The sequence below is a fragment of the Cebus imitator genome, unplaced genomic scaffold (genome assembly GCF_001604975.1).
Source record: "Cebus imitator isolate Cc_AM_T3 unplaced genomic scaffold, Cebus_imitator-1.0 Scaffold381, whole genome shotgun sequence".
Taxonomy (NCBI): Eukaryota; Metazoa; Chordata; class Mammalia; order Primates; family Cebidae; genus Cebus; species Cebus imitator.
The window spans coordinates 913,897-1,048,565 of record NW_016107696.1 but is presented as its reverse complement, the minus strand read 5'-3'; the positions used below and the strand labels follow the sequence as shown (position 1 = coordinate 1,048,565).

General features: G+C 36.4%; 2 protein-coding genes and 1 non-coding gene across 5 annotated transcripts in view; all 3 read left to right on the top strand.

The window, feature by feature from the left end:
* NDUFA5 (NADH:ubiquinone oxidoreductase subunit A5) overlaps positions 1–10,190 on the top strand; it is a 15,900-nt gene extending 5,710 nt beyond the window's left edge. Inside the window, exons 3-5 of the mRNA XM_017507641.2 lie at positions 340–456; positions 5,267–5,332; positions 8,791–10,190. Of these exons, the coding sequence (XP_017363130.1) occupies positions 340–456; positions 5,267–5,332; positions 8,791–8,892 (285 nt within the window). The 3' untranslated portion in view covers positions 8,893–10,190. The remainder of the gene's footprint in view (positions 1–339; positions 457–5,266; positions 5,333–8,790) is intronic.
* Positions 10,191–15,977: 5,787 nt separating this feature from the next.
* IQUB (IQ motif and ubiquitin domain containing) lies at positions 15,978–80,965 on the top strand. 3 transcript variants are annotated; one of them, XM_017507639.2, is made up of 13 exons: positions 15,978–16,552; positions 30,009–30,409; positions 32,340–32,474; positions 38,973–39,134; positions 39,219–39,391; positions 39,574–39,729; positions 45,685–45,895; positions 54,481–54,656; positions 63,138–63,308; positions 67,363–67,539; positions 70,895–71,143; positions 74,951–75,136; positions 79,569–80,965. In XM_017507639.2, the coding sequence occupies exons 2-13, from the start codon at positions 30,013–30,015 to the stop codon at positions 79,749–79,751; spliced, it is 2,376 nt and encodes a 791-aa protein (XP_017363128.1). In that variant the 5' UTR covers positions 15,978–16,552; positions 30,009–30,012; the 3' UTR covers positions 79,752–80,965. The 3 variants fall into 3 exon arrangements, with proteins under 3 accessions (XP_017363128.1, XP_037587021.1, XP_017363129.1); XM_037731093.1 differs by lacking the exon at positions 38,973–39,134; XM_017507640.2 differs by lacking the exon at positions 63,138–63,308.
* Positions 74,398–74,504, top strand: LOC119468119. Its single transcript, XR_005196743.1, has one exon. It is a non-coding gene; the product is annotated as a U6 spliceosomal RNA (small nuclear RNA).
* Positions 80,966–134,669: the final 53,704 nt, after the last annotated feature.

Genomic DNA, 134,669 nt, shown 5'->3' with positions numbered 1-134,669 from the left:
AAAAAAAAAAAAAAAAGAAAGAAAGAAAGAGAGAAAGAAAAATACTGATTTAGTAAATTATTTGATTTCCAAAAAGGTCATTAGCAATAAGTTAGTTTTGTTTCTACTTGTTATCATACACTTGACTTATCTAGAACTTGGTATACGTAGAAAATACAGAAACTTCCCACATTTATATATAGGTTTTTCCTAAGTTGTAAAGGATTTAGATAGGGCACAGACATAAAGAAGTCACAGCAAAGAAGAGTTAATTAAAAAAAAAAACAGAAGTGAGTTTTATTCCATTAAGTCTTTGGTAGTATTTTAACCTATGGATATTTGTATGGTTTGTCTTTTCAGAGGCTAAGAATACTGTACACAAAGATTCTTGATGTTCTTGAGGATATCCCTAAAAATGCAGCATATAGAAAATATACAGAACAGATTATAAATGAGAAGCTGGCTATGGTTAAAGCGGTAAGTAGCTAAATCAGTTTTCTTGGATATGTGGTATACAGTGTAACATTTAACCAAAAAATTTGGTTCCTAATTTTTTGTATATTCTATACACTTTTCTTCTATTCTTCTTCCTTCAGTGCTCTTTTCCCATCTTTGCTCCCTTTTATTCAGCAAACTCTTGTTTAGTGAGTGTTTTTTATATGCAGGGCTCTAGAATATATTGGAGTTTGACACTAGGATCAGGCCCTTCCTTGAAGTAACATTGTAGTTGTTCCTTTTACCTTTCTTCCCTATTTAATCCTTTTGCTACTTATCTGTGGATATATCAATCTTGATCTCCTTTTTCTAAGAGAATAATAAAAGCAAAAAAAGGGCTTTTTTTTTTCAAAGAAAACCGTCAAAAGACTAGACTGTTACTAAGTAGCAATTAATAAAAGACTAGACTGCGATTCATACCAAACCATATTGCACTATTGTTAAAATTTCACACAAGCAATCATTGCATGGACTTATTAGTAATTATCTAAAATAATGTTTAGAAATCCTGAAGGTATAAGTGACTCTAGTCACATATATTTCTTCTTATTAGATTACCAGACTATATAGTTCAAAGAGAATTCCTATCTCCTCTTAGGTATACAACAAAACAATGCAGTTTGTATTATATTGTATTTGGTATTGTGTTATATGATGGATCTCTGTGTGTTACCCAGCCTAGAGTGCAGTGGCATCATCACAGCCAGTCTCAAGCAGTCCTCCTACCTCAGCCTCCCAAGTAGCTGGGACCACAGGCACTCATCACCATGCCCAGCTAATTTTTTAAATTTTTTGTATAGGCAGAGTTTCACTGTGTAGCCCTAGCTGATCTCGAACTCCTGGCTTCAAGTGATCTTCTTACTGTAGCCTTCCAAAGTGCTGGGATCACAGGCATGAGCCACCTGCACCGGGTGCCTCTCCCATTTTATCATCATCTTTCAAATAGCCTCAAATGTTTTTAGCTTGTTCCTATCTTAAAAGGAAAAACTATATGCTTATATTTTCCTTTACTTATTCCCCTATTTTGCTGTTTTCTCCCATAGCCAGTTTCAACCAAAGAAGAGTTTACCCTTTTACTTCTTTACTTACTTGTTTTAAAATGCTTTTCTCTGCTGTTTATACCACCTTATAACTAATTGTTCTGTTTGTAATTTAATTATACTTCATTACATGCTCCACCACACAGACAATAATAGAGCGATTTTTTTTTCAATATGTAAATCTTATGATGGTACAGTTGTCCCTTAGTATCCATGAGGGATTAGTTCCAGGACTCCCATGGATATCAAAATACAGGGATGCTCAAGTTCTTTATATAAAATGGTATGGTATTTGCATATAACCTGTGCACATCCTCTTGTATACTTTAAATCATCTCTAGGTTACTTATAATACGTACTACAATGTAATGCTATGTAAGTAGTTATACTGTGTTTTAAAAATTGCTGTATTGTTATTTTTATTGTGTTTTTTAAATATATTTTCCATCTGTGGTTAGTTGAATCCATTCTTGGTTGAATCCACAGATGCAGATCCTGAGGGCCAACTGTACTGTCTTGCATAAAATCTTACTGTGATTTTCTGTTCAGTGTTTCTCAAAGCTTGCGTCTAAGGATTTATGTTGAGCTGCTTGTATGAAACTTACTTAGCTACCTTTATCTGCATGATTTTGATGTAGGTATGGCCATGTTTGGGAACCATTGTCTTAAAGGGATAAAGTCCTTAGCATGGTATAGAAAGCCCTCCACATTCTGGCTCTTAGTTATTTTCTCAATCCTATCCTTTTGCTTCCTGTATACTAACTGTATACTCTATACTTAAGCAGTACTAAACTGCTGGCGGTTCTGTGGTTTCCATGCATATTTTTTCTGTTCATTTGTATTTTCTCCTTTCCTGGAATGCCTTTATCTTATCTGGTAGTTCTTTCTTTTTCTTCATAAGCCATCACTTCCTCTGTGAAATCTTTTCTTAGTTTCTTAAGTAGAGTTTGACAACTTCCTTACTCCTTTCCATTGTAACTATCACACTGTATTATGCCTCCACCAGCCATAAGCTACTTGTGAATGATACTGGATTCAACTTTTACCCTAAGAATCTAGCATAGTATCTGGCACATAAGGTTCCTTAGAAGTGTTTCTTTATCCAAAAGGCTAGATACAACCCCAAACACTTCATAATAGTTGTATCGCTGATTCCTGTTTTTGGTAAAATTGTCACAGACTTTTAACCCTGCATAGAGTCACACACAAAATCTTCAGTGAATATTGCCATGATTATAAAATATCTATTTACTAAGCCTAAAGTGGAAATAAAAAAGTACCCTTTTTTTTTTTTTTTTTTTTTTTCAGATTATGACTAGGGAGATAGTAATATCATTTTTGGTGAAAAGTGTTGGTTTGCGTCCCTGTCCAAGATTTTCATCTTAGTTCTAATACTTAATTTGTAGAGTGACTTGGCATATTGCTCATTTTCTCTGTCTCAATTTCATCCTCTAATACTTGGATATAATATTACCCACCTTCAACACTTTTTCTTAGAACTGAATGAGGTAATGTATGTAAAAAGCTTAGTATAGTCCCAAATAGATAGTGAGCATTCAGTACATGGTACCGTATCAAGCTTAATGGCATTATGCCATTGGTGACTTAAAATCGCATTATTCACTATCAGTAAGACAAATTTTGAATTGTTCGCCTAACACAGGCTTTTTCTAAATTGAAAATGTTGTTGAACATCCCTGGCCTTCTTTACTTTCACTCTCCTGAGTCTCTTATAATAGTGACCAGCTTCCCTGTTTTGTTTTTGATTTTTGGTCTCATATCTGAGTTAATCCCCTGTTAAATAATCTGTCTTAAACATGCTCATTTACTTTTCCCCCTCTTTTCCGTTTGAATTGAACTATGTTTTAGTTATTCACTTATTTAACTAAGAAATGTTTATTGAATGACTGCTAAATGCCATGTGTGGTTCTAGGCATGGAGGCTTGTGCCTAGTTGGCAGTGAACAAAACAGATAAAAATCCTTGCCTTCTTGGAGATTACATGTCAATGATGGAAGACCAAAAGAAAAAAAAAAGTAAAAATTGAGTAAAGAAGTACCTGATATGTTACAAAATAGCAAGTGCAGTGAAGGAAAATAAAACAAGGAAAATATGTGCCATGGTGGGGATGGGGGATGTTACAATATGTATTAATTTTCTATGGCTGCTGTAATATTCCCACAAACTTGGTGGCTTAAAAACATATAAGTTTATTTTATTAGATTTCTGGAGGCTAGAAGTTGGAAATCAAAATCAGGGACTCAAATCAGGGTGGTGGTGTTAGGGCTGTACTTCCTTTGGAGGATATGGGGTAGAATCTGTTCTTGCCTCTTTCAGCTTCTGGTGGCTTTTGGCATTCATTGGCTTGTGGTCTCATCACTGCAATTTCTGCCTTTGTGGTTACATTACCTTTTCCTTTTCTGTATGTAGTATCCTTCTGCCTCTCTCTTATAAGGATACTTATAATTGCAGTTAGGGACTATATGGATAATTCAGGAAAATTGCCCCATATCAGCATCCTTAACTTGATCGTATTTGTGAAGTCTTTGCTGTATAAAGTTAACAACCAGTTTCTAGAAATGAATACATCTATATATTTTGTGGTATTATTTAGCCTATAACAATATAAATTAGTAGTAGTTATTAATAGGAAGGTGTTATTTGAGCAAAGATTTGAAAGGCAGTGAAGGAACCAGCCATGCAAATATCCTGGGCCATCCAGCAGATGCTCTGAGGCAGTAACATATCAATCTTGTGTTGAAAAACAAAATGTATTTATTTTTCTCCCTCTTTGTTCCATTTATGGCCCAGAAAAATGGCCTGAAATGACAAAGACTTATTTATGTATGTGGGTATATTTAAAGAGCATAATTTCTGGCTCAAAAAGCTCAATTTACTAGAAAATAATTCAATGTCATGGAATGTTCTAGGTGCTATATTTACTAAAATTTTGTTTTTAAAAACTTATTAAAGAATGATGTACATTAAAAATGTGTAGAAAAAATGACTTTTCCAGAACAACAAAACCCTTGCTTCTTCCTCTTCAATTTACTACCTGTAAAGTTAATCACTATTTGGACTTCTTTTTGCCTGTTTTTGAATTTTATAGAAATGGAATCATTAGTATGTACTGTCTTGTATGTACTGTACTCTGGCTTTTGCTTAATACTGTGGTTAAGAGAATCATCTGTTATTGCATGCAGTTTATTCATTTTTATTACTATATAGTATTATATCCAAGTATTATAATTAATTGATCCATTATATTACAGATGGTCATTTCGGTTGTTTCTAGTTTGGGGCAACAATTTGTGCTGCTGTGAATATTCTCAAACATGTTTTTTTAAAAATATATTATGCATTTCTGTTCAGTGTTGTGCCTAGGAGTCTAATTTCTGGGTCATAGGGTAGCATTTATTTTTAATTCTAATGTTCTCAGAGGAAATACAGGAAACAATAAGAAAGCAAAGTGGTATTTTAAAATTTGTTTCAGAAAGACTGAATTTGACATCTTATTTCTGTCCCTTGATCAGCAAGTCAATAAACATTTAGCACTTTTCAATATTGACAAAAAAAAGCAATAAAATAGCAGAGGTGAAATGAATTTTCACCAAATATTTAGTAAAAAGTAAGAATATGATGAAAGAAAAATTGTATTTTTTAAGCATTTTTATATATGGAATTTTAAAATATAGGATATCAAAACATTCAGATAGTATGCTTGTTTAATTTTTTTTCCCCTTGAAATTATAGGAACCAGATGTTCAAAAATTAGAAGACCAACTTCAAGGTGGTCAATTAGAAGAGGTGATTATTCAGGTAAAGAAGTAGTTGACTATTTTGGTGTTTGGTTTCAGATTTTCATTTTTAGAAAGAGGCATACAACTGACATTCTCAGAATGAAAGGAAAACTAAATTTCCTTATTTATATCAACTCATCAAATCACTAATCACATATAGAAAGACTAATCACATATAGAAAATGTGTTGTTTTTAATGTGTATGTTGATTAAGTATTGTTGATGATAGCATGAATTTATGAGCCTTCTGTTAGAAGCCTGGAGTTTGACACTCTTTTTTTGTTTTTGTTTTTTTGAGATGGAGTCTTGCTGTGTAGCCCAGGCTGGAGTGCAGAGGTGCTATCTTGGCTCACTGTAATCTCTGCCTCCCGGGTCCCGGTTGAAGCAATTCTCCTGTCTTAGCCTCCCAAGTAGCTGGGATTACAGGCATGAGCCACCATGCCCAGCTAATTTTTGTATTTTTTAGTAGAGATGGGGTTTCCCCATGTCGGCCAGTCTGATTTTGAACTCCTGACCTCATGATCTGCCTGCCTTGGCCTCCCAGAGTGCTGGGATTACAGGCGTGAGCCACCATGCCTGGCCTGACACTCTTAATTTAATCAGCATGTTCTCCTTGGCCTGCCCTTAGTTTAAATTGGTAACACAAGATTATTGTTGTTTTAATGAAAGAAAAACTGTATTTTTGTATCTTAGTTTAAAATTATATAGTTGTATCTTATTTTAAGAGTGTGGCATATTTTTAGTAGGGTGAAATACAGACATTTTGAATTGTAAAATTAAAATGTACTTTTATTTTTAGTTTTGGTTTTTGGAGCATTTGACCAAGTTAAAAAACAATTGCATAGTATATTTGAGAGCTTAATTCTATATTATTTGCCAAATACTAACCCTGACAAAAAATATTGAGTAGTAAAATGTAAGCATGATTATGAAGAGACTGAGATTAGAAAAATTATTAACATTATTAATTACATTTAGAATATTTAAATCTTAAATTATTCTGTTGGGAAATTTTCTTCACCTCTCACTGTACCTGCTACTTATACAAGAGAACAAACCCTGCAGCTTAGTTTTGTTTAACCTGAATTTCAGTTCTTTTCCTTTGATCATAGGTAGCTTATAGAAACAGGTAGGTTACTGATGTAAACAGGCTGGAAATATACTATTTTGAGTATTCCATAGTTGATTTTTAAAGCATCTATGGGAAAATAATCATGCCTTTTTTTAATTAAGTTTTGTGTCTTTTTCCAGTTGCTAGTAAGGTTAAACTTTAAAAATATATTCTTATATTTTATAAATTATATCATAAATATTTTTACTCTGTCATTTAGTCTTTGTGTTATTTATATATATGTGTCTTTATATAAGATATTAGCCTTAAACTTTTATGACACTGTCTGCACATACTTTTTCTAGCCTGTTTTTGCCTCTCAAGTGGGTTTCTTTTTTCTCCCATGTGTAGAAGTTTTCAAATTTTTTTTATTTGGTGAAATTTTGTTGTTCCACAACCCCACCACCGCCATATTTTAAGTTTAGAATGTCTTTGTCTTATAAGCAACTGATAAATATTCAATTGTTTTATTTAGTTTTTATTTTGTGTATCTTTTTTCAAATATAACCCCTCTAATGTTTTCTTACTGTTGATTGAAGGGCAGATAAAAGGAAATACTGGGTAATATTGAAGATTAGGGAGGTATATCAACAACAGACATGATACACCAAATCAAAAGAATTGTTAGATGGCTCTGGAAAAAGAGGAATATAGCATTCAGACAGCTTTTTATGAATGTAGAGTGTTTCAGTTATTCAAAGGCCTGTTTTCTCAGCCTTTATATTCATTTATCAGGTTGGCTATGGTACTAGATACAGTATTATGGGAACTTGCTGCAAGCCTTATACTGTTGTCCTATACCCATTTCTCTTTTCTGTACCCCTGATTTCACTTCGATCATGACTTTATTTAGTTGACATATTAATTTATTATGGAATTAAGTTTTAAGGCATATAAAGTATTTTTAAGTCAGCTGTGCAGCTCCCCACATTCTCATGGCCACTATTAAGGGTAAATTAATTTTAGTAATTTTTTTAACCCACTGTATCTATGTTATTTAAAAATATAATCATAAAAATATTGAGATATTGTACATTTTTTATGTGAAGTCATCAAAATCTGGTATGTATTTTACACTTTGCAGCGCATCTGAATTTGGACTAGCTGCATTTCAAGTCCTCAGGAGTCATTTATGGGTAGCGGCTAACATACTAGACAGTCCCATTTCTAGATGGATGGTATGACAGTGTGTCAGAAGCCAGAGAATAAGGAGGAAATAGGCATCAGGGGCCAGGTGCAGCTGGGTCCAGCTTCCTGAAATATAGCTGATTCTCAATGATAAATGAGGGCTAGATCCCTTCCTCAAGCCCCACAATCACTGAAGGAGATTGAGAAAGCACTGGATGTTCAAGAGACCTAGGTCAGAAGGTGGTCAGGGAAGCAGCCATCCTTAGGAAATATTTTATCAGTATTTAAATTATTTTCTCCTTTTGACATTAGTAATACTTCTACCCTGATTTCCATTCATCTCCTCTTTAACTCATTGTTTTTCTTATAGTTGCTTGTAAACATAGATTAACTCTTGGGACCGCTGGCATAAATGGGGCATTATCTTTTAACTATAGAATAATAATAACCTCTAATATAATCTGAGCACCTATTCTGTGTTTGAATTTCTTCTCTAACATCCTAACAGGTGTTTAATAATTCATCTTATAGGTTGGCTAGAGTTGGCATAGGTCGTTTTTATTGTAGAAAAAATATGAAATAAAAAGCTATTTAAAATGTGTTTGTTTATAAGTTTTGTTTGAAAGGAAAAATTAAATGACATATAATTTGATTAAGGATTTTATTCAGTTAGTAAATATTTATTATACATTTATTGTGTTCTGCATTCCACAGATCACTGTTTTATAAACTCTGGGTCTCAAGTGACTGTGAGTCATGGAATCAATTAGATGGATAGTGATTAGCATTAAAAAAATACAATAGAAAAAAAGAATATATCATTGCTTGTAAAGATAATGATTTAAAAAATTTTAGTTATATATTTGTATTGTGGAACCCATAATAAAACGTATTTTCTTACAGTGTGTAAAGTTTGAAAGCAACTAACATAGATGAAAAAACTGATTCTCAAAAAACTTGTGAAACATTAAGATAAAAAAACTCACTAACTAAACTTTTAAACACTGTAGCTGATTTCAGTCAAATAGAAGACATCAAGAGATATCCTTTCTTACTCCTGATTGTGTAGCTGTGAGAATTAAGGTAATTTAATTACTTAACATTCAGCTTATGATGGTGGAATAGATTATGAGGTATTAATATGAAATAGTAACTCTAATAGTTAAAATGCGATTGTTCTGATAAATACCTGTTGAAGAGTAAAATCCAATGATCTTTTAAAAAATTTGTATTAACAGGCTGAAAATGAACTAAGTCTGGCAAGAAAAATGGTGCAGTGGAAAACATGGGAGCCATTAGTGGAAGAGCCTCCTGCCGATCAGTGGAAATGGCCAATATAATGATTAAGTGATTTTGGTGGGTTGATGGGAAACTGATGTAATTAAATATTCTGTTCTATTAAGAGCGTGTTCATATTATTGACATAATCAAGAAAACTGATATAGAAAATATCTAGGAAACTGTTAAAATTAGTGATTATGAGAATTCGGTTATGTGAATCCATTTTTGATTTGTAAAGTAGTCACACAAATTATTTCAAAGATGATATTTCTATGAACAGAGACGTCATGGGAAGATTTGAGAATTAATTAGAAAAATTCCTACAAATCTTCAATGTAGAGGCCATAATCAAAAAGTAAAGTTTCTTTAGTAGTATCTTCAATATATCATTCATTTTTTAAAATTATCCTGAAGAAGAAAAGGTCCTTAATTATTATGATCCAAACAAATTTATAGATCGCTGTTTGAGGTAAAAAATAAGAGTGATATTTTCAAATGTGATAAAATAGCACAAATGACTGGTAATAAAATTTGAAATTGGTTAACCTCCTTACCTGTGATCTTATGGATGTAAAGTAAAATTTAAATATATAGTTATATATTGATTACAAAATCCATAATGCCATTTTGTTTTAGTTATTATTTGAATTATACCATTTACTCTGTTTTCTTATAGTCTTAATTTTATTACATTTTGTTGTTACTATATTTGAAAACCATCAAAGTATAATAGATTGTACAGTTGAAGAAATTAACTTGGTACTTGAAAGAAATATTTCCCATTGCATAGAGGTACTTGGAAAAACTTTTCCTTTTGTTGTATTTGTGTAAGTTAGTTTTCTGGCCCATAGCCTTTTAATTTTCTTAACCTAATTACATCAGGATAGAGGTAGAATTTCTGTAAAAGAAGAGACATTAAGAGTTCCTGAAATTTATATCTGGCATATGGGTAGGCTTATATTCAAAACATCTTAGTCATACAACTATAAATTCAAAGTGTAATCACTAAGTAGTTTGCAGTACGTTTCTAATGTAAGTGTAGGTGGGTGTAAAAACAAGACAAATGCTGTTCAGGGAAAGAAGTTGGCAAGCTTAAAATTAAACAAAAATAAAATTACATGTGTTTTTGCCTTTTCTTCCTAGCTCTTTGTCATTTCTAAATACTTGGTTAAATTTAACTTGATATCTCTTTCCTTCATAGATAATATTATACTTTTGTAGGGGTGTGTGTGTGTGTAAGCACATTTGCTTAGAATGAGGAAAAAATGGTATTTTTCCTTCTTTCCAGTATACTTCTCCCCTCATAGAGCTGTAACATGAACACTAAATAAATATTAAATAAGGTAGATTCTTAAGAGGTTAGAGTGCAAGAAGGCTCCTTCTGGTGGGGAAGTGTTAGAGGCGGAGTTAGAAGCCCGGGGGTTCTCAATCTCATGGTTCTAGTATCGTTGACTCAGTGACTAAATTGAGACAAGTTTGGCCTGTTTCTCAGAATGGCCTATTTCTAATGCTGTAAAAGAAGTAGAATATGATTTATAACAACATTTTCATTTCTAAACATTTCTTGAATATATATTTATTAAAACATGATCCTAACGTGTGTTTGCATGGATACTTTCAAGGTAATTTTCTAGCCAACCATTTATTTTCAGATCCTTTGGGAAACAAAAACAAAGAGGGCTTGCTGTGTTTTTGTCATACTGTCAGTCTCGTTTCTGCCATGATTCTTGGGCATCTTTTATGTTTCACCAACAGTGTTACTGAACTTTGTTGCAAAAGGGGACCTTACTGGTGTTTGCATTAGAAATGCTAGTTGTAGAATAATAGTCATTGTAAAAATAATACTATAAAAATAATAGCTAATGTTTGTTGAGACTATAATATGAATGCCAGGCACCATTATATGAATGCCAGACTAATTTCGCTCATTAAACCTGCACTGCAACCCTAAGAGTGACACTGCAAATTATCTTCATTTTCCAGATAAGAAACCAGAACCCCATATGAGTAGTTTTCCCCTGCAGTTATGCAAGTTGGGGCTCTAGGGATGCTGAAACCAAGAGATGATTTAATAACAAATCCAAGGTCACATAGCTAGTAAGATGTGAAGCTGCCTGGGTTTGAACCCAGGCAGCCTGGTTCTAGAACTGATATTCCTGTTATGTTATTTATGACTGTGCTTGGGATGTTGCCACTCCTGCCTGTGCTGTATGGGCGGAACCAAATAAACCTAGATCCTGCTGTCTTGACTTTTTCCATCAAATATCTGTAAAGAACAAATATGAGCAGAGGTAGTGAACTGGATTTCATTTTGTGCAAAGAGCTGCATATTGGTAATAGGCAGATTATATTAATGGGATAGGTATCTAAAAAGTATTGCAGTTTGGTCCTCGATTCTTTCTCCTGTCTCAGTTGCTCACGTGACTTTACACCTGATCGTTTTTCCTCCTTCAGTGTTTTCCCAGTTGCTTCCTATAAACGTCCAGGTTAAGTCCCTAGCAAATGAATCTTTTATTCAGGGATCTTAAGTGTTTTGAGTGGCTACTAAACTAATTGGAATAATTTTCAGAATGGTCTACTTCAGTTCTCATGGGTTTCATTCCAGTTAATCACCATACTGCAGATATTTCAGAAGAAAGAGAAGCTAATCAGTCTGAGCTTTGCTAAGAAAGAAGAAATGGCAACAAAGTTGATGTTCCCTTTCTGCCACACTGGGATTTAGTGCCGACAATTCCAATTTCTTGGCATTCTTTCCTTTGGGATGAAAATGGCTTATATTTAGGATAACTAAATATAGCATAATTTATCATTCCACTTGGAATGATTTTGAGTGAAAATAGTTACATAAGGATAACAGATATACACCATGACTGACCTGGTCTAATAGGATATATGGCACCCTACTGGAGTAAGCTCAGGTCTCAAGGTTGCCATCTTTCCTACACCAGTAGGATCAAGTAGTCTGTAATCGGAATAGAATGAAATCGATGCCAGCAGTAGCAGTTATGTGCAGTCAGACCTCAGGTTTCATTGTGTCCTTTGACTCTCCCTCATTCTTCCCTCTCCTTCCCTTTCCCTTAGAATTGGGGGATGGAAAAAAGGGAACTTATATTTTACTGTCGATTTTCTAATCCCAGTCAGAGAAGGGAAGCTAATTAAGCCAGTAACAATATTTACTAATATATCTTTTTAAAAAAGGAGATAACAACATATAGGAAAATTCCTACATGTAGGCTGTCAGCTTTTTCTTTTTCTTCCCATCCTCTGTGATTATGTAAACAGAAGTTGACACCCTATGCAAGTATGTTGTGGGGTATAAGATTAAGTACCAAATTGCTGAACATAACGCGAGTATTTTGGATTTGCTGAGTGCTGTCTTCCCATTAAAACTAAGTGTTCAAGGGCAGGCACAGTGGCTCATGCCTGTAATCCCAGCACTTTGGGAGGCCAAGGTATGCAGATCACTTGAGGTCAGAAGTTCGAGACCAGCTTGGCCAATATGGTGAAAGCCCGTCTGTACTAAAAGCAAAAACAAAAAACCAAAAACTAAGTGTACAATGAGATTGTAGCCTATGCTACAACAATAGTTTGGTAATGCCAATTATTTTAGAGAAAAGTAAATGAGAGGTTACCAGTTGGGTTTAGAGGAGATTGATGTTTTGTTTTAGACAAAATTCATAGGAAATCACAGTGGGAATATGTTAAGGGGTTTGAATGATTGATGGGGACAGGAAGAATTTATTTGAGAGATCCTAGAGATGAGCCAGTATTCTAGAGAGCGGAGTAAAGTAGTGAGTAATGTAGTGATTTAGCATGGGTTATCATTAAATCCCAGTGTCTTAACATAAGTATATTTTTTATTCATACTGCATGTCTAAGGAGGTTTGGCAAGGAGTGCTCATGGATATACAAGGAATCCAGGCTGAGCATGGGACCATCAACACATATTTCTATGAACATCGTGGTGTTGGGAAAATGCAACATGACAAATTACACATAGAAACGAAAGAAAACCAAGGTTAAAAAATTTTTTTGACTGCCACAAAATTTATGAATTGAACTTGCCATGCATAGCTAATAATTTTCATTCACTATGAATCTTTAGGTTTACATTAGCAGCTAATTTTTTGTGGTATAATTAAATGTAATTTATGATAGATTGGCTTCTGAATGTGATTAAATGAAAAGCATTGCAAAGATTTCTATTTTGGTATTTCTCATGATCCTCAAGTGCTTTATTTTAGGTGAATCTTTTAGTTTTTCTAAAGAGTATTACTTTTTTTATTACAAAATATTGGCATTTTAATCTCTCTGTAACTAGAGGGTGAATTCTTTTTCACCAGAGTAAAACAGGTCCACAATCTCTCATCTAAATTCCTAACTTCATAAATCTCTGAAAATAAAGCTTTTTCGTAACTAATTTGGCAACCAACCTCATCTGAATTACGTGAGGTTATTTGTGGTATTTATCCCACTTTAATGTGAATATGAATATATTTTGCCACAGATATATCAATGTATTTGATTCTAAATTGCTTCCTCAGACCCTCTGAATGTGTTACATAATGTAAAATATATGCCCATATTTCCTTTCAGAAATCTGAAAAATTCTGAATATCAAACACATCTGTCCCAAAAGGTTTCAGAAAAGGGATTATGGACCTATATTTCCAGACTCTTAACAAGTTCACAAGGCAGTATTATGATCCAAATTTAATCTACATAGACAATTTTCAAAACAAAAATTTTCAGGTCCTTAGTTTTCTAAATTTTAATATTTAACATTTCATTATTCATCTTAGCCTGGAGTAACAACGGGAAATATTTTGACATGCTTGATTTTATCAAGCCACTAGGTGGCATCTTTGTAAAAATAAAAGCACATCAAAAGAAATGTTTAGTACATAAATAAATGCTGCGATGAATGAAAATTGATGTTTCATGAGAAATACAAAGTCATTTGGTGCAATAAGTCCTGAGAAAAATGCATAATTTTATCGTGAAAAGGAAAATGGTATGGTAAAATTACTCTTCCACTTTTGGAGCTGAGAATCTTTTTCTTATTGGTTGTTTTCATTCAGTTTGAATATACATTTATTATGTAACCAAACTACATTTGTGTGTATGTGTGTGTATGTGCTTGTGGGCAGGATTTTGATATGCTAATAACCTTTCCATGTTCCACAGACTACCCAAGGAAGCATAACTATTAAGTTAGGTCCCTATTTAAGATTGAATTGTATAAAGTCATCCTCACAGCAAACTACAAACAAAAACAAAAACAAAAAGGAATAGTGGATATGAAGTCACATTTAACACTGCGAGACACTAGACGTTCTCTCCTACCAGTTTTTCTTTCCCTATCTCCTGACTGGAATAAACTTACTGTTTGCATACGGTCTCTAACATTGAGAACAGTGAATGATAAATTTTAAAGAGGAGACCCAGAAAAGTGAATGTTTAAAATCAGTGGAATTTTAATTAGTAGCAGAATGTAAGATAAATTATGATTTTGGAGATGGGAGTGGATGACTGTTCATAAAATCTTACCTGCACACCTCCACACCTGGTCTACCCAACCAAGAAAGGCTAATCCTAGTGGTTACCTCAATGCCCAACTTTCCCCTTTTCTTTTCATGAATGTGTGGAAATGATTAAAATGCATTTACTTTTACTTAACATCATTATTAAAGCCAATTTTATCGGAAAAAAATGTATTTCACTATTCTAGTAAAAATATATTTTAAAACGAGATGACTAAAAAAATGGACACGACAAAGCTATTGGAGAGATGAGAGTGCAATTTCAGCAGAACAGTGTAAATAAATAGATGAAGACAATGAACATTTATGAATAAGGGAATGGACCTGTACTAATTTGATTAATCCTTTAAAAATATCAAAGCATATTAAACAGTACCGTACTAGTGGTTAAAAATCTGGGACCTGGAGTTAAATTGCTTGGGTTTAATCCTGGTTCCTTCATTAAACTTTGTATGCCTTAGTTTTCTCATTTACAAAATGGATCTAATAGCAGCTTCTCCCTAATAAAATCGTTGTAAGGATTAAATTAGAAATCTATGTAAGGTGCTTCGTGACAATTAATACCTAACAGATGTTAGGTGCTATTATGAGATAGCAACGTGTAGTTTGTTACTAAATTTCCAAGAGAAACATAGTTGACCTGATCTTCAGTACTATCCTGTGCTTAAACATTTTCTTAAAGAATGTATTGATAGGCTGTGCGCGGTGGCTCACTCCTGTAATCTCCAACCCTTTTCAAGGCGGATTGCTTGAGACTAGGAGTTTCAGATCACCCTGGCCAACAGTGAAACCCAGTCTCTGCAAAAAATACAAAAAATTAGCCTGGGGCGGTGGCGGGCGCCTGTAATCTCAGCTACTCAGGAGGCTGAGGCAGGAGAATTGCTGGAGTCCGGGAGGTGGAGGTTGTAGTGAGCCAAGATCACACCACTGCGCTCCAGCCTGGGCGACAGCGAAACTTTGTCCAAAAACAAAAACAAAACAACGACAACAACAAAAACGACTTATTGATGTATTGATGTACAAAATTTAGTTTATTAACTAATTTAGTGATTAACAAAAGTTCTGCTTATAAGGAGGATTATTTGATAGCTACTGTCTCCCATGTTTCTTTGGCTGACGGGAAGCTGAGACCCAAGTTGTTAATTTAACAAAGGCAAGTAGGCACCTGCTGTTACACACTTGCGTTCTCCTTTTGACAGTTTTTCGCCTCTGACTTCATACTGTTTTCTCTCTGATTTTTTACATCTGTAAGATTAAATTGCTGTCTGTTTGGTTTAGAGAGCTGTGCGCTTTCGCAAGTGTTAAAGATCTTGGAGAGCGGTTACTGTCCTGATTCACTTTGGCATCTAGGTAACCGGTTGGTAACCGCCTCCGCCTCTGGCTCCTCCCCTTCTCCCTTCCGCCTCCCTCCTTCCCGCCGGCTCAGCCTTTGGCTCCTCGCCGTCTTCCTGCCGCTTCCCTTCTCCCCGACCCCTCGTCGCTGGCCCCGCCCCTTCTCCTTGCCGGGTCCCTCCTCTCTCCACTCGCCTCTGGTCCCTCCCCTTCTCCCTGCCGAGTCCATTCTCCCGCCCCCTCGCCTCTATCCCCGCCCCTTCCCCTGCCGCGTCCATCTTCCCTGTCCCTTTACCTCCGGCTCCTCCCCGAATCCTGGCTTCTGCGTCCTCCTCTTTGTCCTGCCGCGTTCCTCCTCCCCATACCGTCACCCCTAGTTCTTCCCCTTTTCCCTTCTGCGTCTCCATCAATCTCCTTCACTTCTGACTCCTTATCCTCGCCTCTAGCTCCTCCTCGCCCTGCCCCCTCACCTCTGGCCCCACCCCCTTTCCTCTGCCGCGCTCCTCCGTTGCAGGCCCCCACCTGCCTCCTCTGGCGCCTCCTCTGGCCCCTCCTCTTCGTCTCTACCGCAGATTCCGCCCCCTCCTCTGGCTCCTCCCCTTATTTCCTGCCACACTCCTCCTCCCGACCCGCCCCCCTCCTCTGGCTCCTCCCCTTCTCCCATGCTGCGCTCCTCCTTCCCGACTCCGCCATCCGACCGCCCCTGTCGTTCACTGGCCGGAAGAGGTGGTGCCAGGGCCGTTGCTATGATACGACCAGCAACGGAGAAAGCGGCGAGTTTGGAAGCTGCTTTTTAGGAGGCCGGGCAAGCACTTCGGCGAGAATAGTTGCGTTTCGTACACAGGTAGGAGGGCAGGTTCTGATTGCGGCCTCCTGGCCTGACGCTTAGACTCAGCCTAGAGCCGGTGATAGCCGCGCTGGACTCTGGGTTCTGTGGGCCGGGCAGCGATTCCTGCCTGGGCTCCTGGAGCTGCCTGGTCGGTGAGGAATGTTCCGCCTTTACTTTAAAAACTGCGAAGCAATCGAGCGCAGTGTCTCACGCCTGTAGTCCCAGCACTTTGGGAGGCCGACGCGGGCGGATCACGAGGTCAGGAGCTCGAGACCAGCCTGGCCAACATAGTGAAACCCCGTCTCTACTAAAAAATAAAAATACAAAAAATTAGCCTGGCGTAGTGGCGGGCGCCTGTAATCCCAGCTACTCGGGAGGCAGAAGCAAGAGAAATGTTTGAACCCGGGTGGCAGAGATTGCAGTGAGCCGAGATTCGTGCCATTGCACTCCAGCCTGGGCGACAGTGGGACACTATGTCTCACACACACACACACACACACACCCCGTGCAAAGCATCTCGTCTTTCTTTGCTCCTTTTCTGGCTCCGCCCATCTGATTTGGGACTTGAAGCAGCAGCATCAAACTAGAAGGTACACCTCACCCTACACCCCGAGTGCTTATCACGGTAATTGCATAGAAGATGTGTGTATAGCCCAAATCTGGCACTAGAAGACTTTTGGCCTTCCTTGGCGACCATTCTCATAATAAGTCGAGAGATTTTAGACTTTCCTCACCTGGCACTCTCACTCCTTCCTCTCCACCCATGGTCTTTGCCTCTTAACAAACTTGAAAATTCAGCAGACCTATTTGGTAGAAGGCAAGACTGGATACCTGCCTTACTAATTATACTAACATTCTAAATAAATTAAGCCGTAAATGGTAGGGCATGAAATATATTGTAGGTGAAAGGGGGACTTTTTTGGTGGGGAGACGGAGTCTTGCTCTGTCGCCCAGGCTGGATGCAGTGGCACGATCTCAGCTCACTGCAACCTCTGCCCCCCGGGTTCGAGCAGTTCTCCTGCCTCAGCCTCCTGAGTAGCTGGGATTATAGGTGCGTGCCTCCACGCCCGGCTAATTTTTGTATTTTTAATAGAGACGGGGGTTTCACCATGTTGGTCAGTCTTGTCTCAAACTCCTGACCTTGTGATTCGCCCGCCTCAGCCTCCCAAAGTGCTGCGATTACAGGCGTGAGCCACCGTGCCCTGGCCAAAGGGGACTTTTTTTTGTATGCAAACATGATAGAGGTTGCTCTTTTATTTTTAAACAGTAAGACTAAAACATTTACATTTGAATAGATAATACATTTTAAAAAGTTCAAATAGTAAAAAGAATGAAGAATAATCCGCCATTTACTCACCCCATCTCCAGGCCACCTTCCAGGGGTGTTCTAGACATACACAAATATGTAGATGTACCTGTAGCATTGTGCATACTCATCTGTGATTGGCGTTTACACTTAGGACTGTGTGTCCAGTTGTTTCCTATCAACAGTTACAGATCTGTCTCATTTATGCATTTATGGATGAATTTATGTATTTATGTTTCACGTGAGAGGTGTTTCGAAGCATATCAGGAAAGCTGGAAACTCCCATAAACAAAAAGATCGATAAATGTCACTACCTAACAATCTAAAACCTCTATATAGTAAAAGAAAACATAAACAATATCAAACATATAATGAGAAATATAAGTACAACACACAACAAAGGGATATTTAATGATTAAGACTCATAAAACAATATGAGGATGTAAGGAAACAGTCAAGGGACAGTTCTTGGGGCTGTAATAGAAAGCAGTTTGATGGAATTTAACAAAATTAAGATCTGTATGCCCTTTGACTTATCCATTCTAATTCTGGGAACTCATTTTCAGTATACTTACACATATATACAGAGATAGATGTATAAGATATTTGTTGTAGCACTATTTTTAACAGTAAAAAACTAGAGACAGCTTAAATGTCCATCAATAGAGCAACAGTTGACCACAATGTGGCTTAGCCTTGCAAAGCAATTGCTGTGAAGTTGTTGAAACCAATGTGGCAGAATCATATTTTACATCAAAATAAATGTTAAGCACATATATAGAAACAAGTTGTAATATAGTATTAAAGTTTAAAAATTAACAGAAATATAGTTTATGAAAGACATCAATATAATCATAAACAAATTTAAATGTATATATATTATATAATTGTAGCTTTATAGACAATTCCTGGAAAGGTAAACTGCCTAACAATGAGAAATAAATTAGAGTGTCTGGAATACTTTTACTTCTTATTTTATTCCCTTCTGTTCTGTTAGATTTTTTTTCTAGTAAGCACATATTACTCTCTTAAAAACAACAACAAAATGAACAATAACAATAATGAAAAAACACTTTTGAAAAGTCTTTTCAAACTGTAGCTTTCCAAACTATTTGGGCTGGAATTTTACATTTTACACTTCACACTTTAATATGTGTGCTTTGTTGTTTACATTTAATATTTGTTGCAATGAGAGTTTACATATATTTATGTATGCAAGTAGAGCATATTAATATATACATATGAGAGGATATTAGGAAATAGCAAAATTAGCTCCTTATTCTAGATAGGTGAAGAAAAAAATTGCTGAATATTTTCTACTGTATTTTAAATCATAGTCATGTTTCTCACTTAAGAGCAATAGACATTCTCTGTTAATGTATCTGATGATGAAGTTGTTAAATTCTGGATCTGACTACCACTAACTTACCATGAGGCATTCCTGGGTCTTAGCCTTCTCATCTGCAGGGAGATCAGTTTCTAGACTTTGTCTTAACCACCAGGACCCCTTTTCTTTTCTCTCCCAAAACCCCCATGGACTCCTACACTAAGATATAGCACAAGTTAGTGGTTAAGGGCATGGGTTCTGGATACAGACTGCCTGGATTTGGATCCTAGATCTACTGCTTACTAGCTCTGTGTTCTTGAAAATATTACTTAACCTCTCTGTGCTAATTTCTTTATCTGTAAAATGGGCATAATAATACTATCTGTGAAGATTAAATAATTTAGTATAAGTATTTGCTAATATTATGCTTTATTTTAAAAGTATTTTTTCTCCTACTATGTAAAATGAGTAATTATGTAATACCTAGGAGACATTATTAATGTGTAATTATCATTAGCTATTTGGAAATTTTATAAATAGTTCATTACTAATTAGCTAACATTTATTTTGTGCTTAGTATATGCCAGGCACTGTTTGCTAAGTACTTTATATACACTATTTTATTTAATTCTTGCAAGAACCTTTGATGTTAAAACTACTAATATCCCATTTCCCAAGTGAGGAAAGTGAAACTTAGGTTAAGAAACCTCTGTGTCTCAAAGTCATGCAGCAGCTAAGTATCAGGAACTGTGAGGAGTCTGATAATTTACTCTACGTACAAACTAATGAGTTAGTCACTGTTTCTTGGATGCTGGGTCAAAGGACACATGGCAAAAGAAGTAGCCAGCGCTTCAAGTTTGTGCCAATTTCCCAAGCCTCCCATTTCATGCAGGGGAAACAGAAGTGAGTCTACAGGGATGCCGGGACATGGGGAATTTACTGCTTCTATAGTAAACCAAAGAAAGCCTGCTCTTTGTTTCAGTGAGAAGACGTTATCTCAACCTTTGCAGTTTCTTGGTGCAAACATAACCCTGAGAAATGGCCTGGGTAAACAGTGATGCTGACCTTGAATTTTTGTCACACTCCACACGAACATGTAGGGACAGTCAGGACCCATGGCTGATTGCTTCTCTCAACATGAAATTGTTAAGTCTGGATTCAAACTCAGGTGGGCTGGTTCCACAGTCAACCCTCCTGAAATGCCACTTTAGGAAACCAAAGCTGAGAATCACTGTACTGTATGGCATTGAAGTCATGACTTAGAAACCTTGAAATTTCTTATTTTTAGGTTGAATAAATGCTTATCACTGCTAACCATTATAAACACAGTTGCTAATCACCCTTTATAAACAACTAACAGCTTGAAAACATCTAATTATTTGGGTCATATATTCATATCATTAATGACCTTCTATGAACCTTAGGCACTACTGTACATACAATCGACAGGTTATAGAGAGCTATGATCTGTGTGTGTGTGTGTGTGTGTGTGCGTATGCGTGTGCGTGTGTGTGTATGTGTGTGTGTGTGTGTCTACTTTAGACAGGGTCTCAGTCTGTCGCTCAGGCAGGAGTGCAGTGGTGAGATCTTGGCTCACTACAACCTCCCCCTCCCTGGCTGAAGCGATCCTCCCACCTCAGCCTTCCGAGTAATTGGGACTACAGGTGCGTGCCACAATATAATGCCTAGCTAAGTTTTGTATTTTTTTTGTTGAGATTGGGATTCACTATGTTGCCCTGCCTGGTATTGATCTCCTGGGCTCAAGAGATCTGACCACCTCAGCCTCCCAAAGTGCTGGGATTACAGGTGTGAGTTACCCACACGTGGCCCTCATCTTGTTTATAAGGAGGTAGATTGTTTGGAGGAGAACAATCTAGGACACCTCACATACCAAAACTAGAGTGAGATGAATATAAGCATTAGAAATCATAGCAACAAGGAAATGGAGGCAGGTGCATTGAGGAGGAAGGTGGAAGGGTATGAATTTATCCAGTACCTATCAAAGGAACTTTCAAATATGTGGCTTCTGTTTCTGGCTGCATTGATTTCACATGTCTCATGGTTTTATATACCATAGACTTCTGACTCTCCCAATTTCCAGGCCAACATCTTCGGAAACCTTCAAACTACTAACCCAGTGTCCCATGGGCACCTCAAACTCAGCATACCCCAAACCAGACTGATCTAACTTCCATGCATACCTCCATGCATACCTCAGGCCTCCTTTAGTTGAAGTTTTCCTTATTTCTGCAGATGTAGCTCTGTCCTTCTGGTTACTCTGGCTAAAAATACTAGCAGCATCCTTGATTCCTCTCTTTATCTCATAGCCCACATCTAGTTCATCACTAAATCCTTTCAGCTCTATTTAAAAAATATATCCAGAATCCAGTCAGCACTTCTCACCATCTCCTCTACTATCAGCCAGGTCCATTTCACCTCATGTCAAGGTTACTACAATGGATTCCGTAGACCCCTGATGTCCTACCAGCTTCCCACTCCTCTGCCTTCCACAATCTAATGCTGTCTCCCCACAACTTCCTCTCTGGCTTCATCTTCTACTGTTCTTAACTCACTGCTCTCTAGCCGCGTAAGGTGACTAGCTAGTTGTTCTTCAGATATGTGATGCTTCTCATTTCTGCTTTTGTCCTCATGCCTTGCTTATTTTCTCAGTTCAGCCTCCTGCTCAAATGTCATCTTAACCAGAGAGGCCCTCCTTCCCCACTGTATATACTTAGCAAAACTTGCCGCTCTACTCTGTCATACTCTCTCCTGATAATCTCATATTTCCTAGCCACCTTCTTTGCTTTATTATTTTGCTAGCTCTTATCTTTATCTGATCCAATGTATATTTTACTAACTTAGTTATTACATGTCCATTTTCCTCACTAGAATGTGAGCCTTTTTTTAACTGCAAATCAAAATCCCTGCAGTAAAAACTTCAAACTACCAACCAGATCAAAATCCCTGCAGTAGGCTGGGCGTGGTGGCTCACGCCTGTAATCCCAGTATTTTGGGAGGCTGACGTGGGCGGATCATGAAGTCAGGAGTTCAAGAACAGTCTGGCCAAATAGTGAAACCCTGTCTCTACTAAAAATACAAAAAATTAGCCGGGTGTGGTGGCGTGTTCCTGTTAACCCAGGTACTCAGGAGGCTGAGGCAGGAGAATTGCGTGAACCTGGGAGGCGGAGGTTTCAGTGAACCCAGGAGGCAGAGGTTCCAGTGAGCCGAGGTCACGCTATTGTACTCCAGTCCGGGCCACAGTGCGAAACTCTGTCTAAAAAAAAAAAAAAAAAAAAATCCCTGTAGTAAAAAAAGCTTATATTCTAGTGAATTCTAGTGAGGAAACTGGCAAGTAACAACTAAATTAGTAAAATATATACCGGGTCAGGTAAAGATACGTATCAAATATAACAACTGTTCAATAAATATGTATAATGATTATGTATCAACAAAAATTTAAAAATTTTTGAAAAGCCTTGTCCATGGCTGTGTGTAGAAACATAGAAGCGTCTCTACACACAGCTAGAAGGGGGACTGGTAATGAGTAAGTACCCAATAAAAATTTGCTGACAGCATGAATGAATTCAGCTATGGCCAAGGCTTTTTAAAATTTTTAACATTTTTGTTGATACATAATTATTATATATATTTATTATGATATTTGATACATGTATACAATTTATAATAATCAAATCAAGGTAATCAGGATCCCCATTACCTTATCAATTTCTTTGCTCTGAGAATATTCTAAAACTTTTCTTCTAGCTATTTTGAAATGTAAAACAACATATTATTAACTGTAGTCACCTTACAGTGCTATCAAACATTAGAACTCACTCCTTTTGTGTAAATGTATTTTTAAACTCCTTAACCAACCTTGCTTCATCCCCCCTGTCACTCTCCTGCCCTTCTCAGCTTCTGGTAACCATTCTCTACCTTCCTGAGATGAACTTTTTAAGCTCCTACTTATGAGTGAGAACTTGTGATATTTGTCTTTCTGTGCCTGGCTTATTTTACTTAACATAATGTCCCCCAGTTTTACCCATGTTGTTGCAAACAAAGAATTAAAGAAATAAAGAAAGAATTTCATTCTTTTTTATGGCTGAATAATATTTCATTGTGTGTATATATGCCATATTTAGTCGGTGGCAGACACGTTGATTGGCTATTGTGGATAGTGCTGTAGTAAACATGGGAGTGCATCTATCTCTTCAATATGCTGATTTGCTTTCTTTTGAGTATATACCCAGCAGTGGAATTGCTAGATTATATGGTAGAACTATTTTTGGTATTTTGAGGAACCTTCATACTGTTTTCTACAATGGCTCTAGTAATTTTCATTTTCCACTAACAGTATACCACCAGTCCCCTTTCTTTGTATCCTTGCCAGCATCTGTTATTTTCTTTTTGACAATAGTGATTTTAACTGGGGTGAGATGATGTCTTATTGTGGTTTTGATTTGCATTTCTCTGATTATTAATGATATGGAGTGTTTTTTCATATACCTGTTGGCTATTTTTATGTCTTCTTTTGAGAAATATACAGTGATTATATCGATGGAAAAAATAAATTAGGGGATAGTTGAGGTATGATTAGGAAGGCTTCCCTGGAGAAATTTTATTTGAACCGAGACATGGAAGATGAGGGATTAGTCATAAAGATTTGTAGTAACAAGCCAGGCCCGGTGGCTCACACCTGTAATCCCAGCGCTTTGAGAGGCTGAGTCAAGCAGACCACCTGAGGTAAGGAGTTCGAGACCAGCCTGGCCAACTTGGTGAAACCCCGTCTCTACTAAAAATACAATAATTAACTGGGCGTGGGGGTGGGCACCTGTAATCTCAGCTATTTGGGAGGCTGAGGCTGGAGAATTGTTTGAACCAGGAGGCAGAGCTTGCAGTGAGCTGAGACCACAACAGTGCACTCTAGCCTGGGTGACAGAGCCAGAATCTATCTCAAAAAAAAAGAAAAAAAGAAAAAAAAAGATTTATAGACAGAGGAAAGATAAAATACAAAAGCCTCAAGGGGGAGATCAACCCTAGATATGGTAAAAGATATGGGAAAAGGTGGCGTTGGTTAGAAGATGAGGTCAGCGAGGCAAGGGCTAGGTAAATTTAGGACCTTGAAGGCCATGGTGAGTAGTTTGGGTTTTATTCTAGAAAGCATTTTATTTTAGAGGTGTTTAAGTAAGAATGAGAGGGGCTTGATATGAGTTTCCTTAAAAAATATTTCTCTGACTATTGCAGTAGTACTGTCAAAATATGACAGGATGACAGACAAAAGTAGACTGAGACTAAATTATCAGGTCAGTATTGACAGTGCTTTTTGAGTGGCTGGATAATAGGTGAGCAAAAGAAAAAAAAAGGATGACTAAAAGTAGACCTTTCTTGGTTGTGTTATATTATTGTTTTATTATACTGTTAGATATAATTTACTCATGTTACAGTTATGAAATTTATTATCTTAGGCCTATTGGATCAGCTTTCATGCCTTGGTGGGCATTCAAGCTGGTTTAATCGTTTTCCACCTTATTAGTTAGATATAGGCCTGGCTTCCCCTTTAGGTGTCTCTACCTTGGAAGTGCTTTTAAATGTTGTGTCTATTAAATGAGGCCTTACTCATACTGGGTAGTGTCAGACAGAACCTAACAAAGTTTCAGAGCATAGGTGAGCAAGCATTGTTCTGGTGGGCTGTGGGAAAGACAATGCTATTTCTTTTGTGAAATGGTCATTCTTACTAGATTGGTATGAGAATAATCACTAGATGCTGACTCTCAGAGCCTTTTTTAGTGTTGGTCTATGGATGATTCTTATTCCTCTTGGAGGACAGTTCCCCATGGTTCTCTAGCATTTCTACTTAGACACTGACAGCTTTGTTTTGAATTTTCTTTTCAAGGATATTTGTATAGTGAACAGTCTTAAAAGATACAAGGTCTCTTTCTAAAGCAGAGGTCAGATTTATCTGTCTAGTATAATAACAATAATGTCTTCCTCCCAGGCAAAGGTTGGGCACATTTGCTTGCAGTCCATTATAAAGGACGGGAGTTTCTAAGCTTGGGGCTCCTTAGCTGTGATGCAAACCCACTGTGTGTATAGCATCTAATTGGGCCATTCCACATTTTCCTTCTGGGATTTGGGAGCACAGGAATCCTATGTGAATATAAAGCTCATGCTATCTGCTGTGCCATGAGTAATAAAGTCCTTTGTCTCTGACCCAGAAGTCTTACGTATTCTGACAGCATTCATGAAACTATGGCAGGCTAAATTGTTAGCTTGTCGGTAGGATAAAATCTCAGACCTGTCATAATTCTTAGTTCCTATTCCTATAGAGGCTTTAGCACTCTTGATCACATACTCTCCCAGCCATCTTGTGTTTTTCCTACTCTACTAGCCTATGATGTCTTAGTGTATAATTTCTAAAACAGATAATACATTTACATTGTTTAAAAATGAAAATATTAAAAATAATACATTGAGAATTCTGGAGCCCACCCTTCTTCTGGCTACTTTCTATGCACTTTGCCCCTCATCAGGTAACTCGTTTTCTTAGTTTCTTTCATGCTTTTCTGAATGTTTCTTTCTCTAGATAGAAGCAAATACAAATATATATTCTTATTTCTCACTTTCTTTTTCTCACTTAATGTATCTTGGGGTGTGACTTTTGTCAACATATAGAGTACTTCATCCTCCTCTTCTTTTTTATTTAGCTTCTTTATTGTTAAGTATAGCACAAGGTCAGAAAGCCACATAAAACACATATCCAGATTAATGAATTATGATAAGGCAAATGTCCTTTTTATCATTTTCATCCCTCATAACGGATATGCCATATGATTATTTTGTATTTCTCTGTGTGTATGACTTTGTGACATTATTTTTATACAGCCAAAGTACATTTACATTTACCCATATATTTTCACTTTCTTTGCTATTTATCATTTCCTATACCGCTGACCTTACAGCTGGGATCAGTTCTTTTTCCCTGCCTCATCAATTTTCCATAATTGTTATCATTATTGAAATTCCTTTAGTCTTAGTCTTAATAGTACAGTTTTTTTTTTTCCTACTGAAAGGAGCATTAGTTGCTTTTACTTTTTGTTATAACTTTCTAGTAAGTGATAACCTAGAAACAATGAAATTTACCCTCTTTAGTCTGGAGTGTTATGCGTTTTAATAAACACATATAGTTTGCGTAACCACTACCACAATTGAGATTTTGAATATTTCCATTACATAAAAAATCCCCACATCCTTCTGTAGTCAACTCATCTTTGCCCTTAGGCTTTGGTGTATCTTCTAACCCTAGGATTCGTCATATAGAGTCAATAGTACGCAGCCTTAGTAGAGTTGGCTTCTTCATAATTTGAGCATGATTTGAGTTTCATCCATGTTGTTGTGTGTACTACTTGCCTTTATACTTACTCACTAGCATTTGCTATTAGAGAGCTTTAATCATATTATTTTAATTATTCTAATAGGTAGATAGTACTATCTCATTGTGATTTGAAGTTCTATTTTTATAATGACTAATGATATTGCGCTTCTTTTTATGTGTTTGTTCTCAGGACTGAGACCAGGGTGAAGCAAATGATGCACCTAGGCCCAAAATTCTAGGAGTCATTCATTTTCAGACACGAGTACGAGCGTAGAGCAGCGCAGGCCCTTCACTTGCCTCAACCTCAGCCTGGCCCTGCTTAATTGCCTTCTCTGTGTATTATTTGCTGAAGTGTCTGTGTAAATCTTTTACCCTTTTTAAATATTATTTTTTTCTTATTATTCTCTGTGTAGTCTGGATATAAGTCCTTTAACAGATATGCATTTTGTGAAAAGTATCTTCCAGTCTATGATTTATCTTTTTATTCTCCCAGTTGTGTTTTCTGAAGAGCAGAAGTTCTTGATTTTGTTGCTATTGCTGTTTTTAGAAGATACCATTTTGGCCAGTTTGGGGTGAGGATGACTCCTCAGTTAGAAACAAAAGCATTACCTCAGACTCTCCAAAGAGGGCAGATGAGTATGTTGCCAGGAGTTAGGCCTTCATTATGGTATTCTCTTTCTAATCAGACCACTAAACTCTGTTATAGGATAAAATCATCAAAATGAAGTTTTGTTTGTTTGTTTGTGTGTGTGTGTGCGCGAGTGAGAGCCCGAAGAAGTTTCTTGACCTTTTTAAAAATTGAGCTGTTGTTCAGGTTTTTCTCATTTCACTTTTTTCCCCTCTTATTTGCTTTGGGATTTAAAAACTGTGTTTTTGTTTTTTGATTGCTTGTAGTTGAGATTTAACTATGCATATTTAAGTAATAAAGTCTAGGGTTAAGAATGTATCCCTCTTGGGATGGGAGGCCATTATTTTATGTGAAATAACTCAGAAACAGAAAATCAAATACTGTATGTTCTCACTTATAAGTGGGAGTAAAATAACATCTACATACGAACATAGAGAGTGGAATAATAGACATTGGAGACATGAAAGAATGGGAGCATGGGAAGGGCATGAGGGATGAGAAGTTACTCACTGGGTACCATTTATACCATTTGGGTGATGGTTACAATAAAAGCCCAGACTTCACCACTATACAATAGATTAATGTAACAAAACTGCACTGTACTTGTACTCCCAAAATCTATATATATATAAAAAAACAAAAAAACAGAATAAGGATCTGAGATAGGTTGGTTTTTCCCTTCCCAATTACATATTACTGTCTAATATTTCAATTTACTATCATTTTGTATTGACAGTATTTGTTTGGATTTACCCATGTGTTTATGGTTTTATACATTTACCTTTTTGAGTTGCACTTCAGACATCCTTTGAAATCATTTTCCTCCTTTGAGTATTTTCTTTAGAAGTTCCTTTAGAGCAAATATTTTGGTGGTAACTTAGTAACTAACTTGTAAATGCTTCTGTTTTCGTTCTTGAGAGCTAATTTTGCTGGGTGCACAATTCTAGGTTGATAGTTACCTTCTTTGGTTAGCCTATTGTTACATTGGCTCCTACTTTTCTGATAAGTCTGCAGTGATTTTACTTTTCTTTGTATTAATGTCAGTAAATTAATATGATTCAAAACAGTAGATGTTATGTTCTTTATCACTGTACTTTCAGGACCTTTTCTTTGTCTTTGATATTCTGTAATTTTATAACAATGTGTATGGCTACTAATTATTTTTATTTAACCTGTTTGGTATATATTTATATTATGCTTCCTGGATCTGGGGAATCCATATTCTTTTATCAGTTTTGAAAATCTCTCAGCTATTACTTTTAAAATATTTTTCCTGGCTGGGCATCATGACTTACACCTGTAATCCCAGCACTTTGGGAGGATGAGGCAGACAAATCACTTGAGGCTAGGACTTTGAGACAAGCCTGGCCAACATGGCAAAACCCTGCCTCTACTAAAAATACAAAAATAAGCTGGGTGTGGTGGCACATGCCTGTAGTCCCAGTTACTCAGGAGGCTAAGGCAGGAGTATCACTTGAAACTGGGAAGCGGAGGTTGCAGTGAACTGAGATTGGACCACTGCACTCCAGCCTGGGTGACAGAGCAAGACTCTGTCTCAAAAAGAATAAATAATATATAACAAATATTTTTTCTCCTCTATCTTTCTATTATTTGCTTTTGGGACTCCATTTTGACATATGTTAGTTTAGGAGCTGGCAAACACTTTATGAAAATGACTTTTCACAGGTCATTTTTAGACTACAAAGACCACATGTAGTCTCTGATGCATCTTCTTTGTTGTTTTTTGATTATACAGTACAAAATCACAGCAAAATATATGCTTAGCAAAAACATGCTAGGCTTTCTTTTCCCTGGCTTTTGGTCTCATGTTTTTTATATACTATCTCTTTGCATCATTGTACATAAAATCATTTTATTTATCTTCCAGTTTACTAATTCTTTCTTCAACTCTCTCTAATCTTATATAGCTTATTCACTGAGATCAAAAATTATATATTTTTATTGCAGATGTTTCCATTTAAAAAAAATTATAATCTGGTAGCCAGACAGTTCCACTACCTATGGGTGAATTTATTTTCTCCATAAAGATTTGTGCTCAAAGTAGAGGCCCAGAGAGAGTTTTTCCACCTCACTACTGTTCCAAGGTTTCATATTGCTCTTGCCTTTGCCATAAAAATCTTGTCTTGGGGCTGTCTTCCCTATCTTCTCTTCCTGGCTTCTATAGATGGGCTCCGTGCTGTATTGGCCATTTGCTTCTGTGATTTATCTCCTGCATCAGCAGCCTGGCTCTGGGATGCCCTGGACTATCCTGGCCCAAGCTTTTAGATGCTGTCATCTTGTCCTCCAAACCCAAGTTCTTGGTTGCTATAGCTGTAGGTCTAGTCAGCTCCAAGCTTAACCTATATTAGTTGTAATAGGTATATTTGGGGGAGCAGAGGTCATTGCACACCTCTGCTACAATTTATAAGAGCAGAGCTACTACAAAAAGTGTATGCTGTTCAGGGTTCACTTGGTATAGAGCTGGCTGGTTCCTTGGAGCTTCTAATCATTTGTAATCCTAGAAGCATCCATTTATCAGTTTTGTATTCAGAAAAAAAGATAATTCAAAAAGTCTTTTCATAAGGCATTCTTCCTTAAATAAGGAAGAAATGACAAGAGATTTTAAAATATTTTTCCATATATTTGCAGAGTATTGCTGTCGAATTTATTCTTTTAAGCTTCTTTTTTAAAATCTAATGCCATTACTGAGATAATAAACATTTTTTAAATGAGCAATATTTTACTTGAATATTATGAATATTACTCTATGGTAGCAAAAAATTTGATTTTTGGTATAGAGACTTTATGTAGTAAACTTGTTTATTTGTCTTAATTCAGGAAAATGTCTAGTCAGGAGGATAAATATGAAGCTCAGAATATAGATGATTCAACAGAAGAAACTGATGATGCTTTTGACACCATCACTATTCCGGTTCCCTCAGAAGAGCCTCAAGAGTCAGATCAAACTGAAGAGCATGAATCTGGACTAGAACAATTCAATGAGAGCCGTGCAATGCACGTTAAGGAGCAGAGTGCCCAAAGCTTTTCAAGCGTGGAACCAGACAATGAACAACTCATGGAAGAGGTTATATCACCAAGACAAGTTTCATATACTCCACTACATCACGAAAGGCAATTTGCAATGCAGAGTCCAAATGATGATAGTTTGGCATTTCTGGATAAAATAAAGGCTATAAAGGAGGCTTTACATGAATCAAAGGAAGATTCTCTAGCAACAGGTACTACCTAAGGAAGATAGGCTATTTCATTTTCTTGTTTTGAAGAATGATTGCTTTTCCTTGTTGGCTTATTTTTGCTTGAAGATTTGTTTTATATTTTATATTCCTTTCCCTTATCCACCAAACTTCCAGAGTTACATCGCTTGAATATCTTAACTATTTGTAAAAGCCTCTCTATTCTGCAGTATCTATTTTTCATCAATGAATGACCAACATTAAAGTTAAAAATTGATATTTATTTACTTTTTTCAAAGAAAGTAGGTTTTAAAAATGTTTAGGGACCTTGGAAAATGATGGATAAATTGTTGACTAAAATGGGAATTATTTTGCATGCCAATTTGGAATTAATTGTTGTACCTAAATAGCAAGAGGTGGATGGGAACTCGACAACAGATTTTCTAGTTTCGTATCCAGTGGTCGCTCATTCTATATATGATGTTGCTTTTATGTATTTCTATAGTCTGTTTAGTGTTAACTTATATTTTCCTGTAGAAAAATAATGATTTTTCATTGTAGGTTAATTTTAAAGACATAAAATAATGTCGATGACATATAGTAGTTTTTGTTACATTCTTAATAACAGCAGAGTGGCAGCAGCAATAATGTGGTTACACAGAGAACCATTCTACTTGTTTTAACTGACTGTTCCTTTTCCTCCTTGTACATGAGTTTTGAGAATGTTTCTGCCTACAGAGTGGAGAACACGAACTGCGATTTAACAACAACAATAACAGCAGCTTAGTTTGGCTGGTGAAATGTAGCTTTTGAATCTAGTGGGGTAGTTTACCCTTGTGTAATGTGTCCATATAAGTAAAGAATGAAAAGAAGGGAGAGAAAACTACCTAAGCCTAATTATACCTGACTGAAGCAGCTATCTCTCAATTTTAGTATTTAATGTAAATTTAGGTTTCATTTTTGGGTATTTGTCATTCCCTGATATTGTAACTTATAACAAACACATAGTGATTTAAAAAAAATTGTTGTCTTGGTTCTGTACCTCCTGAGCTTCACAAATCCTTTAACACATTTCTACTTGTCAAAGCTTAAGAAGTAACTACTATTAAAATTTTGAAATTTATTATAGTTTTTTGCACCAATAACACAATTACAATAGCCTTCTTATAGTTTACCATCTGTGAAAATATTCTCTTTGTTGAAAGAGAACTGTGAAAACAAATTTTAACAAGCTCAGAGAACCTTAGAATTACCAGTGTCTACTTAAATTTTGCCATGCTGTTGATAAAAATGTCTTATTTAGCTTTATGAAAACTGTAATTTCAGGCATCTAGAAATACACAGAACTTTTATGGTATGTAGTCTGCATTCTATACTTCATCTTCTTACATCTTCTCCATTAAAATTTGAAGTATATAGATGTAAAATAAAATAATTTACTCATATTAATTACTTTTTACATACTGTATTTCCCTCCTATACTTGTGAACAGATAATCATTTTATAATGACTTTTTAAATTTTTTAATGTGTAAGTATCTTGATTCTCTCTTTTCTAGAGGGGATTGAGCCATATAATGTCCTTCCCTGTGAAAAGTAGTTATATTGCATTTCTAACTTCTGGGACACCCTCTGTGTCTCAGTTTTCTCTTTCCTAAATTCACTATGCAAAATGCCTGATTTTATGAGATGTTTCCTATGCTTACATCTGAACAATACATGCCAGGTATTGAATATTAGAGCTAATTTCTGAGATTATGGATTGATTTTTCAAAGCAACTAAATGTTGGTCACTTTTCCTTGTAGAAAATTAAAAGCATATTGTTATCATTGGGGCGCAGCAGGGAAACACTAGCAAGAACAACTCGCATTTTATGTAATTTTTAACACATAATTCTGTATCTGTTTGTGGACTGTAGTTTGCTGACCTTTGCTCTATTTGACTATAATTCTTTCTTTTCTCTTTTAATTTACAGTAAAAGTTGTACTTATTCCAGTGGGCCAGGAAATTGTAATGCCTTTTAAGGTTGATACCATTCTTAAACATCTCAAGGACCATTTTTCACACTTATTAGGTATCCCACATTCTATACTACAGATAAGATACTCAGGTAAGTTTGGAGGCTAATAAAACATATCAAGACTTTTCTAGTTTTAGCATGTAAACAATCAAGATCTTTGATTTTAAAAACTAAATATCTTGATACTCACTGAACATTATATTGTGGTTATGCATTCACTCATTCAACACACATTTAGTAAGGACTTACTTTATTCTAGATACTTTGCTAAGAAATGAAGATATAGAGAAACACGAAATAAGATTCCTGTTTTGAAATCATGTAGACTAGTAAGGAAGAGGATACCTGCAGTAGCTGCCCCGTAACGTGTAAACGCCTCCATGGAAATATGCACAAAAAGCTGTGGGAACAAGGGAAGGAACTTAGTAGATTCTAGAAAGTTTCATTTAATTAAAGTGATAATACTTGTGCCAAGTCACAAAGAGGTGAGAAAATGTGGAGGTTTTGAGAAGTGGTAAGAAGTGTTGAGAGGCTGGAAGTAGATTATATATGCGTAGCGGGTGGAGATGCGATTGAAAAAATGGATGATGAAAGAGATTGTGTAGAACAGGAAGAGGACTGGAAAGGATTTGTGAGTATTCTGTGCATTAAAGTCAATTCATATTTCCATGATGACAGGCATATTTTTATTTTGTAGATGACATTGAATAGCCCACTGAAGTTATATTAATCTCATGTCATGAGAGGACATAGCCTGTATTAACTGTTAAAGTTTACCAGACTAACGGACCTAAATATGTGCTTCTATAGAATATGCCTGAACAGATCCTAATATTTTAAACAGTTTTGATATTGACTTATAAAGATGCCACAAAATGTTTCCAGAGAAAAACAATTTAATTTCCAAATTATTTAAAAAAGTCTATTATACTAAATGTACTCCAAAAATAAGATGTACATGTGTTCAGATAAGTGATTGTTAAAACTTGATTCAAAACACAAAAGCTAAAATTTAAATAATTGTTAGTAATAATGATTATGACCATACTGTTGGTGATTAATTTATTGAGCACATACTGTGTGCTAGTACTTCCAAAAATCTTTTGCCTACATTATAATTTAATTCACACAACAGCCTTTTGATGTAGGAATTACTAGTAACTTTTATTTTGGGAGAAGGAAACTGAAACTCAAGAAACTTGTGCAAAGTCCCAAAACTGGTAAGTGGCAGAGTCTGAACTTAAACGTAGGTATGACTCCAGAGGGAATTTGAACTGCTGGGCATTAACTATAAGGTGAAGTTCAAAATTGGATGAGAGAGCACTTTGAGGTTGTAGTAACTAGCTAATGGTACTTAAGGATTTCTCTGTTCTTTGTACTTCATGACCCTTCTTCTTTAAGTACCAGGCATCACCACTGGGTAACAGGCTTATGCCAGCACCAATTACAAAAGAGCTTGATTCTATGCCAACCATCCTCTAAAGTGCTTTTTGCTAGTACTGTAACTTGAGCTCCAGTTTGTTGGGATTAAGCCCATTACAGAAATAAGTATAGAAATGAAGATGGCTCTGGAAACCTGTATTGCTTTCCTATGGCTGTTCTAACAGTCACAAACTTAGTGGCTTAAAGCAACACATGTATTTTGCTTATGGTTCTGGAGGCAAAAAATCTAAAATTAATTTCATTGAGATAAAATCAAGGGGTCTACAGGGCTGCTGTCCCTCTGGAGGCTCTGAAAGAGAATCTACTTCCTTGCCCTTCCAGCTTCCAGAGTTGCATTCCTTGTTTTTCTTGTCTTATTAGCTCCTTCATTTTAAAAGCCAGAGCTGTAGCATCTTCAAATCTCTTTCTGCTTCTGTCATATAGCCTTCTCCTCTGTCATTAAATTTTCCTATTCCTTCCTCTTATAAGGGGACTTGTGATTACATTTAAGGCCTGACCAGATAATCCAGGAAAATCTTTCCAGCTCAGAATTCTCAATCAAATCTGCAAAGCCACTTTTTCCATATTCATAGGCCCTAGAGATTAGGATGTAGACATACTTGGGACCATTATTCAACCTATCATAAGGCCCATATGACATTCATTTTAATGCTTTTTGAGATGGAGTCTTGCTCTGTCACCTAGCCTGGAGTCAGTGGCATAATGTTGGCTCACAGCAGCCTCCGCCTCCCAGGTTCAAGTGATTCTCCTGCCTCAGCCTCCTGAGTAGCTGGGACTACAGGCATGCGCCACCATGCCCGGCTAATTTTTGTATTTTTGATAGAGACAAGGTTTCATTTTATTGGCCAGGCTGGTCTCAAACTCCTGACATTGTGATCTGCCCACCTTGGCCTCCCAAAGTGCTGGGATTACAGGCGTGAGCCTCACGGCTGGCCCAAATGTTAATTTTTTAACTGAAGAATTTAGGGTGTGAAATAGAAACTCAGAGATCTTAGAATGTGCTTTCTTGAACATAGCCAAAATAGACTACAGATGCTCCTTATCTTATTATTGGGTTATGTCTCAGTAAACTCATCATAAATTGAAAGGATCATATGTAAAAAATGCATTTAGTAAGCCTAAACTACCTCAAATGTACTCAGAACAGTTATATTAGCCTATGGTTGGGCAAAATTATTTAATACAAGGACTATTTTATAAATGTTGAATATCTCACATAATTTATTGCATACTGCACTGAAAATGAAAAACAGAATGATTGTATAGGTACTCAAAGCATAGTTTCTACTAAATGTGTGTGGCTTTTGCATCATTGTAAAGCCATAAAATTGGAAGTTGAACCATTATCATTGTAAGTTGGAGACTGTAGTGGTGTCTGATATATTTGAATGAGTAAAGCTTTTGATGTGTTCACATTCCTAACTGCAATTTAGAAGGGTCACAAATTTGAAGATTAATATAGATTCCATCAATAAAGTTTCTATGACACAAAACAGCGGTCAGTCACATAATTACTTTTTTGTATGCCTTAAAATAGTGAAAGAAAATTAGTCACTTTACTGAATACACTAGTGACTGAGCAGATGGCGGAGGAGTGAGTAGAAGTTAAAACAATAGCATCATAGAAATTAAGCAATGTACACTTTTTCTAGCATAAAACTGAGGCTTACCTTCATCATGGCATGAATTAATTTACGTGAGTTTCTGGGTATGAAAAGAGAGAAAGTAAGGGATTCTGCATATATGCTTCTCTGTGCTGGAGGTGATATGGTTTGGATTTGTGTCCCCACGCAAATCTCATGTTGAATTGCCTTCCTCAGTGTTGAATGGTATTCCCCAATTGTATTCCATCTTGTGTGAGGTGATTGGATCATGGGGGCAGATTTCCCTCTTGCTGTTCTTGTAATTGTGAGTTATCATGAGATCTGGTTGTTGAAAGGTGTTTAGCACCTCCTCCTTTGCTGTCTTCCCCCTTTTCCAGCCATGTAAGATGTGCCTCCTCCTTCTTCACCTTTTGCTATGATTGTGTTTCCTGAGGCCTCCACAACCACACTTTCTGTACAACCCATAGAACTTTGAGCCAGTTAAACCTCTTTTCTTCATAAAGTACCTAGTCTTAAGTAGTTCTTTATAGCAATGTGAGAACAGACTAATATAGAAAGTTGATACTGAGAAGTTGGGCATTGCTCTAAAGATATCTGAATATGTGGAAGCAGCTTTGGAACTGGGTAATGGGCAGAAGTTGGAACAGTTTGGAGGCGTTGGAAGAAGACAGGAAGATGAGGGAAAATTTGGAACTTAGTAGAGACTCGTTAATTGTTGTGACCAAAATGCTGATAGTGATATGGACAATGGAGTCCAGGCTGCAGTAGTCTCAGATGGAAATGAAGAACTCATTGAGAACTGGAGTAAAGGACACATGTGCTATGCTTTAGCAAAGAGACTGGCAGCATTGTATCCTTGCTCTAGGGATCTGTGGAACTTTGAATTTCAAAGTGATGATTTAGGGTATCTGGTGGAAGAAATTTCTAAGCAACAGTGTGTTCAAAATGTGGCCTAGCTGGTTCTAACAGTATATGATCATATGTGTGAGCAAAGAGATGATCTGACACTGGAACTTACATATAAAAGGGAAACTGAGCATAAAAGTTTAGTAAATGTGTAGCCTGACCATGTGGCAGAAAAGAAAAACCCTATTTCAAGGGAGGAGTTAAAGCAGGCTGTAAAATTTGCATAAGTAAAGAGGAGCCAAGTGTTAGTGGCCAAGACAATGGGGAAAATGCCTCAAGGCCATTTCAGAGACCTTCATGGCAGCCCTTCTTGTCATAGGCCTAGAGGGCTAGGAGGGAAAAGTGGTTTTGTGGGCCAGGCCCAGGGCCATTCAGGACACTTCTGCCTATGTCCCAGCCACTCCAGCTCCTGCTGTGGCTAAAAGACATATCCCAGATATGTCTTAGGCTGTTGCTCCAGAGGGTGGAAACCATAAACCTTGGTGGCTTCCATGTTGTATTAAGCCTGTGGGTACACGGAGGACAAGAGTTGAGGCTTGGGAGCCCCAGCCTAGTTTTCAGAGGATGTACGGAAATGTCTGGATGTCCAGGCAGAAGTTGGCTTCAGGAGCAAAGCCCTCATAGAGAACCTCTACTAGGGCAGTGCAGAGGGGAAATATATGATTGGATCCCCCACACAGAGTCCTTACTGTGGCATTGCCCAGTGAGGTTATGAGAAGAGGGCCACCATCTTCCAGACTCCAGAATGGTAGATCCATTAGCAGCTTGTACTGTGCACGTGGCAAAGCCGCAGGGACTCGGTGCCAGCTCTTGAGAGCAGCCATGTGAGCTAAGTCTTGTAGAGCCACAGGTGCAGAGCTTCCCGAAGCCTTGTGAGCCCACCCCTTGCATCAGTGTGGCCTGGATGTGACACATGGAATCAAAGGAGATTATTTGGAGCCTTAAGATAAAATAATTGCCCTTCTGGGTTTTGAACTTGCATGGGACCTGTAGCCCCTTTGTTTTGGCTGATTTCTCCATTTTGGAATGGGTATATTTACCCAACACGTATGCCCCCATTGTATCTTGGAAGTAACTAACTTCTTTTTCATTTTATAGGCTCATAGGTGCAAGGGACTTGCCTTGACTCTGATGAGACTTTGGTCTGTGAACTTTTGAGTTAATGCTGAAATGAGTTAAGACTTGGGAGACTGTTGAGAAGAGATGATAGTATTTTGCAATGTGAGAAGGACATAACATTTGGGAGGGGCTGGGGCAGAATGATGTGGTTTGGATTTGTGTCCCTGCCCAAATCTCATGTTGAATTGTAATCCTGAGTGTTGGAGGAGGGGTCTATGGGAGGTGATTGGACCGTAGGGATGGATTTCCCCCTTGCTCTCTTCTCGATAGTGAGTTCTCATGAGATCTGATTGTTTAAAAGTATGTAGCACCACCTCCTTCATACTCTTTCTCCTCCTCCAGCTATGTAAGATGTTCCTCCTTCCTCCTCACCTTCTGCCACATTTTCCTGAGGCCTCCCCAGCCATGTTTCCTGTACAATTTATGGAATGGTGAGCCAATTGAACCTCTTTTTATTCATTTTTTTGAGACAGAGTCTTGCTCTGTTGCTCAAGCTTGAGTTCAGTGGTGTGATTTTGGCTCACTGCAACCTCTTCCTCCCTGGTTTAAGTAATTCTCTCTTGCCTCAGCCTCCTGAGTAGCTAGGATTACAGGCATGTACCACCTTGGCCTGGCTCAGTTTTGTATTTTTAGCAGAGATGGGGTTTCACCATGTTGGCCAGGCTGGTTATGAACTCCTGGCCACAGTGATTGCTCATCTCTGCCTCCCAAAGTGCTGGTATTATAGGTATGAGCCATGATACATGGCCTAAATCCCTTTTCTTTATAAATTATAAAGTCTAAGGTAGTTTTTTATAGCAATGTAAGAACAAACTAATATGGGGGATAGGGTGAATATTAAAATAATTATCCTTTCTCTTGATATGGGTATGTCCTGTACTTACATTTAACAGTTTGCATGTTTTTTTTTTTTAATAGAGTGAATGTTTAGCATATTATTCTGCTCATACCATAGAATGTTTTTATTTTTTAAATGTTTATAGAGATTCATGGTTATTATATATTTATATTCCTGATGAATTCAGTTATTTATAATGTAGCATTATTTATAATGCTGAATCCTTGCTCAAGAATGCCATGAAAACTCTTTCTATTATGGAGTTTTCTGTACTAACATCAGAGCAAGAAGTAGAAACTATTAATAGAAACTATTAATACTATATTTAATAATTAAATGATATGTGTTCCTATGAGCACCTTTGATATTTTCCATCTCCTTAAAATGAGACTGTATAATTAGCCATTTCTAGAAATGGTGACTATAATTAATAATAATTATTACATATTTGAAAATTGCTAAGAAAATAGATATTAAGTGTCCTGACCCCAAAATGATAAGTATATGAGGTAATGGACAATTTAATGGCTTTCATTAGCCACTTCCAATGTATATATAGTCAAAACATGTTGTACACAATATACAACTTTTATTTTTCAATTACAAAACAAAAAATAAAATCAATGAATAGCCATTTCTTTGTCATAAAACTTTTAAAATTTTTATTTCATTTTTTAGGAAAAATTCTTAAAAATAATGAGACTCTAGTACAACATGGAGTTAAGCCACAGGAAATTGCACAAGTGGAAATCTTTTCTGCAAATCCAGATCAGTATCCAGTCAAAAGAATAGTTGGATTAACTGATGTCTGTCAAATCATAGCTGTCACTGTCCAAACTGGTTAGTTATTTGATGTCTTTTATAGAAAGTATTTTTGAGTCCCTTCTTAGTTGAATTTTCATTCCTCTTGGTTTTATCTCTCAGGCATTGATCAATACCAGCAAGTAACTGTTGAGATTGTCAAATCTGACTTTCACAAACCATTTCTTGGTGGATTCAGACATAAAATAACAGGAGTAGAGTATCACAATGCTGGAACACAAACCATACCTAGAAAGATTTCTGAAAGATCCAATGTATTTTGTAGGGATACACAGGTAATGTTTTAATTTTTTCCTTTAGGTTTTTGAAGCTATAGACTCAATAACTATTGTACTATATGACTCTCTCAAATTTCTCTTAATTATATGGCAATTAATAAAGAAAATTAAATATGTAGAAAAACCCCCTTATATGTGTAATATAAGGGATACTTAAATTTTTAATGTTTTTCTTTTAGACAGTTTTTGAGAAAAAAAAGCTCCAACAAACTACAAATACAGCATCTACACAGATGACTAACATTGGTGTATATGTATCAAATATGACTGATAAACTGGTAACACCAGGGAAGTATTTTTCAGCAGCAGAATACCATGCTCAAAGACTAAAGGCGGTAAGATAACCTTTATTGTGGATGAATACTAAAAATTTGATATATAAGCCAGTTGTTCTGAGTGTGTCTGTTTCTCCAAGCTGCACTTGCTTGAGAAAGAATGCTCATGAGTATGGGTCATGTTTCACTGCTAACAAAAGCAGGCTTTATCTCCAGTGTTCCCCCATGTAAAGAAGAATCCTAAATGCTCCTAATCCTTTCATTTCTCTTAGGGAAACCCAGCTGCTTTGTGTCTTTGTGTATTGCATTTGGCTATTATTAGCCTTCTCAACACTGCTGTCACTTGGCCTTAACTCTTGTCACAGTAGAATCACCAAGGGAATGTTCCAGACTAATTGAAACCAAATGGGACAGTAGTCAATTTTCTAATATTAGCATAGCCATTCCAACTTTATTTTTTTGCATGGTCTATCCTTTTTCATTCTTTTACTTTCAACCTATTTGATCTACCTCCTACCATCATTTTACTGTGAGTAAAAATGACCTGAAATCAGTGACTTTAAGAGATTTTGCTTTTCAAATGACAAGAAATCTGGAGCTAAGCTATTCAGCCTAAGACCTTTAGAGACAAACTTGCGGTGAAAAAAAGTGAAGTCTGTTGACTTAATTGCCCTGAAGGAGAGAGTATACCAGGGGAACCATGGGGCTAACTTTGTAGCAGGCTTTATCAGTGCCAGTTACTCCAGCCTGATATTTCAGTCCAAACTAATTGTCACCAAATAAAGGAATATATGGAGTCATTATAGAATTTGGGGAAGAGTGAAGTTTGGGGGGGATTTAAGTGAAACAGTATCCTAATAGTCTCAAGCAAAACAAGGGTATGTATAAATGGGTCAATATCAGGTCTGGATTGTGAAGTGGATCAAGGTCATGTTCCCTTGAAAACGAAGTTAAAAGAGAAGGGAAATGTTTCTTTGAAGTTCTCTGAAGTTCAGTGCCTAGGTTGTAAATTGAGGCCGCTTTTCTCTGTCAAAGTGATGTAGAATCTCTAGGCATGAGTGGAATATTTCTTTCTTACTGATCTAATTTCAAACAGCAAAGTTTCTTTTTTTTTAAGGCAGAGTCCCACTCTGTCGCCCAGGCTAGAGTGCAGTGGCACGATCTTAGCTCTCTGCAGCCTCTGCCTCCTGGGTTCAGGTGATTTGCATGCCTCGGCCTCCTGAGTAGCTGGGACCACAGGCATGTCCCATTACGCCTGGCTAATTCTTGCATTTTTACTAGAGACAGGGTTTTACCCTGTTGCCGAGCTTGGTCTCCAACTCCTGGCCTCAAGTGATCTGTCCACCTCAGCCTCCCAAAGTACTGGGATTACAAGTATCAGCCACCGTGTCTGGTATCATTCCAAAATATTTCTGAAATAAGTACCAGACAAAATGAGGAAAGTTGATTACAGAAATTCATCAAAACATAATAGAGGAATATTTCCCACAGCAAGACATGAACTCTCAGAAAGGGTCGATCACCAAGTCTCAAGCATATTAAAATAAGATTATCAAAGACCAAGGATAAAGTGAAAATCCTGACAGCTTCTAGAAAGAGGAAACAAAGAAAGAAGGGGGCAGGAAATGAAGAAAAGCTTAGTAGGGTTCTTAACTTATTCATGGAGAAGATATATAGCCTGATTAGATATGCACTTGGTATAAAAATTTAGTTATGTTAAAAAATGTGTATGACTAACTATCAGAGGCATGTGTACCAGAGCAACTCCATCTTGAATAGGAGCTAGTTAAAATGAGGCTGAAACTTACTGGGCTGCATTCCCAGACAGTTAAGGCATTATAAGCCTTAGGGTAGGAGGTCAGCACAAGATACAGGTCATAAAGACCTCGCTGATAAAACAGGTTGCAGTAAAGAAGCCAGCTAAATCCCATCAAAACCAAGATGGTGATGAGAATGATCACTGGTCGTCCTCAGTGCTACACTCCTACCAGCGCCAAGACAGTTTCCAAATGCCATGGGAACATCAGGAAGTTACCCTATATGGTGTAAAAAGGAGAGGCATGAATAATCCTCACCTTGTTTAGGATATAACCAAGAAATAACCATAAAAATGGGCAACCAGCAGCCCTCGGGTCTGCTCTGTCTATGGAATAGCCATTCTTTTGTTCCTTTACTTTCTTAATAAACTTACTTTTACTCTGTGGACTTGCCCTGAATTAGTTCTTGTGTCAGATCCAAGAACCCTCTCTTGGGTTCTGGATTGGGACCCTTTTCTGTAATATAACCACTAGAAAATAAAATACTTGTTTCTGAATTGTGAAAGAACAAAAAAAGAAACATTTAATCAACAAAAAGAAAAGGCTAAAGAAAATAAATAAGAATAATTAGTAAATAAAACAAGATAAAATGGTAAGAATGGGTCCAGAAATATCAGTAGTCAAACATATTATCTTTCTTGAAACAAGATTTAAAATAGTAAGCAGTGAATTCAAAACCTATTAAAAAATAAAATAAACATGACCCAAGTAAAAAGGAATCAAAATTAAAAGAATTTATTAAATGAAAATGTACTCCCTGTAAGGCTTTTAACAAATTCCTCTGTTTACAGGTCACACCTCACTTCTACCTCCCACAAAATCACCAATTCACCTCGTAAGACTATGGGGCAAATCTATTTGGTTCTTGATGCCATCCTCCTTGGCAGGCATTTAGATTTTCACTTCCTCTGCTCTAGTAAGTCAAGTTAACACTTCTCCATCTCCTTCAAAAAAAAAAAAAAAAAAAACTGACATTTACTCTTCTCATGTATTCTTTGTCCTTGTATATTTATACTTTTAATATCATTTTTAAGAGTTTGGAAAATGACAGAAATTTCCATTTCCTTACCTAATACCCATTCTCCCTTACTTCCTCTTACTAAGAAGATCTGAATCTTGCTGAGGAGCAATATTATGCTGCTTTAAAAATTCATTTATCACACACTTTCGTAGTAGGGATAGTCATAGGACATAGTTCAAGCCAATGAGATGCAAGGAGAAGTCACTGGGTTGGGCTTTCTGGGGAAATCCTTGAAGGTGGCATTCATGGAACATGCTGCCTTGATTTTTCCCTTCTTCTCACATGGAATGCAGACATGATGAAAATTAGTCAACCACTTTATCTTCATACAGTAACAAGCTCATGGTGAGCTTAACGGATCAGAAAGATGAAAGGAGTTTATGATCCTGATAACATCATAGAGTCTCCACCCATTCCCAGTATAGTAAGAAAGTAAAAATTAATTTAGACTGAGAAAGTAAAAAATCATCAGGCTGGAATAACAGGCACTAATAAGGTCAGCCACAAAATTAACAAAAAACAGTATTTCTCTCAAGGACACTCTGCAACTATGAAATGTCTTAACCATCCTATTCTTTGAGTGACTACTATTTTCTTACTCACTGAGAACCTTTGTTCTCTAAATTCATAAATGGCTTGGATTAATCTTTCATGTCTCTTATTTTTCATACATTCATTTAAATTTTATGACTCTTTGTCCTAAAAAATTTTCTCACTTAATTTTCTTGCCTACTTATTACTTTTTAGGTTCTGCACATTCTGCAGATCAGCTTACGAGAAACTCTGTGAATACCCATCTTTCCCTTCTATTGTGGTAAAGCTTTATCTGAGCACATGGCTGCCTCACTGATGACCACATTTCATCACCTCCCTTGTGTATCAGTGAGGCCATGTAACTAAGATCTGGACAATGAGATGTGAGGGACAATCGTTCTAAAACTGCTCTTTGTTCCTTTTCCCTCTGTTTACTGGTTGGAAGATGGTAAGTGGACCGGCCGTCTGGGACACAGAGGTAGAAAGCCATTTGTTGAATATGACAGAGTTTTCCCACCAGCCCGAAACTGCTTTGCTAATCCCTGGATTGCCATGTGAAAGGGAAAAAACTTCTGTGTTGTTGAAACAACTGTGTTTTGGTGTTTTAAATAAGTTTAACAAGTTTAATAGCATACAGGCTAATCACATATTCTATTAATTTTTTAAATTTCAAAAATAAAAATTTTGCCGGTCTTTTTTCTTGGTTCATTATATTATTTTATACTGATAGCCTTTCCTTTCTCTGTGAAAATATTAACTATATCTAGTCTGCTTTTGTATTTTGTTTTGATTTACTCTAGTAGTAGTTCTAGTAAAGTTAACTAGTGAAGCAGTTACACTTTAGTATAAGCATCATCTAGAGGGCTTCTGAATATTTAGAATGCTCTGCTTCCCCAGGAGTTCCTGATTAATAGCTCTGGGGTGGGGCCTAAAAATTTGCATTGCTGATAATTTTCTAGATGCTGCTGATGTGTTTGAGATTCTTAATGTTCAATGTGCCAACAGCATATTTGTTGACCCAGTCTGACCCCAGTGATTTTAGGGGATGTGTAAAGCTTGATTATGGAAGAAAGCTAGTTTTCTGGATGGGGGCTTTTTTTTTCATCCTGGGTGTCACCTTTTGGGACATTCACCACTCTTGCCTAGGGACAGATATCTCTGTTGATCCTTGCCTAATTATTTTAGAGGAGCCTATCCCTTTTGCATTTTTAAAGCAGTCACCTGATTAGTTGCCATTCTGCTCAGACCATCCAGCAGTTTTGGGCTTTGAGCAGTCCTGGAGTCCCTTCTGTATTTTCTGACTTGCTTCTCCAGTGTATGATTAGATTATAGACTGCTTCTTCAATTAATTCTACCAGCCTCTTTTGCTGAAGGGATTGTTCAAAGTTTCTGATTCCTTTAGGGGATCCCTTCAGTTTAATCCAGTATCTTTGTCGATACCTACTTTACATAGTTTTTCTATAATTATTAGGCATTAGGATGAGAGTAAGGGATGCATCAGCATATGCTCTATCATCAGTCTTGATCTGGCTTCTTCACATTTTATTTATGAGTTTAATAAATAAAATTATAAACTCTCAAAAAATGATAAACTCTGAGGTATATCGCAGACTTTTTGAGGGTTTAGTACTATGCTGTACTTTCAAACGTATTCATATTTCATACAACTTAATAAATACTTGTTGGCTTTAGTCTCCATTTTATCTAACCTGCCTTTGGTGGTTTCTACACTTAACTTACCTGATGTATATTTAGGAAATACAGTTTTGTTATAAACATGACCTAGTGGCATTTAAGATAAGATGGTAATAATTAATATTTATAACAATAATAGTATTTATTGAGGACTCATGATGTAGCAGGCTTGGGCTAAGTACTTTATATGTATACTCTTATTATCACTGTTTTATACATGAGGGTACTAAAGCATAGAGAAGGCAGCTAACTTATCCCAAATCAAACAACTAGTGAGCAGCAGCAGGAAGATTCAAACTAAGTTTTACTCCAGAGTCCATTCTATTAAGGATTGTACAAACATCCTTCTATGAAGGTGTATTTGTGAGATTTCAAAACCAAATAGCAGTGACATGCATTATCCATGTTTTTTATGTTACTGTATGTGAAAAGATCTATTTAGAGCTAAAACTAGACTCAGTATTTTGTTGTTGTGGAATTGGAATTGAAATAGTCATCGTTGCCTTTATTATCTGATCAAAAAGTTGAAGATCAAACACTGCATGTTCTCACTCATAGGCGGGTGTTGAACGATGAGAGCACATGGACACAGGGAGGGGAGCACTACACACTGGGGTCAGTTGGGGGGAAATAGGGGAGGGACGGTGGGGGGTGGGGAGCTGGGGAGGGATAGCAGGGGGAGAAATGCCAGATGTAGGTGATGGGGAGGAAGGCAGCAAATCACACTGCCACTTGTGTTCCTATGCAACAATTTTGCATGTTCTTCACATGTACCCCAAAACCTAAAATGCAATAAAATAAATGGGAAAAAAAAAAAAAAAAAAAAAAAAAAAAAAAAAAAAAAAAAAAAAAAAAAAAAAAAAAAAAAAAAAAAAAAAAAAAAAAAAAAAAAAATTAAAAAAAAAAAAAGTTGATGATAGACACTTTCTGTTTCCTTTTAATTTATAGGTGATAGTGATACAGACTTACTTCAGGCAATGGCATGCTAAAACCTTCGTAGAGAATGTAAGAAGACAGAAATGCTTAAGGTTGGAATGGGAAAGACAGGAAGAACTAAGGAAGAGAAGCGAAAAAGAAGAATGGATAAAATTGGACTATGATCGGAGGCATAATCCTAAAACAAATGAAGATTTTGAATTACTTCATAATGCATTAGAATGTAAGTCTGACATAGGCTTTGCAAAAAATATTTTTAAATTTTTCATTAGTAGGAAAAGCAGATTTACTGCAGACAAAAGAAGGTGTTATTTTAGGGAGATGTCTTGGAAATCTGGACTAGAGAATTTTCAAAGATGAATACCACTTTATATTTGGAATAAGAATTAAGACTGAAATGAAATTAGAAATGCTTCTATATTAACAGTTAACAAAATCTTCACACTGCTTTGTGAATTATGCAGTTTTAATATATTATTTCATTTGATCCTCTTCCATGCGAGATAAAGAGAGAAAGTACTGTCTAATCTGGTTTTCTAGTGCTTTGGGGAATTTGTGAACTCAGAGTTGAGCTGTTCTTTAATCTCTTAATCCAGTATCCTGTCTGATTTTGCTCTTTAGAGAAGGGGCTTGGCCATATTTTAAAAATTTCCCCTTACTAATAACAATATATAAATGTATATTCATACATCTTGACTTTCATACCTTATTTCTTCCACAGTATGTGTGCTAGTCATGGATAAATTAAAAGTTTCAGGTATTTGAACAAGCCAGGCCCTCTTTACTCAGGCAGTAGATTCACCATTCCCCTTCTTGGAATAATATTTCAAATTCATATGTGAGCAAAGGATACCATTGTTATTTTTGTTTGGTTAACAGACAGCTGTGTAAAATAATAGAAAATATGTTGAATGAGCTTCCGCCTTTTCTACTTATTAGTGGTGTTAATTAGGACAAGTTACTCATGTCTTCTTAAGATCACTTTCTTCATCCATAAAAAGAAATTAATAATTTCTGGCATGACTACTTCAGAGGGTTTAATATAATAAAAAGCATAAAATATTACATTCATGAAAATATTTTAAAAAGTATACGGAACTACACATATGTGAGCTATTGTTCTATGGCAAATGATTTTATACAGAATTTTCATAGTGAAGTAGAATGGTTATAGTTTATGTAAGTCTACATATGATTTATACATAGAGGACAATGAAATACATGAAGTTTCTTACATAAAAGGGACATCTTTTGGGGTTTTCTAGTCCTAAAATTCTAAATAAAAGCCTTGGAATAATCATTTTTAAGTTCTGTTAAAAAATCTGTGGTTCACAAGCTCAGTAATTTTTATTGCTCTTCTGTAATTTTCTTCATTTCATATTCATAATTCCATTCCTTGGAACTGCTGCCCTCTTGTGGCTGATAATAATACTTGTATCCATAATATGAAACTTTTTCCTCAAGGTAACCTGTTCTTCAATAATAAAAGTAAAATGATATCAATTTAAGAAAACAAATTTAACTGTGTAAGGTAATATGTCAAAGATGAGGCTATCTCCAGGCAAAAATATTTGATTGTTATGTCTTTTTATAGCCATATGTCGAGGGTGATCTCTTTCGTTGTTCTGAATTGTCTCTAGGGCCATTAGCTGGAAAAAAAAGTGCAAAGTATCCCATATTCTAAATAGAGCCTGCAATAATTGGAGTTGTTTTATCTATTTAAACATTTTATATGGGTAGAATTATGCAGAATAGAAATTTTTGTGTCTGTTTTTCAAAATTCAGTATATGTCATGAGACCGATCTGTGCTATTGTGTGTAGTGCCCTTTGTTCTCATTTCTGTATAGTATGCTATTGCATGGGTGTGCCACAACTTATGTATCCATTTTACCATGGATTTGGTTCTTCCTGCACCACCCCTCGCCTCCCAACCAGTTTTTGGCAAATATAAGTAGTACACTTTGGTGAATTTTATATATATATATATGTGTATGTGTGTGTGTGTGTGTGTGCGTGTGTGTGCGTGTGTGTGTATGTATTAAATATATATAATACAAAATATAAAATAAAAAATAAATATATAAAATATAATCTAAATATTTTAATAAATTATAAATATAAACAAATGTTATATTTAAATATAAATAAAATATAAGTATAATATATGTATTTATAAATATAAATTCATATATATCTACATATATGTTTATATATTATATATAAATAATATATATATTTCACCAAAAGATGTTTGTAGCAATACTACTTGTAGACACACACACACTCACACACACACACACTCACACACACACACACACTTCTCTCAGAGTGTAAACCTAGCAGTGGAATTGGTGGTTCATAGGATATACATAATTCAGCTTTAGTGAATCCTGCCGGATAGTTTTTTAGAGGTTGCACCATTTTAAACTTCTGCAGAATGGTATGATAATTTTAATTGCTCTGTCATCCACTCCAACACTAGACACTTCTGTCTTTTTCATTGTTGCCATACTGGAGGGTGCTGTCACCCTGCCTTATTTTCGACTGAGGCTGCAGTAGGTGAGATATCAAGATACCAGAGTCAATGAGAGACAGTCTGTCTCTCCCTGATAAAGAATTTACAAAGGAAGTAAAATAGGACCTATTTCTTGGCTCATGCATCACTTAGCAAGATAAAAGATATAAGAAGGGCTAGGAGAGATTTGAAGAGGTTGGGAAAGTGGGTTTTTTTCTGGAGAGAGCCATTGTTATGCTTTGGGGTCGGGGTGGGTAGGTTGTGCTATTTCCTGACCAAATGCCTAGTGAGAGGAGCTTCAAGGGAGTAAGCACTCCTGGGGAGCTTTGAAATGTTCCCTGTGTTTGGGGGACAAGGAAGATTGGTGCCTGAACCTTGACCAAGATGGTAAATTGGGGTCTGACTCCAACCTAGGAAACCTAGAGAACTAGAGGAGGACTTTTAGACTTCTTTGATATTGGAGAGGGCTGCTGCATTCTTTACTCCTAGGATTTTAAAAACAGATATATCTTTGTTTTCTATCAAAAGGGGACTATACAGTAGAGAAAACAAGAGAGAGTAAGCATGCAACAGGGTAATCTGAGGTGTTCTTGGTCATGTTTAATAGGGCCAGCTATAGAAATGAAAGGATCTTGTCAGAAAGAAGCTTGAAGTGAACAGCTGGATTACTCCCAAGTGGCTACCTGGAGTGCAAATACATCTGTTGGGTCAGGGGAGTTGCAGGAGGAGGGGTTCAGCTCAAGGGCCTCAGGATGGTGAGTTTGAATCATCTGACAGGCCTGGAGAGTGGGGGTTTATCCAGCCAAGTAAGAACTGCTCTTCCCATTTACTCATCTCCCAAAGAAGTACAGTGAAGAAACAGCCCCTAGTGGTGAGGAGAAGAACTGAGAGGTGAGAGTGTGTTCACAGGATCTACCCTTTCCTACAGCCTTCAGGCAGTTTTCCATTCTTTCAGTCTTTGGTGTGTCTTTTTATTCTTTTAACAGTGTCTTTGTTAGAACAAAAGTTTTTAATTTCAGTAAGTCCTGTTTGTTTCTTCTTGTGTGAATTGTGCTTTTGGTGTTATATCTGAAAACTCATCTCCAAACTTAAGGTCACACAGCTTTTCTCCTATGTGTTCTGCAAGTTTTATAGTATTATATTTTGAACTTAGATATACCATCCAGTTTGAAATAAATTTTGTATGAGATGTGAGATATGTGTTAAGGTGAATTTTTAAACTTTTTCTTTTGAACATCCAGTTGTTCCTATAGCATTTGTTGAAAACACTGTCATTTCTCCATTGTATTGCCTTTGCACCTTTTGTTAAGATTGCAATCTATTCGGGATATTGTAACAAAATGGCATAGACATAAATAACAGAAATTTATTTTTTAGAGTTTTGGAGTCCAGGAAGTCCAGGGTCAGGGCAGCAGACTCAGTATCTGGAGATGGTTCATAGATGGTGCCTTCTCACTGTGATCTCAAATAGCGGAAGGGATGAAGAGCTTTCTTGGGCCTATTTAATAAGGGCAATAATCCCAGTTCCACCCTCATTACCTAATTACATCCCTAGTGGTCCCACATCCTGTTATTGCCTTATCTTTATATATTGTCAAACTTGATTTGCCAAAATTTGTTTTAGAATTTTAACATCTATATTCATAAGGGATATTTGTGATTTTTTTTTTTTTTTGTTATGTTAGTGTCTGGTTTTGGTATTAGGATAATGCTAGTCTCTTCTGTACTCTTCAATTTTCTAAAACAGTTTGTGTAGAATTAGTAGGATGTCTTTATAAAATGTTTGAAATTCAACAGTGACACCAACTAGGTCTGGAATTTTCTTTGTGGGAAGGTTTAAAGTGTAAGTTCAATTTCTTTAATAATAATGTGACTTATTTATCATTGGGGGATAGGCTTTGATAGCTAATGTCTTTAAAGGAATTTATTAATTTTACCTGAGTTGTTGAATTTATTGGCATAAAGATGTTAATAATGTTCCATGTTATCCTTTTAATACCTGTAGGATCTATAGTGTTATTACCTCAATTACTGATATTGGTAATTTTGTTTCTTCCTTTTTTCCTGATCAGTCTGCCTAGGGATTTGTCAGTGTTATTCCTCTTCCCCTGATTTTTTCCAATTCTGTTTTTCTGTTCCATTTTGTTGATTTCTATTGTTATGTATTTCCTTCATTATACTTACCTTCCGTTCAGCTTACTCCTCTTCTAGTCCTGTGGTGGAAGCTGAGGTCATTTGACCTATAAAACTAGATGTTATGAAAGGCAGTGACCAGATACAATACTTAACAGCCTCAGATATTTATCATCTAATGCACAGAGACTGAATTTAAAGTAAACCTGAAATTTTATTAGAAGAAGTCAAATATAGCTTCTAATTATATTAATTATCCCTAAAACTTAGTGACAAAAATGATCATGTCTGGAATATAGCAATGCCAGAGTATATTTTACTTGATTGAGTTGTATATAATGGAGGACAAGGGTAAGTAATCTTCTGTCAAGAAGGGATTTACCCAAAGGAAGTCTTTAAACCTAATGGTGAAAATGTTGGGCTTTTAGGTGAAGATAAATGAAAAGAGAAGTAGAAATTCTTTGCCTGTGGAAGGATTTTATAGCCTGTCCAGCCAGGGAGAGGCAGGGAAACATATTAGTTCCTCCAAGAAAAAACTAGGTCATTCTTGCTTTTGAATGCACCGCAGAACCAGTGTCCTTTCACATAATAATTGCCCAAAAATTATTGAGTGTTTTGAATTGGCGATGAAGTGATAGAGTTTGGGCAATTATAATAATCATATCTGAGAAACAGGCTTCTTAAAATTCGGAGAAAAATTAGATTTGATTCTATGGCCAGGATGTAGCTCATGAGACTGTAAACCTTCATTACTCTGAAAAAAAAAATAATAATATCGATCTGAAAGGAAAGATTTAGATGACTTATTAATTAAATGTAGCCTTCCAGTAGTAAACCAGCTGTTAAGTCCACACTGAAAAGGACTGTATATAAGTGAAAGGATGACATGGTTTGTGAGAAGTGGGAGAGTATGTTGAATGAAGCTAAAGTGATGTAAACCTCTGTGAATGAAAGACAAGCTTGCTGTCTACAGGTAGGAATCCATGAGCATCCTGCTTGTGGAAGTGCAAAGACAGAATTTATTCTGCAAATTCAAAACCAGGGTTGCTGCATGTGAGAGGCACAATAAACAAGAAGAACCGTACAATGTGGCACATAAGTATTTTTAGGAATAGATCTGAAAATCCAAAAAACCTGGAATGAACTGAAATTTATGATACATGACAGAGACCAAAGTGACTTTGGGAATATTTATTCAGAATAATGAACAGTTATTCGCAGTTTCAACCTGTTTTACTTTCGTGTCTATGCAGGGCATAGCACAAACATGGCTTAAGTGAGTTTGGGTTCCCAGTCCAGTTGTATATTCCAAGGTACCAGAGTAATGATCAAAATTGTTCTCAGTAATCTTTAGTCATGAAGAATGAATGAAGTGCCGAGAAGACATGATTTTCCGGAGAAGAATTGTGGTTGATTATTACAAACATTACAGCTTTTTATAAATCCCTCCTACTTTTGACAGGTACATGATTGACATTTGAGGATTATTTATGCCAAATTTCCCTAAGTTTACCTTGCTGAAATTTTTGTTGGATCCTATGCATTTTGACATGTAGTGTTTTTCCCTTAATAGTGTTATACTTTTTCTTTTCTTTGATTAAATTGTTATTTTTGATGAGATTTTTTTCAATTAACAAGCAGTTTGAATATTTCTATTTAAGCTTTTGTTATTCTAGTTTAATTGTTCTGCGGTAAAAATGTAGTTTGTAACATTTCTACTTTCTACTTCTACAAATATCTATGTAAATGGTTTACCGAACTTGGAAAATAAGTTTACAATTTTCAGCTTTTGGTGTTCAGAGCTTGATGTATGACAATTTAATTTTTAAAAGCACTGTTCAAATATTTTATGCTTTTAATTTTTTACTTGTCTCTGTCATAGATTAATACATTTGTATTTTATCTGTTTTTAATAATATAAAATATACTCCCCAATATTGTTTATAACTGATAGAAGTTTTTAAAAACATATTTGATGACATATGATTTCCTATATAAACATTCATGACAGACATTTCATCATAAAATTACCTTCTACATAAAAGACCTGAATTTTGAGGTTCTCCCCGCAGTTTCATGTTTTAATATTGCTACCTCTGCTTTCTTTTTTGTTCGTATCTACTAACCTTTTATATTTCAACTTTGGTGTCACATTGTTTCAAGTTTGCCCCCTGAAAACATCATGTCACTAGAATTTTATAAAATTGTCTTATTTTCAACAAAAATATGTGTATAATTATTTCATATTTTAAGCATAACTATTATGCTTTGTTTTGCTTTTCTCATCTTGCTTTCTGCACTATTCAATTTTTTTTTGCATAAACTCATAGTTGTTATTAACTTCTGCAGTGATTTGAAATGTCAGGCATTCTTCTGAAAGTTCTTTGAAGACTTTCTTAAAGCGTGGTACACTATCAAATAGCTTGATAAGCTACCCTTTTCTCTAGTTCTGAGTTGCGTAGTTGGGGTTTCCCATCTTCTGCTATGATGTTGACTTTCTGAGATGAGAAAGCAGAAGTTTGGGTAATAACATTTGTGTGCCTTTTTGACAGTCTTTCATTTATTTGGTACTATCTGCACTGTATCTTTTAGAAATTCCCCAGGGGTTCTACCATAGGGATAAATTCCATTCAGATTTTTAGTACTGATTCAGGTCTCTCTCTTTTCTCCCACCTTTCATATTTCTTTTATCCTTTTAGCAGTGACACAGGAGAGGGGAGGTAGCAGTTTGTATGGAAGCTCCTATCTTGACAAATTTGGTATGCCATATTTTAAGAGGTACTGTGGTAAATCAGAGGAGCTTGACTTAGATGGATAGAAAATGAATAAAATGATAGACAATTGAAGAAATAGAAATATTTATGCCTAGAGAAGATAAAACATCAGTGGGATGTGATTGCTCCCTTCACATACCCAAAGGAATACTATGTGACCAAGAAACAGACCGACGCCATGTTGCCTCACAGGCTAATATTAGAACCAGGATGGGCAAATGAAACCTGTTCGAGCTTCTGAGAGAAGGATACTTTCTTAAACATGAGGTTGAACGATTTAATTTAAGTTCTTTCCAACCCTATTCTTTCGTTAATGTAAATAAGGTTGACATTTTTGAAATGTGGGATACAAAAGATTTTTCTTCTCCAAATTTAGTACATGTAAAAATTAAATGGAACAATTGGTAAAATGCATGTATCTGAGCTCAGAAATTTTGGCTTATTCAAGTTTGGGCAGCATATTTTTTATTGATAGTAACCAGTGCTTTAAAATGTCATAAATATTATTATAACATAATGCATTAGTTTGAATAAACAGTAAATGCAATTACTTTATAACATTTATGACTATAATTTAGAGTTTTGTAAATAAATGGAAAATGGCACCTAAAGTGAATGAAGGACATGACCGAAATCAACAATTGTACATAAAACTATGTCAATTTGCGTCATTGAGGAAGGAGACACCAGGATGTAATTTGAAGTGAAGATAAAGGGGAAAGGGAGCAGAGGAAGGCAAAGGAAATCTTCAGATTGACGTGAGATTTGACACCTCATCAGTTGAGAGAGGGAAGGAAAGAAGATGGGGTATGGAGAGTCTTAGCTCTAAGGAAGTCTAAACCAACCCGGCAGTTGGCTCTGATATGACTGACCACAGAAAAGTCCATTGTTGGGCAGATGCAGTCAGGCTCTGACTCCTGCGTGGTGCCTGGTCATTGTCGAGAGCTTTGTAGGCAGTGTGACCTTGGCTTCAGCAAGGCAGCATCTCTGAAATGCTGTAGTTGAAATTGTGAATTACCTTTACCCCTTGTGACAGGTACTCTCTTGAAGGGAGATGTGAACAGTGCATGCTCATGGCTGCCACAAAGTCCAAGTTATATTTTTGTCAGTGATAGGCAGTACGAATGCTCATTTGGAGACATAATTTGACATCATCTGCACTGTTTTCCTTTGGCTTCTGTTTGTTTGACTTCACTTTTGTTGTTTTAAGTCTCTCAGCTTCTATTTTGTCATTTTTTTTCATACATCAGGTGTACAATATAAATGATTCTATCTGTGTATACTTTCATTTAAATCAGCGTAAAAATAAGATACTCCTTGTCAGAATGTGATCATAAAAAAATGGGATTTTAAAAACTCAAGAGTCTATTGTATTTTTCCTCTAGTCTGGTGGCAAGAAGAACTTAAACGTATTAACCAATCTTTCACTGGAGCTGAAAGGAAAGCTGCTCTATGTGAACTTCTGGAAAAAGAGACTCAGATAATTGCTTCCATTGGGAGACACAAATACATTGCTTATATGGCGAATCAGGAAGCAGCAGTACAAGCTTTTTTGGATAAGGTTAGTGACGCAACTACTATTTAAATATGAATATATTCAAAGTTTAAAAATGTAGAATAATGCACCAGACAAGAGACTTACATTGCAAGAATTTACATGAATTTTGTTTAGGATTTTGGTGACATATTTCTTAAAATGTGATATATATTTTTTTCTTGTATAACTTTAGATTTTAATGGCAGCCTAGAGAAAAAAATTGATAAGTAACATGAAATCCATACATTCTTCATTAAGGGGATTGGCCATGAAGGAAAAGATAAGAGATATTTCTTGTGACTCTTTTCATTTAGGTTTAGACTGGCTATATAAATTAGGTAAGTTGTATACGGCGATAAAATGCAGAGTATTAAAGTCACAAAATGTCTAGGTCTGGGGTACTCCGATAGTAAGCAACCTGGGAGGAATAGTTATAGACTACTGTTATTGCTGTGGCTCACCACATCATTAACTGACTTCAGATTTCTGCCTGAAAGAATATATGCTTATTGAAAACCATGAAAACATATAATTAAAGAAAAAACTTAAGTAATTACCACTTTTGTGGTCAAACTGCCTGTTTGATATTGAATAGCCTGTTTCCATAGTGACCAATTTTCTTTTATAAACCTAGTCTTTCCAAACAATTTAAAGCCAATTCAGCTACAGAAGAAAAGGGGTACATTTCTCTAAGATGTTAGCCTGTGGTGCTTCTATTGCTATGATTCTTATTATTTGGGGGTATTTGTTCTTAAAAACCATATTTTTTATATTGGAAATGTTCTCCTCTCATGTTATTCACTCCCCTATTTGATGTCAGTTTATCTGTGGCTTTGACTATTACCTGCATCCCAGAACTCCCTGTAGTTCCATGCCAGATCTCTAAGGAGTGTCCAAATCATATAACCAATTGCCTACTATCACTGCTCTTTGGATATCCCAAGATTACACTTCAAGGACTGATCTTGTTCTGCAGTGTATAACCTATCTGTATGAATATTTCATCATTTACCCAGTTGCTGCAGACAGAAACTTGGGTGTTAGTTTTGACATCTCCATCTAGCCACCAACCTGTTTATTCTACTGTTTAATACCTCCTACCTCCTTAATTCTTTACTGCTTCCTTTCCAAACCCACTACCATTGCCTGCAGGGAAAAGGCTCTGCCATGGTGCCCTGATGACCTTGCATGTATCAAATAGGTCTTATTTCTCCTGGGAGGATGTTATGAGAAAAGTCTTACCTTATCTTGTGTGCATGAGTTCAACTCTGACTTAATTGAATCTGGATTTTCTTCTCATCGGGATTACTTTATGTTTCGAAATTGGGCTGCTGCCTCCAGTTTCACTTCTCAATTCTCTCCTCCATTATCTATATCACTGCCAACGCTATCACTAAACACAATGCTGATATCACTCCTCACTGCCCTCAGGAAACAAGGATTTTCATGTTTGCAAACCTCACTTATCTCACTGTTGTATCACTGCCATCTCTCCCTGCATACTATACCCATACTGCTTCAGCCATGCTCAATTACTTGCATATCCCCAGAAAGACCATGTGCTTTTAATGCTTTTGCATTGGGTGCCTTTACATGAAACACCCTTTTCTTCCTTAGTAGCTAGCTACTGACCCTGTAAAACAGGCTCAGATGCCTCTTCTTTCAGAAAGCAAATGCTGGTCTGCCTACTATAGCTGTAGTATATGCTCTCATGAGACTCTGTCTCATCTCTTTGTACAAAGTGTGCGATCTTAATGTGTCTACATGCCTGAATCCTTTTTAGATTTAAAGGAAAGAGTTATCATTTATCTCTTTATCCTCATATCGTAGCACAAGTCTTATTACAGTGTCAATAAATGTTTGTGGAAGAAGGTAGAGAGGAAGAATAGGGACAGAAATAGTGGTTGTATAATTTTGTATTCCAAGTATCATCAATAAATTATGTAATGTAGATACTGTCATTTTAAATTCTTAAATATCTTAATTCTAGGAAAGGTGAATTTACTGTAGGCAAGCTATAATATTCATTCTTTTCCAGAGTCATCTTTTGAAATAAACTTATTCATTTAGCAAGTTGCTTTATCTTGCACCCAGCTTGATCACTGGGACACCTAATTGTTAACCTCACCAGAGGTGACAGTATGGGCACAGGGCAACACGAATGCTCCAAGGAGCTGGAAGCCTCTGAGTGTCCATGGACAGGAAAAATGGGTGTCACCTTTCTTTATGTTTCGCTGAGCCTTCTGCAGAATTTCCCTACTCATGCCATCATATTGTTTTCTGTTTCCTGCAAACTCTTTAGAATTCTATTGTAAATACTTACACAATATCTATTCTTCTTTATGCCCAGAACATTCCCTACCCCAGGCCCCATGTCTAGCATTGTCTGTAAACATTTAACTAAACTTTTTGAAATTATAGAGTGTCCATAAAAGGATCAAGGCCCAACATATGAAGAAAGTGATTCCAGAGTCAGTTGATGACTACTACCCTTTCTCATGAGGTATGGCACTCTAAGAAGGTCCTCATGGAACTCTCCCCCTCACACACACAAAAAAAGTGAAATGGAGAAATTTTAAAATTTTGTTTACCGGAATTCCTAGGAGGAAGGAATATCTATTTTTTTTGTAAATACTTGGATAAGCCTTTGGGGTGGAATCTGAGACCCTGAAGGATCCTGAGTACAGGAAGAATTGTTCTATTCCAGGAAAATAGAGGTTTTCAAGAGTTGTCCTAGAGGGAAATAGATAAGGTAAAGTGAGGAGACAGTTGGAAGGCAGTGGGTGTACAATGTGACTTTTTGTGACTTCTTTAGTTATACGACAAAATAAAGGAAATATTAAATGCAACATAATTTTATTTTTGGAAAGGGAGAGGAGACTGATACAGGGTAACACACAAAGATGAAAGGCAGAGAATTAAGGGAAAATGAACTTAGCCACAAGAATTTGCAGAAATCAAGGGGAAGGCATTTTGTGGGTCATATGTTTTAGAATTGGAGTTCTAATCCCAGTTACCCCAGCTGATAAACCAGTTAGTCTCATCAGTCTCCAGGCTAAGTTTAAAGGAAGTGGACATTTTAGTTGATACAAGGTGATTTTCCTTCAGTTTTGACCAAGGTTTATATTAGGACAGGAAGAACACACCACAATATGGATCAGCTACACTTGAGGACAACTCCCCATCTGTTCACATGGCCTAGTTATAATTAGACCAGTGTTTAAAAATATTGACTAACATTGACTTCTGGCCTGCTGCTAGCCTGTTATAGTAAATTGAAAACTCACTGCTACTCTAATTCAGAATCATTTAAATCACCTTTTAATATATGTTGCCATACTAAGAAGACGATTAAGATAAATTTTAGTCTTTTGATGTGAATACTTATAAAATGTCTGTTTTTCTCTATGCTTGTCAACCTCCCCGACTCCCAAGCCTAGTATTATTTCCAATATTCAGGAGGAGTCAATGTTGATTTCATAAAACTTGAATGAGGTAACTTATTATTCTAAAGTTTTTGATTTTTAAGAAAAAATAGCTTATAATTAATCCCTGAAACTAGACAAGGTCAGAGTTTTTTCAGATGTCAAAATTAACAACCAACCAGTGCCATATGTGAATTTTTTTTTTCTGAGACTCCATCTCAAAAAAAAAAAGTGTGCAGAGTACAGTGGCGCATTCTTGGCTCACTACAACCTCCGCTTCCCCAGTTCAAGCTATTCTCCTGCCTCAGACCCCCAAGTAACTGGGATCACGGGCGCACGCCAGCATGGCCCAGCTAATTTTTGTCTTTTTAGTAGAGATGGGGTTTCACCCTGTTGGCCAGGCTGGTCTTGAACTCCTGACCTCGTGATTCACATGCCTCGGACTCCCAAAGTGCTGGGATTACAGGTGTGAGCCACCACACCTGGCCGTGAATTTTACGATCTACATTTAACACCACAATGTGCAGATTCATTCTAAGAAACACTTACTTTCCTTTAATTTGGAAGTAATATTGGAGAATACATTTTTATATTTTGGTTTCAGTTTTATTTTTTGAGTCCAAATACTGCGTGATTTATTGAACTAATATTTTGTTTTCAGTCTTTCTGTTCTGAACATAGAATGTCTCTGAATAATGAATGATACAGTCTTAAATTTGTCCAGTCAAAGCATTGAACTAATGGATTATAATAGACTCTGCAGGAAGTCCTCATTCTTAATAAAAGGCTAACTCTAAGATTTTTTGAAGTACTAGATAGTTTGTAATTTTAACCCACCAAACATTGACTTCCACAGGTTATCTAATATTAAAAACTCACACAGCTTGACAGAGGTGAAGAAATTCAGGTCAAGAAGTTTGAATGAAAAATCATCAGCTGGTTTCTAATATAGCTTAGGGTATTATTTACCCAAGCTGTATAAAGAGACCGTTTGAATTTCTGTAAGATATTTTTCCTTGAGCCAAGGCCATTTATTTATTTGATGCCCATTGATTTGTACACTACTCACAATCACAGGCTTAGAAAACTGCAATCTATATTAGCTGTGTCTTTTAAATGCTTTTTCTTCATACCCAGGTAGCTAACAGCTAGTGGGGCAGGAAAATGCCACTGCCTCTTTCTGAGCACTGTGTGAGATAAGGGTGCTGCTATGGCTGAGCAAAACCCCTGTGCTGTGTAAAAGAAAAGGTGATCGCTATACAGTGGCTTCCGTGGGGAGTTAGGGCTGTTCTTAATTTGTGTCCTTAGGGACTTGAGAATTAATTTAGGAGGAAGAAAATATCTACTCTCCTAGTACAGTCATTTCTTCTCTTTTGTGGAAGCCTGCTGCACTCAAGGTTCTTGTTACTTCTCCACCTTCCTTTCTCTGAAATGTGTCTTCCTGCTGTTCTTCTGTCTCTCCCTTTCAGGGCCTGTGCTGTCTCATTTGTTGGCAGCTAAATGGAATTTATTATGCTCCTATTTTCTGAAGCAATTTAAGTACATGATTGTTGTATATCTCTTATCACAGCCAAAGCTTTCAAAGAAAAGAGGAAATAGGGAAGAGAAATAAGCAAAGTTGACATTTTTCCTGTGTCAGAGTAAAAAACACCTTAAGCCCTGGAAAAAAAAAAAAAAAAAAAAAAGCCTAGGCTTGAAGATCAAGTTATCTGTGTTGGCAGAAATACATCTAAGTATAAAAACAGCTTTGCTGAACAGATTTTTAAATATCTTTTCAGTGCCAGCTCTAGGGAACTTGAACTTCAAATCTGGGATTCTTTGATTGTATCACTCACTTCCCTTCAATCTGCTAACTCCTAGTTATTCTTCAGGTTTCGTCTTAGATAATTTCTTTTTACCAGTTAAGTGCTTCATAGCAACCCATAGTTTCCTATTTATCTACAGTTGTGAAGCACACTCACCTTTTTTTCTAATTACTTATTTTCTTACCCTTCCATCCCATGAGATTTGAGAGTTCTTGAAACCAGAATAATATTTTATCTACTCAGTGCCTAATACATTGATTAATGTATAGTGAACACAGCACTTGTTGAATGAATGAAAGAGTATGGTAGACACTGAGATCTATAGAACTACATGAGAAATTCCTTCCTTCCCTCCCTCCCTCCCTTCCTCCCTCCCTCCCTCCCTCCCTTCCTCCTTCCTTCCTTCCTTTCTGTCTCTCTCTGTCTCTGTCTCTCTCTCTGTCTCTCTCTCTCTGTTTTTCTTTTGAGGTGAAGGCTCACTCTGTTGCCCAGGATGGAGTGCAGTGGCATAATTTCAGCTCACTGCAACCTCTGCCTCCCTGGTTGAAGCAGTTCTCCTGCCTCAGCCTCACAAGTAGCTGGGATTACAGGTGCACAGCACTGCACCCAGCTAATTTTTGTATTTTTAGTAGAGATGGTGTATCACCATGTTGGCCAGGCTGGTCTCGAACTCCTAACCTCAAGTGATCAGCTCACCTTGGTCTCCCAAAGTGCTGAAATTACAGGTGTGAGCCACCACCCCCAGCCGAGAAATTTATTTCTTATACTCTTTTGGGAGAAATGGAATTAGCAAACATAAAACAATTATAAAGCAACTTGGATCCAAATTTCATTGCCTCTAGTCACTGAAATAGAGACACTGTATACTTGTGTGTGTTTGGGTGTTTTTACAAGTACAATAGGATTTCAGATACAAGTAATATAATTATTTCAAATTATAGAGGAATCTTCATGGAAGAGGTAGAGTTTGAGTTCAAAATTGAAAGGTGGAAAGGACTTAGATATAGAATATATTTGGAAACTGAGATCTAACTACATTATGCTATATTTGTTAGGGCTAAAATCTTGGTGGGGAAGATAGAGTTAAATCAGTCTATCATCTGAAAAATACAATGAGGTAGGTAAAGTAGGTGTTTCATAAAAAGGTCATTATATTTGAATTATTACAAATAAAATAGTTTACCACCCTGCAGAGCAAAAGATGTTGTCCAAATTACTGGAAGAAAAGAAATCGCATTTAATAGAGCAACCCTGAGGAAAATTGCATGCAAAGATTAAGACATTGGTTAGAGTTGAGAATATTACAATATGAAACTTAGCCTTAGCCTTTAAAAACTTTTAAAAGGGAGCTTTGAAACAAGCATTAAACTTCAATAACACTCTAAGGCCTACCCAAAAAAGGCTATATGCATTTAAAAATTATTATTAATATTATTATTTTTTGAGATGGAGTTTCGCTCTTATTACCCAGGCTGGAGTGTAATGGTGCGATCTTGGCTCCCTGCAACCTCCGCCTCCTGGGTTCAGGCAATTCTCCTGCCTCAGCCTCCTGAGTAGCTGGGATTACAGGCAGAAGCCACCATGCCCAGCTAATTTTTTTATATTTTTAGTAGAGACGGGGTTTCACCATGTTGATCAGGATGGTCTCCATCTCTTGACCTTGTGATCCACCTGCCTCGGCCTCCCAAAGTGCTGGGATTACAGGCGTGAGCCACCGAGCCTGGCCCAAAAATTATTTTATTTCTAAGTGATAATAATTAAATGATAAAATATTTTCTTTTTGAGCTATTTTCCTTATAAGCTTTTAATCAATCTTAATTGATAATAATACATTATTTAATATTAAATTTATGCTGTAACAATATAAATTAATCATAGGGCTACAGCTTTGCGTGTACTGGATTAAAATGAGCTGAGAATCTAAAGTTTCTGATGATGATTCCTACCCCTGAGTAACATTCATTTGGCTTTGATCAGAATATGATGCCATTGATTTGAGAATATATGAAATATAGTTGTTTTTAAGAGGTAGGTTTGCAGTTCTCAATGTAATTTAGCTAATGTGAAATATAAAAAAGTAGATATAAATTGGTGTTACAATTAAAATTTCTTCGTGATACTGTCATTCTGAATACAGTTTTATATAATGTCTCTATTTGGTTAGTCCACATTCCTGATGATCTGTTCCAATACATAGAGCTTCTATTTAAACCTGACATTAGATCACTTCTAAGATTTAAGTGCTTGCAAGAATGGCATCAATTGGGCTACAGGGACACCAGAGCAATTACAATTCATCCAACATTTGAAGAGTTGTCATGATCAACATAGTCTTGTTTATGAACAATTATCATTAGGGAAAGAAACCGAGCCTTTGTACCCTGAAGTAGAGGAGCAAATAGTAAGTGTTCACTGTGAAATTTTTGGGCGATGCATCTCCTCTAAAAGTCTGTGTCAGAGGGAACAGAAGCAGTGGCAGACACAGAGGTACTACCATTAAAGATTATCTGGTGTTTCCCGAGTCAATAGAGGACTAATATCACCCCCCTGGCTTGAATCTCTAAATTCTTAGCCTGGGAGTCCTCTGATGAGCTTCAGCACAAGTGAGCTTCATTTTTGGTCCTTCGTTTAAGAGGTGGGCTGGGTTGAGAGGCACCAAGCCAGATTTGGATATAGGAAGTTAGAATCTTAGCCAGCATCAGGCAGGCAGGAACCACAGCCCAGCACTGCTAAGATAGCAATATAGCTCTTTCACTATGGACATCTGCTTTGTGAAGAATTTTGAACTTGTTATAGACGTATTTTTATAGGACATTAAACCATAACTCACAGCATCCCTTTTTGGTATATCTTTAGGTCTAAATATATTGAGGATTGTCATAATTGCTCTACAAAAGTTATCTTCAATTGGCAAGGCAGGATCAAGACATACTTATATACACTCAATGTAACTGAACCAAACAGATAATTGTCCTCATGTGGTTAATGAGTAATTCCATACATCTCTCAAATAATTTAATGTAAAAACTAGTGGCAAATCCTGAATATTGTAAAAGTGTATGAACTTCTACAGACTGAACAACTATCTCTCATGTTTGTTTTTTTCTAAAATATTTTACTTTTGCCTGATCTGCAAATTCTTAAATTAATTTTCTTAAGCTTTATTGATATTTTAGTCATAAAGCACATGATATTAGAGTTTTAGTAGAAGGAACAAAGTTGTTATTTGTAGCCTCTAATTAACTAATAATTATGAACATAATATTGTTTTTAAGTGTTCAGCTCCAAAAATATGGAGAACACCTAGTGGCAAAACAATTGAGATGGATACACAGTTCACCATCAGAGCCAGAGAGCTGCAAAACATCTATAAGTGCATTATGCTGAAAAATATCTCTCAGGATGAGAGGCTCGATGTGCTCCTAACTCTTAAACACACTGTAAAGGTATGTTAACTTTCTCTTAGTTTGGGGGTAGAGTTCACTATCAATAAAAAATAATTAATGAAATACTAAAAAAAATAAAGTGTTTTATATTAAGAATTGTTTTGGTATAATTTGGGAAGGATATGGTTTATGCATTAATATTTACCTAAAAGTTCTCAAAATATGTTGTAATACATAATAAATATGTAAATATAGCATAATGAATGTAAACATATCTTTGTGCAGTGAATGCAAATATATGCAGTATAGTATGAGATTAATAATTACATAAAATAGCAATTATAATCTACATATTTTGACATTTTTCAATGAAAACAATTATTTTTAGCAGCTTTAAAGCAGCACCATTGTATTTTTATCTTTTTTTCTCATCACATTGATTTTCTGTGTTTTTAATCCTACTTTTAATGAAAACAAAGTTAAGGGATGTCACAGATAAAATTTTCTCAAGAAACAAACTCAGAGATGGGGTTTATGTTCAGAATTCCTGTGAAGCAGTAAAGAAAGCAGAGTTGACAGATAGATAAATGAAATTGTGGTAGAGTCTCAACAGTGACTTCACCCAATGTCATGGGGAATTCTGAAACTGGAAAGGCCATCCAGAGTTGTCCTGAATTGAGCCAAGGGGCCAGGACATTTTACTCCCACATTGATCATTTATTGGATGGGCTACCTCCAGCAGGGCATGACTTTGAATGAGATAACTCTCTTTATTAGAGAGCAATCTCAGAAAGAGCATAATTTGAGAGTTGTCAGCCAACAATCTACCAGGATGGGGAGAATACACATACTGCTGCCTGGATCCACTTTCATGTTGTAGGTTTTAGGAGTAGCTCCTCCGGATTTAGATAGGCCCCAAAGCAAGGGTGATAGGAAACATTGCAGCCCCCACAGTAGTCATTGGCTTTAAGGCTACAAGAGATACTCATGGTTTCCTTCTTCTGTCTATTTTAGATTTCCTTCTCCCTCAACTAGCACCTTGACTGGTCTAAGAGGCCCACTTTTTGGACTGACTTGCACCTTGAGAGGTCTGAACCACTGGTCACTCTGCTTTTCTCAGACTGAGGCTACCAGACTTCCATTTACTATCAAAATCAGGCAAAGATATGCCAAGAAATGCCTATTATCTGGGTCCCAAACATTTTCTTCCCTGTCCCTATTGGGTAATATCTGTACCATTGCCTTTTGAAGATCAGAGTCAGTTACCTCTATAAGCAAGGAAACACTTGCCTTGCCTGCAGGTTTTTTGGCCTACAGAGCCTAGGCATTAGTTGCAGCTCAGAGTTAATAGGCCTTGCACTGTGTCGTGCATTAGAGACATTTTTCCTCTGGGAATTAAGATCTCTAAACTTGAAGAGTCCAGAGTTACAGGGGCGGGAAGCAAAAATTTCCCAAGTAGTAAGTGGGACCATTTTTACTTTCACATCCTCTGTTCCCAGGCTAGGGCAGTTTCAGGGGCTTCCACTTGGTCTTCCTCATCATGATAGCTCTTACCGCACAGGTCAAGAAATCAGAGGTAGGGAGGCTGTTCTAACTATCAAGTATTCTATTCCAACTGTATATTCAAGGACCAGGGAAATGAATGCTGGGTGGCTCTGTGAACCCAGTAGATCCATTATGAGCTGGACCTGGGCCAGGACTCGATTTATTTTTTGTTCTCACATACCCCAGACTCACAGGATCCTGGATCTTTATACTGCCACAGCGATTAGTCATTTGATTCAGGATGCCCCTGAGAAGAAACACCGTGGATGAGGCAGTTTTTTTCAGCTGATGGTAGCTGTCTCTCTTTAGGCAAGATGGCTGTCTTCAGCACAGGGAATTCTCAGAGAGAGGCTCAGTGGAGAGCTGTCATTTGCCACAACCTGTAGCTGAGAGACTGCTTTAGTGCTGAAGTAAGGCTAATCTGGGCAGCATACTCGAACATTCATTACAATGACTATGTTTTCTATATTCCTCATTAAAGGGGAAAACCCTACCATTATTAGGACCATTGGTATAGCTCTTGCATTTTGTAGCTCAAATTAAAGGAAATATTAAGCTTATATTATGTGAATAATGTATGTATACTGATCATAATGTAAGCTCAATATTTAATGTAATCTTATATAATAAGTAGCCAATATAGATAAAATTTTTTTGGGTTCTGAATTGTGCTTTTGCATTCTTAATAAGACACTTGGCAGATCCTCCTTCAGTATGGCATAGAAATACAGGTTGTTTCTGAGCGACAATATGTATTAACTAATTAAAGGTTATACATAAGCAGTGGATTAGATAACTACATGGGCAGTCTGTTTTGGTCATCAATATGACCAAATTGCCAGAATGCGTAGATAGGGAGGGAGGGAGAAGCAGTAGGTCCAGAGGTAGGAAATAAACATGATATTTATAGAGGGCAGTAAAAAGACCAGCTTGGCAAAAAGAGAATGCACACAGGGAATACAATAGAAATCCTGACATAACTAGGACCAGTAATAAAAAGGCCAAAGGATGGGCTCATAAAAGGCAAATCATGCATGTCTTAATATGTTTAATATGAAATATTTATATTAAATTTACTTGAAAATATAAAAATATTTTCAAGTAAATTTACTTGAAAATTTTTTGATGGAGGATTAAAGTCTTTAAGCACAACTCAAATTCTGACTCTATGGCTGCACAACCTTAAAATAAGTTAAAATATTTATGTAAATCAGTTTTGTCATTTGTAAAATTAGTTGCTTTGAGAATATATATGTGTGTGTGTATATATATCTATATACATGTATAAACATATACATATGTAAACCTATAAACTTAAAAAAAATATATGACATATATATATATATATATGTATAAATTCAGTGCCTTACAAAGAGGGGGCTCTCAATAAATAATAGGTGTTAGTTTGATGACAGTTACTAATACAGACCAGTGAATTTTAAACCTCAGTACACGTTAGAATCACCTGGAAAGCCTGAGAGAGGGAGAGAATGAATAAATATGAGAATAAATGAGTATAATACCTAGGTCCCACTTCAGAGCAGTTAAATTAGCTCCTCAGGTGTGAGGACAATATTAAAATTTTTAAAAATCTCCCTCAGGTCCTTCTAAAGTGCCTCCAGGGTAAAGGACCACTGATGCAGACCCTCATATTAACCTCACCAACTGTGTAGTACAAAGTACAAAAGAGCATTATTTTAAAATTAATGACTTTATCTTCTGACGCCTTAATTCACACTGTGTATCTCATAGTTTTCCCTTGGGCAGTTGGAGGACCTTATAAATACTTCTATATTGATGACTGAATTCTTACTTGTGGCTTTTTCAAAACCACACTCACTTCTATTGCTTTATAAAAAATATTGTGACCTTTAATAAATATACAGAAAAAATGAATAAATTATGTATGTACAGTGTAACATATATGAAACAGGATGTTGCCAATATTTCTGGTGTCCCCTTTTCCCTTCGAATTATAACTCCTCTTGTCATCTCCTAGAAGTAACTACCATATTGACTTTCATGGTAGCCATTTTCTTGATTTTTCCTCATAGTTTTACCACCTCTGTATAAATTTTTAAATAATACGGTTAGTGTTACTTATTCTTGAATTTCATTTAACAAAATTGTACTATATCTATTGTTTTGTGCCTTGAGTAATTTGCTTAAAATTAATTTGTAAGATTTAAGCTTTTGTTGTATATAGCTATAGCTCATTTATTTCCATATATTTTATCGTATGAATAAGCCTTAATTTATTAATGCAATCAATTTATTTATAGACAATTAGCTGTTTCTAATTTTCAGCTAATGTGAACAATAGAGATCTATGTGCAGATTTCTTTAAAGCACCTAAGAGTAGAATTCCTGGGCCATAGATTGTACATGTCTGTAACTCCAGTATGTTGAATAATGCCAATTTTTTTCCAAATTAATTGTACCACTTTATACTGTTAGCAATGTTTCATTTCTTTTGGAATGTAGATTTTGGTTTCTTTGGCTGGTAATTTTGCAAATGAACTTAGTGATTTGTAAAATTTTATACTATATATTTTTGTGTTTTGTATAGGAACATGAATGTAAACTAACTCAGGAAATTCTAGAATTGATTGACAGAGAGGTTGACCTTATGATGAGAGGAGTCAAACATCATAACCTTGAAGGACTCAGGAAAAGAATTGCGACACTGTTTTTTCATTATATCAAAACACCTCTGTTTAATCCTCAAGTTGCAAAATACCTTAAGGTAGTCTACCTTTTTCTCTGTATTTCTTTTTCAAAATCCTAAGATGTGCTATAGCAAATTGAAGTATATTCAAATTTTGCTTTAACACTTTACTTGGAGTTCATGTGAAATACCATTTTACTGGTGCTATCTCCTTGGAGTGGTTATTTTGTCTGTTAGTAAACTAAACTTACTCATTTGACGTCTGTATATTTCCAACCTTGAATTCTTTTCTAATCTCTTAGCCAACTTTCCAACTGAATATTGCATCATGATATCTCACGCCTCTGTGGCTTTGTACATACTGTTGGTTTCCCTGGAATGCTATTCCCTATTTACCCAACCAATTCCTGTTCATTTTCTGAGACTCAACTCTCGTCTCTTCTCTTCATGAGGCCTCACACAGAGTTAAATTCTTTGTTTCTGAGCGTCTACGTTATAGCTTGTTTGTGTTCCTTATAACTCTTATCACACAGTTATAATTATTACTCAACAGATCCGTATGGATATCCTGAGAGAACTTCAAATGTAACGTATTTGAATTAAACTATCTATCTTCTCCAACTCCACCGTCGTTAGGCTTCTGTGGAAATTTTGCTCTTGAAAGCCAAGATAAATGCTTAATTGCCTTCTTACTGTGCAGAGCTTTCTAAAACACTGTTAGTAAAACTCTTGGGATAGAGAATGTTGTCGTAGAATTATAATGTTTTATTTCGATGGTTATTTTCAGTTAAAATTTACTTAAAAAGCTGACTAAACATCTTTAGCTTTTTTGAAAAAAACAAAACAAAATCTCAATACTTAGTCAAAACTAGAAGAATAAAAATTGTTTAATTTTTATATGTTTTTAAACTGATTTTTTAAAACCTGATTGTATTGCAAAAAGAATATTAAAGTGTAACAAAAGTCCAGGAGAAAAGGTTCCCATTATGTTATTTCTTATTCAAACCAGTGTTTCATTTGTCCAAGCCACCTTCTTTCTCTGTAGACTTATTCAGTTTATATTTGGAGTAACACAATTGATAGAGTTTTATGTTCTACACTTTTACATAATGTTATCATTTTATTTATTTTAAAATTTACCTTTGGTAAAATTTACTCTTTCTGGTGAGTTCCGAAAAATGTGTGGAGTCATGTAACCAGTAGCACAGTCAAAATAGCAAATAGTCCTATCACCCCCCAGAATTCCCTTATGCTGCCTCTTGGTAGTTAGTCCTTCCCCTAACTTCTTAATCCTTGGCAAACACTGATATGTATTTTATTTTTATAGTTTTGTCGATTTCAGAATGTCATATAAATGGCATCATACTATATGTAGTCTTTTGGGACTCACTTCTCTCACTTAGCATATTGCATTTGAGATTCACTCATGTTTTTGAGTGTGTCAGTGGTTTGTTTTCATAACTGAAAAATATTCTAATGATCTGGATACACAAGAGAGTTTTAAAACTCCATTCACAGTTGTATGGCATTGGATTGTTTAGAGTTTTGATCTTCTATGAATAAGTCATTATAAGCATTAAATATGAGTTTTTGGGTAAATTGATTCTTTTGGGGTAAATTCCTATAAAATGGCATGTTGAATCACATAGTAAATGCATATTTACTTTGAAAAGAGACTACTAAACATTTTTTTCCAAACTGACTGCACCATGTTGCATTTCTACCTGCAACATATGAGAAATACATTAATTAAGATAAAGGATTTAAAGTTTTTTCTTAAATCTAGGACAAATCTGTGGATTATCCTGTACTTGCTTTTTTGGGGGGATATACTCTTTAATATCTCAAACTACAGGATTTAAAAGAAAAGTTACTGGCTTTAGAAAGGAATGGTTCATTTGCACATTTTTAATAGGCATAGTGGGAGAAGAATTTGAAGGAACACCACTACCCCCACAACCACTTTTTGGGAGTAGGCCAGGATGAAGCACCCAGTGTACTCTGGAGAATTCTTAGAGTTAAGTTCTGTAGCTTAAATGGAGCCCTCTGTCATCATACTCAGAATGAGTTATCTCACTTGCACAATTTCAGATCGGTAGAGAATATTTTCCATGGCATTATAATGAATGGTCTGTCCATCTATAATAGAGAGGTGTGCTAACTCGTTTTCATGAGGTTGACTGATATATTTGCTAAATTAATGCCTAGGAGGCAAGAAAATAAAATAATCATTCAAGGTAAACAAAATGTGTAAATCTCAGAATAAGAAAACCCAGATAAGTTGTCTTTTGGATCTTTGATCATATCCTTAGATCACTCTTCTTTTCTCTGAAATAATTGCTACCTTTTAAATTTATATATTGTCTTATTTCCCAAAATTATAAGACATGGGACAAAGAAGCTTTCAAAGAATATTACCCTTTGGGAAGATGGAACATTTAGTAAAAGTAAGGCACAGTAGAAGGGAAGGTTCAGAAACGTAACAGATGTTCAGAACAAAGTAAAATATTAGAAGGGATTATAACGGTAAATATTTGTGTGTGTGTGTATTTAAGAGAGAAGGTTTAATAGGCAAAAGAAAGAGAAAAAGAAAATAGCTCTCTCTCCTGCAGAGAGAGAGGGGTGCCTGAATGGGTCTTCCCTATAATGGTAAATGTTTTAAATTCACATTGAGTAAGAGAAAAAATGTTATAGAATATTGATGCCCATTTCCTTCTTTATAAAAATGTTTTTGAAAGTATTATATATCACATGCAAACGCTGTTGCTGCTTGATCTTTACTTTCATGGAAGCCAGAGGTACTCATGTATCATAAATTAGGAAAGACTGTCTTATATATGTCTTGATTCAGTTTGTGTTGAAATGATCACCATTCACTCATTCATTCATGATACTTTAGCCCATAATGAAGGACTGGATTGATTATTTTATGGAAGAATTACTTTCTGTCTACTGCTTTAGACATAGAATTTCAAACTTTGAATATTAATAATTTGAGCTAACCTAAATTTATTTTGAAGATAAATGGAATGAGAAGAACAATTGGTTTAGCGGGTTTTTACTTCTATGTGAATCTAGCTATTGCCTTATAGGAATAATGAATGCAATGTAGCACTGAAAAAAATCTAAACTCTTCTTAAAAATAAAAACCTCTTCCTATTTTCAGTCAATTAATTTTCTAAGTGATTTTACCACAAATATCTAAGAATTGATGAATAACAGATTTTTAGTATTTTGGCAGGATGAATAAATACTGCTTGAAATTTAGATTTTGTATAGAATAGGAAGTTAATGGAAAAATATAATTTTGTGGATTAGCTAACTGTTCTTTTATCTCATTCTAAGATAAATTAGCCCTTGGTGCTTCTATTGGTTGGGATCGTATTTGACCCGGCCTGGCTTTTAGACACTTTTTTTTTTTTTCACTCTGTAGGTCCCTCAAGACCCATTGAAATTTTATAAGAAGATTTACTTTTGCCACAGTTGCCAGCTTTATTTGCCTTCTACAGAGTTTTCTGTGTCATCCACCTCACGCCGCATATACCGGTGTCGTAACTGCGTTAGCCTTGAGAATGAGGCTCAAAAACGAGAATCATTTTTGAAGTACAAATGTTTACTTCAACAGCTCTACTATACAGAAGCTGATTATGAAGATGATTCTAAAATTGCTTTCTTGATGCAGGTATGGTCAACCAGGGGTGTCAATTATAGCTGAAGCTTGTCAAGGAGGCTATCTTGCAATCTCATGATATTTGTGTATGTGTGTGTGTGTGTGTGTGTGTGTGTGTGATTGTGTGATTGTTTAATGACTATTCCACTAGATTGTAAGCTCTGTGAGGGCAGGAGTATGCTTTTTCCCCCCTCTTGCTCACCATTATATCTCTATAACCTAATACAGTACGAGTTTTATTTAAGGCCTTTAATATTTGTTGAATGAATGATTGACTTTTACAGAAACTGGTGTTGCATATACACATACTAGTGTTTATGAATAACAGTAATAATTAGTGTAAACCAAATGTGACCATAATGGTAAATAACACCAAAAGTGAAAGCTAAGTCTTATAAAATGTAAAAGGAAAAAAAAAAAATGTAAGGAAGGGCTTTCAGTGGATACTTGTCTATGTAAATGGTTGGTATGATACCACACAACTGGAAAGTTTCTGGCCAGAGTTCTTTTGGATGAATCATTGCATTGGATCATTGACTTTATCAGTAATTTGCTTCTCATAAGAACTCCTAGCTCTGTGACAGGGTGGAGCCTGTGAGAACAGGAACTCTGACCTGAATTCCTAACTTAACCACTACTTTGGTATTCCCTGTATATCTTTTTGGTTATTCCATGACTTCTATTGGGTTGTTTAGGCCAGAGGATAGTCTGTGTCTCTACAAAATAAAAACAAATTCCTGACACTGGTTGGACTTATGTAAGGGGGTGAGAAAAGAGAAGGACTTACTTATTGTTGATATGCTGCCAACATTAGCAACTTATTAATAAAAGTGTGTTATAGAGCACTGTTTATCTCATTAATAATATTTGTGTTCACAGACTGTCAAATAAGGTCAAATTTTCTGTAAATTAGTTATTAATTAACTAAATTGTATTTAATACCAAATAGGAAAATAGGCACTATTATGAATAGAAAACTTTATAGAGATTAAAAAAATAGATTCCAAATGTGATGTGCTTTGTTAAAAAATTCTAAATTCTTCTAAATCAGTAGTAAAAATATATTTTTATGACAAACTGATATAGGCATGCATGATAATTCTCAATACTCAATTAGTACCTATATGGCTTTACACACTTTATTAAGTTAATCAGAACAAAAATCCTATCAAAATAGGCATTATTTATATTCTGCAGATGAGGAAAGTGAAGCACTGAGAGGTTAACTAACTTGTCCAAATTTATGTTACTAAGTACCAGCACCAGCATTGAAAACTAGGCAGTCTGGTTCCCAGTGTCCATACATATAAATGCATGCTGTTCTGCCTCAGAAATAAGAGTTTCCAAAATAATGTTTATCTTTACCTGTTTGGATGCACTCTGATATTTTCTATTCAATCCCAATCTACTTATTCTAATTTCCATTTGGAAAACTTTGTATCACCTAAGAGGTAGCAACCCACAGTTCGAAAAACACAAATTAAAATGATTACATATTTTGTCCAATAGAATGAATGTTATTAATAAATATGTTTATTTCAGCTTAAATTCTTATTTGGTATTTTCTCCAGGAATTGTTGACATGACAGATATATATTTCCTTGTAAACAATCTTAGATTTACTATGGCTTTATTATAAGTCATCTACAAGTGCTACCTCAATATTCCATATTGTATTAGTCAGAGTTCTCCTGAGAAACACAACCAATAGGAAATTTTATACATATATGCTATATATATACATATAAGGAGATTTGTTACAAGGAATTTGCTCACATAATTATGGAGGCTGGTAAGTCTAAAACCTAAGCAGCTGATGGCCCACTTCATGTCTGAAGACCACCAGGCTGCTATAGAGCCAGGAGGAGCCAATGTCTCAGTTCAAAGGCCATTAGGCAGGAACATTCTTCCTTACTCGGGGACAGGTTCAAATTTTTGTTCTTTTCAGGCTTTCAACTGATTGGTTAAACCCACTCACATTATGGAAGACAATCTGCTTTACTCAGTCTACTGACTTAAATGTTAGTCTCATCCAAAACTACCCTCACATAAGCACCAGAACACTGTTTGACCAACCATCTGGGTATCCTGTGGCCTTGTCAAGTTGATGTAAAATCAACCATTACATATATTGAATGAAAGAATTTTAGGGGAGCGTTGTAACCTTTCAGATAAGGATAATCTCCATTAGATGTGATTTAATTTAAATACTGTACCTGTGTAGGGTTTTGGTCTCTCATATTACTCTAATATTTGTCTACTAATCCTAGACATTGTAAAAGTCCAGTAGCTTCCCCCTTGTAATGGGTGTAATTTTGATTAATATTTATTTCAGTAATAGTATTTGAGACATAATTTGAATATGTGAACATTCTCTTAAAACAGTAAATCTTGTGGACAACAGCAAAGATTAGCATATATTAAATGTGAAGATGATATCATGTAAAATGAAAAGGAGAAAGCTAAGATATATAAAAAGTAAACATTCTGCTTAGACAAGAGATTTGAGTGTTGTACTAGTTACCTTGTTTATCTTTAGTGCATACAGATACTGCCTAATATAATAGGCGATAGTATTGCTCTATTATTGCAAAAATTTCAAGTACAATGACTACTTGTAGAAAACTCTGAGAGACTGCCAACCACACTTATCATGTGCACATTTGACATTCACATGCAAATACTTTATGATACAGTTTCAAAATTATTAGTACAGTTGAGCAACTAAATTAAAAACAAAAGTATAAACAAGATGCATTTTGAATGTAAGTACAATATATAAAACATTGAATTTTAAAGTTCTATAAATTTTTTTCATAGCAGCTGTGTACAGAGTATTATCTTTTTTAGCATTAAGTAAAAGCTAGAATGCATTAGTTGAGCTTAATATATTGAATTGCCAGTTTATGAAATACTGTCACAGCTGATGATGACAGATTCTTTTTGTTTTTTACTTTGGTAAATTATTTAGGTTTAGTCTACTCATTTTGCAGAAAAGATTTCTGCCCTCACACTTTTTCACACAAACTTTGGAAAAAATTATTCTTTTGACATGCTTACACTTTGTTGAATTTGCCCCTCTCTGGCAATTCTAAATTTACAATGCAGACCCTATGATAAAAAAGTCATTCCAAGAGTTTTAGCTAATACAGTTTACATTTTTAAAAAAGTTTTAAACAGCTATTTGACTACCTTTTTATTAAAACAACTAAGTCTTTTAATTAACACTAAGTGAATTATTTATCTTTATTAAATCTCAACTTCCTGTGCTCGCGTCAGCATCCCATATACTAAAATTGGAATGATACAGAGAAGATTAGCATGGCCCTTGCACAAGGGTGACATGCAAATTTGTAAAGTGTTCCATAAAAAAACTAAACTTCCTCATTTGTAAAATGGCAGTAAAAGATTTTAAAAGGTCCCTACAATGGCCCTGAAATTAAGATGGTACTTACTAATGAATTTTCAAAAATCATTAAATATCATATATTTATTAAGGTAACATTATAGTACTATTAAGATTATATTAAGGTAAAATTAGCATACTGAAAGAAATTTATACTGCTTACTCTAGTTTAAAATGGGGACAAAACTGTGAGACTGATAATGTAGTTGAGGCATAATGAACAGAAGTTTAGTGAAAACTAAGGTGTTATGTGCCATTGAAACCTAGTGAATAATATTTCACTTCAAAAATACCCTATAATTTAATTATTTCCTCAAGTAATATAATACTATTATAATATAATAATCTTATAAAAAACAAATTTTATGGTTAGGAGAAAACCACATTTTTTAAAAACTTGCTTTGACCTGCAGCTACAAGATATTCAGTACCTGACAGAGAACATCTGGGCATCCCAGTCAGTCCTCAGTGCCTGGGACAATCTCAGTGATCTGGCCATGGTCAGATGGGATAAATCCCTGGAGTGGTCCCCCTGGAACTGTATTCTTCTTACCAAAGATGAAGCAGCTGCTCATCTCAAGCTAACAAGTATTGAAGAGGTAAGAAAGCTGAACTTTATTTGGGAAGCTAATCATTGGGATTATTAGAGATAACTTGACAGCCTTAAGTACTTCTAGTATATTCCATGCCTAAGTACTTCCATCATATTAAGAAACAGAATTTATGGATTAACAGCAAAAATAAAATGGATGCTATATATGGCACAGATTAAATAAAAGATATATATATATATGTATGAGATTTGAACATGTCACAAGTCCTAAATATGATACCAATCTCTCCTAATAGCAAGTTTAAGCACATTCCACAGTAAATTCCATGAAGACACCGATTTTGTTCAGCTTATTTGCACCTGTATCTCTAATACCTATAATAATGCCTGTCACAGAATGGAGTTAGTATTTGTTGAGTGAATAAATGAGCATTACCACCAGATAGGTATTATGGAATGCAGAATCTTTCTTTCTTTGATTAATTATCACGAGTCTGCTTAAAAACACCCAATTCCCAAATTTTGTTCATAATTTTGTGGTCTAAATGGCAATCATACTGATGGGGTATAGTTCTGATGCTTCATTTTTCATTTGCTTCCAACTTGCTGGGAGTGGAGCAAGTACTATAAACATTAAATGCCATTTACTGTAACTTTAGTAACTTAAAAGATACAATCGGAAAAACGTTTTGATGAGTAAATTGAGGGGCTCCTGATGAGTTCCTAGAGAGCTCCATTTACACTAAGCCCAGGATCCCAAGCGTTAATACTGATTCTCTATATTCTTTAATTCCACACAAGATGTCAGGGAAAGGAAAGTAATGACAAAATACAATAGTTATTTAAAATAGTGTGATTCCCTGTTTGTTTTTTTTCCAATGGAACAAGGGGTGATGTATAAAGATAAGAAAGTAGGTAAATTTTTAGTTTTTAAATTTTGTTTTAGGAAACCAGGCTAAGAAAAATTTCACCCTAGGGATTGAAAGAAAAGGTGGCAATAAGTTGAAGCTGTATTAAATGTGATATTTAGTAAACTAAGCTGCCTCATAAATGTTTAATCACAGGAAGCATAGCCAATACTAGCAATATCGTTTCATCTAGGACCCATGATGAGATTGAAGTTCATTCCCAAAGCTGATATTCAATTAATCCACACAACTCCCTTTGTGCATTTAATCAAATTGCTGCAGTATCAAATTAAATGTTCTATTCAGATGCATTTCTAATTCCAGAATGCCAGTCTTATCGAATTTCTGTAAAGAGAGCCAAGGCTTGCAACCAGACACACTGGAAGAACATTTGCCTTTTTTATGGTTTTGGGCTGATATAATTTTTTAACTATTAATTTTCAGCCTAGTTAAAGATTAGTTTATATCTTGCAGAAAGATGGAACGTTTTCAGAATTTTCTTAATGTTCAGAGATATTTGCTTTCTCAGGAAGTAAAAAAAAAATACTTGAAAATTAATATGACACAGGTATAGGAAACATGGAAAAATACTTTCGTTATGTGAACTTTAAGTGAAGCAGATTGATCTCTCCTTGTGTGCACATTGGCCAAAGTAGGAATAATCATGGACTTAAATTCAGTAATCCTGACCCATTACTCCCCATCTCTGTCCCTAACAGCTTACAGGACATGAAAACCTGCCCTCTTTACTTCATAAATTTTTAGAAAGATTAGCTAAATATGTGGAATCAATAAAGAGGACAAAAGCAGCCCTGGCTCTGAGTTCTAGCTTTACCATTCACGAGCTGGGAGAAATTGGGCAAATTTGTGAATGTTTCAATGATCCTGTTTTCTCATCTATTAAAAAAAGTTAATGGTATCTCATCATAGGGAAGCTTTGAGTAGACCATTATTTAAAACTCTCGGAATAGTTTTTGGCATGAATCAACTTATGTAGTAACTATGAAAACACTTTAACAATTTTTGATGCATTTTATTTATTTTTAATTTTAATAAAAGCAATATATTATTGGCTTAGAATCTGAACAGACTAAAAGAATGTATTGTAGAAAGTAAAAATCTTGGAGGTTGGGGGAATAGGAAGAGATTTGTTAAGGACACAAAATTATAGCTAGATAGGAGGAGTGAGTTCTAGTACTGTTCTATGGCACTGTTAGATGTCTATAGTTAACTATAATAGTTTCAAATGGCTAGAGGAAGCATATTGAATATTCCCAACACTAATCAATGTTTGAAATGATGAATATGCTAATTACTCTGATCATGATGTATGTATCATGCCATCACTATGTACCCCATAAATATGTATAATTATTATCAATTTAAAATTTTTTTTACAAACAATGAATGAATAAATAAAGGGAGGCAAATAGACAAATCTCCCATGTAGAATTTCACATAATTTATGTAGATACTCTCTACTCTTAAGGAGATGGAGAATAACTCTCCACCCTTTAAGTGTGGGCTGTACATAATAACTTCTTTTCAAAGCGTATGTTATGGACAGAAGGGGAAGAACTTTGCAGTAGAGAAACCTGACAAACACTACTTCAGCCAGTAATTAATATTAACAGCAGCAGTGGTGTCACGTTGATGGTATGTACCCTTGATATGATGTGAGGAGAAGGATGCTTCACCTCTGTGGTCTTCCTCCCCAAAATCTATCCCTTCAGTCTAATAATGAAGAAAACATAGGATAAACCCAGATTGAGAAACATTCAGGAAAATTTTGGTGTGGGGTATATTGGTCCTTTCTGTAATATTCTTATAACTATTTGTATACCTAAAGAATTTTTGGACATAGTTTGAAACCACCACATGGCTATTTCAAGAGAATAGACCTATTTCAATGGGGAAAAAAGGTCTCCTGATGTTCACCCATCCCTGTCTCCACATTGCAATGGTAATTACTATTTCTTATGTATATAATAATCTATTGAAATCCTTCTGGAAGTTTTCTGTGTGTATATAAGTGTATATACTTTTGTTGTGTATGAATTTCATATTAAATGACTCTGAGAATTAGTTTTTTTGCTTTACTTAACAATATAAGTAATAACAATATGGAAAATATTCAATTATTTAAGAGTTATCTATTAGTCCCTTGAATACATATATCATAATTTATCTCAACTTTAATAATTTATAGTTCTGTAAAGACACTTTGGAAACCTATAAAGTCCTGTATATAGGTAAGTTAATATAGCATAATAAAGTATATTCGTTTTTCTTGAATGAAATATTGGATAAGAAGCAGAAACAAAGTTAGATTACTTCAAAAGATGACTATTTAAACCTAGTAAATTTTTCTGTTAAGAAGAAATTTTAAAATAAGCCCAGAATACTCCTATATAATGCTTTCTGTTCCTTTGGTCCTTTCAGTGAGGGCTTTCTTTTGTCTTTGATTTGACCTTCTGAAGAGACCTTTATTGAAGGAATGTCTTACTCTCAGAAAATAAATTTTAGGAAGAAGTACAGGTAGTATTTGTGATTTGATTGAAAAGAGGGCCAATTAAGATTAATAGGTAATAGATTGTATTTGTTAATTTAACCAGAGTTTACTTTTGAATGTGCCACATACTGTACTAATTACAGAGAAACAAGGAAATTTAATGAATATAACATTTTTTGTTGTCTCAGCTGCATTTGGGTTCACCTGCAAGAACAGAATAAGCAATTTATAATGACTTAATCAAATGTGGGTCTAGTTTTCTTATGTAACAAGAATTTCAAAGGTTGGCAGTTTGGGCCTAGTATGGTGGCTCCACCTTGTTCTCAGAAATACAGGTTGTCTTACTTTGTCCTCAGCCATATTTCATCTTCAGCTTTCACTCTCATGCTTGGTGGAGTCTTAGTGATAGGACAGCTATGTCATCTTCTTCATTGCATGTACCTCTCAGTAATGGCAAAAAGCTAAAAGTGCTGATAGGTGAGTCTTCCCACTCTTAAAAGTTCCTTTAAAAGGCTGTATTCAAATAAATAAATGAATAAATAATTATATAAGGTTATATATATTATATATAATTAAATAATCACAGAAGACATTTAGTTATCATGTCTCCTTAGGTTCTTCTTGGTGGTAACAGTTTCTCACTTTCCTTGTTATATTGTTATGTTTGTTTTTTCTAACCTCAATATATATAACATTAATAATGTAATTGATTATATATATATTCTAACTAGACACCCTCAGAATAAAGGCTAAGAAAGCTGGACACATCACACCTTATGCAAAATCAGGCCTCCAGTACAAATGGAAGAGAGAATGAATATTGAGTTGGTAACTAGCAGTGGTTTAAACTTAGAGAAGTCAGAGGGAGAGTTGGGGAAAACTTCCAGGTGTAAGTATCATAGGAGCTGAGTCATGAAAGGTGATGTACAACGTGAGAAAAATAAATGTAGTCTGGGATGAAAGAACTGACAAGCAAAGGCACTGAGGTATGACAGTATTTTTACCTGGCAAAATATATCTGTGATATTTATTAGAATTTGATTTTTTTTTCTTTGCAGGGATATGAACGCTCATTTATTCACAAGATCAAACACAAACATATCCTGGCTAAGAACTATTTTTCTCAGATTCCAGTGCTGGCTTCATTTATACTTGATGATGATGAAATAGATGAGATCAGACAGAAATATCGCTCAGACACGACACCTAAGATTATAGAATCCCAAAGGCCTCCTCCTTAGATGATCCAGGAGTATTTGTTTGATGATTGGTATTTTTTTCACTGCTAATAGGGTAATACAGAGGTCACAGAGTGTGGAAATGGAATTTAATCTGTTTGTTGATTTTGTTTTTTGTTTTTTATGTTATTTTGAGGTCTATGAAGAGAAACATTTCTATCTATGTGTTTTGTTGTTAGGAAGTTAGTGCTAAATTGAAATGCAATTTTGTTGCTGAAATTAATATTTCGCAGTAAAGAAAACATTTTAAAATGTATGTTTACATTAAATTTTAAAAAGTTTCAAGTATATTATAGTTAAAATCTAACATCCAAATAAAAACTAGACTTAACTTTCACGTTATTTATTTTAGATAAAATGTAGTTATAGGAAGCTAATCAGTATATGGATGAGAGGAAACATAAAATGCTCTTTCTTGAAATCTTCTATAAGTAGGATAAAATAATTTATATTTTAGTACATACATTTGAATTTTTGCAGTTTATTGTCTGCTTTCACCTTCCATCTTTCTCATAATCCCAATAAAACAATTTAAACTATTTGTAAATAAACATAAAACTTTCATTCTGGAGCTATTAGCATATGCAAGCAATATTCCCTGTAGGCAATGGTGAAACTCTGTAAGAAGAATAAACTTGATTAAATAAACCATAACAACTCCCTTCTCCAATAAACTAAAGGAGTGACCTTGACCACATAGATGTTAGGGACCTACAGTGATGAACAATGGTTTGCCAGTCAGTCTTAACAAGAAATGGATGGCACCCTCAATATAGCTTAAGCTAAGGAGAGTTTATTTACAAAGGGCCCTATTACAAGGTGTGGGTAGTGTGTAGGGAAACTAAAGGAATAATAGTGCAGGAACCCAGGACCAGTATCAGACAGGCCATCTCTCTCTAGTCTCAAATGAACTTAGGGAGAAAGTCTGAGAACCCAGAGAGAATGTAAAGAAGATAACAGAGGATCAATGACTAGCTGTGAAGGGAACAGCCAGCCAGGCATAGGGGAATCTCATGAACTAGAGAAATACTCAAGTTTCATACTTCTCCCTTCCTCCAGTCTCCTGCTTGGGTTTCCCACTGGCCAAACCCAAAAGGAAAGCAGAAGGGGTAGGAATTAGTTGACAAAATTTTTACGCTTCAAGGCAAAGAGCAAGGGAAGAATATGTAAGGGGGAAGAGTAGATTTGAAGGGCTAGACAGTATCCAGGTGGAGAAAGAACTAGAAGTGAAAATCCATAATTCAAATAGCAATATTTTGCCCACTATCACACACAACATAATTATATATACATAAAGTCATATGATTGTTTTTCTAATTCCAATCAGCAATTAATGGGGCTGTTCTCTTAAGCTTAGTGAAGTTTAGAAGTTAAATACTTGTTCTGTCTAAATATCTGACAACATTTTAGCAACACATTTTGTAGGATATCTAAAATTTTTCCTTACCTGGCCAAAGCACAGCACATGGCACTTGTTAAGAAAGTAAACATCCAGGAGGAAATTGCCATAATGTTGTCCTTTTTAAGGTCTCATAGACAAATCTGGTACCTCTTTAAACAATAAATTACAGGTGGGACTAGATTGGGGACCATTGTGATCACTGATAAACTGGCAGCAATTTAACACAGACAAATGCAGGTTTACACTGGAATGTAAGTGGCTAGATATTTTATAAGACGCTTCAGGAGAATCCCATAGCTCAGAGAAGGAAGGACTGGGGAGGTAGCAGGGAGGGCTGGGGCGGCAGGCAGTGAGAAGAAGATAGCCAGAGATGGGGAAATAAAGGATTTTAGAATTCCCCTGTTGACCCAAGGGTGAAACACCTGGAATGGAAGACTTACGGAGTAAAACGGAGAGGAGAGGACAGAAAATTTGAAGTCTGAAAGAAAGAGGTGAGGATATGTATTCCCTTGGTTTCTCCTATCTGCTTTTTGGTCTTATGCTGTCACTGTTACAACTCCACACGAGATGGTCATAGGAGACAGTGATAAAGATAAATCTATCAGAAGGAAAAATTTCAGGTGGTACGTTTTTTTGTGGGATGAGAGATGGCTGCTAGTATAAATTTAAAAAGATCCATGGGAAGCAGCTAAAAGGTTGTTGAACAGAAAAGAGACCTGGGAAGAATAATGCTAGAAACTTGGTGATAAGGAGTCCTGGGGGAGTTGCATGTGGATAGGCATGACCTATGTAAGTGTGCTCCAGGTGGCATTCACTGCAGAAGAAGCTGTCAGTATTCAAATGGACAAGATAATTCCTCCTGTGGATGTCAGTCAGCTTCTTTTGCTATCCTTTCTGGTGGTTACTCCATGGGTCCATTTACAAAGTGACTATGACAGTAGAGATGGAGCTTATTCATGGGCTTAACCACAGAGATTTTTTTTCACAAAGGCTGATTTGGCTACTGCCACTGCTGGGTGTCTAAACAACACAGGCCAATAAAAAGCCACAAAGTGGCATTCCCCAGGAAAACTATCTGGCCATCTGGTGACTGGTTCATTATGTTGGATCCTTTCTGTTATGAAATGGGCAGACATTTTTTTTTTCTCATGAATATAGATTTTTATTAGGCATATGGATTTTCTTCTATGTTTACAGTATTTCTGTCTATACAATCATTCAGGTTTGTACAGAAAGCCTTACTGATCACTATGGTATCACAAATTATATTGCCTTCAACGAAGGAACTCATTTTACAGAGAAGGAAGTGAGACAATGGATTCATGCTCACCAAATTAATTGGTTTTACCATGTCTCTATTACCTACCTATAGATGCCTTTATAAAATCAAATGAAATAGCCTACTAAATGGTGAGTTATGGCACTATCTGGGTGACAATACCCAACGAGGTTAGAGTGCTTTCTGACAGGATGCAATGAATGCCTAAAATAATTGGCTATATGTGGTGCGTCTACTTCATAGCCAGAATTCACAGGTTGGGAAATCATGGGTAGAGCTGGCTAATAGATACTGCTGTCTCTCCTATTTTTAGAATGCATGGAACTGGAGACAAAAGGATAAAGCAGAGGGTGACCTCTTTCACTATTATACCACATAACCTACATAAAGAATTATCGTTTGCCATCCCTTCAACCTTGGACTCATTGGACTTGGAGGTCTTAATGTCCAAGGAAGGAGTTGCTCCAGGGAACACAGTAAATTTCCACTGAATCAGAATTTGAGACTCACAAAGCAATTCTTTAGAGTCTAAATAGTTAAGTGTGTCTTCCTAAATGAACAGGCTAATATTTCTACTTTCCATAGGTTGAAAGCTACCAATAGCTAGTTGAAAACAGCATTTTCATATTTTTTTATTATAAGATTATTTTATTCTCATCAATTTTCTAAGTTATAGTCTCTGGCAACTCCAAATAATATTCCAGGAGTGTATCCAGTAAAGCAATATGGTGTATCACATCTAATGGTGCCCTCAATGTGATAATAGGGCACCATTAGATGTGATACACCATATTGCTTTACTGGATCCAAGAGCTGCCTGTAGGGATAATAATACATCATTACATAATGAGCATCATAAAACATCATTTTGGATTCCAAAAACTAACACACACTGTATTTTGTAGAGAGTAATATATATTTCAAAGTGAGACTGTTTCAGAGGGAGACCTGAAAAAGAATTGAATCAAGAAAATAGTATGTTAGATGCTCTTGGTTAGGAGAGTTCTGATAATCCTTTTACCAAATTAAATTTAATGCATGGCAGATTAATAAAAAAACAATTCTTATATACCTCTAACACACATAGAAGACAGATCAAACTATTATTAATGAATTTAAAATTTAAAAACATACCTATACTAAATTTTGCTCCTGATAATTCAGAAGGAAATATTTATATAAAAATTATACATTTATGTAATCAGGAAAGGAAAATACATACTAAACTATGAACCTTTCAGATATGAGTAACTGGCAGTAATGACAGAGTCAATGTCTGCTTTTCACAGCAACTTGTCAACAGTTATGTTTGTGAAACATAAACGGAATTTGAATTTCTTCACTTTGACATACAATGCAGAATAAATTCCAATATACGCATGCTGTAAGTGATTGCTGTCAGATTCTAGACAGTTGACATTTTTACATCATTCAAAACAAATTAACATATCAAAACTGAATTCAGAAATGTCTAATTATTGCCGACTCAAGTCACTTAGTGTGAAGATGACTATGAGGGATGCAGAAACAAATAGATCTTGAACAGAATATAAAAGTTTTTGCACCAGTCAGATGTCTATATTTTTCTGACTGACAAAGTAATTTACTGGCATTGGGTTTTTCATGTCAGTATTAGATTTGTGAGTTGAATTAGGTACAAGCACAAGTTATGAAAGAAGGAGATTGGATTATTTTTTCCTAATAGCTTTTCAAATGACTGTTATCATCTGTGCTTATAAGCCTATCTCTCTTTGGTAATATGCATTTCCGCATGCTGGGTTCCCCTCCCTGCAGCCCCCACCGTGGTATTTTTTTCTACCTTCACTTCCCTGCTTCTGCTTATTCCAATTTTATGCATATTTCAAGATCAGCCTAGTTGTACCTTATTCATTCATTTACTCATTTATTCCAAAACTTATTTACTTATTGAGTTTAATACGGGCTGGTTGTTACGCCTTGGGGCTGCAATGTCAAGTAACATATTATCTATAACTTCAGGAACCCATGTAGACAGGCTGATAGTTTCTGTGTCTATGTCTGTTAAGTGAGGTGGGCAATACTTCAGCAGCACAATTGTTAAGAATTAGAGAATGTGTTTGTGAAAACATATGCAACACAGGAATTGTGTAATGTCTGTTAAATGAATAACATTTGCTTGTTTACATTGTTTTGTAAGAACATTTTTTTTTGTTGTTTATTTTATATGCAGAATGTGGGATGAAAACAGGCAGAATTAGACTTGCCTTCTAATGATTGGCCATTTCTCTTAGTGGCATATGTAGTTGTGAACCCTAGAACAGTGACAGGACACTGTAGAAATTTGCCTTCTAGCCTAATTCCAGTTTAGTGTCGTTCCTTATCTTTACTGTTTCCTTTTGATGTATACGAAAACTATTGAAAAGAGACAGACCTCTGCCTTATAAAGGTGAGGTTTTCAGGTGTATAAAGAGGGAACAGCTGCTGCTGATACTCTGCAGCTATGAATTTAAAGAGTTTATTACAAACTTTCTGTGGCACTTCCTCAGAAAAAAAACTTCTTCCCCTTCACAAGAGCTTGATCTGTAAATGGATTGTTCAGTTTCTCTCCTCTCACTCAGCTTGGCTTCTGTTTGGCAGCTTCCAGTGATCTTCCTAACCTGCATTTATCTTTCTCAAATTAGAGGCAGCTGGGCAATTTTAGGGAAACAATAATTCAGTGATTCTCTCTTTTCTAATTTGTAAAGCCAGTAATTCTCTCAAACTTCAGGAGACGGATTGGCTTGGCAACAAAAGAAGTGTAATGTGGTCTTAAACTTTTCAGGCTTAATTGTTTTACAAATATTCTATAACAATGTGAAAGTTTAAAGAATATCTGTTATTAGAATAAATAAACATTACGTATTGTGATAGCACCATTCTCCTTACCTGTTTTTAACTTGGTATGAATAGAACCAACTAGAGTTGATTTCCCATTGTAAGTAAGAAACTAGTATTTAATTTCTATTCTGCACAGCAAGTAGCTAGGAATGGGACCGTTGAGTTGAAATTTTTTAAAAAAGTTTCTTTAGGGCCGGGCGCGGTGGCTCAAGCCTGTAATCCCAGCACTTTGGGAGGCCGAGGCAGGTGGATCACGAGGTCAAGAGATCGAGACCATCCTGGTCAACACGGTGAAACCCCGTCTCTACTAAAAATACAAAAAATTAGCTGGGCATGGTGGCACGTGCCTGTAATCCCAGCGACTCAGGAGGCTGAGGCAGGAGAATTGCCTGAACCCAGGAGGCGGAGGTTGCGGTGAGCCGAGATCGCGCCATTGCACTCCAGCCTGGGTAACAAGAGCGAAACTCCGTCTCAAAAAAAAAAAAAAAAAAAAGTTTCTTTAGAATAAAGAATAAGAAATTATCACCTGCTAAACAAAATTCCAGTTGTTTTGTATTTATATCACAAAGTATATTTTTGTAATTGTTTTCTTTGAAGTAAATTCCAGAGATTATTTTTAGAACAAATTTGACATCTGCTATTTTTCCTCTGCTTTTAAATTACATGATTATTTCACCTACTGCATCTTGATCTACCTTTTTAACCATCTTTTCCACACTCCTTTGCAATAATTCTTAGAGGTAAATTACATTCTGTAAACAAAAGTGTCACGTATTGGCTAGGCTTTCTCCATGAAGTGTGGCATGTGAAGGAAAGCAGCCTTGGGTATTTGATAACTCATAACAATACTTTGTTTTAAAAACATTAATACACTAATATAAATGCTATGGAAAAATAAAATAGTAAAGCGTTATTCTTTTATTAAAAGCGATATTTTTGAGGACATAAATCTGACAACCTATGATTACACTAATAAAGAAAATTCCAAAATATCTGTTGGAATGTTTTATTTTCAAGTCTTTTGCTCTTTCTTTATTTGGGTTGTTTGTCTTGTTACTGAGGTATAAATGATCTTTATATATGCTGGATACAGGTATTTCATCAGGTCCATGAATTATAGATACTGTCTCTTGCAATCTGTGGCTTTTCGTTTAACTTTGTCATGTTTTTCACGAGTAACAGTTTTCAATGTGTTAAACCCCAGTTTATAAATTGTTTCTTTCATAGTCAATGCATCTTATGTCCTCTTTACAAAAATTTTGCCTTCTCCAGGGTTAAGCAGATACTGTGTATATACAGGATTTCTACTTATATAATCTCCTTTATTTCCGACATTGGTAATTTGTGGTTTTCTCTTTTATTGAGCAAGGAGTCTATCTTGCTGGAGGTTTATCTATTATTATTATTATTTTACTTCACAAAAAACAAACTTCTGATTTGAGTTTTTTTCTGTTATTGTTGTCTATCTCATTGATTTATTTTCTTATTTTTACTGATTCCTTGCTTCTACTTTCTTTGATTAATTTGCTTATCTTTTCCTAATTTCAAGTGAAAACTTATATAATTGATTTGAAACTTTTTCTTTTCTCATATAAACATTTCATGCTATAAATTTTCTTATAAGCAGTGATTTAGCTGTATTCAACAAACCTATGTATTGTATTGTGTATTTATTTTATAAAAAATGCAAAGTAGTCAAGTGCTGTTATTTTAGTAAAAGCAATATTTTCCAAAAAATATTTAGTCACATTTTTTTTTTTGTTTATTTTGACTCTGCATATTATGTTCCCAGAGTCACATAAAAAACTTAAAGGCACAGTTTTTTGAGAATGAAAGTATGAAGCAGGCTTTTATTCATATATAATTATATATGTAATGCAAATTTAACTTTGGGCATAAAAATGACTTTCTCTAAAATAATTTGTAAAGGCATCACATCAGCTGAATTCACTAGATTTTAAAAACTATTTAAGAAATGAGAGTGTTCACTCAATGTAAATTTATTTTATTAATAATAATTTGCTCATCTATAAAATCCAGATGATAAATGCTTTTAAGTTTTAGTATTAAAGCACTCTAAGATTGGTGTCTTCTCTCTCCTACCCTCGCTATTCTCTGAATTGTTCTGATGCTTCATTGTGGGAGAGGCTAAATATGTCTTAGAAAACTCTATAGTCTTAGAAAATGTATACCTGTTGGAAAAGATCAACTCTATGCCTGGACAGGTAGTTCTAACCAGGAAAGAAAATAACACCCTCCGTGCAATTATTCGTATTTTCACTTTCCAGCATTACTCAGGAGGGCAAATGCAGTCACACTTCACTTGTTCCCAGAAGGAATGCCAATTAGCCTTACTGACTTTAATGTACATTACCCACTACATGTTTGTCACATATACAAATACATTGTCTAGAGTAATGTGGCTAACTTCACAGGTGGCACAGGAAATCAAACATAAGATTTTATAGTGTTCTCATACATGTTTAGGCAGGAATGTATATACACACCATAAGCTAAAATTCAGAAGGTGTTACTGAAAAATACTGAGGTACATTTGAGGAGACTTGAGCTTTAATCCTCATGATGTGATTTTGAATAAGTAACTTAATGTCTTCAAGCATACAATGGAACCGTTTGGCCCAGATAATCTCTATGGTGCTTTGCATCTCTAGAACTTTCGGTCTACAGTAACCGTGAACCAGATAGGAATTTCAATAGGCTCAGGAGGATAACATAGGAAACATTTTATCGTGCTCTTCAATTTGATTCAATTTAGCAAACCACAGCTGATTGCTGATCATGTGCCTAGCACAGCTTGTACCAACTGGGCTCTAGGAGCAAAATATTTTTGATATACATATATCTTTAAAATGATAATGAGCAACAATTTTTTTTGGTGTCTTTTCACCTTCTGCTGTCAAGTTTTCCAGAATTATATAAATACCATTAATTTTATAGTGTAAGTGAATTGTGTTTTAATATTGTTTTGAGATTCATACAAAAGGTGAAATGTCATAGACTCTCAGTGCATGGATATTTTTTTTCTCCTTGAGCGAAGGAAAGTCTTTCTTTTACTAAACTTTGTCTTGGACCTGACGGTTTCTATGATTTCCAGCCTCTCAGCTGTCATTTACCTTTTTGAATGCTGTAAGAAACTGACCTTGGTCTCTCAGCCTTTGGCAGTTGTAATCCCTGTCCCTCCATCATCTCTGGCCATGACCCTGGTCTGGGGCTTTACATAATAAGATTTGTCAGTTAAAAAATCTATATTTAGATACCAGTTTAAAAGGAATAATAATTACTCAACAGATCAGTTTTCTCTTTTAATTTTAAGAAGGGTTTCAGAGTAAAATTGTTTAATATTGTACATTTGATTCTAAGTATAACCATAGACTTAGGTAATAATGAAACAACAAAGCCATCTATAAATGAATTCAGGTATATACCTTATAGTTCATATTTCTCTTTGTCCTGGAAAAATTAAGTTCCTGAGTTTTTCCTAACAGTGATATGCATAGCCACTGATTTGCTGTATACTAGAAGCTACACACCCACAATAAAAAGAGTTTGTGTTCTGTGATTTACAGATAATGAGCACTTGAATTGGATCCTCCTGATGGATTTTGTTTCATATATTGCTAAAATCATAAGAATTCTGAAAATAAAATGAACCTGTACAGTATGTTATTGTACTGAGTACTATAGGCAATTATGACACAATGGTATCTGTATATCTAAACATACCTAAACATAGAAAAGGTACAGTAAAAATATAGTATAAAAGATAAAAAATGGCACACCTGTATAGGATAATTCCCGTGAATGGAGCTTGCAGGACTGGAAGTTGCTCTGGGTGAGTCAATGAGTGAGTGACGGGTAAATGAGAAGGTGTAAGATATCACTATACACTGCTGTAAACGTTATATATACTGTACATTTAGGCTAAGCTAAATTTATATAAAATTTATTTCTGCAGTAATGAATTAATCTTAGCTTGCTGTAACTTTTTTATTTTATAAACTTAATTTTTTAAAGCTTTTGGACTCATAATAACCTTTAGCATAAAACACAAACACATCGTATAGCTGTACAAAAATGTCTTCTTTATATCGTTGTTTTATAAGTTTTTTTCTACTTTAAATATTTTTATTTTTTACTTTAAAAGTTTTTAGTTAAAACCTAAGAAACACACACATTAGCCTAGGCCTACACAGGGTTGAGAATTCAGTATCAGTCTTCTACTTCCACATTTTGTCTGGCTACCTATCTATACCCATACCGTCACAGACGCTTACGCACGCAGGCGCTCACGCACGCACACACCTACATATCTATCTACACATACACACATACACACACACAGAGACTAATAAAAATTTTTGTAACAGGAGTAGGGTGCTGTTTCTTGCCTATATCTAATTTAGATGAGGCTTAGGCTTCAGAGTTGATGCTGGAATGAGTTAAGACCTTTGGAACTGCTGGAATGGAATGAATGTAGTTTGCATGTAATAAAGACATGAATTTTGAGGGGCCGGGGTGTAATGCTACAGACTGATTTGTGCCCATACCTACTAAATTGTTATATTGAATCCCTAACACCAAATGTGACCATACTTGGAGGAAAGGCCTGTAAGGAGGTAATTAAGGTTAAGTAAGATCATAAGCATGGAGCCCTAATATAATAGTGCTGATGACCTTATAAGAAGAGGAAGAGACAGAAGAACTTTTTCTCTTCACCATGGAAGTACACAGGGAAAAGGTGACTGTCTAAAAGCTGGGAGGATAACCTTCACCAGGAATTGAATTAGCTGGCACTGATCTTAAACTTCTCAGTCTCTAGAACTGTGAGCTGTGAGAAAATAAATTTCTGTTACTTAAGCCACCTAATCTATGGCTTTTTTCTGCAGTAGCCCTAGCAACATATATATATATATATATATATATATATATGAGAATATATGTGTGTATGTATGTATATATGTAATTTGCATACACATACATGCACATATGTATGCTTATATATGTATATATAATATACTATAACATTATATTACATGTATATATATGCCAAATACTTAAATGAGTGTGTGTTTATATGTATATATTGCTAAAATCATAAGAATTCTGAAAATAAACCTGTATAGTATGTTATTGTGCTGAGTACTGTAGGCAAATATGTATATATATACACACACACAAGTATTTTTTTGTTTTAAAGTTCTGTATTTTCTGAGATTCTTAGATTTGTGGTTTGATATCTGTCATTTATTTTGGAAAATTTTAAAAAATTTTTGTCCATTTTTTATTCTTAATTGTCTTTGTTGGATTGGTTTAATTTGAAAGCCTTGTATTCGAGCTCTGAAGTTCTTTCTTCTACTTGTTTGATAATATTGCTGAGACTTTCCAATGCATTTTGCATTGCTCTCTGTCCTTCATTTCCAGAAGTTGTGATTGTTTTTTATTTATGGTGTATATTTCACTGGAGACATTTCTATTTATATCCTGTATCATTTTAAGAAAAATTTCTTAAAGTTGTATTTCACCTTTCTCTGGTGCCTCCTTGATGAGCTTAATGATCAACCTTCTGAATTGTTTTCCTGGCAATTTGGAGATTTCCTCTTGGTATGGATCCATTGCTGGTGAGCTAGTGTGATCTTTTGGGGATGTTAAAGAACCTTGTTTCGTCATATTTACAGAATTGTTTTTCTGCTTCCTTCGGATTTGGGTAGACTATGTCAAAAGATCCTGAGCTACTGGGCTCTGGGCTGGTACTGGGGAGTGTTCTCAAAGAGTCCTGTGATGTGAACTGTTTTCAGGTCTCTCAGCTGTGGATACCAGCATCTGCTCTGGTGAAGGTAACGGGAGTGAAGTGGAATCTGCCAGGGTCCTTGGTTGTATTTTTGTTTAGTGTGCGGGTTTCCAGGGGGTGGAACCTTCAAGAGCACATCAGCTGTGGTTGTATAGGAAGTATTGCCCTTGGGTTGCCTTTGGATAAGTATTCAGGTTTCTGAGGCAGTGGGCAGGGCCATAGAGTTCCCAGGAGATTATGTCCTTTGTCTTCAGGTACCAGGAGGGGTAGAGAAAGACCACCAGGTGGGGGCAGGTATAGGCTGTCTGAGCTTGGACTCAGCCATGTCGTCTAGGCTGGCCTCAAACTCTTGTGCTCAAACAATCCATATTTCTCAGCCTCTCAAAGTGTTGGAATTACAGGTGTGAGCCACTATGCCTGGCTGAAGGTATTCTTTATATCTGTTACTGTGTTTTTTGATTTCTAGCATTTCCATTTGATTCTTAAAGTTTTGATTTCCCTTCTCAAATTACATATCTGATCTTGCATATTGTCCACCTTTTAATTAATGCCTTTAACATATTGATCATAGTTATTTTAAATTCCTTGTTTGATAGTTCCAACATCTGTGTCTTATTCTGATTACAATTATTGCCTCTTCTTTTGAGGGTGTGTTTTGACTTTTCATTTGCCTCATAGTATTTTGTTGAAAGCTGGACATCTTAGGATAAATACCAAGGTAAATATCATGACACTTAGAAATGAGTGTGTCTTTCCTTCTGCTAGACCTTTGGTTTGGTGGGTTTTGTTAATCTAATCAAGAATTGGGCTGTGTTTGGGATCTGTTGTCATGGTTACTCTCAGTGTACCATGTGCTTGAAGTTCCTCTAGTGGTTAATTGATTAGAGGTTATTTTCTCAATATCTGCTTCTCCTAGGCTTTTGATCTTCCCTTTTCTTTGCACCTGTGATACAATATATCTCTTACAACTATCCTAGTTTTATGCAACTGTAACGAGAAAAATCTTAAGAATAAAATGTCAAATGAACAAGTTTCCTTTAAGCAACCAGAAGACAGAGGGCAGGTTAACACTTGTTAACCTGGTGGTGGGGTATGAGAAGGGCATGTTCTGATTAAGCATCAATTTTTGGTAATGACTGTGGCTTTTGTTTTCAGGAATGTGACTTTACAAAATATTCCTGTCCCTCCTCCAGCTCTCATGCTGAGTTCCTCAGGTATTCCTCTTCCTACCACAAGGGTGCAACTATCTCCTCCATGTTCCATTCCTCCAGCTACAATGGGTTTTCCTACATGCTCTAAGGTGACATTTTTGTTTTTGTTGTTGCTTTTCTTTTTCCTGTAGATTATGGGACACCAGGGAGATAGGTCTGGGTGGCATTTCAGCAGTGGCCAAACAGCAACCCAAACAGCACCCCGGGAAGGTTTTTCTGGATTCATGCCAGTCATTTCTGTGAGCACTTGTAGAGGTTATGGGAAAAAAGCCTGCCAGCGATTAGGAAATCTCATGTATCTGTGGCCCTCAGGAACTTCACATTGTTATACTAGGCTACACTCATTCTTTTGTGATTCATTAAAATTTTTTAGCTGAGTCTTTTTCCGGCCCTGTGGTATCTTATAGCACCTGATCTAGATAAGCAAACGCTTCTCCCTTCAGGCACCTATCTCATCCCAAGATTTTAGGTTTGTTCTTTGCCCTGTGCCATCAATTGTCTGACTGGTTAAAGGAAACTTGTTAATTTTACATTTTGGTTTTAGATTTTTCTTTTTGCAAGAGTGAAATTAATGCTCCTTCCAGTTCTCTACATCTCCAAGTAAAAACTGATATAATAGTGATTTAATATTCTTCGTCATCAGCTTAACCAAATACTTTTTCAGTAGTTTAATATACACATCATGTACTTTCTCAATTCTACTTTATTCACAGATTTTTATCCTAATATAGTATACATTTATGCTTGAAAATCTTTTATTTTGATCATATATCATGTTTCTCTGCAACAAAACATTCAGATAAACTGGAATTTCAAGTTTTTGGCTCTGTCACTTAATTCCTTAAACTCTTGAACCGTATGCCAAAATCAGATAGTGTTCTGGTCTCCAAGAATTAATTTAAACATCAGCTAATGATTCAATTAGGTTTTTGTTTCATTTTTTTCAAGGCAAAGAATGGAAAGCCACCTGACTCACAACAGGATTCATTATTCAGTCATTCTGATGACTGCTTTTGGGAATGATTAAAGTGATGTTCTGCTTTTGGGAATGATTAAAAAAGAATTGTGTATGAAAAGTCAGAACTAACTCCATGATATGGTTTGGCTCTGTGCCGACCCAAATCTCACCTTGAAGTGTATTATAATAATCCCCACCTGTCAAGGGTGGGACCAGGTGTAGTTAGTTGAATCATGGGAGCTGTTTCCCCCATGCTGGTCTTGTGATAGTAAGTTCTCACGAGAGCTGATGGTTTTTATAAGGGGCCCTTTGCTCAGCACTCATTCTCTCTCTTGTGGCTCTGTGGAAAAGTTCTTTCTGCTATGACTGTGAGTTTCCTGAGGCCTCCCCAGCAACGTAGAACTGTAAGTCACTTAAATCTCTTTCCTTATAAATTACCCAGTCTCAGCTATTTCCTTATTTGCAGCATAAGAACAAAATAATAGGGTAAATTGGTACTGGTAGAATTGGGTGCTGCTGTAAGTATACCCAAAAATGTGGAAGCGACCATAGAACTGGGTAACAGGCAGAGACTGGAACAGTTTGGAGGGCTCAGAAGAAGATAGGAAAATGTGGGAAAGTTTGCAGCTTCCTAGAGACTTGTTGAATGGCTTCAACCAAAATGCTGATAGTGTTATGAACGATGAAGTTCAGGCCGAGGTGGTTTCAGGATATGAGGAGTTTGTTGGAAACTGGTGTAAAGGTAACTTTGTTATGCTTTAGCGAGGAGACTGTTGCCATTTTGCCCTGCCCTAGAGATCTGTGAAACTTTAAACTTGAGAGAGTTGATTTAGGGTATCTGGCGGAAGAAATTTCTAAGTAGCAAAACATTCAAGAGGTGACAGAGCATAAAAGTTTGGAAAATTTGCAGCCTGATGATGTGGTAGAAAAGAAAACCCCTTTTTTGGGGAGAGAAATTCAAGCTGGCTGCAGAAATTTGCGTTAATAACATGGAGCCAAATGCTAAGCACTAAGGCAATAAGCCTTCATTACATACACATCATATATATAAAATGTACATTTCATTATATATATTTTATATAATAGGTTAATTGTATTTCCTTATATGCCTTAATTATAGAAAATTTAAAAGATTTCACATTAAATTTGCATCTGCAGGTTTTATTTGTTTTAGTTAGAATGTTGTGGTACTTCTCGTTCTTTGGTTGGAGGTGCTTTTCATTCTAGCTAATTACTCTTTCTGTTGATGAATACTAGAAAAATGGAAAATAAATGCTCACATTGAAGTAAAAAAAATTCATTTCAGTCTTTATATATTTTTCACATTACCTACTTGCTTTGCTTACACCTTCCAGAGCAATTTCTTCTTTGCTAATAGTTTTAAGGATTGAGGGTTTAAAATTATAAAGGTAAAATAACCATGGGTCTACAATATATTAGTCATGGTTCTACAATATATCTGATTTTCGGCCATCCTGAGAAGCTCCCAATAAACCAAATTCTTCATTCTTACCTCAAATTGATACAAAACTGAAGGCAGTCAGTTTTAATTAAATGGGGTTAAACTGCTGTTACTACTCAATAAGGAAGTTTTCCCAATAACAGTATTTGTAATTTCCCCTTAGCTATTTACCTTGGAAGTTGTGACCCTCTGGAGAAATGTACTGTAGTGAACTCATGGCTAAAGATATGACTTTTGTTAGAGACTGATACTGTGTAAAGGGAGATGGATTATAGAATCTACTCGATGCTAGAAAAGAGTACAAAAGAATGTTGCGAGTATGGAAGACTGATTCTCTTAAAATTATTAGTATCCTTGCATTTCGTGAAAGTCCTCCCATGCCCACTGTACCCATGCATTCTTCAGGTTGAAGATTGCTGACTTTTCTGTCTCTGCCCATACTATTGCTGCCCTTTAGCCCCTCTTGTATGAAAGTTCTGGAGTCAACATTGGCCTAACTTTCGTAGACATTTGGGCTTGTAAATCCGTAGTACAATTAGAGGAGACAGGAGAGAAAGAAGAAAGGAGATAAAGACAGGGGAAAAAAGAAAGTATAAGATCACATTATCTGCAAACAGAAATAGTGTGACTTCCTCTTTTTCAATTTGGATTCCCTTTATTTTTTTTCTCTTGCCTGATTGCTATGGGTAGGACTTCCTGTTTTCCATTTTGATATGAATGTTAGGATGAATTACAACTTCCCTTTGAAATTACCAATTGAACTAGTTGTTCCCAAGTAGGAGGCTCATTAGAATCACCAAAAGAACTTTAAAAAAATGTAGAGTCAAGCCATTTTTTAGATCTACTGAATTAAAATTGCTGGGTGTAGAATCCTGGAATATCTAGAGTTACTTGAACAACCTATTGTTTTATGTGCATTATTGCACCCTTATCAGATACCTTCAAGGTCCAGAAAATGGGAATGCAATGTAGTGACAATGGAAGAGGATGACAGAGGAAGGAAGAAATAAAAAATTGTCAGGAGTTTAAAAATGAACAGATTATGATAGAACTTACTTTCATGGGCATATGTGAGGAAGACAACCAAAAAAAGACCAATTTGAATGGAGACCTCCCGTAATTTATGAGTTTTGAGGGGTTTAGATGAGAGAGACTTAAATAGGGGTACAAGGGTGCCGGGGGCTTGCAGCCTGAAAACATAGCAATCGGAATGAGAGCGGAAACTTGGACGTGAGCTGAGCTACCAGCAAACTTTGTTTAAACATGCCCAGACCTAGAAAGTCCTGCAGATTCTGCTGCTCCTCTCTTCCAAGCCTCATCCTGGAGAAGTGGGGCACCCAGATCCAGCCCTCCTGTTTCTCTCCAAGCTCTTACTTCTAGTGTCGTTCTTTCTTCTGTCCACTGCCTGTCATCTCACAGTCTTTCTCCTATCCTTTCAGGTTTCTGTCCAAAACATTCACTCACTGTGACTGCACAGATTTGCTTGTTTGTTTTTTAGACAAGTCTTGCTCTGTTGCCCAGGCTAGAGTGCAGTGGTATGATCTTGGCTCACTGCAACCTCCGCCTCCTGGTTCATTCAATTCCCCTGCCTCAGCCTCCTGAGTAGCTGGGACTACAGGTGAAAGCCACCGTGCCCAGCTAATTTTTTGTATTTTTTTTTTTAGTAGAGACAGGGTTTTACCATGTTGGCCAGGATGGACTCGACCCCCTGACCTCTCAAAGTGTTGGGATTACATGTGTGAGCCACCACGCCCGGCACAGCTTTCTATTTCTATAGTGAGCCTTGTTTTTCTCACAAATGATGGAGGTGAATCTTCTCACCTGTCTCTTAATTGGGAAATGAGGTGGTTCCTGGAAAGAACATTGCAGATAGCCACTGGGCTAGTAACCAAGTGTATTTTCCTGCTTTTCACTCTAAAAAACAAAACATAACAAAAACAAATACTACTATTCTGTGGGTGAATATAGATTCCAAAATGCCTTCTCTAATAGAACCCAAATAGCTTCGCTTGTTAAGCCTGTCCACTGCCCCCTCCCTATTAGAAGGTTTCTGAAATATAACTCACCATTCCTGTGTTACAGACCAGGCCTATGTCTGATTTTCAATGAAGATGGAGATCCATTTTGTTTTTACTTTTTCTGTACAATCTCTCATTTCACGTGTAGAAATTTCCGTTAATTTTTTTTTACTAGACGTATATTTCTCATTTCCACAGATGTTATTATAATACATTTTGAAAGTTCCTTATATAAGAACATGCCACAGAAATCTTGTTTCTCCATACTCCCTTTAACTCCAGCTTTATTGTATGGGAGGTGCCACAGGAAAGTTTTTCCCAGCACCATGCCTGAGGGTGACAAATCACAGGCCACTTGCTATAGGGATATGACTCATGCCTCCTATCCCTTGAGCCCAAGTCAAAATCTGTTCCTCTGTAAATCTCCCTCTCTGAAGCTAGATGTTCAGAAAGGATATCTAAACTAATGTGAGACTGAATTTTTTTCAGCGCAAGTAATTTCTTAAACCTCTTTTTCACTATTTTTCATTCCAGCTATTAAAATTCATAGCAGCAAAATCTATGAACACTGGATCTGTGTGGGCTGGAGGTAAATTTAGGCCTTAATGGAGGATGTCACTCACAAGGGAAGATAATTTAGGGATGGTCTCTTTGCATTTGAATTTTAAAGCACTACACAGGAAGAAAGAAATGTTGCCAGTGTAAATTTATGTATGGATATGGCTTTTGAAAAGTATCTTTAGAATCAACATATGGATCACCAAGCTCCTATAATAAGCTTGGATAATGAAAGATAGCTTATTTTTATTTCAGTTTATTTTTAAAGATAAATTTATACATCTTAATATCCAAAAGAGCCAAAGTTATATTTTCATGGGAGAAAGACATGTATGATAATCCAAAAGCTTGAAGCCAGTTATCTGCTGCCAAACTTAAAGTTACAGGACAATCTCAATTGACCCTCTGGGAATACAATATCAAATAGATAAATTCTAAACAGTAGTCGTGATCTGCAAAACTAATAGTTTTGCTCTAATTGTATGCTATCTCCCAGAAGGGATGACAACAATACTAAAAAGTTAATTTTGACACATTTTGGCATAAAGAAAAATGTTAATAAACATTGCAAAATGTTAAGGTCATTTATCTTTAGTAATGTGACCAAAGGTTAATTTTTATTTATTTCTTTATGTATTCCAGATTCTCCCCCATCCACCTTCCATGAGTATGTATTAGGTTGCATTCTAAGGAATTTTCAATAACTTTTCATTTTGGACCTACCAGATAACAATGGCATATGATTCAAAGGAATACTATTTAAAACGTCAGCTGGTCTAATAATTATCATTAGATTTTGCTATGATTAATAGACAAATAACAAAATATAGTGGCCTAAATAAGACAGATGCTTATTCTTCCTTCATCTAACAATTCAGAGAGGCAGTCTAGGATTGAAATGTTGGTTCAGCTTCAGAAAACCATTTTGAACATGCACTCCGTACTGTGGCTCTCGTCCCAGTGGCCTAGGATGGCAGCTAGAGAGTGAACCATCATGTCCCAGTTTCAGCTAGGGCAGTAGGGATAGGCATAAAGAAGAAAGGGGCAAAGTGTAGGCAGCAGCTACCCTCTAAGTAAGGGCTGTGTATGTTGCCACTAAATATTTCCACTTCTGCTTTGTGGCTAGAGCTTAGCTCCAGTGGCCAAATAGGAGCTTGAAAAGTATAAACTTCAATATCAGTGATCAAGTGACCCACTAAAAATTGGGGGTTCTAAACTGTAGAAAAAGGGGCAAATGGTTATTGGAAGACAATTGGCACTGCCTGCCATAAGGCTTTAATTTATTTTATTCTATAGTCTAATTTCTGCACTACACTGCTTTTCAAGTAGCTCTGCTCTGTGTAGGAATATTGAATATTAAAAAGCATTAGTACGAAGGGCGTCTTTAGGGAGTTGAGGGATGATGGAAGTGTTCTGCTGTAGGGATGATGGAATTTGTACTGGATACAAAACTATGGGAAAAGCTACAGAGCTGCACACCACAGAGAGAATTTTCCTGTATGTAAATAAGAGAATTTAATCAGATTATGGAGGAAATTCAAGATGGAAGGTAGACTGTGACATTTTGCTAAAAATAATATTGTTTCAACTGTTTAAACATGATACAAGATTTTAGATTTCAACATAAAAATGTGCAAGAAGTACAGAGTTTTCACATTTTTTTTTGGAAGTATTTAAGTATAAACATTTGAAGTCTTGGCCTAGGCAACTTGTCTTAAGTGTCTTTAGCTCAGTAAAAGCACTAATTATTTTTTTAGTTAGACTATGTTTATTTGAGTGGCTTAGGGTTGCTGTTGGAGATTATTTGAAGGGTCAAAACAATCTGAAACCACACCCGAGCCCCAACTGTTGTATCAGGCAGGTAAAATGAATGAGTGAAGTGGAGCAAATATAAAAATAACAACAATGTAAGTGTATTGGTTAATGGCGGGTGGCACTGGGCCTCTGTGTCTGGGAGGCAGTATGAGCTAACCTGAAATGCAAATATTGGACCTAAAGAGGGCAAATGCTACCCAAGACTTGGGGTGGGGGTTGTGGTGGGGGACAAAGATCTGATTTGTCAAGAGAAGCCAGAATTCTATGTAACTATGTGAACTCTTCCAGTTTTAAGTGTCAGAAAATGAAATATTTTAAAATACTGTACAGGTCAAATGAAACACATATGCTTGTCTTTTCTTTCTTTTATCGAGTTTGTGTTTTTCTCTCTTATTCCTTTTCCATACATCCCTATGTAGCCAATGTAGAACTGTAGATATTTTATGTATTTATGTAGTAAGTTTGTATGCTCCTTGTTGTTACTTTCAAGAGCCATTCCTAAAGTTTAAAATACTAAACAAACCCAAATCATGGACATTGGTTAAATTTTACTGGCAAATAAATCTAATCAATCAAATGCATTGATTTAAAAAATTCACCATCCTTTTAGCAGTAACTAATTGAATACTTTCTATGTGTGAAACATCACTCTGTATAGTATTATATAAATTAAATCATTTAATACTGAAAACAGTCATACGAGGCAGGCTTTATTATTAACTCATTCTGTAAATGAGGAAACTGAGACTTAAGGACATTATTTACTAAGGTTACAGAGCTGTCACTAGAGCCATGTACTTAATGATGTCCTGTAAGCAAGAGCCCTGTGGGACAGAGTTGCCAACAAGCAAACCAGAATGCCCAGTTAAATTTGAATATTCATTTGCTGTATTTTTATTATAAAACCTGGAAACTTTACTGTAAGGATAATGCTTTGGCTTTTTTGTCCCAATTCATTTGGCAAAAGGTTGAGAATTGAAGAGAACTTTCACTAGATTAGAACCAGAAAATCTTTTTACATTATGCACATACTTTTTGTATGCTTGATTTTGAGACAAGATCTTGCTATTCTTCCCAGGCTGATCTCAGACTCCTGGCCTCAGACGATCCTCCCATGTTGGTCTCCCAAAGAGTTGGAATTATAGGCATGAGTCACCACCATGCCTGGCTTATTGTGCATATATTTTAATAAACTTCCTCACCAGCTTTCCCTTTTCTTTTCACTCTCAAAAGCTTTAAAGTGTAGTAGAACAAAACCATACAGAACATGATAAAATTCATTAATGGTGTTTTAATTTTACTTCTCTAATGTCCTCTGTTAAGTGTCTTATGCTTTGAATAAATTTGTAAAACATGTGCGAGTCCTGTTAACTAAGCAGCCAGGAAACCCAACTCTTAAAGGAAGGTTCATTGTCAGGGGGGACTTCAGGGGTATGTTTCACATTTATGTGGAATTTGTATCTTGTTCTTGGCAAGCCACCAAGGAAAACAAGCTCAGGCTCCTAGGTCAGGGAGGCAGGAGGAGGGAATGAGAGAGAGGGTATCAGATGGGAGGTGAGGTCATCTAGGAGAAGTTATTTCAGAAGAAAAGCCTCCTCAGTACTTGCCAGGAGCAGCTGTTTGAGGCATGCTGTTGCTTGTGCTGGCCAGGCTGCCTTGGATTCCCAACTCTTTTATTTTTCTGAAGCTAATGTTACTTGCCATGTCATCATTCTAATTTTTATCCTCTCCCCCACTTTTTTTTCCTTTGGAACTGATCACTTGTTCACTATATGTATCTCCAGGAGACTTCCCTGCAGTTATTGTGGGTGACAGTGATTGGGAAGGGAGGATGGGCAGGGGATTTCACAGTTAGTCATTCAACCACAGTTCTGTGATATTTTTATCTTAGCATATTTTATTCTTGATACAGTATTTGGAAGCACTTCTTTTTTAAAATTTTAGGCTCAAGTTTGATGTGAGTCTAAGTAGAGTTTCCTCCTTGCAAACCTCCTTTGCAAGTATACCAAAAGCATTTCCTGTTTGATCTAAAACCCAAAATGATTTGCCAAAAGGCTAATTCCAGGCAAATCAGAACCTGGAAAAGTGATCAAGTTCCTCTTTACCTTCTCTTTGTATCTTTCCTTCCCCATTCTCCTGGCACCTCTCTGACCTCAAATACCAGAGCCTGATATCCTAATATTGCATTCTGTTTTCCCACCAGGGCACCCTATCTAGGTCTTTACCATTTCTCCTACCCATTTTTGATTTATCTATTCATTCAATTATTTATTGGTTCATTTTGCCAGTAATTACTGAGTATCTGCCACGTACCAGCTTCATCTAGGTGCTGAGTTACAGCAGCAAATAAAGCAATGTGCTTGCCTCCTCATGTGTATGTGTCAGATGTGAGACAATATATAGGTATGTAATCTCGATGGATGGGTATGTAATGTATAAGTATATAATAATAGTCAGCTAGCGATAAATATTAAGAAAAGGCAATCAAGGTAAGAAGAGAGGAGCTCAATTAGTTACAGTGATCAGGAAAGACCTTTTTGATGGGGTCAGATTTGTACAGCAACCCAGCTGAAGTAGACAAGCAAGCCAGACAGATACCTGGGGTTGGAGAGTTCTGGGCAGAGGGAATAACAAGAGTTGAAACTTTGAAGTTGGAACAGCAAGAAAGCCAGTATGGGAGGAGATGAAGTCCAAGTGGTAGCCAGGGACCAGATCACATAGAGCCTTATAGGGACTTTGGGATTCCTTTTGGTGTGAAGGGGGGCCATTGGATGCAGGAAGTAACAAGGTGAAATTGATATTGTGAAAAACCTTTCAATATTTCCCACAGAGACTAGAATGGTGGTTGCCAGAGGCTGGGGGCAGGAAAGTGTGTGGCAGGAAATGGGGAGACGTTTATCGAAGGGTACAAAGTTTCAGATGGAATCACTAAGTTCTGGAGACCTATGAATCTATTGTACATCATGGTGACTGTAATTAATAATAATGCATATATGAATTTGCTGAGAAATCTTACATGTTTTCAACACACAAAAAAATGAGTGTGTGGGATGATAGATATATTAACTAGCTTGATTTAAGTTAACAGTGTACATATATCAAAACATCACGTTGTATACTGTAAATACATAAATATATACAATTAAAATACAGAAATAACTTTGAAAATAATTACCTTTCCCTACTATTTGCATTAAAAACTAAAGATCATTGTGTAAAAAAAAGAGAAATACCAGTCACTCCAGAGTCTTTCACACTGAAAATAGTATTTCCCAAACCTGTCATATTTTTTCTGTGCATCTGTGGCTTCGCACATACTATTTCTTCTGCCCTCTATTGTTCTCCCTCATTTCATCCTCATGCCCCATTGGATTTTGTATATACAGTATATCTGTTATACCACATTAGAGTATGACCTGAAGTTGCAGATGAGGCCATGATGTCCTCAGGCATTATCCTCAGAAGTTAGAACCATGCATGTAGCCCATCCCTTATCAAACTGCTGAATCGATGAATAAATGATTTATTTCGGCTTTCTGTTTCACTAAGAAGTAAAGTACCACATTAGAAAATTCCTTCAACGTTGAAGATTAGCTCAATTGCAAACCACATGAATTTTTCTTTTTTTTTTTTCCCCATTTATTTTATTGAATTTTAGGTTTTGGGGTACATGTGAAGAACATGCAAAATTGTTGCATATGAACACACGTGGCAGTGTGATTTGCTGCCTTCCTCCCCATCACCTACATCTGGCATTTATCCCCTTGCTATCTCTCCCCAGCTTCCCACCCCCCACTGTCCCTGCCCTATTTCCCCCCGACTGACCCCAACAAAAGCTAGATGGAGTTAACTGCCTATTATATATTTCTTTGGTTAACAAGCTTTATTTTAGAGCAATATTAGTTTCACAGAGAAATTGAGGAGAAAGTATAGTGTGTTCTCATATATCTTCTCTACCCATACATACACAGTTTATCCTATTATTAACAATTGGGATTTATGTGGTACATTTGTTACAATATTAATGTGGTACACTTGTTACAATATTTATGTGGTACATTTGTTACAATATTAATGTATTAACTAAAGCCCATAGTATACATTATGGTTAACTCTCCCTGTTGTACAGTTCTATGGATTTTGACAATTGCATAATGTCATGTACCCACTATTGTAGTATCATACAGAATAGTTTCACTACCCTAAAAATCTCCTGTGCTCCATGTAGTCTCTTCCTTCCTTCAACACCTCACAACCACTGATCTTTTTACTGTCTCTGTAGTTTTGCCTTTCCAAATGTCATATAGTTGGAATCATACAGTATTTCGCCTATTCAGACAGGCTTCTTTCACTTTGCAGCGTGAATTTAATGTTCTTCCATCTCTTTTTATAGCTCAGTAGCTCATTTCTTCATATTGCTGCATAATATTCCATTGCATAGATATACCACAGTTGGTTTATTCATTCACTTTTTGAAGGACATTTTGGTTTATAATTCTAATTGGGGCAATTATGATTACTTGAGCTAACCTTGATTTTAAAATATTATGTATTATTCTTTAAGAAAATTTTTTTTCTTGAAACAATGTAGAGTTCTTCTGATGAGCATTTTTTACTTACATTAACCAGAACCATTGATGTAAGCCCGTTTTAGTGACATTACTTTCACCTAATTATTTTATTCTTAAAATCTGTACATATGCCAGGTACTGTCTGCTAGCACTCAGACACAGTATGTTCCATGCTGTCTTTGTTTCCAGAAAGATTGAAACCAGTTTCCTGAATGTCTTGTCTATTGGCTTTCAGATAGGTGCTACCCGTGGGAGGTACTGAAGCAAAATTAGAAGGCAGGAGGAAGGCAGACACTTCTGCATCTGGCTCTGGTAGTGGCAGGGAACTTCACGTTTCTCAGTGGTAGCCTTGGCTCCAGCATTCTCAGTGATAGTTGAGGATATCATAGAGTAAGCACAGGGGTCTCTAGTAAAAGAATCAAGAGCAGCTTCTTCTTAGCTGCAGTGGCTGAATCAACAGCAGAGTCAGTGATGAATCTAGTCTCGTGGCTCTGTTTCAGCAGTGGTAGCAGCTTCCTGATCTTGGGGTAGCATCCTCTCTTTTACTCAGCCAACCTTTGTAACACATTTGTTACCAATTTCCTGTGTTAAATCCCTTTGTTAGAAATACTTAGAATGGTTTGTTTTCCTCATTGGTCACTGACTGATAAGAAAATGAGTCGACTATGTTTCTGCATTCACAAGTATTCACCAAAACCTAGCCTTGTAGTCACATTCTTTGCCTACCTTTTGCTTCTAAGTACAATACTTCTGTCCTGTCATTCAAAATGATGCATTTTCAAACTGAGCGACATTTCTGCTGTTTCCAGATTTTTTTTTTTTTTTTTACTTATAAGCATATACAATCCTATATTTACTTCTGTTACCCCACAGAGCCTAGCATGGTGCTGAGTCAGAATTACATATTTAAAAAGTACTTGTTGAATTGAAAGTGGTTTAAAATACAAATGAAACTATAAACCACAAAGCTAATACAAATAAGAATGAATAATCTGAAGTGTGTCCTCTTAATCAATACAGAAAGTTGAGGGTCTAAGAAAGAACGGAGGTAACTTTGACCATCTTTGCTTTAGCCTTATCTGTTGTCTGTGGAAAGAAGCAAAATGGTTTGCAGATTTTTCCTATTTTATTCATATAAACATTCAACTTCAGTAGGTGAATGAGTGCTTAGCCAGCTTCAAACCTGAGAGCCTGGGTTTGTTAAAGAAGGTGGAATTTATAGAGTTATAAGGATGTAGCAGGAAGATTGAGACTAAGTGCCTTAAATGCCTTTATATTTCACAAGTTCCTAATAAATATTTAACAGTTCTCTATTTAATAATAGAATAATCTGCTATTGGATTGGTTAGTCATGATTTTCTACGTTTTATTCAAGCTCACCCTTTTTCATTTACTCTTAACAGTTTATTGCACACAGTTTTAAGGTTTTCCACCTGTAAAAAGAAAGCTCAAAGCAAGGACAATAGATTTTATAAAATTCAGAAAAAATGTAGTAAGGAGTATTTATTTTGGAAAGAGTAGAAAAGTCTGCCTAAATTCAGAAGAATTTTCCTCTAGTGTGAGAATTATCTATAATCTCTAATATCCACCGATTCTAATGCTACCCAATTGCAGCTTCAAGTAAGGAGACAACAGCAGGCTTATATGAGAGTAAAAAATTTGATTTTAACACGAAGGCATTACTAGTAATGACAAGATGAGCACTGAAACGTTTAAACATGAATCTTTTTATGTGAGTGTCGAAAGAGCTGGTACCTAACTAAAGAGTTTTGCACAGCAAAAGGAACAGTCAGCAGAGTAAACAGACAACCCACAGGGTGGGGAAAAAAATCGTTACAATCTATGCATCTGACAGAGGACTAGTATCAAGAATCTACAACAAACTCAAACAAATTTTCAAGAAAAAAACCCAAACAGTCTCATCAAAAAGTGGGCTAAAGACATGAATAGACAATTTTTAAGAGAAGATACAAATGGCCAACAAACATATGAAGAAATTCTCAACATCACTAAAGATTAGGGAAATGCAAACCAAAACTACAATGTGGTCCCACCTTACTCCTGGCAGAATGGCCATAATAAAAAAATAATAGATGTTAGCATGGATGCAGTGAACAAGGAACACTTCTGCACTGCTGGTGGAAATGTAAATTAGTAGAACCACTGTGGAAAATAGTGTGAATATCCCTTAAAGAGCTAAAAGTAGAACTCCCATTTGATCCAGCAGTCCTACTACCGGATAGCTACCCAGAGGAAAAGAAGTCATTATATAAAAAAGATACTTGCACACACATGTTTATTTATAGCACTACAATTCACAATTGCAAAAACATGGAATCAACCCAAATGCCCCTTGATCAATAAGTGGATAAAGAAACTGTGATGTATACACACACACACACACACACACACACACTGGAATACCACTTAGTCATGAAAAGGAATGAATTAATAGCATTTGCAGCAACCTGAATGAGATTAGAGATTATTATTCTAAGTGAAGTTAACTCAGGAATGGAAAACCAAACATCGTATGTTCTCACAAATGGGAGCTAAGCTATGGGGATGCAAAGGCATAAGAATGACACAATGGACTTTAAGGACTCGGGGAAAGTGTGGAAAGGGAGTGAAAAATAAGACTACAAACTGAGTTTAATGTATACTGTTCAGGTGATCGGTGCACTAAAATCTCACAAATTACGACTAAAGAACTTAAGTAACCAAACCCCACCTGTTCCCCAGTAACCTATGGAAATAAAAAAATTTAAATAATAAACTATGTGATGTGCATCAAAAAACCTCAATAAACTAATGGTTGCTTGCTATGTATTTCTGTTGACACAGAAAAATGCATATTTGCGTTTTATCTCGATCAAATTATTGGAGAATTTTCCAAATTATTGGAAAAAGTGGCTTTATCCTTTTGCACCTCTTTGGGTACTGTGGCTTCAATGGGTCTTATTTGGTTTAGATCATCACAGGATTCTATTTATGTATATATTTTAAAGCTCCTAAAATCTACTTTGGAGCACTGTGGCCAATCACTGCCTCTAAGATACTTTTGAATTAAATTGAGGTATTAAGTTAGAGGAAAGTGATTATTAAAACCTGTGATTTGTTTTCAGCAGTTGTAGAATTTATAAAATACCAGTTACAGGAATTGACTTTCTGAAATGAAAAAGCAAAAAAAAAAAAAATAGTTCATTCTGAAATAATAGAATCTTAAATGTAGTATATATTTTCAATATGTAATGATATTTGCCTGTAAATATTTAAAAGAGATTTCCTTTCAAATTTTCACTAATTAATAGTTGTCACTGATTTGCAGCTTTGATTTATTACAGTTGTTTGTGTAGACTATCATTTGTACAGAGTACTAGAGCTATGTTTGTATGTAAGTAATAGCATCTAATATGCTTGAAAGTTTTTTCTGATAGGTGAATTGCTAATTTATTACATCGTTAAAGTATTAATTTGCAGTGTCCTATGACTAGCTTTTGGAAAAGCATTCCATGTATCTAGTCATTGTCGAGTAAGCACAATGACAAGTTTGCATCCTTCACCTCACCATTGATTTTTTGAGTGTTCATTGTTTAAAACTGTTAATTAGTAACACTTTCTGTACTCTACTATATAATCAAACATCACAAAAGGTGGTGAATTTCATTCCTGTAGTGGTTCATTTGCTTCATCAATTCCCTTACCAAAGTAGTTGTCAGTGAAATCTGGAAATATATACACATATATTATACACATGCTTTAGAACTGTTATTCAAATTTAGATATCTGATCCTTTTGCAATTTATCCTTGTAGGTAGTATGAATAATGGATTCAATTTAATCTTTTTCCATTTAGTTATTCATTTGTTTTATAGTTATTAAAGTTCCTTCCCCACCCATTTCAGATGATGCCTTTATCATATACTGTGATTTCATATGTATTTTGGTCTATATTCAGATATACTAAATTGGGTCATTGGTTTGTCTGTTTATGCACTAATCCCACACTATTTTATTTATAGAGACTTTATAGCACATTTTAAAATTTGGTCTTGTCATCCTTCCTCTCACTGCTTTTCTTTCATAAAACTTTTCATTTTATCTATTTTTATGAATAAGCCAACTAATCAGCTTGTAACTTAAGACAAATATGGTATTTTATTAGAATTATTTTAGGTTTATAAATTTCCCCAGTGAGAATGGACATCTTTATGATGTTGCATATTTTAAGGTATGAACCTGATGTGTGTTTCTGTTTACGCAGATCTACTTTTGTGTGTGTGTGCGTGTGTGTGTGTGTGTGTGTGTGTTTTCAGGAATGTTTTATAAAAGTTTTACTCGTGCAAGTTTTACACTTCTGACCTTAAGTTTATGTTTAGATATTTTGTTTTTTGCAAAGTTGTAAATGTGCCCTGTTTTTCTCTCTTACTAAATTTTGTTTGTGCACATAAAGGCTATGGATGTTTAGGTATTTTGTTTTTTGGAGAATTTTAGTAGTTTTTCCAATGGATTCTTTTGGATTTTAACTGACATTTAACTGTATTATCTGCAACTAGATGTTTTTTCTTTCTCCTTTCTAATTTCATGTTTTCATTATCTCTAATTTAATTACATAAGCTAGTGTTTCCAATCCAAAGTTAAATTGTAGTGAAAAGAATAGATCCTTGTCTTATTTCAAATTTTATTAGGAAAACCTGTAGTGATTTTCCATTATATAAAGATTCTGGCCATGGGGCTGAGGTATATACACATTTGCATGTGGTGTGAGTGTGTGTGTGTGTGTGTGTGTGTGTGTGCATGTGCATGTGTCTGCATTTTTAAAAGAAGTATCCATAATTCCTTCTTCTTGGATTTAAAATAATTTAAGCAGGTTTAGCATTATTTGATCTTAAAAATCTCATAAAATTCCCTTGTCTGTGTGGGTCTGGTACTTTATAACCCGAGAGTTATTCGGTAATGTTTCTAATTCTTTTGTGGAAAATTGTTTACTTAGACTTTTTATCTTGTTTGGGAATTTTGCTAACTCTTTCTTCCTTAGAAAATTACCAATTTCTACTAGAATTTCCATTTTAGTTGCATAGAATTATGGAAAGCTACCTAGTCCATTTGTTAGCCTTTTGTTTCTTGATCACACTTTCAGTGTATCTTTACTCTTAAAATTCATCTGAACTAACATTTTCTATTCCGTATGGCTGTCTTATGCAGTGCCTAACGTTTTGTCTTTTCTTCTGATTATTTTGCTAGCTTATTTGCTTACATTTGATAATTTAATATTTTGAACTCATACCTTGCTGAACTTAATGGAAAAGGCAAAAATTAAAGAAATATTTCCTTTAGAAAATATTTTCTTTTGTGAGGCCCCAGAGTACCATCAGTCTGAGTCTATGTGGTTTACGTGGACAGGCAGCATACAGATCCCTCTTCAAGAAAGAGCTTGCTGCCTAGCTATGTGGAGTATGCTAAACCAAGGGTCCCCAAACCCCGGAGTATAGACTGATTGGCCTGTGGCCTGTTAGGAACTGGGCCACACAGCAGGAGGTGAGCAGGCAGGCAAGTGAGAAGTGAGTGAAGCTTCCTATGTATTTACAGCTGCTCCCCATTGCTCCTGTTACCTCCTGAGCCCTGCCTCCTGTCACATCAGCAGCAGCATTAGATTCTCATAGGAGCAAGAACCCTATTGTGAACTGTACATGTGAGGGATGTAAGTTATGAGCTCCTTATGATAATCTAATGCCTGATTATCTGTCACCATCTCTCATCACTGCCAGATGAGACCATCTAATTGCAGGAAAGCAAGCTCAGGGCTTCTATTGATTCTACATTATGATGACTTATATAATTATTTCATTATATATTACAATGTAATAATAATAGAAATAAAGTTCAAAATTAATGTAATGTGCTTAAATCATCCCAACCATTCCCCTCCACCCCTCGGTGCATAGAAAAACTGTCTTCCATGAAACCAGTCCCAAAAAGCCAGTAGCTGGGGTCTACCTCAGCTGCAAAGAGCCACTGCATTTGAGGTCATGAAACAGGTATAATGGCTTGACGATCTTGGCCCACCTCGGACATCCTGATTAGCAGTACTTGCTCCATATTTCTATATCTGTCTGCTTTTTCGGCTGGGGCTTTGTTGAGCCTGCATCATTATTCATCTTTTCCTTCTGCCTAGTCCTGCTCCCCCTTGCTTCTTTTTACAGGGTTTGATCACTAATAAACAACTGTGCCTCAATTTCTTACCTCAGTCCTGCTGAAGTGCCCAACCTGTAATACACCACTTGAAAACAATTTATTGGCATAGGTCTTTCGCAACCTTGTAATTAACTTACTTTTGAATCCCGGCCCAAAGGTGGGCTAGTCTATGGTTAGAAATTCCAAGAGGAGACTATTACTATTTCATTTTTTCCCCACTCAGAACTATGGTGGACATAGAGAAGTTTTATTTTAAATACCCTTTAAGGTTTTTCCGTAAGTAGGCAGACTTTCCTCTAGCATTTACTTTCACTGAAAGTGTGACCTCTCTGTGAGGTGGGGGTGGGGGATCTCAGACTGCTTTCTTTCCACTGTGCAAAAACCCAAGGCCTAGTCACTGGCTCCTACACAGACTGACATTTAAACCCCAAAACAGTGGGATCTTGGCAAATTTCTCTATTTAGCTGAATTTAATGTTAGGAATTTTAAGTAGGCTAAAGGGAAAATGCTTCTCTCGTTAAATAACTTATCTTTGCTTCTGCCAGATGCCTGGAGAAACTCCTAGAGTACCATAAACTGGATTTTCACCTTGGGATATTAGGGTCTCACTGGAAACATGAATTCCAGCCCCAAGTCCACCCAAGTGTGAGCTTATGATTATGAATTCTCAGGATGCAGTCCCTCTCAGCTGACCACTATGACTGTCTTAGTCCACTTGCATTGTTCTAAAGGAATACATGAGACTGGATAATTTATAAAGAGGCCAGGTGTGGTGGCTCACGCCTGTAATCCCAGCACTTTGGGAGGCTGAGTTGGTGGATCACCTAAGATCAGGACTTCGAGATCAGCCTGGCCAACATGGTGAAACCCCGTCTCTACTAAAAATGCCAAAAATTAGGCAGGCATAGTGGCTGGTGCCTGTAAGCCCAGCTACTCAGGAGGCTGAGACAGGAGAATCACTTGAACCAAGGAGGCGAGGTTGCAATGAGACTCCGTCTCAAAAAAAGAAAAAAAAAAGGTTTGTTTGACTTATGATTCTGCAGGCTGTACAAGCATGGCACCAGCATCCGTTCCTGGTGAAACTTCAGGAAGCTTCCAATCATGGCAGAAGGCAAAGGGAAGGCTCGTGTATCGCATGGCAAGAGAGGGAGCAAAAGAGAGGGAGGAGGTGCCAAGTTCTTTTAAACAACCAGATCTCACATGAACTCAAAGAGTGAGAACTCATTACTGCGAGGATGGCACCACCATTTATGATGGATACATCCCCATGATCCAACAGCTCCTACCAGGCTTCATCTCCAACACTGGGAATTACATTTGAACATGAGACTTGGAGGGGTCAAACATCCAAACTATATCACTAACCAGGCCAAGATACATTTTCTTGCCTGATTCCTTTGGTGTTTATGTTGCCTTGATTTTTACCTTTATGTATTGTGCATGTTGACTTTTGGAGGCATCAGACTTACCTAGGTCTTTGGTCTATCTTTGGCTCTTTGATGGAAGGTCTTGATTTTGTCTTCTAACATAATTATGGTTCATTAAACCAAAGGCTCCTAGAGACTGACCCAAGTCCGCAAAGAAATTGCCAGCTTCAGTGCATGCTCAGCTTTCTAGATATTTGTTCTTTTAAGTGGCCTGTAGACTTTGAATTTTCTTTTTTTTTTTTTGAGACGGAGTTTCGCTCTTGTTACCCAGGCTGGAGTGCAATGGCNGGTAACCTCCACCTTTTCCAACACAGTGGCCTATTTCCAAGCTTAATTCTATGTGTCCTCAATGTATGTGTCTCTTGAACTTCTAGAAACTCTCCGACTTTGAATTTTCTTTTTTTTTTTTTGAGACGGAGTTTCGCTCTTGTTACCCAGGCTGGAGTGCAATGGCGTGATCTTGGCTCACTGCAACCTCCTCCTCCTGGGTTCAGGCAATTCTCCTGCCCTCCTGAGTAGCTGGGATTACAGGCACACGCCACCATGCCCAGCTGAATTTTTGTATTTTTAGTAGAGACGGGGTTTCACCATGTTGACCAGGATGGTCTCGATCTCTTGACCTGGTGATCCACCTGCCTCGGCCTCCCAAAGTGCTGGGATTACAGGCTTGAGCCACCGTGCCCGGCCTGACTTTGAATTTTCTTAACTTTCTCATTGGCAAAGCTTTGACTTAAAAAGAGTATTTGTTATTTTTCCTAGCATTTCCATTTGTTTTGAACTGGAAGGGTTTTTTCCCTGTGGATATTCAGTCTTCCTTATTCTGGAAAATAGAAATGAATATCTCTATTTTCAGCTAATTTGGATTGAGTCATGAGCTCTGAAGAGAAGGCATTAAAGGGAATATGTTCTAAGATGCTGATAGATATTTGAAAATATATTGACCTAAGTGCCATCTCTTTTATTGGAGCACTCTGCGGCTGATCAGCTATGCCAAAGGACATGCAAGGAGAAAAGCATTGGCCTGGATCCAAAAGGAGAGTTAAATGCAAATAAAGTTCTGAGAAAATGCTTAGAATTTTCTCAGGGGAAAGAAATCTAATCGCTCACAACTCTGGGAGGTAGTTCATCTTCAGGGACTCCTGTCTCTACCACCTGTGGTATCATCACACTGACATTGATGGTGAGGGAAGGTAAATGCCAGTTAGAAGATGGCTGATTAGGAAAGAATTTTTCTTTCAGATGACACATCAGTATCTCAGAGCACCGATCACAAAAGATCACAAAATATTGTGGTGATATTTTGTGGCTACTTCAACAAGAAACCTAGGAATAAAACAAGTTAAATCAAACCAGACTTTTTTTCAGTGCATTAAAAAATGGTTTTTAAAAAAACAATAGGCTCAGTAGGCTTAAAATATAAATTATTAATGTGAAAGGCTTAATAATAGTTAAAGGCATTCTTACTATACATAGGGCTTGGAGTGGAGCTGTTACTGTGTGTAAAATAATGAGTAGTTTATTTTGTGTATGCTATACTGATTTATATGATCTTCAAACACAGGTAATGGCAGCAGTTGGACAGAGTGTACTTTAAGAATTTTACATTATAAAAACAACAAACATTTCTTATGTTTCGCAAACATTCTCGCTCCTAGGACTCTGTTCTGAGTGAGCTCTGGGTTAACTGATGAGAACTGATCTTGGTCTGCTCTTTTTTCACTTTTTCCCATGATATTCTGCTTCTCGTTCCTCTTCCCATATGTCTCAGCAAATGCTGTAAGAGGCTTGATGGGCGATGTGTGTGTGTGATATCTTGCCTAAAATGAAAGTGTAACATATTCTGAGAAAAGCAACAGTAACCACACTTTGGGCATTAGCAAAGGTGTTGCAAGGCAGGAGGACTGTATTTTCTGTGGCTACAGAACACCATTCCTTCAGGCCAACATTATGTTCCCTCCCAATGCACCATGTGTCCATAACCCCAAATCCTCCCTCTGTGACAGAATGAAAGAAGCACTGCTCCCTGCGGCTGTAATCACTCTGGCTGTAATTGCTCTTGTTATGATACACTCAGTGCCATCTACAATGTTTATCTTCCTGGTGGGTAAGAGCTTTCACCGCCATGTAGAGGTTCTGTTCTCTGCTGCTTCCAGAGTCTTGTGTTTACATGCCAAGTCCCCAGTCTCCAACCCCAAGATCACTGGGCCGAACAGGAAAAAGGACTGGGTGATGCAGGTCCTGACTTGGCCTTGATACAAAATTTTCTGGGTTGAATCAACATCCATTGTTGCTGCTTTTATGGTGGGGGAAGGGATATGGGCTCGGGGAAGACATTGCTGACTAATTCAGAATCATTTTTCCACTGATTTGCTTGGAAGCATTTAAATTCTGTCCTATTTTTCTATTTTCATTTTCCATATACTTTTATTTTTTAATAAAAGCTAATTTATATTGTATTTTGAACTTCATCCATCTGGCCACACTTCCCTGGTCTGTCTTTGAAATGCAACTTAGATCTACCTTCCAGACAAGGCTTGCTGCCTCTTAGATCAGCTCCCTCCTTTTCTCCTGGCCACCATACCAGTAACGAGGCGCACCAGGTGAAGGACAGCCCTCCAGGCCCTCTTAGCAACACAGTCAGTTGTGAGTTTTGGGGACTTACATAAAGGTACATTATGGCAAGCCCGCTTCTCTGAGCCTTTAGTCCTTTTCCATACGCCGCCGGTGCAGTTCCAGTATTGCTGTTCTTTTAATGGGAGCGAACCCTTTTCCAAGCTGCTGTGAGCCTTCCCAGCAGCACATCAGAGTTCTTGCCAGGGCACGTGATTCTGTCTCACAGGAGAGTGCCCCTGTGTCGACAAACTGCTTTATTGTAAACACTTGCCCCAGCACCCAAGCATCACTCTCAGGCACAATTTCCTGGTTCCAGCCAGTGTACCTGGGGCTTGTACCTCCTTCAGAGTGAAATCTGAGTAAGGGAAACAGTACAGAGAGAAAGGAAGGGGGAGCTATGGCACAGTGTGGTTTCAGAAACAGTCCAGTGTCAGCATGGTCCACTGGGGAATGTAAATTCCACCCCAGACATGATCCCACCTTAGACAAAGAAATGGGGCTTTAGTACCCCCGTCAAATCAATGATTGACTTTTGGCAATGAGGTAAGTGGAGACAAGACTGCTTCAGTTGTCCATGGATATTCCTCCAGAGAAGGCTAATCATGCAAACTGTCTGCTGACGTACCCCAAGGCAACTAGGGTTTAGGATCATCAAGCAAACCAGTAAAAAGAATGGCAGAGGATCAGAGCATACCGCCAAGATGGTCTGTTGAGCCATTTATCAAAATGTTTCTTATAGGATGTTAATGCTCAGCTGAAATTATAATTTCCAAATCTTCACTGATATTTCAATCAGAATGTGTTACTACTTTCTTCCCATGCTTATAATGTGTTACTTATACCCTATTTTAAATAGATTTAAATATTTTTAGTTACAGTTAGTTGTTAGTATAGCTCTATCCCATCCTAATTATAAATTCTCTATATGACCTTGCAGAGAGAGTTACACATGGCATTTAATAATTAAAAAAATATTTTCGATGACATGCATCAGAGTTAGGAAAAATCGTGTAGCAAATCATTTTATAAAGAAAAAAATTGCCAATATGTCTCTGTGTAAACCTGAATCTCCATGTGTTGTATTTGTGGCTGTGTGTCTCAGCAAAGGTCCTTGGAATAAAATGGTTACATACGTATACAACTGTAACAAACTCAAAAGGGTATGCTTTCTACCTGAGAGACAGTTAATGATAATGTCTTCAGGGACACCTGTGGTCATGTTCTAGAGGAAATCTTGGAAGAGGGATTAATGAGAATAAACATGGAAATAAATCGTAGTAAGGTAAACTTTAGTTTTTGTTTTTCTCAGTCCTTATTAACAGATGCCCCAAACTTGGCCTTCACTGAAAAACAAATTTGTGAGCCCATAAAGATCTTTTCAAATATATTCAGCTAAATCAAAGCATCTCTAAGCTAGTTTGGTAAAACAAACAAACAAAAAACAAAAAAACACATGCCACTAAATAATAGCAGTCGAGTAGAAAATGAACAAGCCAAAACAATGCTTTGGCAAGAAAACTATCAACAGTGGAAAGAAGCCATTTCAGGTGTTAAAAGGCAGATGGGATGGCACGTGAATTAAACCAATTAAATTGGTAATATAAACCTTCCTTAAGGCGTGAATTAAACACTTTTAGTAGTTCTTTTTTTAAAATAGTTGGTTGCCTTTGCAATCTAGTTTAAAATTATTTCTCATACACATGTCCTACCTTGGAGGCTCAATTCATTATTCAGACCGAGACACTGAGGTAGAATTAGTAGGTAACTTACCAAAAAACCTGAAGAGTGGAACAATGATCAGGGCCCAAGGCTCTAAGAGATAGTTTGTTTTTTGTGTGCTACACCGGACTATCTCCCTGATGTGACTCCATCACCTGCCACAGTTTTCCAGTCAGTCTCTGAGTCTTGAACAATGTAGTTTGGAATTGGGTCATCTCCTTCAGCATCAAAGAAAAACCAAAAGAAGGGCCTATGGGCTACAGTATATCTCCTGTGCCAAGTCCAATGTACATTTTAGGCAAGTAATAGTCATCAAATAAATACATACAAGCACTTCTTGCTTTTATGATAATATGCATTTTATGCATGGTTGCCATACTGATAAACATTTTGTTTTACTACTTTTTTTAAGTTTCTAATTTAAATTATTTAAAATAGATAAATATTAGGAGATGGGGATTATCAAAGATTGGAATACTAGCTTAAGATGCTTTGAGTTAGTTGAGTGCATGTGAAAAGATCTTTGCAGGCTCACAAATAGTGTTTTCAGGGAAGGCTAAGTTTGGGATAGCTGTTAAAAAGGGATTAGGAGAATAAAAATTAAAATTTTAGATAGAGTTCACATTTTATCATGTTTAGATCTTTAAGCTAAAGCTAGATATACTTTCAGATCTGCTATAACCTGAGAACTCTCAGATAACTCCTTGAGGCTTATCATTCCAGGTCCACAAACACCAGCTTTTCGCTCTTTCAGGAGAATCCACTTTCCCCATATTGTTCACATTTAGACAGAACTAAACTTCCACATATTATGAACATTTGGAGGAAAAAACTATACCATTGAGGCAAGCTTCATGTATTTCTCATTTCCTGGCATAGAGTTAAATCATGTCATAATCAGTTTCACTCCTTCCCTATCATTACTCCCGTTTTATAAAAAGGCATTTTCTTCCATCTTCCATTGTTACCCACAGTTTAGTGAATACATAAGGCGCTACCAGTACATTTACAAACATCTGTTAGAAATAAATCCTTCACTTGGCTGGCACGGTGACTCACACCTATAATCCCAGCACTTTAGGAGGCTAAGGCAGGCAGATCACTTGAGGCCAGGAGTTCGAGACCAGCCCGGCCAACATGGTAAAACCCCCATCTCTACCAAAAAGTACAAAGGTAACTGGGCATGGTGGTGCATGCCTGTAATCCCAGCTACTCGGGCAGCTAAGGCATGAAAATCGCTTGAACCGGGAGGTGGAGGTTGCAGTGAGTTGAGATTGTGTCACTGCATTCCAGCCTGGACAACAGACCAAGACTCTCTCTTTCAAAAAAAAAAAAAAAAAAGAAAGAAAAAAAGAAAAAGAAAAAAATAAAACAAATCCTTCACAATATCCTGTAAATTTGATGTTAATACCCAATTTTACAGATGAAAAGAATCAGGTTTAATGAAGTTTACAAGCAAGTGGCAAAGGTAGAACAACAGGAATCTTTATTTTTCTATGTAACCATATTCTTTCCAGTGATATTCCATGCAGATGTATTAGATCCTAAATTATAAGTTTATGCTTATTTTGATAGTCTAATTCTACCTTTCAGCTTCAGAACAGTCTTGTTTTTCTCTTTAGTCTCTGGGAAAAGGTTCTTTTCTGTATGGCTGGAGTGGAGTGGTGCAATATCGGCTCACCACAACCACTGCCTCCTGGGTCCCAGTTCAAGCAATTCTCCTGCCTCAACCTCCCGAGTAGCTGGGATCACAGGCACACGCCACCATGCCCAGCTAATTTTTGTATTTTCAGTAGAGATGGAGTTTCACCATGTTGGCCAGTCTGGTATTGAACTCCTGACCTCATGATCTGTCCTCCTCAGCCTCCCAAGGTGCTGGGATTACAGGTGTGAGCCACCGTGCCTGGCCTCATACTTGACTCTTAATAGAGTAAGTGCTGAGTTTCAAATTCTCTGCAGCAACTCCTTCCTCCAACTCTTACAGGGAATTTGACGTGTGCAAGACATGTGAATGTCCAATTTTGAATTCAAGAATTAGGCAGACTTACCCACCGTTTTCCTAGCAGTGGATTGGGCAGACTTCTCCTTTTCCTCCTCCTCCCAACACAAGGCTAGGGTTCCACATGCATGTCCTCTACAGCTTGGAGGACAGAAGAGAACATGTGTGTTCTGAGAGGAGGTGTGTATCAGTAAACCTGCATGAGGGTAGAATGAATTAAGGCTAGAGGAGGGCGAGTACTTGAGCTTGTTTTACACATCTGGAGAGGGGAAGAAGCTTTCCTCCAATTATAATGCTAATGTAAGAACTGCAATGCAATTGTCTATATCTCTATTTCAAGCATTTCTCTCTGAGACTGGCACTTCCTCTCTGACCAGTTCGCTGCCTTTGGTATTTTCACTTTAACAATCTTTTGATCCCGTCAGGACCTAGAATCCACTGATACTATGACCTTGTCACTATCTCTCTTTGCCTTCTCTACTCCTCTCTATTGTCTCAACTGAAATTCCATAGTCAATCATATAATTACGCCTTTAGATAATCTCTCAAATCCCTTGCTTCTGTCCCACTTTATTGTGCTGATTGTCTTGAAAATATCATAAAAATGTATTCCAGGTCATCTTAGCGGGAAAGTAGTAAAATAAATCCATAAGTAATGTGTGCATGCAAATACTTATAAAAAGTATGACCAATAACTCACAAAAATGGAGGAAAAGTCACCTGGTGGGTGACTTTGCCACCTAAAAATCTTTGGGTCCCTCTTTTTCTAAAATGTGCCAGAATACTTTAGAGTGCTGCCATGGTTTGAATGTCTTCTCCAAAACTCATGCTGAAATTTAATTTCCACTGTGACTATATTGGGAAGATGAGACCTTTAAGAGGTATTTAGGTTGCAAGAGCTCCACCCTCAAGAATAGACATGCCATTATCTCAGGAGGGGGTTCATAGTTGAAGGAGTGGGTTTGCCCTGTCTTGCTCGCTGTCCATTTCTCTCTCTCCTTCCCTCCCTCTCTTTCTCTTTATCTTCTGCTCTTCAGCCATGTGATACTTTTCACTGTGTTACGGTGCAGCAAGAAAGCCCTTTCCAGATGCCACTGTTTTGATACTGAAGTTCCCAGCCTTCAGAACTACAGGCCAGTACATTTTGGTTTGTTCTAAATTATCCAGGCTTAGGTATTCCATTATAGCAGCACAAAACAGACTAAGACAATGATATAGGAGACTGTTCTGATATAGCTCCTGTCTTCCATTGGCCTCCGCCTGGCCATTCTTACTCACTTCTCCCTATTGTCCAGCCACACGGACCTAAGCTCACTTCCAATAATGGTCTGCTTTCCTGGGTATATCTTTTTGCCTGGAATGGCTCTTGTCACCTGTTTTGCCTGATCAACTTCTACTCATCTTCCTGGCTTAGTTTGGAAATCATCTGATACGTGGAGCTTTCCTTGACCTCCCTCTCTCCTTACGCCATGTCTGGGCCCCTGGGTGTCGTTTTCATGGGACTCCATAGCATTCTTGTCACTTCTCTCAGAGCTGTCCTTACATTGTAATATAATTGTCTCAATTGTTTGTTTCTTCAAACTTTTTAAGGGCAGGGACTGCATTTTATTCATTTACAAATTCTTTTTTTATATCTTATGTGCCTAGTAAAATGCTTGGTGTCCAGAGTATATTTAATGTCCTTTGAATAAGTAAATTAACTGATAAATGAAAACATGAATTATTTTGCTAAAAGTAATATATTTGTTTTGGGCTGAAGAGAGTGGAATCAAGATGTGCACCCAATACTCTGTTTTTGTTGGAAATTTTAGTCTTTATCTTCTCCCTGTCACAAACTGATATGAGAGGGTAGGTAAATTAACGTCTTAAAGGACTCAGGGCTTTTAAAATACAAGTCCAGCTTATGTCTTTATTACTCACTAAAAACTAGTCTGTTAAGCCTGAGTTATCGATGAAAGCACACGTTCTAGAATGATGCTTCTAAGGAAGATTTAACCAAGTCAAAGACCATAGTCATGGCATTTCTCAGAGCATCTAAGAAGTTTAAAGTATTAACTTTGACGTTCACGCACAGAGACATAAGAGAATACCAAGCCCTTTTGAAACGTTAGTGGTTTGGTGGGCAAAACTGTTGATTGCAGTTTCTAGATTGACATACATTTGTCATCAGATCACTTTAGGGTTGCCAGCCCCAATGTATCTGTGTACCCTAAAGGCTGTGGACCACCATAGTGATGGTCTATGAAGACAGTCTTCATTAACTTCTTAACATTCTAGTTCAATTGTGATTAGTACTAATTCTGTCTTTTAACTGTCATTGTTGCTGTTAATAGCAATATTTCGATGACAAAAAGTTTGATATTTTTGTTAAGGATTTTAACTAGATGTAGAGACATTGATTTCAACACTAAATCTATTCTCTTGTCTCTATACTATCAGCATTTTGATAAATTTGTAGATATATATCCATATATAGCCTTAATAAGTTTAAAATATGTTCCTAATCTCTAACAATACTTAATGCAAACCAAATTAATAGGTGAGCCAATATACAGAGGAGCATTTTAAATCTCACTTATTTTGGTGATATTATTATTCTTATTATACGGAAACGTTTATACTTTTTAGAATAAGCTCTTATTCCTTCCGCTTTTTAAATAGGATTTCCATGGAGTTAAGTTAGTTTTAAATCTAGTCTCCATTATTTCAAAAAGGCTGACTAACCAAAATGGTGTAAAATTGTCTTTTCAATTTAATGACATTTAAAAATCATTCTGTCCATAAATACAGCTCTATAAAATTTTTAAATAAAGTGTTTTCTGTAAGAGTTTTCTCAAAAAGTTTAAAGGATATTAAATAAAAAGAAGGCATTATAAGTACAAAAAATATATTGTGAGATGATTAACACTTGAATGTAGTACTTTCTTTTTACTGAACATTTTCATAAAAGTGGTTTTGGCTAATTATGATGTCTGTATATATAACTTCTTAGAACCATGGTACAGCACTAACTGTTAGTGTTTTAGTCTCAAATACAGTTGTTGAAATGATGTTTGCAGTTTTCCTTTGTTTAAAAAATTTGGCAGGCTGCAGTGGCAGCCTGTAATCCCAACACTTTGGGAGGCTGAGGTGGGCAGATCACCTGAGGTTGAGAGTTTGAGACCAGCCTGGCCAACATGGAGAAACCCTGTCTCTATTAAAAATACAAAAATTAGCCTGGCATGGTGGCACATGCCTGTAATCCCAGCTACTCAGGAGACTGAGGTAGGAGAATCACTTGAACCCTGGAGGCAGAGGTTGCAGTGAGCCAAGATGATGCCACTGTACTCCAGCCTGGGCAACAAGAGTGAAACTCTGTCTCAAAAAAAAGAAAAAGAAAAATAAATTTACCCTAGACATATACGTATCAACTTTGGTAATAACTAACTGAGCACAATTGCTAGTTTATTTGCAGCTCATTATGGAAACATTAGCCTTCATTTAAGAGCAGGCATACGGCAAAGCAACAGTGGAATGTGTCTCTCTGACTATGTTTAATGCAGAATTCTCATACATTCTTAGTTCATTGCCACTTGGCAGTTTGTTTTTCATTTATTTTTTTAGGTTTGGAAGACCATTCTTTTTAGTGATCAGAGATAACCTTCTGAACTGTGATGTTTTGTCTTTTTTTTATTGTTTTTTTAAGGTATTGAAAGTTTATGCAGCAAAGCAAAGAGATTTCATAAGGCATCTTGCAATATTTTAATCAATTATTTCTCTCCCCATTCCAATGGGTTTTAAAAAAATAATTTTAGAGTTGAATTGTAAAAATTATGCTTGACTGACAAATGAAATCTCATGTAATGAGCTTGTGGCTGAGGGAAAATAAGTATTAAAATTTCATTCTGAGATTTTTTTTTTTTTTGTAATTTATATCCTAACTCATCTTCCAGGATATTTCTTATACACAAACTATAAAAATGACACATTGAATATTTCCAGAAGACACATCATTCCAAATATTCATGAGTTCACTAAAATTTTTATGCATTTCATTCTTACCAAAGCCAGGACTTAATGTTAAGGCTTGACAAAAGAAGACAAGTCTTACTTCTGGGTGAATGAAGGCAAAAACATTAATTCTGAAAGTTGAAAAATATATTATGACAATATAATAAACTCTTATAGTTGACATCTTCACATAGATCTAATGGATCACATACTCGGAGGACTGTCTATATTAAGGAAAACAGGTACTGGCCTGGTAGATTCCATCTTGGATTGTTGACACACGAATTGTCATTTCAATGGAGGCACTCAGAATATTCCTTTGTGTTGGTTTGTGCTTAAATAAAGCATTTGGTATGACTGCAATTCAGTGCACTTTTTTAGGCTTAGTGGTTGGGGACCAGTAGATTTCCTGAGACTTCTGGCTCTTTGGCCAATAAGCACCAGTGTTTTGGCAAAGAGGATGTGCATATGTTGCCACCAACTCCTCAAATGTTTATCTGTTGGTAAGCAGACATGAAGGTTCCCACATCTGTTGTGTCTCTGACTCGGTCCTCCTCATTCACGTCATTACTCCTCTAGATCACTGACACAGCATCAATGCAGAGCTCTGAATGTCTCTCGTTGCTTGTTGGAAATTGAAAGCTAAATCTCTATTTGCTTCATTAAGGCAACAGCTCTCCTCTATGGAGGGAGTATCAGCTCATAACTGGAGCTTTACCTGTTTAAGTGTCTTATAAATAAGATAAATGAGAATGTCAGGAAGTGGGGTGGGGAACATATGTGTGAATATGCTTGTAGAAGAGAAACTCAGAGGATGTTTAAGGTTTTTCTCACTTTCTATATCCTAAACATATATATTAATAATATATGCATGCTATGTTGAATTTCTTCCCACTATGTGCTGGTTACTTACATTCTTTTATGTTCCTTCATAACCCTATGAAACAGATGATATTACTATGGATAAGGAAGCTAAGGCTTAGGAGGTTAAGTAACTTGCCAAGATGACATGGCTGTTAAGCAATAAAGCCATATTGGCTTCCATCCAGTCACTGCAGAGGTTGGCTCTGAACTGTTCTACAGAGAGGCTGCAAATATAGACTGTGTGATTGAAAGTGTACCCCTGGGGCTGTGCAAATGGTAGCCCTTCCACTCTGCTCTACTGCATTGGGCAAAGGGAAGAGTAGACTTAAACTTATGGCTCAGTTTGTTCTCTATTGAATGACTTTTGTCTGTAAATAGTATCCATTATTCATGCTGTAAGATCCTTGAAGGAACGGCAGCACTGGGAAAGAGAAGATAATTTCACACCTTTGTTATTCCTGTTTAGTGGAGACAGTTTATTGCAAGTCTGGTTTTTATAGGGCAATGCCAGATTGATTTATAGTCTTTTCTGCAATAGAATGAAAGGAAGACAAATTTTATTTAAAATGGAAAGATTCTTAAAGTCTATGGGAAATGAATAGGGTTTTTAAAAAGGTTAAAAATTTTCTCCTTTGACATTTTCTGCTATGTTAATATTTTCTGTGGTGTTTGGTTGGGGGTGAGACCTTTTCTGTTTTGCTTTGTTTATGTTTATCTCAAACCAAGCCCTTTGTTTAAAAATATTTCTATTTTTTTCTTTTACCCCCAACTTTTGTTATAGTTTCAGGGGTAGATGTGCAAGTTTGTTAAAACAGAATGTTCTTTCCTATTTTTTAAGAGCATGTCTCCTAAGAAAGTATCAAGTTGTTCTTTAAGGTTAAAATAGAGTTGTTGGAATGATGTTTGCAGTTTTTCCTTGTTTAAAAAATTTATCCTAGACATATACGTATCCCAGAAGAGAAATGAAGGTTTCTCTGTGTGGTTTTTTAGTTGTTTTCTTCCTGTTTTCATGTATTTTAAGTCTTTAGCTTCTGAAAGAAAACACAATTATATGAAGACAGAAGCCATGTTTATGCAAGATATGCAATTTTGTCTTTATGCAAGACACTCAATTTTTATATGCATAAATGGATAATCTAGGCCAAAACTCTTCTTTGACTAAAGAAATATCAACATAGTATTTCACTAAGAAGCACAAATGAAAGGTCCAAAACTGAGACTTCAAGGCTAATATTCTACATTCTGGCGGGTTTCTAAATTAGTAGTCATGAGGACCCAATTGTGTGTATAATTGCCTGACTGCATACTTTTTTGGTTTAAGGGCCACAGAATTACAGAATTTCAATAATTGAACTATTAGCTGGTTTTAGCCTCCCCATGAAGTAAAGCCCACATATTTTGATATATTTTGTGTTCTTTTTTAAATGACATTTTACATATTACAATAAAGAAAATATCCTGTGCAATCTTCCCCTTTTGTATGTGCCCCCTTAGCACCTGTTTTAGTTTCCTAGGTCTGTCCAAACAACGTATTAAAGACAAGGTGGCTTCAAATAAAGAACATTTATTTTCTCACAGTTCAGAAGGCCAGCAGTCCATTGAAATGTTATTTGGGTTGATTCCTATTGGAAGCTTTCAGAGAGAACCTGTTCTTCTACTCTTTTCGCTTCTGGTGGTTGCTAGCAATCCTTGATGTTCCTTGGCTTGTAGACCCATCACTCCAATCTCTGCCTGTGTCTTCACATGGCTTTCTCTCCTGTGAGTGCCATTGTCCAGATTTCTCTCTTATGAGCACACCAGTTAATCAGATTAGGGCCCACCATAACCCAATATGACCTCGTTTTAACTTGATTATATCTGCAAATACCCTATTTCCAAACAAGGTCACATTCACAGGTACTGGGGTTAGGACAGCAACGTATCTTTTTAGGTGACACACTGGTACCCAAAGTGATACATTGGAAGTAAAATTTTATACTAAGACAAAGCCCATGGTTGAATGGACAATCAATGAAATGCTATTTATGCATTAGTTCCATTACTGCAAACCTTAAACAACTATTCAAAATACTATTTTCTCTAGAATACTGGCTTGAATGATTCAGTGACAGATTGGCACATGAAAATCTCATGGATAATATGGTGATTTCATATTATTGATATTTGTTGTAATAAGACTTAAAAAACTGGTGGTTTTAGTGGTCTAAGTAGTTGGTAAACACTAAGAAAATGAGTCAGATGTACTCTGTGGCCAGAGGATTCTGAACTCAGAACTTCCCATTCCCCAAGTTTGCTTGGAGAAATTTAAGGCTGGTTCACGAAGCTACAGCAGAGGAAACAGACTGAAGTAGGGGTAGGGCCCGAGGGTTGGCATTGAGGACACCAGTGACATTACTCTTAGGTAAGGGCAGCTCTCCTCTGCTATCTTATCCAGCTACTGATGTGCTGAAATGCTTGGGTGAAGACTTCTATATATCCTCAGCCAACATCCAAGTGCCCTGAGGAGTATGGGGATGTACATGAGAAACAGAAGCCTACATGTTAGGGTCTGTCTCTTGGCAGCAGAGAAAGTAGAACAGAGGGGAGGATTCCATTGCTGTAAAGGCTCTGCCAATAAAGGGTAATGTGGAAGATGCCCTGCAAACAGCTCACTAAGGAAGCATGAAGAGTTCTCCAACCAGGACCCCCATGTTATTGGCAAATACTCATGGTCATATATTGAGAAGCTGTTGAGAAACCATTACTTGCTTAATGAAGGGAAACATCTATGAATTTTTCAACACTATCAGTTAAGACTTTCTTATGATCTGCACTGGCTTGTATACCTATACATTAAGGAATTGAGAGCTATTTGCTAAGCTCTCCAGTGGAGAAATTTTCCCCGGGTGTCCCAGGGGAGTATTGAGCAAAGGAGTGTTTCGCTCAAATGAAGTGGGCCAGGTCTTTTGTGCCAAGGACAAATCACCTGAATGTTATTCTATGGTATGCAAAATTTCACGTAGATTTTTAATATATACTTTTTTATGGGGGATAAAAGTCCGTAAGTTTTCATTGATATTTAAATATCTTCATGGCATAAAAACATACACATAAAAGTATCTAATTCATGAGAATGCGTGGTCTGACCCTTACCTACCCCTACTTTTCTGACCTCTCTTTTCAGTCTCCTTTGAGTTCAATGAACTCTTATTCCCCATGGGCTCCTTCTCATACTTCAAACCTTAAACTTCATTTTTTTGGACTTTCTAATCTAAAACAGATTCTCTCCCTCCTGATTATTCTCTGCTCAGTTCTCCATTAGTTTCTTTTAAAACACTTATCAAAGCATATACATAGTTGATTTTTATTCTATCTCCCAAAGGCAAGAGTCTTTGTCTATTTTATTTTCTTCCAAATTTCACATGCCTAGCACAGTCCCCATACATAAAAGTTATTCAGGAAATACTTGTTGTATACCAAATACATGGATAAGCATGCTCTAATATGCAGTAGATTTATGGAATCATAATCCTAAAAGACATTTCTAGATACTCAGTTTTTTAGCAACATTAGCAATTATTTATCCTGATGAAATCAGTGACTGTACCTATAATTTCAGCTTAATTTACCTTTGCAAAAGACTGGTTTCTTAAATTTTTTTCCAATCCAGATATTAGCAAGCAGTGAAGCAAACACTAAACTTAAATGAAAATTAGGGAATATTTTCTTCAACATAATACAACTTGCAAAACATAAGTGAGCCCCAAAATATTGTTATTAATGTCTGCATTTCCAAGCATGTAGAAACGTGATGTATTCTGTTACTGCTTTATGTAATAACCTCAAATCTAATGGGAATTGATTCACAAAACAGTACACTCAGAAAAAGGCAGTCAAGAAAGACTGACTCATGCTCAATTTATTTGGTTGCTAAGTCTTTCTGTGCCTTTCTTCCTTCTTTCCTTTTCTCCTTTCTTTCTAAACCTACCCACATTAGCCTGACTTTAAACACTTTTGAATTTCCAGTTAGTCAGATAGGATATATGAATCTGTATCTTTGTACTTACCCGAATTCATTGTTTTTCTTCTTCTTTAGCAGCTTTTTTCAGGAAAATATTAACCATGAAAGAATTGACCATTCATTCAGGGCAATTCTGATACTCAAGACAGCTGTCACTGATGTAATGGCATTTTAATTGAAGCAACAGAAAGCTTGCTTTAGACAGATTGTTATTCCTTCATATAAGACTAAATTGTAATTGCACATCAGAAAAGACTGTTAAAGCTTGATTACCCAAGAAATATTTCACAGAAATGATTTTTTCTCCAGTCCATTGCTTTAGGAAATGTCCTAATTTTTCAGTCAAAGGTGCCTCAATTGATTGCACAATTTGCTTAGATTATAGCTATACCTGTAGACATCTGAGTTTAATAAAATATTATTCTAGGCTGGGCACAGTAGCTGTGTTAGGCTGTTCCCACACTGCTATGAAGAACTGCCCGAGACTGGATGATTGATAAAAGAATGAGGTTTAATTGACTGACAGTTCCACATGGCTGGGGAGTGTAAGGAAACTTACAATCATGGCAGAATGGGAAGCAAACAGATACTTCTTCACATGTCAGTAGGAGAGACAAGTGCCAAGCAAAGAGGGACAAGCCCCTTTTAAGACCATCAGATCTCATGAGAAGTCACTCAATATTATGAGAACAACAGCATGGGAGTAACTGTTCCCCTGAGTCAATTAACTCTCTCCAGGTCCCTCCCATGACACTTTGGGATTATGGGAACTACAATTCAAGATGAGATTTGGGTGGAGACACAACCAAACCATATCATTCTGTCCCTGGCCCCTCCCAAATCTTATGTCTTCACATTTTAAAACACAATCATGCCTTCCCAACAGTCCCCCAAAGGCTTAACTCATTTCAGCATTAACTCAAAAGTCCAAATCCAAAGTCTTACCTGAGACAAAGCAAGTCTCTTCCACCTATGAGCCTGTAAAATCAAAAGCAAGTTAGTTACTTAATAGAAACAGTGGATGTACAGCATTGTGTAAATGTTTCCATTCCAAATGGGAGAAATCAGCTAAAACAAAGGGGCTACAGACCCTATGCAAGTCTGAAATACAGTGAGGCAGTCAAATCTTAAAGCTCCAAAATGATCTCTTTTGATTTTATGTTTCACATTCAGATCACACTGAGGCAAGGGGTGGGCTCCTACAGCCTTGGGAATCTTTCCCCCTGTGGCTTTGCAGGGTGCAGCCTCCTCCTGGTTGCCTTCACTGGCTGGCATTGAGTGTCTGTGACTTTTCCAGGTACATGGTGCAAGCTGACAGTGGATCTACTGTTCTGGAGTCTGGAGGATGGTGGCCCTCTTCTTTAGGCAGTGCCCCAGTGGGGACTCTGTGTTGGGGCTCTAACTCCACACTTTCCTTCCATACTGCCCTAGCATAGGTTATTCATGAGGGCTCTGCCCCTGCAGAAAACTTCTGCCCTGACATACAGGCATTTCCATATATCCTCTAAAATCTAGGCAGAGATTCCCAAACCTCAATTCTTGACTACTGTGCTCCTGCAAAACCAACACCACATGTAAACTGCTAAGGCTTGGGGCTTGCACCCTCTGAAGCAATGGCCTGATCTATAAGTTGGCTTCTTTTAGCCACAGCTAGGACACAGGGCACCAAATCTTGAGATTGCACAAAGCAGCAAGGCCTTGGGGCCAGCCCATAAAATCATTTTTTTCCTCATAGGCCTCCAGGCCTGTGATAGGACGGGCTGCTGTGAAAACCCTCTAACATGTCCTGGAGACATTTTCCCCATTGCCTTTGTGATTAACATTTGGCTCCTCATTACTTATGTAAATTTCTGTAGCCAGCTTGAATTTCTCCTCAGAAAATGGGTTTTTCCTTTCTATCACATCATCAGGCTGCAAATTTTCTGAACTTTTATGCTCTGCTTCCCTGTTAAGCGTAAGTTCAAATTCCAAACCATGTATTTGTGAATATATAAAACTGAATGCTTTTAGCAGCACCCAAGTTATACCTTGAACACTTTGTGGGTTAGAAATTTCTTCCACCAGAGACCCTAAATCATCTCTCTCAAGTTCCACAGCTCTCTAGGGTGGGGGCAAAATGCTGCCAATCTCGTTGCTAAGACTTAGCAAGAGTGACCTTTACTCCAGTTCCCAAGAAGTTTCTCATCTCCATTTGAAACTACTTCAACCTAGACGTCATTGTCCATATCACTATCAGCATTTTGGTCAAAGCCATTTAACAGGTCTCTAGGAAGTTCCAAACTTTCCCACATCTTCCTGTCTGCTTCTGAATCATCCACACTGTTCCAAACTCTGCTTGTTATTGAGTTCCAAAGCCACTTCCACACTTTTAGGTATTCTTACAGCAGCATCTTGCTCTCTGCAGTACTAATATACTGTATTAGTTTGTTCTAATACTGCTGTGAAGAACTGCCCAAGACTGGGTAATTTATAGAGGAAAGAGGTTTAATTGACTCACAGTTCCACATGACTGGGGAGGCCTCAGGAACTTACAATCATGGCAGAAGGGGAAGCAAACATGTCCTCCTTTACATGGCAACAGGAGAGAAAGGTGCCTAGCAAAGAGGGAAAAATTCCTTTTAAAACCATCAGATCTCATGAGAACTCAGTATCACTAGAAGAGCAGCATGGGGTAACCATCCCCATGATTCAATTACCCCTCACTGGATTCCTCCCATGACATGTGGAGATTATGGGAACTACAATTCAAGATAAGATTTGGGTGGGGACACAGCTAAATCATATCTGTGTACTTGTAAGCCCAGCACTTTGGGAGGCCACGGTGGGAGGTTCAGTTAAGCCCAGGACTTCAAGGCTGCATTGAGCCATGATTATTTCTGCAGTGTAGCCTGGGTGATGGAACAAGATCTTGTCTGTCTTTCTTGTCTTTGTGTCTATGTCTCTCTGTCTCTCTCTCTATAAATATATGTGTGTGTGTATAACATATATACATAAATGTATTATTTTAGAGCTAAGTTTATATTTATTTATCTCTGACTGATTCTTCTATAGACAATGCAAAGAACTACATTTTAAAAATTAAAAATAACATTCTTTTTCTGAAAAAACCACTACATGATCATTGTAGAAAATACTAAATATGTCGATAAACAAAACCAAAGAATTAAAGCGTGCACTAATAAAACTGTGATGAACATCCTTTCAATGAAATACATTTATCCATTTTGAATTTTCTTTTTAAATTTTTTAAATGGACAATTAAAAGTTACATATTTTATGGTGTACATGTTTTGCTATTTGTATACATTATGGAATGGCTGAATAAAACCATTCAATATATGCATTACCTCACATATTTATCATTTTGTTGTTGTGAGAACACTTAGTCTACTCTCTTAGCAATTGTTAGGTATACAATATGCTGTTGTTAACTGTGTTCCCCATAATGTACAGTAGATTTCTTGAAATTATTTCTTCTGTGTAACTGAAATTTTGTATCCTTCGATCACCTCCACAATACACCCACTCCCTAGCTTTGGTAGCCACCATTCTGCTCTCTGTTTCTAGGAGTTGCATTGTTTCTCTAGAATAAATTTCTAGTGTGTAGAGATTTTCATATTATACATGTTTACAACTATATATTGATAGTTGCCTATTATGAATGAACCAAATGTAATTTTTCTTTAACAGTCTAAGATATTGAGATAAAGAATAAAGCCAAACCAACGGAAAGAGATAGAAAGGGTAACTTATTCCAAAGTATATTAACCAGGGAAAAAAGTCCAACTCAGTCCTTTAAATCATGTTAACTTAATTACAATTATGTTCAACCTCCATAAGGACAAAGATTTCTGTTCACTACTTAATTATCTGCTCCCAGAGCAGAACCTGCCATATAATAATACTGAAAAATCATTTGTTGAATGTTGGATGAAGTAATCAAGAAAGTATAATAAAACTATGGTTTGTATGCAGTTTAGAGCTCATTTTGGCACTATAATCTAAATAACTAGAACTTTTTCATTTGTATCTTTTATGTTTGAAACCCACAGATACTTACTTTTGGTTAACATGTGAGGAAACCAGGGTCTATATGTATTAATCTCTCTGGCTTTTCTTGCACTAATAGTCCAGCAAAATTAGGAATAGAATTGACCCACACAAATGAGAGATAAGTCATAAATCAACTGATATTTACTAGCTAAATAGATCTAAAATTGAGACCTATATTTTATATATGACTTACTAGAAAATGATTCTTGAAACAAAGTGATTTTAAAAGGTGGAAAAACTGCACTGAAACTCTACGTGTAGCATTGCATCTCGGTCTAATTATTGTGTACTCTGAGTTATGTTGCCAATTTAACTTCATTCTCATTTAGATTCTTTATCTAGTAGCCTCTGGGCTTATTTATATTTTCTGTTTAGGTTAAATAAAGATAATTAAAAAATATTTCCCCATGCTCAACTTGAAAATAAATGTTAATCACTCATTTTCATAATGGAAGATGCCATTTTGAGATTTTTTGAACCAAAATCTAGTTTAACTATTTGGTTAAGTGTCAGTTTTAATTTTTTTCTCTCATCTGGAAAGGTCCCAGTAATTCTGCATACTGCATGGTACTCCTATGCTCTTTCTCCAGCAAGAGTAGGCAAAGGAAAACAAGCAAAACAAAAAACGACGACAAAAATCTAGCAGCTGACAAGTGCCCCCAGCCACTGATAGCTGCTCAGAGGGGAACTTTTCCAGCTTCCTTTTGAAAAACTCTAGTTTTTCTGTAATATTAAACACTGTCTTAAAGTTTATCATTATCACTATTCTTCAGTCCAATAGAGTTTATCTGTCATTATTCTTCAGTCGAATAAAACTTTAGTTAAAATCAGGCAACCTGATTAAAATCAGACAGTAGTAAATTGCCAATTTTGAGTTTAAATGTAGTCAAATATTACTGATCTTGATTGCAGAGTTTTTTGGTACTCCCTTAATTTCACACGCAAGGCAGGTAGGTGCCTCCCTTACCTCTAGTCATGGCCCCCACTGCTCTCCTACCCAGAGAACAACAATTATGTATCCTCTGAGGTCTCTGTTAGACTAGTGTTGAAGCCTCAGCTAAACATCACTCTATTTCTCTTCTTAACTCCCAGTTTAATTTTTTTAAATTTAAATTTCAATACATATGCATGTCATGAAAAGCCAGTAAACAAAAAAGAATTACTGACCCTATTTCTTTGCTGCTTCTTAACTGCAGAAATCCTGTAGGTTAATTATACACTGATTGTTTAAGAAACTCAGAAGTTTAATGTTAGAAGTGAATGTTTGCCTTCTCCCTTAAGACAGAAAAAATGAAAGTTGATGTCCATCCTCAGGTCCAAGACACTTCCCATGTACACCTTCAATCTCTACATTGGTCTAAGTTGAAAGACTTGTGATCCTAATAGAGACTTACAGCTCAAAAACGAGTACAATGAGAGCTCTGGGTGAATTAGGCCTGGGACAAGCTGCTATCTTAAACAGAATTCTGATTTCTTTTTTTTAAGTCTGTGCACTGAAAGGGAGTCTAAACAATAAAAAGCTATCTTGGCATAAGTGGTTCCAGTTAGTGGCTTGCTTATTCTTTAAAGCTGACCATTGCTATTGTGGAAATGGAAGAAATATAACTCCCAAGTCGACATGGCATAGGAATGGTAGAATACCTAACCTTAAAACGTCGTGGTAGGCTAAAATTGGAAGTTCATTGCATACAGTTGTAAATACATTTAAAAGGTTCCAAGATGGCTGAATAGGAACAGCTCTGGAGTGCAGTTCTCAGTGAGAACAATGTAGAGGGTGTGTGATTACCACATTTCCAAATGAGTTATTACTACCAACAGACCAGGAGATTCCTGGGCTGGAAAGTGCCACGAGTTTCCAGCATGGCTGTTTGAGCCATGGCACAGTGGGTCTCCACACAAAAACTCACACAAATCTGGGTGGCTGTTTCAACTGGTGCCTGGAACACCTGGGAGATAGAGCCTCCCATTCAACTGAAAAAAAGGGGGCTGAAACAGGGAGCCAGGTGATCTGGCTCAGTGGGTCCCACCCCCGCAAAGACCAGCAATCCGAAATGCTCTGGATTGAGAGTTTTTCAGAAAGCTCAGCTGGACCTGGGATGGTCCAGCTCTGTGGGGGGAAGGATGTCTGCCATTACTGGGGCAGTCTACCACTACCAAGGCAGTCTGCTATTACCGAGGTAGACTGCCATTACAGAGGCAGTTCTAACTATACCTCTGTAAAGAAAATCACAAGAAAGTTCACACAGTAGCTGGGCAGAGCCCATGGCAGCTCAGAAACACCTCAGCAGGCAGACTGTGACTAGGCTACCTCCTTGTTGGGCAGGGCATCTCTGAAAAAGGCAGTAGACTGTCAGGAACTTACAAATAAAGCCTCACTTTCCCAGGACAGAGCACCTGGGAAAAAACATGGTTATGAGTTCCGCTGCAGCAGACTTAAATGTACCTGCCCAGCAGCTCTGAATGGAACAACAGAGCTCGCAGCTCAGCACTTGAGCTACTGTAAAGGACAGACTGTCTCCTCAAGCAGCTCCCTGAGCCCCATATATCCAAAGACACACTTCATAAAGGAGAGCTCAGGCTGACATCTGGTGGGTATCCTTCTGGGATGAAGGTAATAGAAAAAGAAACTGGCAGCAACCCTTACTGTTCTGCATCCACTGCAGGTGAGCCCCAGGCAAGCAGGGTCTGGAGTGGACCTCCAGCAGTCCTGCAGCAGAGAGGCTTGACTGTTAGAAGGGATGCTAAAAAACAGAAAGAAATAACTTCAACATCAACGAAAAGGATGTCCATTCTGACATCCTGAGACCTCATCCAAAAGTCACCAACTACAAATACCCTAGGTAGATAAATCCACAAAGATGGAAAGAAACCAGATCAGAAAGGACAAAAACACCAAAGCCAGAATGCCTCTCCTGTTTGAAGGGATCACAACTCCTCACCAGCAAGGGAACAAAGCTGAATAGAGAAAGAGTCTGATGAATTGACAGAAACAGGCTTCAGAGGGTGGGTAATAACAAACTTCTCTGAGCTAAAAGAACATGTGCTAACCCAATGCAAAGAAACTAAGAACGTTGAAAAAAGGTTAGATGAAATACCAATGAGAATAAACAGCTTACAGAAGAATATAAATGACTTGGAGCTGAAAAACACAACACAAGAACTTTGCAAAGCATACACAAGTTTCAATAGCCAAATCGATCAAGCAGAAGAAAAGGTATCAGAGATTGAAGATCAACTCAATAACATAAAACAAAAAGGCAAAATTAGAAAAAAAGAGTGAAAAGAAATGAACAAAGCCTCCAAGAAATATGGGATTATGTGAAAAGACCTAATCTACGTTTGATAGGTGTACCTGAATGTGATGTAGAGAATGAATCCAAGCTGGAAGGCACTCTTTAGGATATTATCCAGGAGAACTTCCCCAATGTAGCAAGCCAGGCCAACATTCAAGTCCAGGAAATACAGAGAACACCACAAAGATATTCCTCATGAAGAGCAACCCCAAGGCACATAATTGTCAGATTCACCCGGGTTGAAATGAAGGAAAAAATGCTAAGGGCAGCAAGAGAGGAAGCTCGGGTTACCCAAAAAGGGAAGCCCATTAGACTCCCAGCAGATTTCTCACCAGAAACTGTACAAGCCAGAAGAGAGTGGAGGCCAGTATTCAATATCCTTAAAGAAAAGAACCTTCAACCTAGAATTTCATATCCATCCAAACTAAGTTTCATACGTGAAGGAGAAAGAAAATCCTTTATGGACAAGCAATTGCTGAGAGATTTCTTCACCACCAGGCCTGCCTTACAAGAGTTCCTGAAAGAAGCACGGAACATAGAAAGGAACAACCAGTACCAGCCACTCCAAAAACGTACCAAATGGTAAAGACCATCAACACAATGAAGAAACTGCATCAACTAATGGGCAAAACAACCAGCTAGCATCAAAATGGCAGGATCAAATTCATACATAACAATATTTACCTTAAATGTAAGTGGGCTAAATGCCCCAGTCAAAAGATACAGACCGGCAAATTGTATAAAAAGGCAAAACCCATTGTTGTGCTGTATCCAGGAAATCCATCTCACATGCAAGGACACACATAGGCTAAAAATAAAGGGATGGAGG

Coding starts and splice junctions, on each gene's coding strand:
- IQUB (XM_017507639.2), top strand. CDS start 30,013: ATGTCTAGTCAGGAGGATAAATATGAAGCTCAGAATATAGATGATTCA. Junction 32,475..38,972: donor ACTACAGATAAGATACTCAG/GTAAGTTTGGAG, acceptor TTCATTTTTTAG/GAAAAATTCTTAAAAATAAT. Junction 63,309..67,362: donor CTCTTAAACACACTGTAAAG/GTATGTTAACTT, acceptor TGTTTTGTATAG/GAACATGAATGTAAACTAAC.